General features: G+C 39.6%; 4 protein-coding genes and 1 long non-coding RNA gene across 11 annotated transcripts in view; 2 read left to right on the plus strand and 3 right to left on the minus strand.

Annotated features, from left to right (window-relative positions):
- Positions 1 to 3,335, plus strand: part of NUP153 (nucleoporin 153) — a 44,852-nt gene extending 41,517 nt beyond the window's left edge. For all 4 annotated transcript variants that reach the window (XM_027654060.1, XM_027654062.1, XM_027654063.1 and 1 more), the window contains exons 20-22: positions 1 to 241; positions 1,543 to 1,702; positions 2,170 to 3,335. The exon at positions 1 to 241 is cut by the window's left edge and continues 32 nt beyond it. In XM_027654060.1, coding sequence (XP_027509861.1) covers positions 1 to 241; positions 1,543 to 1,702; positions 2,170 to 2,254 — 486 coding nt within the window. In that variant the 3' untranslated portion in view covers positions 2,255 to 3,335. The remainder of the gene's footprint in view (positions 242 to 1,542; positions 1,703 to 2,169) is intronic.
- A 2,466-nt stretch (positions 3,336 to 5,801) lies between these two features.
- On the minus strand, positions 5,802 to 14,019 carry FAM8A1 (family with sequence similarity 8 member A1). The gene is made up of 5 exons (XM_027654064.1): positions 13,491 to 14,019; positions 9,983 to 10,103; positions 7,646 to 7,769; positions 7,289 to 7,428; positions 5,802 to 6,971 (listed from the first exon to the last, which is right to left on the minus strand). The coding sequence occupies exons 1-5, from the start codon at positions 14,017 to 14,019 to the stop codon at positions 6,827 to 6,829; spliced, it is 1,059 nt and encodes a 352-aa protein (XP_027509865.1). The 3' UTR covers positions 5,802 to 6,826.
- A 7,595-nt stretch (positions 14,020 to 21,614) lies between these two features.
- CAP2 (cyclase associated actin cytoskeleton regulatory protein 2) lies at positions 21,615 to 90,217 on the minus strand. Of its 3 annotated transcripts, XM_027654031.1 has the most exons (14): positions 90,100 to 90,117; positions 84,210 to 84,317; positions 78,393 to 78,517; positions 74,757 to 74,857; positions 57,761 to 57,838; positions 45,214 to 45,357; positions 44,902 to 44,987; positions 43,096 to 43,201; positions 30,063 to 30,255; positions 29,016 to 29,191; positions 27,733 to 27,856; positions 27,431 to 27,513; positions 24,733 to 24,873; positions 21,615 to 23,173 (listed from the first exon to the last, which is right to left on the minus strand). In XM_027654031.1, the coding sequence occupies exons 3-14, from the start codon at positions 78,514 to 78,516 to the stop codon at positions 23,090 to 23,092; spliced, it is 1,440 nt and encodes a 479-aa protein (XP_027509832.1). In that variant the 5' UTR covers position 78,517; positions 84,210 to 84,317; positions 90,100 to 90,117; the 3' UTR covers positions 21,615 to 23,089. The 3 variants fall into 3 exon arrangements, with proteins under 3 accessions (XP_027509832.1, XP_027509831.1, XP_027509833.1); XM_027654030.1 differs by lacking the exon at positions 84,210 to 84,317 and having other exon boundaries at positions 90,100 to 90,217; XM_027654032.1 differs by lacking the exons at positions 84,210 to 84,317; positions 90,100 to 90,117 and adding an exon at positions 79,925 to 79,931 and having other exon boundaries at positions 78,393 to 78,509.
- A 5,247-nt stretch (positions 90,218 to 95,464) lies between these two features.
- On the plus strand, positions 95,465 to 116,164 carry LOC113952225. The gene is made up of 3 exons (XR_003529455.1): positions 95,465 to 96,297; positions 114,102 to 114,151; positions 115,942 to 116,164. It is a non-coding gene; the product is annotated as an uncharacterized LOC113952225 (long non-coding RNA).
- Positions 116,165 to 117,900: 1,736 nt separating this feature from the next.
- Positions 117,901 to 128,839, minus strand: RBM24 (RNA binding motif protein 24). 2 transcript variants are annotated; one of them, XM_027654033.1, is made up of 4 exons: positions 128,250 to 128,839; positions 127,613 to 127,736; positions 126,469 to 126,523; positions 117,901 to 120,017 (listed from the first exon to the last, which is right to left on the minus strand). In XM_027654033.1, exons 1-4 carry the CDS (start codon positions 128,415 to 128,417, stop codon positions 119,687 to 119,689), a joined length of 678 nt encoding a protein of 225 aa, XP_027509834.1. In that variant the 5' UTR covers positions 128,418 to 128,839; the 3' UTR covers positions 117,901 to 119,686. The 2 variants fall into 2 exon arrangements, 1 of the variants encoding a protein (XP_027509834.1); XR_003529454.1 differs by lacking the exons at positions 117,901 to 120,017; positions 127,613 to 127,736; positions 128,250 to 128,839 and adding an exon at positions 120,024 to 126,105 and having other exon boundaries at positions 126,469 to 127,605.
- Between the last annotated feature and the right edge of the window lie 15,340 nt (positions 128,840 to 144,179).

Below are 144,179 nucleotides of genomic sequence, written 5' to 3' on the forward strand. Positions count from 1 at the left end.
CCCCCAGCGCCTGCTGCTGGCCCACCATTTGGCACCAGTCAGCCACCAGCATTTGGCCCGAGCCAAGGGTCCAGCCAGCCAAGCGCTCCAAGCTTTGGATCGCTGTCGTCAACGTTGTTTTCAGCTGGCACTCAGCCTGCTCCTTCTGCCTTCGGCTCAGTGACGAGCAGTACTCAGCCCTCTGTGTTCGGACAGCAGGCAACCCAACAGCCAGGTTTTGGTTCTGGTACCCCCAGTGCTGGTGAGTGCCCACCATCCTCCTCTTCCCTTTTGGTCTCAAAGATGATACATTTTATTTTCTTTTTCATGAAGCGCACCTTAAGTTATACGCAGAAAGAAGACTTTGGCATTACGCTCGTATTCAAATGTAGGAATTGTCCTCCATAAAAATAATGGGTATAGGGGTGTGATTTGTGTCTCAGTCCTGACTGTGGAGACATGATGTGCCATAGGTATCCAGCTTCACAGTAAGCCTTCTCCACAAGAGATTTAGCAGATAGGAGGTTGCAACTGTACCACAAATTCTGGGCTTTATTTTCCAGAGAAACCTAGTGATTAAAAGGAAGTGTTGAAAGCCATGGAGTAATCACTGGTAAGTTTGTGCAAAACAGAAGGGCAGAAGCACTGCAAAATTGTTATTTTTGGATTTGTTAGAGTAGTTCTTAGTTATCTGACTTCAATAGGCTTCATTGTTTAAAATATGGTCAGAACTGTTTTGGTTTCTTTAAGAATTTATGGGTTAAGACATATTAGAAGATCTTTTTACTAATGAAGTATAAAATACCATGGGAAGGTATTTAAGTGTAAGAAGGACCTGTTCCACACTAGTAACAATCCAAAAAGAAAAACACAGCCGGAACGTCTGTATTTGATATCACATCAAGTACTTAAAGGGAAAAGCCTCCCTTTTTTCCTCTCAGAAGTTTTACAAAATAGCCTCCATTTTAAGTAACTGATCTTTTTGTACTAATCAGCAGATTAGTTGGCACACCACATTACTCAAGTCAGCCTTTCATAAATTAGGTAGCATTTCAAAGGTAAAATTCTCCCTGGATTGTCTGTGTTGCTTATCAGTTACTTTGATGGTAGGAATGTTTGGGGTTTTTAAAGGTGAGGTGCTGTGTTAGCACATTAAAGGAAAGGGAGTCCCCAGATCAACTGCAGGAACACAAGAAAGTTTACTTGAATATAAATCTATGTGATTCTAGGCTACAGTTTAAGACTTTATTAATAAACTTCAGTTTGCATAGGTATAAACTTTATGATGGCACACAAGTTAGAGAACAATTCATTATCAGTGTGCCAGCAGTATTACTATAAGAATTCCTCAATCTCTGTTAAAGTGAATGGATTCATTCCATACATACTGTTCCTGTAGTGATCTGGCACTTCAGGTGCCACTCCCACAACTTTGTCATCTTGAGCAACCTGTAAAAAAATTTTTTATAAAGACAGTGGGGAAGAACATGAGGATTTTGCTGGAAAGGATGAACTCAAATTTCAACTTTCTTACTTGCTTCTGCTTCTACCCCATCTTCCCAGGTTCTGTATTCCAGTTTGGAAGAAATACTGCTAATTTCAGCTTTCCAAATAGCCCAGGAGTATTCACTTTTAGTGCAAATCCTTCTGCACCAGCAGCTCCTGCACAGCCTTCTGGCACTTCAGGATTTTCGTTCAGCCAGCCTGCAGGATTTACATTGGGGTAAGAGACCGTATCGGAATTTCACTTGAGCTTCGGGTAATATCAGTGGACAGTGTTCAGCCTCTACTGCTGTTAAATCTTGAGGTGTTCAGATGAACCTTGGAGTTTGAAACTAAATTTGGCACCCTTCCTTGTATTAGCCTGACTGGCTAACTAAGCAACGGTATCTTTAAAGGAGCCTAGCTGTCAGGAATATCACACATCAACACATGTGAGATTGTCTTGTTCTTGAAAGGTAAAATCCGTATCCAGCCATTATGCTGCTGCTTACCTTCTGAATAAGAGAGATTTAATTGGTTTTGGTTTCTGGAACTCTCTTCCTCCTGTTCATCATTTGCCGTTTGTTGCCAGCTGGTAACTAGTGAGACAAGACTATGAAACAGTTGTTCTGGAATATCTTCTCAGTGCTGCTACTGAATTTTCAGCTACACTGTCCTAAATTCTGAACTACTAATTTCTTTTGATAGGACTAATGGGAAAAATGTTTTCTCTGCCTCTGGACCTTCAGTTCCTGGTCGGAAGATAAAGCATGCAGTTAGACGTAGAAAGTAAACGCCTGATTGGTAAAACATCAAAAACATTGGAAGCAGCTACTACTCTGAATTGTTCAGCTTCTACCCTGACTGAATTGTTCAGCTGCTACCCTGAATTGTTCAGCTGCTACCCTGAATTGTTCAGTTATTGGGATTGTACCTCACGCTGGCTTATCGGAAGTCAGATCTGCCTAAAGGAATATAAAACCTAGCTTTCCTGTCCTTCCCTTCCCTCTCCCTGTTAACGTTTTTCGGTAGCAAGTAAAGTTGGCAACAAGGCTGTTCTCAAGCAAAAGTCTCAAGTTACTTCTTTCACTGACTCGGCATGGTCTGGCTGTAGCCCTGAGTAGAGCCTGCACAGTGAATGGCTTGTACAATACCTCTTCATCCGCACCACTACGTGCGCTCATTCGCGTTTACTGACGCCTCGAAATTGTAATTATATCAGCGAGGGATGCTGTATAGAGTAGAGAATGTTGATAACGAATGATTTCTATGCTGAGTTTGTGCTGGTGTATGTGTGAAGTGAGTGAGTTTGGGTGTATCGTGCACTAAAATTTTCTGATAGAGGAAGACTGATATAAGGATGATCCATGCTAAGGACTTGTTAGATCTGTAGTTCTTCATTTAATAATTATATGCTATTTCTATATTTTCATTCTTACAGCCCTTTATCACCTGTCTCGCCTTGTTATTTTATTATGAAACGTGTAAATACAATTTTGTTTCTCTATGTACTTTTTTGGCATAACAAATCTGTGAAATTGAAATTTTAATTTTGTGTGTTACGGCCATTTTTGTTTAGTATTGTCTCAGATTTTATGTAAATCTCATTATTCAAAGTTGCCTAAATCCATTTAGAAAATCTTTAAAATTGGGAATTCTTAAAGTAAGTTTATTGGCTTTTCTGATCCATTTTTGTTTGGACCAAAAACCAGTATTGTACAAAGTATTAAGTATATATTTTTATATTTACTGAAATGGACTGTGGTGACTTTGGATAATAAGGAAAAGTTTAATATTAAAGCCATGTTTATTACAGTATAATTAACATGTTAAACCATGGGATAAATGCCATCAATAAAAACTGCGAAATATGATCTGGCAATTTTAACTCTCCATAAAGGCATCTGGAGCTGTAACTGTGTGAGATGGTTACGTCAACCCGAGCAATGTAACATGCTTTCTTCAACCTCTGCTTGTTCACAGTGTCACTGATTTTAGAGGATCTTAAATAAGTTAAAGGTCTCCTGTTACAAAGGAGAGTTTTATTGTTGACTGAAGCTTAGAGCAGCTTATCAGTGTGTCAGCTGACTGCAGTTCATTTTTTTATAATGCTATTAAAAAAAAAAGTTAATGTTACATTCACCACTGTTCTAACTGAAGAGGAAAAGGTACCTCCAATTATAAATGAGTAATTAGGGGTCTCCACTTCTGTAGCAGTTAAAGGAACTTCTTGGAGAACAAACATTATTCTAGTAAAATCAAAGGAAATGCTTGTTCATCTGGGGACCCACAGCTGAACTTTGTACCAAGTCACAGCATTCAGTGTATGACTGAGATACAGTTTCTTCCTTCAGCTAGAAGAGAAGAGATCTGCATAACTGTCTGTGCTGTAAATGTCTTCAGAGGCAGGGCTGAGGCCTTTGCTGGCACTGCTGCCCTTCACCAGAACACGGCTCACCCCTTGTACGGCTGCAGGTGCCGAGGGTACAAAGTGAGATGAGTTTCTAAGCACGAGCTGGACTTGACAGCAGGACAAAGGCCAACTGCCCTTTTCATGTGTAAAGCTCCAGTCACTGTTTCTAGAAATAGAAGATACTCAGCAACTAGACTTCAAAACCACACACAAACACTGCTATTCAGAGAGTCATATTTTGCCACTGGAGCTGCGAAAGGATTATATGCAGTTACATATTTCCAGTTGTCTAAACCTGAAAAATGTCACAGATTTCACTTTTCCCCCTTAGCAATGACTCACTGGCCCAGTACTCATCCTACAAACAGAAAAAGGTGGCATCTTCACTGCAGCTTGCATAAGAGACAAACTAAAAGCATTTCCAACAGCATAATATACATATTTCCATGGACAGGCTCTGTCTTCTTGCATTAATTGTTTTCTGTACCTGCTGTGGAAGGGATGGTATTTTTCTGCAGGGTAGGATAAACCTTCCCTTATATCTGAGTTGGTAGCAATGAAGTTAGCCAATGGTATTGCTTTTCCCTTCCCTCCCCCCACATCTTGAATCCTAGTTTCTAGGTCACTGCTACAGTAAATAGAACAAAAAACTTCTTTTTGTGAATAGGTAAAATTCACCCTAGAAAGGACTTTGGTTATTTCTGACAGCTTTAGTTTTCATCAGGCTGATTGCCATGCCTGACATCAGTGCTTAAGTCAACATTTTTTGAAAGAATGGAGCACAGGTCCTGTGAGGGGCAGCTGAGGAAGCTGGGGTGTTTAGCCTGGAGAAAAGGAGGCTCAGTGGTGACATTATCACTCTCTACCTGAAAGGAGGGTGTATCCCAATGGGGGTCTGTCTCTTTTCCCAGAAGTGACCGGACAAGAGGAAACAGCCTCTGGTTGGCTCCAGAAGGTTTAGACAGGACATTAGGAAAAATGTTTTAATAGAAAGGGTTGACAAGCATTGAAACAGACTGCCCATGGAGGCGGTGGAGTCACCACCCCTGGCAGCGCTCAAAAAACATGTGAATGCCACTTGAGTACATGGTTTAATGGTGAACATGGTGCTGGGCTGACAGCTGGACTTAACGATTTTATGATTCTAGGAATAGTTAAGTGGTATCTCTGAAATTCTGTTTCAGCTCAATTCTGGTTCAGTTCAAGTTGTCTAGCAACAAGGGGGTGCTTTCCTGAGGCCTGCTTATTGCCATTTAGTACTTAGACATTTTTGTTTCAGTGATGGATGTCATGATCATTAATGCTAATGGTACACTTAAGATGCCAAAGTTTTTTTGGTAATAAATCATTAGTGTAAAACAGTAGTAACCCTCAAAAGTATGAGGTATTTTGATACTGATACCCTGTCTGATTGAGCAAAGACACAAAACTTTTCTAGCCAAGACAACTTTTTTTTTCACTTCAAAAATAAATATTTAAAAGTAGTTATCTAAATAGTTAGTGGCTTCATTCTGGAGAGGTGAAAATTTCATTCTCCCACTATTCAGCACTGGATCCAGTCCTGATTCATCATTCCAAATGAAAACTGAAATGCATACACAGTACATTCATACACAGAACAAATGACTTGTCAAACAAAAGTACTGCAGAATATGAACACATTTTTAAGTTATTTCACCTGAAGACAAGAGAGAACCAAGCTCTCAAACATGTCTGTTGTTAACGAAACCATTGTCCAAAACTGAAGGCAGGGCAAGAACTTCAGCCACTGAGTGGCAAGTTAGGCCTATGGGAGGAACACACAAAAACTGGCATCTAGAAGAATTCCAAACGCTTGCTCAAATTTTACTAAAACATCAACATTGCTGGTAATACTCATTTCCCAAGATACTAATAAGATGAGAACAAACCAACTATCCAAGCTATGTAGTCATGCAAAATATTAGGCTTCTTTATTCAGTATTTTAAGTTATTCTGAATATACAAACAATTAGCCAGAATGATAAAGTGAGAATAACCAGTATTTGTATTCTTCTGCAGATTTACACCCATAACACATTTCAGTTAATGTTTTCTGCATGCTTCTGGAACATATTCAGTTGTTTTGCTCTGCATTATATGCAAGAAATAGACAAGTGCTTTCACTCCAAACAGAAGCAAAAAAAGTTACCTTTCATTAGCATGATCTGTACTGTTCATGGCTGCAAAATTATTTACACAGGGTGGTTCTCTAACACTGCAGTGTAACATACCCTTCCCGGAGGAAAAAAGTAGCTATTGTTTCACCTCTTCCTTAGCGTGGACAACTGAAGTAAGTGACAATGCTTGAGACAGTCATGCAAAAAACTTTTCACATTAACATTGTGATAAAATACTTAAAAGGTGAGGAAATATGATCTGTGAAGCAGTTATAAAAGACATGATAACCACTGCTGATCTCTCTTTCTGCACACATGGCAATTTAATTAACATGATTTGCCTTGCTGTCTAATACTGCAGTTCTCTTCTTCCTTTATCCTTTGACAGGCAATGGCCTGGAAAACAACTTGATTTTCTAGTTACCTGCCAACATCCAAAACTGTAGGAGCAACATTTCTTTTAAGGTGGAATATTTCTAGGTATCGGCTTTCCACAGACTGATGAACAGAACAGCTCCTTTCTGCAGTTAAAGCAGCCACTTTCTGTCTCATCGATCAGAAGTTAATACTCCCAGATTTAATACGTATTGTCTCTCCCAAACTTCTTTGGCATCTATGAAAACTCCAATATTTTGAAGGTAGCTGCTGGCATCATACAGGAGCCATACATTTTCTTTAGCTTCTGAATCAGTTCCCATTTAATTAGGGCAAAAGATTCCGATAGACACCTCAATTTCAGTTCTGGGGTAGGTCTTTATTCTCTGGGGGTGGGAGGGGATCTTCAGAACCAGTCTGGAAATCTCATCTTTTGGTATCATCTGACTCCATTTCTTCTGACCACAATAGTTCCTGCTACAATATCATAGGCTGTTCTGTTGTGCTGGAAAAACAGCAGTGTAATAAATGCAGGAAAAAATGATGCAATAGAAAAATTCTTGATCAAAGCTCGTACTGTGGACCTGAAATGAGAATAGAACATTCAGTGCCTTATTTTCACTTTTCTGCTTATGTTAGTAATTAACTTCCAAGTTTAGTGCCTCAGTTTTACATGGTACAAAGATCAATCTCTAGAGGAGATTGTACCACCTAAACTGAAAAACAATCAATGTGATTGAATAATTACCATTTTATTCTTAGATCCCATAATCTGACAATAGCTCTTGCAGTCTAATTATTGCAAAGGTCAACAATAAAGCAATGGTGTTATTTCCTCCCAAATCACATGCTTTCAGCACTATTAGTCTGAGTGCAACGTGACGGAGCCAAGAGCACTTACGTTGTCATACTGACATTAGAGGATGGAATGACTAACACTCGGCTGGGCGCAATAAGTACAGATGTGTCACATGTCACAACTCGCAGTCCAAGCAAGAATTTCCCTGGGGTTGCTCCACCTGCTCCCCAAATACAGATTATCTGTAAAAGAAAGGTTATTTCAATTCCACACACCACCATGTGGTTGACAGGTCGAGCAAACTTGGTTATCCTCAAGGGGATGTCATAAGCTTCAACATAATCCAGATATTGTGAAGAGGATTTACTTTATAGGTCTATGGTGACAGAATTTTTTTAAACCATTTCTTCAACAACTGACAACTATTAATTATAAGAATTAGTGTTTATGAGTACTTACCTCATAGAAGCAGACTAATAACCTGTAGATGAGAGCTACTATCATCATTTTCTGCAAATCTTCCATGGATGTATCTTCATCTATTTCCTCTATGATGTAATGCATGGCAAATTTAGAGATGTCCCTGTGCAAAATAAAACTGAACTTCAAAACTGTCCTCTCAATACCAATGTTACCCCTTTAATACTGCAATTCACTCCTTCAGTTCTGGTATCAGTAGAAGAAAAAAAATCTCCTTGGCTCTCTGATACTAAACAAGCCATTAAAATTCAGAACACTAGGTTTCCTTCCAAGTTGCTGCCCTTGTTTTGTCTTTTTCATTATGAAAAGATCATTCTTTATTACCACTTTTGCACAATGGTATCCCTGGGTAGTGAGCTGCAGAATTGTTCTGAAAATTCTCACACTTCTTGGGAAATAAACAGATTCTACAGGTGATCATCTAACTTTGTATAAATAGAAGGTATCCAAGTCTCCAAGTCTCTTCCTTACAGAAACTCTCAACGAAAAAGAACACTTCTCTACAAACACAAGGGAGAAGTTGCAAGTCTCCCTAAGCAAGCAGGGAAGCCCTATATCATCCTTTGCATGATCAGTGTTCCTCATTCTCAGCAGTCTTTACTGCTCACCATACTCTACTGGAGGAAGGCACTTTGGTATGCAACAGGAAGATTTTAACTTAAAGCAATCAAAACCTTCTGGTTTTTGTTCTAACAGAGCTATGTGAAGCATCCATTTTGAGTTAACAGCATATTTTTGCAAGATAAACTCCACATATTTAAACCTTCTTATCTGACACCTGGAATGTATATACTTGCAACATGTATTTAGGCAAGAGCTTTCCACTCATGCATCTGAGACTCACATAAAAACGTGTAGTCCCACTTCCAAACAGTCCATCTTATATTTGTACTACTTACCCTCCTCTTTATTCAGACTTAAGGAATTAAGAAAACAGTGAAGCACAACCTGCATTTCCCTTCAATAGAGCTTTGACCTGAAGTGTCTGTCTTGAGCCTGAGAGGAGGTATTTTTTTCATGACAACTCAGCCTGACCTCAGCCTCACATCTCATAAGCAGAACCTTTCCCCCCGCCAGTGTTTCTCTGAACTTCCTTGTAAGCAACTTCCTGGCTCTCACAAAACCAGTAATATTGAATGTGCTGTAAATTACACCTTCACCACTTTACAGAGGCAATTACACATAGTTGTTCCCCATCTTTCCAGTACTTCATTTTGTATCATTATCAGCCTACTAAAACCAAAATGGAAACACAAGCTGTCAGCTTACAGTTGGAGGTTTTGGCAACTAAAGAGAACTGAGATTTCGGCATTTTAATTGCTGCTTATCTGAACAAAAACCACTGGTAGTTTACACTGACATACTTATTGTTTTGGATTTGCCTCTCTTTCACACACCTTTCAAGCTGCAATTAAAGGTGCCTGGAAAATGTTACCTGTATAGTATCACTTTATGGTCAATCAATGTTTGGATGGCTCTTGAGCAGAAAGCTCGAGTTCTGAAATGTGTTTGCACAGGAATGCAATTACTGACTACACCAACTATTGACTACTCATCTCTTAATCAGACCAAAATATTTGATTACCCCAACCCAAAGCAGAATAACCGAGTTGAGGAATAAGACACCTACAGTTAAAGAAGCAGATAAAAAAAAAAAGTCTTTGAGGAAAAGTATTATGTCTGTGTACAAAAATGTAAAATGAATCTTTCAGTCTAGTGCACACACAGTGTTTAATTCTACTTTTTAAGAACCCAAATTTACACCCAGTAAAGCCTGCAGTGAGGTAGCACTCCTAGCAATGAGGCTGCATTTTCAAAGTACATATATATCTGATGCATGATCAGATTTTTTTTTTTGTGTGGGTTAGCATTGTTTAGCTCAGAAATCTAAAAAACACAGCACCTTAGAAGATGCTGTGAAGGAAATTAACTCCATTGCAGGTAGATCCAGTACATTTTTAAAAGCTCCTTAAAAAGACAAGTTTATTTGTCAATGTTTTTTCTTTGAAAAATATAAAGGACTTTTTAACAATCTTGCTATTGCCCACCCCTAAATAAGTATGCAAGTCTACTCTGTCCTTAGTAAGGAGTTTGTGAGCCTATACACCTGTACAAATTTTGTTTCCATCAGCTGACCCAAAAATCAGGATGTCTTTAAAAGGAGGTTAACCCAGTGGTGCTTTTTCCTCAACTTCTGTCAGTTATTCAATGCCATCATATGCCCAAGCGTACCATAAATACAACCCGACACCTCAAAGAACATGAAAAGCTTAAAGCTGTATACAACAAAGCTTTAAACTGTTAAAATAAACTTACTTTATTCCACTGAGGTGCATAATACTTAAAATGATGGTTGCCTTTATAAAGAACAGAATAAAAAAATCCACCATCTCTGCTATGAACCTGTGTGCCAACGAAGGGATAAGGAACTCCCGACCTGTAACAGAAATAGTTAATATTACCCAGATTTTACTGTACTAACACAGTTAACACTATCAGCCAAAGAACACTCTACATTAACCTTTCTGCAAGTACATAATCAAGATCTTGATCTTAGCTCACATCTTCTTCAAGAAAATTTTTTTAAACATACATTTTTAGAAGTTATCTGAATTGTTTAAATTGAGTTAAAAGAGCCTTCTTAAATTCTTTCAACCTCTGAGTCCACTCATGATAAGGATTACGGGCAAAATCATACTCTGCTAAAGAACTGAAGTACATTGAAGAAGCATCAATTTTTGTGTTCTTTTGTTTAGAACAGCCTCGTTGAGAAGTAAGTCTGAGAGGTCAGATAAAAGAAAAATTAGATCTTAGATCTACCACAATTCTTCTACTGCTCAACAGCAAGGCTTCCATGTGCACCAAGTACCAGCTCTAAGAGTAAACCACAGCATATTGTCCCCACTCAGACACAAACAGGAGCAGATGAAAATATTAGTCATACTTGACATAAACATTCCTATAGACTACTTATGAAAAAGCAGTGTGCTGCTCTACACCCAGCCACAAAATGTAACACGTTTCTCCTGTGTTAATTGGTAGAGTGCAAATGGGCACAAAGCAAGTAGTAGCAGTTACAAGCTCTTATTGCTAATGCTACCTCAGGTGATTAAAGCAGAGAAAACACTAAAGAGCACCTTAGAAAGTTTCCAAGGAATTCTACTGCAAAACAATTTCATCTGGACCCACCTACCACCCCTCTATTTCCCAAAGGACAAACACGACTCTCACATGGAATCTGCAAGGACTCACATCAAACTTTACTTAGAAATACCCAAGTACTAGTAGACTTAACCTACAGGAAACAGTGACTGGGTTTGGTACTGTTTCTGAGAACACCTACTCCCACACACGGGGAAACAAGAAAAGAGGAAAGAAAATCATTCCAATTTCAAAAAACATCATCAAATTTCACTTGGAATAAGCCTCCACAGTCCAGCTGCTAAAACTGATCCTGCCAATCGTGGCCCTGTGAGCTATTAGAGCCAAGCCAAAAGCCCACAGTGCTCAGGCGCTTTCTAAGTGGGGTAAGTAGAATCAAGCAGAGATTAGGTAAGAGCCAGCTCTTATTTAACATACCTTGGTTTATATAGCTTCGTTTCATACCTGCTGCACCAATAATACCCCTGCATCTATAGTATCAAGTAGCACGACTCATATATAATACTAAAATTCCATTCTCATTGTCAAAGCCTGCCCAAGTTGTCCATTAAATTCTAAGATTCTTCAACTAAGGCAAGTGGGAGCATAGCCAGTCTCCCAGTTCTGGCCTGAGCACACAGCAACAGGCAAAAGCCTTCATATGCTCTGTTAAAAGCAGCACCTTTGTTGAAGTTAGTGGCAGAGACTCACTTGAATAAATTAAATTCAGTGACTGCATAAGGAAGAAGCTACGTGGGGCTAAGAAGATAAATATTCAAATTTTGTTAAACTGCATTACATTAAGAAACCTTGGCAACCCTTAAGACTCCGGCAGATCCACACTGCAGTGCTTCAAGATGTTCCTCGTATTAGAAATCCACTATTTTGCCAAGAGTTGCTGTTTGCGTGGCAAGGACAGCCAAATGCAACATCCATCCAGCTCAAAGTATAGGATTTTACATCAAGATTAGTACTAAAGATGTGTTTGTGCCAGTCAGCCACAGGGGCAGCTGCGGCTTGGATGCACTTTTTGCCCTACTGTTCCCAGCAGATGAGCAGTAATCTCCTGCAGTAAGGCAGGGAGGGGCAAGGCGAGGACGCGTCTGAAATCCTGACGACCTGTGCTGTTAATAGTGGTGCTCTGACACACACCTGCAGGCAGACTGAAGTGGAAGAGGCAGTTAACAATCCCACTTTTTGACATCCCAGTTTAAAATCTGCAACATTAACATAAGCTGTCACTTGTTTCAGCTTATGTAAGCACACTGGGCTGTAAACTGCAGTGGCACAGGGAGGGATACACGGCCTGCCCTGCTGAGCCTGCTGTGTGGGCAATAATCTACAGCAGGAAAGAAGGAGCAGTAATCACTTTAGCTGTTCCAGATATATCCAGCTGCAATCTGAAGCCAAAGCATGGGCACAACAGTCGTTGTTTATAATTGTATTGTACCACTATATCCCCCCCACAGTTCCCTTAAGAAGGCCAGGTGTTGCAACAGTATGTAGTATTCCAAATAACCATGTTCAGCAGCATGAAATGCTATTGAAGCCCTAAATTACCTTTAACACAGGGAATTAGCTCCTGAAAAAGTAGGTAAAAATCCAAGAATAATCAGTCTAGCCTTTGTCTATCTCCTCTTTTCTAAGGACTGGCAATATGTGTTTACAAGCAATCTGTAACTCAGGATCAGAGCACAATTACAGAAAATACTACTTTGTGTTATAACTGTGTTTAAGCAACATCAGCTCAAAAACATAAGAAAGAAGCCAGTTCAGAAGCTAGATCCCCTTCCCCTCAAAAGAAGGGAAAAGGAACTAAAAACATTTTTCAAACACACACAGACACTGAGCTTATAAGTAATTTTACAGATCAGTAATGTCGTACTTTGCCCTGCAGAGAGAAAGGAGATCCGGCTTTTCTCCAAAGTCCTTCAGCAGTGCTCTGTTCCACAGTCTCCTACCATTACTTGAGGTGTTACGGAACATTCATGGAATGTCACTTATATGTTCCTTGACTTGTGAGAAAATGTTGGGGCTCCAGGTTTTACCTCTGACGTGATCAGAGCAAGTCTGCCTTACTCTTGAACAAATATAAACAGAAGGCCTGCTGTGCACTGCCTTCAATATTTACAGCTGTAACAGACTTCTGTTTATCTCCTGCCGCCAGCTTGTTCACTGCAGGCGTGTTTTCACTTCTCTGCTTCGATTTCATTAAATGATTTTATTTGGGCCCCGAGAGCCTGCTAAAACCGGTAAAGTTAGTTTAGATTTCATCATCTAAACAGGCTGCTTATAAATCTTAGATGCATTACAAGCCCGTGACGGTAAGTTTCACTAGAAATTAAAAAAAACTCCTTCGTATCCACACAAACATCTTACAGTCACTGAAGTTGTTGCACACGCAAGTCAACCCTCCCGAACTTGGTTCAAGTTACGGATCAAGTTCTGGATGTACCACCTCGGTATCAGGGCTGTCACCCTGTGTCCCAAACCCGCTCACGGGCCAAGTTCCGGCTCCACCACCTCGGCTTCAGGGCTGTCACCCCGTGTCACAGCCACACGCCCGGGCCCGCCGCACACACGGCGTCGCAGCGACCCCCAACGTCGCACACCCCCGGCTCCCCTCTCCAGACCCCGATTCCTGGGGCTGCTCACCTTTCTCCCTAGCCCCTGCCCTACTCACCTGCCGGCCGCCCCGTGTCCCTGGGGGCAGCGCTGCCGCTGGTGCCGGCGGCGCTACCGGAGCCCGCCCTGGGCACGGGGGACACCGCGCCCGCCGCCCCCGGCCAGGCTGGGGCGGCCGCACCGGGGGCGCGGGGCCCCGTCCCGGCGGGGGCCGCGTGTGCGGGCGGCGGAGCGAAGAGGTAGAAGGGGCTGTAGTAGTAGGCGGCGGCGCTGGCGTTGGGTGGGGGCGGCTGCGCGGCGGCGGCGGCGATCAGGGCGGGCGGGCAGCCCTGCCAGCCCAGGTACCCGCAGTACGAGTCCCACAGCCACTGGTGTACGCGTCGCGCGTACTCCGCCGCGCTCAGCGGCTTCGCCCCGCCGCCCTCCGGAGGGGAACGCGGCGGCGCTGAGGACGCGGCGGCGGCGGCAGTGGCGCTGGCGCTGTCGTTGTCGCTGGCGTTGTCCTCCCCCCCGGCGGTGCTGCCGCCCTCCGCCATCGCCGCCGCCCCAGCGCCGGCACGGCCGCGCTCCGCCGCCGCCTCCTCCATCGCGGCGGGCACCGAGCGCTCACAGCGCGTGCGCGGGGGAGGTGCCACGCCTCTCCCACTTGGAGGGGCGGAGGGGGGGGGGGAGCAGCACACAGCCTGGGGCGGAGCCCGCCGCGCCCGGAAAGAAACAGCCTTTCCTCCCCTCCTCCCCTCGACCTGCATGTGAAATGGTATCGCCGGGCGCTTTGGCGGACGCGGCTGCCCGGCGTCAGGCGCCCCTGAGGCGGCGGCGAAGCGGCGGCCGCCCCGTCCCGCCGGGGGACTGCGCAGTCGAGGGATTCTTATACGTTTTTATTTTCCTGTCTAAATGTTGCTTATTTTTATTTTTTTTTTTTCACCTTCATCTCCCTTTTTTCATCGTTCTCCTTATCACATAATCATGTGATCTGGAAAAAAAAATAAAATCACAGAATCAGTTTAGGTTGGAAAAAACCTCTGAGGTCATCGAGTCCAACCTATGATCCAACATCGCTGTGTCCACTAGACCATGGCACTGAGTGCCAGGTCCAGTCTTTCCTTAAGAACCTTCACCTCCCTGGGCAGCCCATTCCAATGTCTAATCATCCTTTCTGTAAAGAAATACCTTCTAATGTCCCACCTAAACCTCCCCTGGTACAGCTGAAGACTCTGTCCTCTCGTCGTGTCACTTGTTATTTGGAAGAATAGACCGACACCCATCTAGCTACACCCTCCTTTCAAGTAGTTGTAAAGAGCAATAAGGTCCCCCCTGAGCCTCCTTTTCTCCAGGCTAAACAACCCCAGCTCCCTCAGCCACTCCTCATAGGACATACGCTCATCAAATGCTGAACAAAGAACCAACTGCAAGTTTAAACACAATTCTTCAAACTAATTTTTAATCTTTAAGGTTTCTGTGTACTATTAAGCATCTCAACCGGACCCCAGGTGCCGTAGAACACTGATGTAAACACAGCTCCACAGTGATGTAATGAGTAATGTATACCGCGAATACAGAGTGTTTCCCACATTGAACACAGCAAATATGACAGCTGAACAAAACCAGGAATTTCTCCCTCTCTGTGTTAAAATACTTTCCCGTGTAACCTTAACTCATTTTAAAAAATGAAGTCATTTCATAGAATCAAAATATGGCCTGGTTTGGAAGGGACCTTAAAGAACATCTAATTCCAACCTCCCTGCCATGGGCATGGATGCCTTCCACTAGACCAGGTGGGTCCAAAGCCCATCCAACATGACCTTGAACAATTCCAGGGATGGGACATCCACAACTCTGGGCAACCTGTTCCAGTGCCTCACCACTCTCACAGTAAAGACTTTCTTCTCTATATCTAATCTAAATTTCACCTCTTTCAGTTGGAATCCAAAAGTTCCTGTGGAGTGAGTCTCTTCATACAAGCAAGCTGAGAAGAATTGCCAAAGTTCTTAGCAAATGACCCATACCACCTTGATTAAATGCAGTAACATAAGGTACTGGCACTCATTATGTAGCTATGGTTCTAATTACTCTGGCATATGTTTTTGTAACACAGACCTTGGTGAAATCAACATGGATAAATGATTTGGGAAACATAGCAAGTTTTAGCATGATTATGATGAAAGAAAGGAGGGAAGATAGACGAGTGTATAGAAGAAAACATGGCTTTAAACCATCTATTAATCTAATAGAAAAACTATTGCAGAAAACTGACAGTAAATGTAGTGTAACAGGGCTTCTTTCTTTATAATATTTCATTTCTGCCTTTGTCAGTTACAGTATATTTAATTGTTTTAAATTTTCTTTTTAACACAGACCCATCAGGATCAAAGAGTGTCAGGCCCTTTTTCTAAATTTTGTGTGTGTGTGTGCTACAGGTTTTGAAAGCCAGATCAGATCTTAAGGTACAATTACAAGATCTCACAGACTTCATATAATGCTGCCAGTCACATGTAAATTTTAATCTCACCAGCAGCAGCATTACACAGGCATAACCAGTTAGAACTCACCATGTGATTATACTGGATACTCATGGTGAGACTGAATCACTGACAGCAGAGATCAGGGGACTAACAGGTATTTCCTCAGCCCTAAATTTTTCATTTATCAGTTTTTCATTCTTCTGCCTTAAAAAAAACAAAACCCACAAATGACCCACAAATTCCTCTAGCATTCAGATTATTCTATTCTGGGATGCATCTGACAGAGGTACTGTAACAATAGGACTTTGCAGTAGTGAGAAACTCACAGCTTAGGCTTTTGACAACAAAAGGTCTTGTTCCATTGCTGTGTCAGACTGCCACACATGGTAGTACTTATAGCCTTCTGCAGCACTGATTTCTCGCAACTTAATTTTGCTTCCTCTCGTGGGCAGTCAGAAAGGCAGATAAGCTTGGGCAGTTCATTGTACCAGTTGATGAGAATAAGTGGTTCAATGCCTCAGCAGTTAAATATCCTCTTGTCTAGAAATGAGATTTAAGCAAGAGGAAATGTTTTGAACTAGATCAAAAGAGGGAGGTAAGCACCTAAAAGCTATTATTGCAATAGTTAAGGTTTAAGGGGAATCTGGAATCCCATCTTAAGCTCTTTAAGTATAGGTGATGCTGAAAAGCCTCATCAGTCACACTTGAGCAGGCAATAGGAAGTAATAGAGCACTGGTCTGCTGTAAATCTAGCTGTTGTTCAGAGCTACAGACATGCATCCTTGCTCATTTTTTATATGCACTTTAGCATCTTGTTTTCAAGGATTTTAAACCATTTTTAAAACGAAGGAATTGCTGAAGCATTAAAGTTCAGTTCTTTCCTTTGCTTGGGGCATACAGATCACACCTTCTGCATCATGCTGAAATGTTCTAATAATAGGAGTTCTTCTGAAAAGTCCTTGGATGAGAGTTGTTGGACATTAGTCAACAATAAGCTCTTGTCATTTCAAAGTGGTTAATTATTGTTGTGCCCAGCAGCCTACATATATTCATGCTATTTAGACATTTGTATCAAGTATATATATATTCATGTACAGAGTGAAATTATATGTAAATGTTGGTTAAAGACTTTCTTCATTACTGAAACTTGTTGGAGCAAGCAGCCAGATACAGAACAGGACACTTGAGCCAAAAAACCCAAATGTATGCATTTACAGAACTCTAAAGTAAAACATTATACATTAAGTGTGCAAAATGGTACGACTGTCTCCTAAATTAAATCTATTTAGCCTGTCACTCTTAAAACTGATCTGTCTCATTCATCTAAGGAATTTGAAGGAGAGATTGGCTCTAAAAACTTACGGTCCGCTGAGAGGCAATTTCTTTCTAATAGGTGCAACTTCAAGTATAATATGGAGAAAACAGAATCCTAGTGGTCACAGTTGATAGAAAGGCCATAGCAAATCAGCTGGAGATAAAAAAAAGAAAGTTTTCCACTTTTATATTAGGTTACACAAGTTTTTATTGCGGATGCCTGTTTACTAGTACAGTCTGTTTTAGGAGTTGTGTGTAAACACTTATATTTGCCTTTTACCTTGACCTTGTTTGAATGAAGAGTAACCAGAGAAAACAGTTTTACTCAGGTGTGTGGCACTCGGACACTTTACCAGTTACCTGATTCCCTATCTCCTTCTTTTCTGTTCCCAGGGAGGACATGTGATTGTGCCTCTGTTGAAGCAGCAGTGGAATTAGGACTTTGGAGAATAAGAATCTTCAGTGGTCAGTAGTGATCAGGTAGGGACCTCAGCGTGCAGCAAGACTTAGGGAAGCAGGGTTAAGCCTAGGAAATCACCACTGAGTTTTGGGTGGTGGAGTAGGAAATGTCCTCTGTTCTTCTACAAAAATTTTGGCACACAAAAAGATTTTTCAGGATTTTTTCAACCATAAAAAAGGAACAGGTTCTTGTTTTCTAGTAGTCAGAACACTCCTTGGGGAGATTTATTTATTTTATCTAATTATGGGGCCTTTTCATAGGCATCTTCTGAGGGCAGAAGTTACTTTTGGGCAATATTTTCACACCAGGTGGGCCCTGATCACCTCCAGCAGGGGAACTGAATGTGCTTTGTATGGTCTTGATAGCTTCTGTGCTTGCTGGCATATCATGTAATTGAGTGAACATGACCTGCATTTGTCTGGAAGCAGCTGCTTCCACATTTTAGAAGGAGCCTAGTTGAACAGCACATCAGGAGAATGCACTAAGGATGTGTACTGAATTGAGCCCCTGAAGGATTGCAAATGGATAAAGGAAAGACGTGATGCATGGATTGATGAACATGTAGTACAGTAACATTGAATTCCCTAGGACATCGAAAAGATTTCTATTTTTCAAATGCAGACATGAAATTACTTACTTCTATATTTTCAATAGCTCTGCTAAATATTACTTTTAAGGTTAATCAGGTATTTTTTTTTAAATGTGCTTTTAATGGAGATGTGCTTATCAGTGTTAAAAAAAAAAAAAGAAAACACAAAAGATCAATTTAGTAACAAGCAGTTGCTTTTTATTCTTCCTTGTTCATCCCACTCAAACCTCCTCGTTTTACCAAGATGATAATTTCAAGATCAAAGAAATATTAAACGTTTTTACAGTGACTTTTAGAGGGCAGAATTTCCCAATTCTTTGGCAAACAGCATTCGTCCAAACAGCAAACGTCCTCTGTAAGTGGTGCAGACCAGCGGTTTTTCATTCAAAGCTTGCGAGGGCTTCGGCTGGTTCCTGCCATCTGGTGGGTACTTGGAGTCACTACCTCGATACTTCTACTTTCCACTAATTCTTAGTAACCAATATTCTGAACAACTAAGCAAGTGTCACAGAATCACAGAAGGGCTGAGGCTGGTAGGGACCTCCGGAGTCCATCTGGCCCAACCCCCCCACCCACACAGAGCCCCCAAAGCCATTTGTGGAGGACTGTGTTCGTGTGGCTTTTGAATGTCTCCAAGGTTGGAGACTCTGCCACCTCTCTGGGCAATGTGTGCCAGTGCTCAGTCACTACCACAGGAAAACAGTGCTTCCTGATGTTCAGAGGGAGCCTTCTGTGCTTCAGTTTGTGCCCCTTGCCTCTGGTCCTATCACTAGGCACCACTGAAAAGAGTCTGCCTCCATCCCCTTTGAACCCTCCCTGCGGCTGTTTATACACATTAACAGATCTCCCCTGAGCCTTCTCTTTTCTAGTCCATGCTTCTCAGCTTTTCCTCTTGGGAGAGATGCACCAGTCCCATCATCATCTTCGTGGCCTTTCAATAGACTCTCTCCAGTATGTCCCTATACTCTCTTTGTCCAGCCCAGAACTGGACACAGCACTCCAGCTGCGGCCTCACCAGTGCTGAGCAGGGGGGAAGGATCACCTCCCTCGACCTGCTGTCAGCTCTCTTCCTTATGCAGCCCGGGATGGCATCAACCTGCAGAGGCACATAACCGGCTCATGTCTAACTTGATGTCCATCAGGACTCCCAGGTCCTTTTCTGCCAAGCTGCTCTCCAGTTGGGCAGCCCCCAGCATATACTGATGCATGGGGGGGTTGTTACCCAGGTACAGGACTTTGCAGTTGCCCTTGTTGAACTTCATGATTACTCTTACAGAAGTTCTATTTCAGAAAGCATAACATCCATTGAAGCTTTTCATAGGAAAGGAGCTTTTTACATTTAGGCACTTTGATAAAAAATCTCCTTCCCTTTTATACATATTTTACTGGCTGATTGGTGGCATCTGTAGTGGTGAGTATTTGACCCTTGCAGATTTATAGAAATGAACTGGCTAATTACACCATACACATTTGTTCCATGTCAATATAGGAACCAAATTCACTGTTTTCTGTTTCGACAGTTGCACTGATTTAGGGCATGACCACAATTTTAGTGCAGTGTGGAGCTGAAATCAAGGGGCATATTTGGTGTGATAACATGCAGTAAAAAGAAACGATCAGTGGGAACTTAGGGATGTTCAGCATTTAGAAGTTCATTCCTTGCTGGAGTCAACCATTAAACACAGATCAAACTTACTGCTGAAGACTTGGTGGATGCAACTGGTCATGGTTGGGATGATCCATCAACTCATAGTTCTGCAGCTTGTTGATTATTTCTATCTCAAGATAAACTTGATCTTTCACAAAACAAGTTTTTAACCTTTACTTTTACACAAATTCATGTAAGGTAGAATCAGAATTTTGTCCATTTAGCACTCCTTTGTAATCACAGAAGCAATTTAGGTTGGAAAAGACCTCTGAGATTAATGAGTCCAACCTATGACCTAACACCACCTTGTCAAATAAACTATGGCACTAAGTGCTATGTCCAGTCTTTCCTTAAACACCTCCAGGATTGGTGACTCCACCACCTCCCTGGGCAGCCCATTCCAATGCCCAGTCACTCTTTCTCTGAAGAACTTCTCCCTAATATCTAACCTAAACCTCCCCTGGTGCAGCTTAAGACTGTGTCATTAAATTTTGAATTTAATGACAGTTTGCAAGGGGAGAAAAGTCCAACTTATTGGAAATTTATTACAGGTATTTTTTATGATGACCAGAAGTGACAAAAAGTAGTTATAGATTTTTTTCTGTTGTTATGTGGTTGGCTAAGGATGCTGGATAAAAGCTATTTACATATTTAAAAAGTTTCTCTCCTATTTTTCTGGTGTCCAATAACACATTGACTTGTTAGCCTTTTCTCCAGCTGAAGCAATTACCTTGGGTCTGTCTGAGCAAGGCCTTCTTCCTTTTCTTTTAAACTTCTGCCCTCTGACAAGGTTCTCAGGTGTGCTCAGACTGTCAGGCACACGCTGCTACTGCACAGATCCTCTTCCTGTTAAGAAACCAGTCAAAGCAACGTACTTGGGTCTTGCAAGTTGTAGGAACATGAGTGTTAAGGAGAAGGTCTAGACCTGGGGGAGTTTGCCTTCAAATGTTTTAAAGAAGAATAAGATCAGCCTTCACAGAATTTGTTTTTGATGGGGGAGTTAAATCCCTTGGAGGAAACATAGGAATTTTCCTCTGTAAGGATTCAGGGCTGTTTCGCTGCTTTCTTTTTATCATCAAGCATTCAATCCTTGGTTTGTTCTTACCTCCAGAGCATTAAGTGGCGTCCTGTTGCTGCATAATGACTTGTTCCCTACTTGATGCTGTCTGAAAGAAGGAGTCAGTATTTCAGGGCAGAATGTTCCAGAATGAGATTGCTTTGTGAAAAAAATTATGATTGAAGGATTAAACAATCCTTCAGCGATCCTTTTATCATGACAAGTATGCGACGACCATTTTTCAGAGATGAGGTACATCCAAGTGACACATGGAGTGGACAGCTTGTGCTTTGCTAACACAGGAGGGACATATCCAAAGCCATACAGAGAAATGGGGAAAGCTAAAAATAGAGGGCAAAGCTTATCAACTTGCACCAGATCATGATCATCTTCCTAGACATAATCACTGGAAGATACAGGTGTACCTAGAAGTGAGAATCATGAAAAGCTCAATTTTCTGGCTGTCATCAAAGTTATGTGCATGACACTTGAGGTTGATCTGCTGGCATACAGGTGGATTATATCAGGAAAAGTGATAATGTTTATTAAAATGGTAGAAGAAGTTACTTTTTTCACTCAAGCTTTTTAAACAGTGCTTAGGGAAGAGAAAGCATATAGGACAAACACTGCAATGGAGCAAGCTCTGAACAACTTTGTTTTTAAACAAGTACATTTTCCTTTTTATTTCATAAGAAGTTTACTGTTGAAAAAATGGTATATATTAAAGCAAACACATTATACACATAGATTAAACATCAGATAGCAAAACTGTATGGAATGAGCACTACTGGTTGTATTGTATAGGGTTTACAATCAAAGATATACTTAAAAACCCTCAAGAGTTAATGTACTTTCAAGGTAAATTAGGCACAAAATTTAGCTTGTAACTAGCTCTGCAAACATCTCACTGTGATTTCACTGATACAAAGTATTACAAGTGATCAAAAACATAAGCGGACTTTTTAAATTTTTGAAATTTTATTTGTACTATGTGCTGAAATAGTACAAATGTATACAACATTCCACCTTCGTTAAAAAAGCATGTACAGTAAGGGACTATAAAGTACAGTCAAAGGTCTAAACAGGAAATTGCCCTTTTATTTGGGCTCAGAATTAGTATGGCATAATCTATGGCTTTGCTTTGTGGACGTATTTGAAATTGAGTAAGTCCTAAAAATATGGGGGGGGAAAAAGGAAGATATTTTTAATGAATTTGAGCTACAATAGAAATATTTTAAAGGAAATTTATTAGTAAGGAAAACTAGCTGGTATCAGATGTATATGCCTCCCTCAGTTTTCTGTATAGTATGCAAGATACAATGTGAAATTTTAAAAAGTGAAAGACTATGTCACCAAAAAAAAAAAAAAAAGGAAAAAAGAAATCCAAGGAGAAAAATACCTTCAAGCCAAGGAACAAAATACCTTCAAATAATTTGCTGCAAGGTCTTAGCTCAGATGATGCAAGTCTGTGAATCATAATAAAATCTTTCCTCACAGAAAACTGTGGGATCTTCTAAATACACACATTAGAAAAGTGTTTGATTAAAATATCAGATTTCTTTTTTTTTAATCTTCAGTTAGCAAAATGTATTGCTGTGCTGAAAGTTGTCCTTCTTTGCTCATTGAAGACAAAACTCATTATGATTGCCACAGAACTATGAGGAACTGCCGACTTTATCGGGGTAATTTTTACTGCATCACACAGGAATTGCTTAATAGGTAAAAACAAACAGCTTAAAGTCTTAATGCTGTTTTTTGATTAGCAGAAACACAAAAAGGAATGCACTGAAGCAAGATGATAAAAAAAGTGTATCGTGCAGTATTTGGGTTTCGTGTATACAGTGTCTCAAACCAATGATGTGACTGAGGGGTGGGGAGTTTTAATCTATTACATTCACATTTAGAATTAAAACTGTACGTGAAGGCAAACTGTGGAAACGTGAAAAGCACCGGGGTGCTTAACAGAAGGGTGCCAGATGTGTTATTGTTTCTAGCATGCAGAGCTAATGCTTGAAGGCCTATCACAGCAGTGTGAACTCCTGCTACTTCTAGTTCTTTGCATTACTGCTTTGTACGTGCCGGCTGCGGTCTGGCCGCGGTCAGCAAGTGCTGTATGGCGCTAGGAAATCAACCCACAATCTCTGCAGGTTCAGTGACCAACTTCGATCCATCCCATGCTGTCTTGAACTGTTCAGGAACCGGAAATTCTTTCTGGTAGGAAACAAAAGCAACAGTGATGATTAAATAAACAGTGGATACCTCATGAAAACTGGTGGAATACTATTAGTGCTACATGACTGAGAAAGCATTGATAGCTCAGACATGCCGGGATTAGAGAAAAGCCTTCTTCATTACCCTAGGAAGCTATTTTACAATGCCACACAGGAAAAAGCCCGATTGCTACCCAGTTTCAAATAGCCTTGGTATGGTACTTACTTTGCAATAATCCCTCTCACACCATTATCTGCATCAACTAAGTAAATAAGCCTCATGTCAGAAATGACTTTAGATTCCATCAGTGTCTGGGTTGGAAGACAGTGGAAAGGATTTAGATGTGGAGATTTAGCCAGAAGTCTAATTCTAAGGACAAAAGCAATGCTATAACATGGAAGAATAAAATAAAAAAAAAACCCTATCATTTTAAGTGTGATGCACTTCAAAAGACTCGGCACCCTTTGTAGGGTATGCAAAATGAAGCAGAACATCAAATAAAGTCTCCTTCCATTCTACGAATTCAGTGAAATGATAGGAGATGTCATTGGCTATTTCTTTGTACCCAGTAAACAAAAAATTATGTCAAGAGAAGGGGTTTTTTGTTCAAACCTCAAAGAAGTGTTTTGATAGCCAGTAATTTCAGATGCTACGGTGATTTTGAGGCGAGACTGACCAAAAGGGCTTTTTTAAAAAAAAGAAATAGGTGAATACGTGCCCACTGAAAATTGTTCACTTTTTAGTTATCTGAAGCTAGGCATCCAGCAGTCACTTTTGGAAATGTGGAGCACAAGAATTGTCATTACACATATTATTTTATAAAGCTTAAACTGCTCTATCAAAAAGAATTCCAGCCCAAAAGACTAACAAGAAGTTTAAGTTCTATGCACTGCAATTTCAACACTGGTCTGTTGAGGAAACTGTGAAACTATCATAAGCATGCTTTGCCTGCATGAGCCCTTGCTTGTCTGTGAAGTGGCAGAGCTTGTGTGTAAAGTGACTACTGGAAATGCCACTGGGCATAGTATGAAAATCTTACTAGAACAGGAAAGGAACTGGGAAAATGCACCTGTTTGAATGGCTTTTAAGGACATATGTTGAAAACAGTAGAAAATACTACAGCTCCAACCCGTGCAACAATAGCTTTAGAAAAGCCATGTATAGTATACTGTATTATTTCATCTGTAGTAGTATTTTATTTATCTTAGTTTTAGTGTCATCGTCTTCAGACTTAAGCGCTCTTCAGTGAAGTGAATTTCTTTTGAGAGATTACGTTTAGATATCAAAAAAGAAGATCAAATGGACAGGAGATGAAGCCACTATCTATCAGAATGGAAAAACAGAACATCATGTCTGATCTTCGGAATTACTTTGTGCCCCAGAAAATAAAGAGTTCTTCCTCCTGATATACAGGCACATAGAAAACTCAATTATTTTGGATCATTTTTTGGGGACATAATATGTGTGGTATGTCCGTTTCTTTCCTAGCAGCTTAAGTGCTATTAGATACCAAGACTATTATGGAATGGGGAGGAAAGCTTTAAAAATATCTCACTCACATAATCACCATCTTGGGGGATGAGAATGTTCATCTCGGATGACTTGGCACTCACAATCTCACAATCTAATGATTCCTCACTGAGGTAGATGTGGCAGCCTTCTGTTTTGTTAATAGAAATGGTTGGCACTTTCCCCATCACCTGCAAAATAAAATCTACTTAGCATCAAATGTTAAAGTGCACACAGAGATACTGTTAATAAAATCCTCATTGCCTGCCAGGTCTAATTTTGGCCACTAATATCTGATCTATGTGTCAGCTGCCTGTGTGATGCTTATATTTGACTTGTTAGACACTGTGAAAATTCTTGGTGGTGGTAACGAAGACCTATACACAACAGCAAACTTGTAATATACAGCAAGCTTTTAATATACAGTTTGATGAAAGTGTTTCCCCGATTGTCTCTAATTTCAGTGACACTTTTGTGCTGATATTTAGGCAGTGTTCACCTTGTTCATCAGTGAGAACTGGCTAAGAAATCAAACATGTAAACTCCAACCCAGTAAGGGCAAATGAAAGACCATAGCATACAGTAGTACTTAACAAGGGATTTGTAATATGTTCTGAAGACTTCAAAGCTTTTCCAGCATACGATAGGAAAGGCTTTTTATCCCCTTCAAGCAAGCTACAGTTCTAAAAAAGCACTAAGATCAATTTAATTAAATCTCCAAAGATATTTCTTATGTCACTTTAAAAGCAAGCACAAGATTTACTTGAGGGGAGAAAGGGAAATCTCTTGTTTACAATTGTACAGATTAAAAGATTTCCACATAGCTAACAGGCTGACTCACTTGTTGTCAATAAAAACTCCTCCTTCTCCTGCCCTCTCTAGCAAGGACAGCAATGTACTCTGGACAATGCATGAAAATGGCAAAGATTATTCTGAGCCATAAAACAGTAACAGCATGTGACAGATATGTACTTGTTAATGACAGTGTATCCCATCATTCAGGTTAAGAATATCTTTTCAGCTTCAGTTCCTTAACTGTGACAGTAAACAAAGAACAAGTGGTCTGTCTTCCTGCATCCCACCCTGATACTGAAGTCTGATCTATGTAATGGATCAATACATCTTAAACTTTCTTTTCTTAACGGGGTTCTTATGCAATGGAAGACAAAAGGAAGGTGTGTTTCATAAATTTTGCAAACATCTGGCAAGAAAAAAATACCCCTGAGATAAAAGAGTGCCAAGCAGTACGGCACTGAAGCAACTATTTATAGCCAAATCTGTAGGATGAATATACTGAAATTTGTTGCATTAACATATCATGTGTTTGGAAATTATAAGATCAGGTCTTCAAAGTACTGAGAAAATGGAGGTGATTAGCACTTGTCATACACAAACCCTGTGGAAGCTGCCTGATTCAAGCAGCATACAGCATATGACCAGACTGTGCCTTCTTAATTGATCATGCTCTATGCAAAATTCATAGAGCATGATCAATTTTGATTCTAAGAATTTTGATTCTTAGGAAAGATATTTCCTCTTTATTTGAGTATTAACAAGCTGTGGTTTTGATATTCATGACATATGAATTGTTCAGCTTTCATAAATAGTTTTAGAGGCAATGATAAAAATAGCCAAATTATTTAAAAACTGCTCAAATAAATGCCTGGGGTCTTTAGCTGACCACCTCTACCATAAGAAGACATGTAGTGATCATGAATAAACTGCTTGTTACAGTTTGGAAGATGATGCACAGTTAGTAGCAACATCAGTCACTTGCACAAGGTTCAAGACATAAAAACCCATCTTGCTATAATTCCCTGTGGTGGCTGTGCCCAGAAATTCTGAAGCATGGGGTGGGACTGCCTATATTTAATGTCATACAGCAGGCACAACCTTTTACTCAAAAGACCTCACTTTGAAGACTGGCAGTTTGATATAATTAATAAACATTTAATTTCTTTTTCACTTAAAATAATACATCCTGAAGTCCCTTCCTGAGACTAGGTCCTGTGTGTTGGACACAACCCAGTATTAGAGCCGGTAGTTGGACCTCTTTGGAATGGGATGAATGAAGTGCTGTAAATGTCAGGCAGACTGACTGTATTTTGAACCGGACAAGTGTCCACTGTAGAGAGGGCAATGTATAGATTTAAAGTACATCTATTTTCTTTTCATGAGAACCACAAGGAAGATGATCTCTGATTAATCTTTCTGCAGGCAAGTAAGTCCATTACTTGGTCATATAATGTGTCACGTTGCTGGCTGGGGAGATTTTTCAAAATCCCATCACCTACTTTCACTTTGTATCATTTAGTTGTCCCTTGACAATCTATTTGAACATTTCCATTGAGAGGATAAGAAAAGAAAAACATCTTCTGCGCTTAGAAATCAATTAGCTAGCTGCCAGAATTTGTTCTCTAAGCACCACTGAACTTTCGTTCTAGGAGCTACTTAGCACAAAAGCAAGCAGATTTGGGACAAAAGTAACAATTCTTACAGTGTGTAGATCTCTCAGCTTCACCAGAACCAGAAGGCAGTGGGCTATGGGGTGTTTGTTCAGTGGCAGTTGATAGTTTTCATAGGCATTTTCTAAATACGTCAGCAGAATTTAGTGCATATAAAGATACATTTGGATGCATCTATTTCTTATTTTGGTTGTGCTCTGTGAGTTTTTAAAATCTGTTGTAGCTATATGGTTTTTTTCCCTCTTGTTCTCTGTCTATCTTTGTGTCGCAAATAGATATTTACCTGAATCTGAATATCCCTGGAGTTGATCACTTCCACGATTCCCACAACATTGTCAAACACAAGGCCAAACTTTTTACAGTTGTCTAAAATAAAAGCAATCATAAATAAGAAAGGCAAGACAAAAGCAAATACATGCACACCTGCTAAGTACGAAAATTCCCAGTCTGGCACTGCATAGCTCAGTGACTTTACTTGTGTAATCAATCCATTAAAATGAATGGAATGATTCAGATGCATTATTAATCACATAAGTCATTATTTTCAAGATTGGCATTTAAAGCCCAGCTGAGCTATCCACTCACCAATAGTAATTGAGTTGATTTTTCCTTTTATCTGAAGTGTAGATTTGTTACACTTGAAAATGTAGGCCACTTGCTTGAGTTCAGTGTTGTTAATGACCAGGTCATTCTTATCCTCTTGATATTCCTATTTCAAAAGAAAGTTTATTTAATTGGTTGTTTTTAACTAGCTAACAGTCAGACAGAGTTGAGTACAACTTATCCTCGAGTCATTGCATCTTCAGATACAACAGAGCAATATCCTTCCTGTGGCTTAAAATCCTAATCTGCTTGGTGATCAGATAACTCACCTAATTCACCCTTAGATAACACATGTATATTTTAGAGCTGCAGAACTGGACAACTTAGCACAGATCACAACAAAAACCATTAATTTTGTAGCGAAGACACTGTGCTCACAACAATTTAAAAGGGACTCACAAAACTGTAGTTTGGTTCCCATCTAATTTAGACTGTCACCTTGAAGAAGAAAACAAGTTTTTCTTTCCCAAACATTATTTAGTGTTCAGTACATCATATTATGAACAAGTACAGGCATTACCACATAAAATAAAGGAGTAATAGCTAAAGAAATTTCCTTTCATTATGAAATATGAAAGGACAATTTCACTCCATGGGTGTCCAGGAAAGGCTAGGGATCCACAAGGAAAGTTCCAGGCATTAGAAGAGTAAGGCAACATGACAGAGGCAAATGGTGACTTCACCTTATGCAAACTCAGCTCCACAGTAAGGACTGTCTATATAACCTTCTGTATGACTATGCATATTCTTTCCTCCCCCTGTTAACCAACACAGTCACATCAGTTTTCATTCATAGATTCTTTGGTATATGCCTACATAAATTAACACCCAAACTTTAAGCAAATCTCTCTTTTCCATCTATAGATTGAGCAAAAGGAAAACACTTCTCTACTTTTAAGCACGGCAAACATGCTTGCATGGAAAGAGCAATGAAAAATAAATATGTAATTCCATCAGATAAAGTATCTGGAAAAAGTGGTCTGTGGTAACACTGTTCTCCCTTGCTTGCAAAAATGTCCTGCAAGAAGAGATTTTAATTGGAGTTCTCTACTGGACTTGTTTCTGGGGCATTCCCTGATTTTGCAAGGAATTTATACACTGTTTCTGACATTCTCCAGTGGGACGAAATAATAAGTGATTCTCAGAGAAAAATGAATTAATTAAAGATGCTACAGAATAGTAGAAGTTAATCTGTAGCAAAGCAGAGAAGCTCAACATGGTTTGCAGTGTGCCAGGGTGCAATTCAGAGGTGTGACTGAACTCACCACTCTCCACTTCTTTCCCTCTAGCTCCAAGACAGGGGCATGGCTCTGCTGTGGGGAATTTTTGGGAGAGGTGGGACTTGGAGTATGGCTTTTTGTTGGAGAACGAACAGATGGACCTTGGGCACGTAGGCTGGGGTTCTTGTGAGTCTTCTGGTCATCAGAGACATGTCGAAGCCCTAAAGAAAAACAAAAAAAAAAAAGGGTGCTTGCGAAAGAGAGTCTATTTTCTAGTCCTAAGAGTGTTCATATTTAAGCATGAAAGGTTTATTTGTGATTGTGTTAAATGATTCTGTGAATTTACATGCTTTATTTTCTCAAGGTTTACCTGGGTAATGACCTAAAGTGTAACTACCAACACACTTTTAGCAGTTCATATAAAACCTACTGTGGATAGACTTAGTATCTTACAACTAAGTATCTTAGTATCTTACAACAGGAAATCACACAACGTCTTCTAGTCCCTCTCTGTCTGTAGCAAGCCCTGAGAGGGTTTTTCCATCCACAAAATGAAGGGGTTTTTTTCTAATTTATGACAGTATTTGACCTATCCCTGTCTATCTATCATATGTATTTAAACTAATAGGCATTCACTTTAATTACAGTTGTCCAGTATTAATATAAGAAGCTTTACTATTGCACTCCACACTGATCTGTGAGCCGTACCTTTCTACCTTACACGTAATGCATTTTGGCACAGGTTGGTACACTCAATCTGGATCAGAAAGAGGGATAAACCTTTATTCCAATTGAACCTTAGAGGTTAACAGCTACTGGGGATTGAAGATATAGAGCTTGGCTGCCTTGAAATAAAAAAGGATACCTCTAAATAAATTGTGTGAGGCTCAGGTGTGCCGAACTTATTTGGACGCTGTTGCTTCTAAAGGAGGTTTTGGTGTGCAGTCTTCTCCATCAGACCACTGCAAGCCTCAGAAAGATCTGAGTTGCTTGAATGTGACTTAAAAATGCAGTGAGAGTTAGGTTAATACATATAATAGCTCTTGATGTAGTTTGACTCATGGGTCACAATTGAGTTTCTTTTCTCCTGACCTTTGGTGATTGCCTCTCCCTGGTTAAGCTGTGCAAACAGGGCTGAGCGAGCCGCAGTTCCTTCATCCTTGGTGGTTTCTGTATCAAAGATGGGGGGCGGTCCCGGGGGCGGTGGCGGCGGCGGCGGGGGTGGGGAAAGGCACGACCCGCTTGTTAGAACAGATCGCATAGACATGGATGATGCGACAGGACCCTGTGTGAGATAGATGGAAATTATTTACATACTGAGTTTCAAGGAACACTGTGTCATGATACCTTTTTATTGGCATCCTTGGATGCTGTGGGTTCGGGTGGATCTAGGCAGCCACAGGCTCAGAAGAATTTCTAGCCCTATAATCGAACGTAATCCTATGAATCCTTCCCTGTAACAGAACTGGCAAGGCTGGAAAGACTGATGGTCCACACTGCTACCTTAATGCAGAACTACTGCATCTGAAATATTTGTCTCAAGACTGATGTTAAAAATCTTTAATAGTAAAGATTCCATAATTTATTCCAGTGTTTACTTACATAAAAGGGAAAATGTCTCTTTTTTTTTTTTTCAGATACCGAGTTCAGTTACACGTATCTTGGTGTGCATTCAGAAATGTACAGAAAATGTTTTGATCTAACACAAGCAACTGGGAGGGTCATGAGCTGTCAGTTATGCATATGGAACACACTGAATTGTATGTGAGATGTAAAATGTTATTCTTTGGACTGTTCAAGTCATCTGCAAAGACTGAAATACCATAGAATGTAAAAGTGACTCAAGTCTCTTGATTCCGAAATTCAATATTTGAGTTTTTAGTTCGATTTATCAAGTTCTTTTTTCTATTTTTTTCAGTTGCAGGAGATCACAGCACACAAGTTATGAGTGAAGGGGGCCTTGGCAAAGTAACTAATACAATCTTTCAGCTTGCATAATCAAAAGTACATGTTTTGGTCTGAATTATAATGCCTAGATAGAATATGATCAAAAAGACAAAAAATACTAGTAATGATCTGACTAAAATTTTATGATAATATCCCAACATCCTAATTATAGGTGTTAGACAGAATCTAAGAATCACTTTTGCTGTCTTGCCACTGAGTGTCACTCTGATCCCAGCTCTCTGCAGCACAGAAGGGACTTTTAAAAGAACCATTGAGAAAATTAGATTGGTTCTGATGAATTTAGCTGGCTATACAGACATTGTACATTGCACCAGCAGATATTTATAAGGTGGGCAGATACAATGAGAAAAGTACAGTGACTTACAAAGTCACAGCTTCTCTAACTGGATACCTTTGTTAGGAGATACAGGTTGTTAAAAGTGCAACCCTGGTAATCCATACTAGAAATAGATATTGCTTAGCTGGCCTCAGAGGATATTTTTAACAATTTATGATACTACTACTCCTGCTTTCCACTAAACTGAAACAGCAAAGTATCTGTCTGGTTTATGCATCTCACAAGAGTGAAAACTGTAGCTATTTTTTAAAAAGTAAACTTGTTCTGGCCTGTAATACCAAACTGATAATGGAAAAAGGGCTGAGGTGCATATGCTCCTTTTTTATTTACTCTTCAGTCATACTTAAAATAAAAAAAAAGATCCAAGATCTCCGAAGGGAATAAGCTCTCTTCTATGCTATTAAATCTTTTTGATCAAATGTAAACAAATGAGAAGAATCTCCTTTTGGCATTGATTATAATTTATTGTCAAGATATACTGGAACTGCTTTTAGAGACATTCCATTTTTGCATGGAAGCATTTAACTCAGTGTTTCTGCTTACATAATTCCTAATTACAGGTTATTGTTTTATGCTGGGGACAGCTTCTTCACTGGGCCCCCAATTTATAGTGTCTGTCTCCCTGCCTCTGCTAATACCAGTAATGTTATCTGCACCAGAGTCAGCAGAACAGTGAATTATTATAATTTAAAAAAAAAAGAGTGTAAGTGGATTTAATGGCACAATCAGTTGTTGCTGCCTGAGGTGCAATACAGATCTTCCCTTTCTGTTGCCTGCAACCATAGCAACTGAATCCACTATGTCCCAGTTATCCAGAATTATGAACATTGCATTTGTTGGGCTTTTTAAAATACTTAGATAGCCAGAAACGGCACTCACCGTGCACAGTGTGAACATGTAGTTATGAATTATGTATGCTTTATGGGAGGAGATTAATAGCAGTGGTTAATAACTTTAAGTCTGAGATAAAAATCTGCTTTCCTAAACTCCAGACTGACATCTCATTTCTCAAACATACCTTATTGCTTCCACCTGCACAAATACAGTGCTGTGATTTTCCAGAAACTTGTGTCTATAAGACTCACATGTTGATTTGGAATTAACACCAACTAAATTGTGCAAAGGCTGCAAAGATGCATTAGAGAAAAAAAAAATCTGGAAGTTATCTGGGTATTCTGCACACAACAGATAGTGGTGGGTCACTGCCAGTCTCTCTGCTTAAAGTGTCAAACTGAAGTCCATCACAGATCGTGCAGAAGACTCCAGGCTCAAATGATGCTGCTGAGTAGTGCATCAAAGGCAGTTTCCCAAATGGCAACTGAAGTATGGGAATATCTATGTAACTGAGACGGAAGCAAAACTCAGAGGGATTTATCTGTGGAAGTGGATAATCTCTCTCCCTGAACTCTGAAAGAACTATCTTGTGAAAGTACAGACAAAAGGAAGGATTTTAAATACAACAATTCAGTTTGGATGTGGTTTTGTATGACTGGAGAATGTCTTATTTACTTTTAAGAAAGAGAAGAGTTGGGAAAGGATCTGGGAAAGCATCTTTCCCATATAGAGCAGTACTGATGAAAAAACAAGTCTAGTCAAAAATCTCAATGCTTGACCTGAAGAGCGAAGACCTTCTAGTCCTTTAAGTGGGTTTCAAGAGTAAGAAAAAAAATTTACTCATTGAACTCATGCTGCCCATCTGCCTCCTCTTTTCTTTACAATCCTGGTCCCTCCACCAGCGTCAGTGGTTATCTCCACTGAGCTCAAAAGATTTGACAGGAATCTGAAACATGAAACACTTGACAGGAAGCTGAACATGAGCCAGCAGTGTGCCCAGGTGGCCAAGAAGGCCAATGGCATCCTGGCCTGGATCAGGAACAGTGTGGCCAACAGGACCAGGGAAGTGATTCTTCCCCTGTACTCAGCGCTGGTGAGGCCACAGCTGGAGTACTGTGTCCAGTTCTGGGCCCCTCAGTTCAGGAAGGATATTGAGGTGCTGGAGCAGGTCCAGAGAAGAGCAACAAGGCTGGTGAAGGGACTCGAGCACAAGTCCTATGAGGAGAGGCTGAGGGAGCTGGGGCTGTTCAGCCTGGAGAAGAGGAGGCTCAGGGGAGACCTCATCATTCTCTACAACTCCCTGAAAGGAGGTTGTAGCCAGGTGGGGGTTGGTCTCATCTCCCAGGCAACTATCAGCAAGACAAGAGGGCATGGTCTTAAGCTCTGCCAGGGGAGGCTTAGGTTGGATATTAGGAAGACATTCTTTACAGAGAGGGTAATCAGGCATTGGAATGGGCTGCCCAGGGAGGTGGTGGATTCTCCACCCCAGAGGTTTTTAAGAAGAGACTGGATGTGGCACTTAGTGCCATGGTCTAGCAACCACAGCGGTAGTGGATCAAGGGTTGGACTTGATGATCTCAGAGGTCCCTTCCAACCCAATTGATTCTATGATTCTACGATTCTATGATTTTAAGTTAGATCTAATTAAGAACACAGAAGCTGTCACAAGGTCTTGGAAGACACCTGAGTTTCAGACACCCTTCCAACTTTTCCTCTTAATTTTTTGCTGCTGCAGAAAATTAGAGATAGACCAAAACTTAGTTGTTAACTTTTCTCCTGCATGACAAATTCCTGTCTAGGTTATGACCTCAGTTACAGCTGCAGAAGCTAACAGATATTGTATCATGATATTTTTAATTATGTCTGAACATCTATGGCCATTCTGGAAACTGCAAACAATTTAAATCATAAATTAGACCAGGCAAAATTGAAGGACACATCAAAGGAAAAAAGGCCACTAAAATACAGGGTGGAACTAACTGATCCACCATCTTACAGCACGGACACATCCAGTAGGACCATCCCCCATTGAAATAGAACAGCATGAAAAAGACAGACAAGTCTCACTAATGAGGAGCCATACAGAGACTTGCTGTAAAGAGGGGTTCAGTCTTACTCTGGCTTTCGTCTTCTTTTCTTTGCCATTTTGATTTACGTAGCTGAAATCAAACAAACATTCAAGTGAGGTGAAATTCTTTGTGAGAAAAGGGGGCAGAAAGCACAAAAGTGAACTGGAAAGGCAGAAAACACATTTCACTTCTTGCATTCCCTGCATGCCAGGAAGATGGGACCTGTGCTGCACTTAAACACACTGATGGAAAGAGCAGATTTAAAATCAGTGTAGTGAAGTGGTTCCAGGGACTTTCTTTTTTGATTAGTTTTGACCTCTATTAATACATAAACCTCCAAGTTACCAACCTAAGTCACTGGCAACTACTTTGCTTTCCTTAGTCACCTTTCTAAGACTGCTTAGACCCTCAGATTCTAGAATATTTCTGAACCAGGCTCTTAAACTGTTCTGGTATCTGGTAATATGTGTGTATAGTCCTATCCAATTTCAATTAAAGTGTCCTTCACAAAGTCCATTCATTTCTGTTCTGTACAGGGCAGTGTTTGTGAGAGCTGCCTGGAATAAAATAGCATGTTACATGCCCACAAAAGTTCATCTAGCCTAAAGCAGCAGGTGCTTACCAGCTTTGCTATTTGCAAACAACTCTTCAGATTAACTTCAAGCAGATGTTAACAACAGTGTGTCTTTACACAAAGAGTACTAAGAGCCATTTGGACCGCAAAGGCGGTTATTTGCAAGCCGCCTTTCTTCCTCTTTTATTTCAGCTGTTTGCCTCAGTAACAGCTGCTGTTCTCAGTGCCATGGTGTCTATAGACACCACGTGGAGTTATACTGATAGCCCACTGTTCCCATTAACATGTTGGTGTGGTCATTTTTCCATAATTTACAAATATGCCCCTTGTAAGACCTATCAGGAACAGATAGTGTCGGCCTTACTTTCTGAAAATGTAACACAAAAGTAAGCCATAACTTTTAACCTGCTAGCTTTGCATCACAGTGAACTTGGTGTGCTTTAAAACTTACTCTCAGAGTTTTCTGAAATGGGGAAATACCTAATTCTCGGAGTAAGGTCCTATCAAGAAAAGGAGATGTGGGCCCTGTGACCATACAGTAAGAGCTCTGTAGGGCATGAAACATTCCAGAAATTTCCTCCCAGGGAAAAAGAAGTGTCTTCAGCTTCAACTAAACCATGCTCTGAATCAGGAATTGGTCAGGGATTGCTCCTTGCTGGATAGTTTTGAGCCATCTGCAGAGAGACCCAAGGGCCTCCCTCTGACTGTGGCACAACAGTTTCCTCTAGGGACAGTGTCTGATGCTGCTCATGGAGCTGGGTCTGATAAACGCATTGTTATCACTGTGCAAGGGTTTGCAGAATTCCAGTACAGCCTCAAAGTAGGTTGTATTTCTACCTTTATCTTGTACTACTGGCAGATGGGTGATGTACTCTCCTTTTATCTCCATGCTGGCTACCTATCTTGCTCACTGGAAGAAAGAAAGACTGTTTATGTCGAGGCAGCTGGCTGGTTAAAATTCATCCATCTTGAATCTCATTTAATTCCCTTGAAATTACAGTAGAGCTGAGCAAAGCCCTTTGCTTGTGAGAAGCTAGGCCTTGCTGAACACATTTTTCCTAAAGGCTTCCTTACCCCAGAGCACAGGGCAACTGCCAGACTTATTAGAGAAATGAAATCCTGTTCATACATAACACAAGTGCTCTGAATGCCATACTGTCACTAATTTTTGGTGGCAGCTTGACGTGTCTTTAGGTCTAAACCCAGCTACCGAGAGACTAAGAATTTCTTTTTATGTCTTATCACAGACGTTACTATTTCCTGAGCTATTCTTGCTGAACAGCTCCCTGGGTTAGCCTTCCATGTCACTGTTACTATATTTGTAGTATTGTAGCAGCAAGGAGCCCCAGTAAGAGGCTGGTATCTCTGGGGATATGAGGGGCTTACGTGCCAGACCCTGTACAAACACCCGTGATGTTCCTCTGTGTTTATCCAGCTTTCGGCTGACACAGTGCAGTGCGGAAACCAGAGGGAATAAAGTTCTTGTGGTGGGAACCTGCTGGGGAGCGTTTGAATGAACATGTTTTTCTTGCAGCTGCAGTGGTTGATTTTACGCAGAAGATTATAAACATCTACCTAATGCATATAAATAAATGATAAATGCATATATATGTGTGCATAGTATATAGTACCTATTTTATTAGCCATTCCTATTAAGAGGTAAGTACCTATTTGCAACTGAGGCAACAGGTGGCTTATATAGAGGTCATGAAATCCCTTCTTTAATTTATTGCAAAGCCTTCTTTTCAGATAAACAGGATAAACAGATAATGGGGAATACATTCTTCTAAAAAAAAAAAAGGATATCCCTGTTTTCTCCCCCTTTATAGTAATCACACCTAAAATGATTACAGCATTCTGTATCGTTCTTTCCATACATATGCACAGCCAAAGACAAGAATCATGAAGCTCAAAATATCACATATCAACCTCTGGGAACAGGTGGACTGTGATTCAGGGGCACAGAGCTCTTGTTAAGGTGTTTTTTTGTGTAAAAGTAGCTTAGCACAACAGTTCTATTACCTACTGTATTTAAGCCACCTGTCTGCAAGGGGTTATGCTGCCCTGAGATCTGCAATTCACTGGATGAAACAGCTGACTTAGGGCCTGTAATCTTTGTGAGTTAAAACACAAAACAACAAAAACAAGGCCAGGTCCTTTTCTTGTTACCAGATTTCAACAGAGTTATTTATCCGCAGAGTTTTCAAACTTTTAAGCCCCCTGTAATACACTTGTGCCATTTATCACCTGTTCAGGACTTTAAAATGATGTTTACATCTTCAGAGGTACCCAACCAGAAATGCTTTACACAGCCATAGTCTTCTAAATCATTTGAGAACTGTATAATACTGTAATTGCCAACAAGTAATGTGCTCCAATGGGCAGATTCAACCATCTTTTACTTACATAAAAATTCAGTTAAAAAGAAGACCAATCCCTTTAGAAAGATAGTAAAAGTTTTAGTAGATGTACCTTTCCCTTTTTCGTCCAGCTTGCATACTGTCAAGTTTTCTTTTTCCTTTCCCTTTTTTCACTGGAACTAGGTTCCATTATGTTACAGGTCATGTGGCATTTGACAGCTGTTGTCAAACAAGCCTCTCCCAGGTTCTCGATGGTGTTTGGTCACTAATGTTAAGAGAACACCACTGACATACAGTAAAGACAAATATTTTCAGCCATTATTGGAATAAGAGAGTAAAACCACTTTCTTTCAAAGGGGCAGGGATGTGATTGAGCAAGTCCCCACCAAAGAGGCAACTATTGTAGAGTTGCCAGGGTGGCTGGTTTTTTAACTGACAGTGTACCAAAAACCAGAACACTGCCTATTCTCTGGGAAAGTAACGCTTGCAATTGAAGGATGAATTTTTTTCAACAAAAAAGTATAAGAAAATAGGAAAAGGGAAGGGTAGAAAAAGAAATGGAAGGGATATAGAAAAGGAGAGAAAAGGCTATGACTGAGAAAAATTGAGCACTCCGAAAATATCTCCATCTCATCCAAGATACAGGCATATAAATCGGGACATCTGTGCTGTCCTTACTTCTATCAGGATGAGGCCCCTGGGATTGCAGTTGTGGCTGTGGCTGGAATTTGGCACAACAGTTTTGACCTTTAGCTTTAGTGAAGTGGCTCAGACGATGGCTGCTTGATAAGTAGGTCAAACTAAACACAGCATAGAAGAGATACTGGACAGACATTAGGAGGCTTTCGCCTGCAGAAGTTGGTCTTGTGCAGCTTGTTCACCTCAGTTTTGGTAGAACAGGAGAGAGGCAAAGCCATTTTATAAGAAAATGTTTGGAGGTGATTATTTTAAACAACAAAATGCTCTGCAGTGAGACTACTGTAATTGCACTCAATCAGGCTAATGTAGGAATTATGACAGTACTTCTTGGTGTGGAGAATTCCAGCTTTTAAAGAATGTCCTTAGACTACTATGTAATGATTAATAAATATTTTTTTAAATGATATTTCAGGCAAAAAAAGACTTGAAAATACTCTATCGGCTTCAATGGAAACAGGATTTAAATAAATATTGATTGCTTGTAAAGATGTGCAGACTTCCTTGTAAGTTGTTTTGATTTGTAAAGAGAGGGGGGAGGATTTCACTCATCAGTTGAGTGAAATTCTATATTAGAAACTAAACACTGTAACAAAATTCACTGCTAATTTGTAAATATTTCCTGTTTATAAATAAACTGCTGGTAAAATTTGCCCTAAATGACTATTGCATACAAAGAAGGAAAAGTTAACTACGGATCCACCTGCAACTGAAAGGTCCAAGACAATTATCCTTGAGCAAGATTAGTTTCTTAATGTACATTTAATGTATGGAAAACTGCAGCAATCTCTGATTATCGCTGGTTGTTTTCTTGCTGCAAAGTTAACCTGCAGAAATAGGAGCAGAAGTTTCACTTCCCCCAGATTATTTATGCAGTCCTTGTCACAAACAAACTTTTTATTGTTCTTGTGAGCTTATATGAGAGCTGTTCATTTCTTTGCACCACCAAAAAAAAAGTGGAGGGTCGAAAGAGGCATGCTTCAACAGCACCCCTTCCTTAGGCAAAAAAAAGGAAAAAAAGGGACTTGCTGTTTATCAGTAAGAGCTGAAAAAAGACAGGTCACTGTTACAGCTGTGGTGTAGGTTGGTAAAGCAAAACCAACAATTACTACATAGGTAAAACGCTACCCTGGGCACTTAAAACGTTTCATTGTAACAACAGCTTTTTCATAAGACTCACTGACATCTGAGAATGTCACATCTGGTAGCAAATTAAAACAAATCTCCATTAGGTTGCTAATTGCTATTGTTCCCATTGTCAAGATAGCTAAACTGAGATGCAGTGAGTACAGTGAACAGCCACTCACCACAAGGTGTATAAGGCAGAAGGGCACTTTACATTCAAAATAACAAACTACAGAATTACACTTTCAAGGAAATACTGTAGCTCCATCTGATTTCCACTGACAAGCATACTTTCTCTGACATATGCACAATCAATTAACGAAAATGACTATTTCATGGTGAAATTACATGGAACATTTTGCTCTCTGGGACAATCCTGCTCACAAACATACATACTTTAAATATGTACTTTTCTTCTGTGAGCACAGTACCAACAAATATCCTAAGCACATCCATCATGCCTTTAAATGTCTACAATTTACATAGGGCCCAGTTTTGTACCACCACTCCACATAAGTAGTAAAACAGGCTCGGATACAAAAGGTCTAAAGGTTCTTAACTACACTATTTCTTGGCTTTCACCTTACACAGTCCCACACATTTCAATAGGATGTGCTTAAGAAGTAAAATATTGTCACACATGTTGGCAGAACCAGAGCCAAAGTGAATAAGGAGAGAGAACTGTGTTAGATCCTCAAATCTGTAAACATCTGTTTTTATCACAAAATTCTTATAGAGCAGATAGAGGTAGCTGCTGCTGTCAGAGCTGACTGCTTGGCCAATATTTCAACCTTTTGCACCTGTTTTAGTGTCTGTTGTGTAATTTGTTAAGACATTTCTTTGTCTTTCCTTTATGGTATCTGCCTGTGTGCTTGCTGCCAGAGCCAGGAACACTTTACTCTATACACTAGTGATCTGTTCCAAGGTTGGCTGCAGCTGCCCTGTGCAGCTTGATGGAAGGGTACATGGGGGCTGGAAATGGCACAGCTTTGTGACAGTGCCATGGACCATGGCCAGAAATGTACACACCACAGTCTACAGCACGTATAGGTTAAGGGGCCAACTGCCCACTAAAATATCCTGTCCCCTTTTCTTTGGAAACTCAAGCATAGTCTGATTTAGGACGATGTTCCTGGGGTTTTCTTGCAGCTCAAGCTATGAGAATACAGCTCTGAGAGAAGCAGTAGTTAATATTCTTCTTGACTCTTTAGTCTCTTTAGAAATATCCAGATATGCTACTTAAGAGCTTTTTATAGAAACTTCAAGCATTCCTTTGTTGACTTCTGCAGATATGAAGAGTAAATTATCAGTATAATATACTTTTAAATCTGTACTTATACAGAAGTTTCTCTCTTTCTCTCTCCGTCTATAATAAAATACCATTTCTGCATCAATGTCTCCCTTTCATAAATGTTCCATTTTTTTAATGCCTTGCCAAACTACTGCTTTTTCCTTTTTTTCTTTTTATGCATATAAGGGGAAGCTGCTGTGTGCAATGATTAACAACCGTGTCTGGAGTATATCTACAGCTTTTATGTATATCGTATTTCTGTCTAGACCCTGATTCTGCAGACCTTTATGCTTAACTTCACATGGTGTGAATCTGTGACTTTCATTCTCACTTCAAAATGTATAACAAAAATGAAATTATCACTTGAGTAACTCATTGCTTTCTTGAATGTATTTGTTACCAAGCTTCATAGAAATATTTAAATAACATTTCAACGAGCTATTTAAACAACATGCTAACCTACTGGATTCTAATTTCCTTATACTCACATTAAGTAAAACTTTAAAAAATATATACATTCATAAAAATGTGCTTGTAATTTAATCTGTCAGACTGACATCACATGAATGATAATTTAAATAAGCCATACTGCCAAGAAAACTTCCAGATATGAGTAATATACAAAGTGAAGTGATATTAGTACTTAAAATGCAGTGATAGTTTCCTGATGGCAGGAAACTATGCTTAATATGAATAAACAAGTCACACTTAGATTTGCATTCAGCAATTTCTTGCACAACTAAAGAGAGGAAAATATAAATACGTGATGGCTGAGATACTGGTTTTAAGACCAGTCAAATATAATCTGTAACAGCTACATTTCTGAATAAGATTACCAGTACTCAACAGCACTGAGAGCTTCTCCTGTTTGATCAAATGGCTGTAATCAGCCTCTATCTTATAACACTACTTCCATACTTGTAAAGTTCTATTAAAGATTAAAATTATTCTTTCCCTGTTTTAATAAAACTAAATTCATCCCAGGTTCCTCAGATTAATTCAGCTAACAGGGCATGACAATTTCTTTTCCTTATCTAATAATAATTTAAAAATCATTAGCTCTTCTCACATTCACTGTTTGTAATAGAGTAAGATGTAGCAAGACATTTAGCACTAAATAAAGAATAATATTTAATATTTAAAATTTTTACTACAGAAACCTACAAAGGAGCAAGTAATTCCAGTCTTCTAATTTATCATGTTTGAACATTTCTGCAGTGCTTCAGACTAGGAAGTGCACACAGATCATGGTGTCTCCTGTATTTGAACAAGCACTTGAAAACTTGAGTACTGTAAGGACTTGTACAATGTCTAATGAAGGGTATGAAGAGAAAGCTGTATATTCTGTTGCTGAGCACAAGTATTCTCTTACATGGTTATCACCTCCACAGAGGGACAGATAAAGCAACTTTTCCAGGTACCACAGAATCACAGAAAGGTTTGGGTTGGAAAGGACCTCAAAGATTATCTAGTTACAACCCCCCTGCCAGGGGCTGGGACACCTTCCATTAGATCAGGTCGCTCAAAGACCCATCCAACCTAGCCTTGAACACTTCCAGGGATGGAGCATCCACAGCTTCTCTGGGAAACCTGTCCTAGTGTCTCATCATCCTTGTAATAAAAAATTTCTTTCTTATATTCAGTCCTTCAGTTTAAAACTATTGCCCCTTGTCCTGTCATTACAGGCCTTGGTAATGTCTTTCTCAGTCTTTCTTATAAGCCCACTTTATATATTGAAAGGTTGTAAAAAGGTCTCTATGAAGTTTTCTCTTCTCCAGGTGAAAAAACCCCAACTGTCTCAGCCTGTCTTTATAGGAGAGGTGTTCCAGGCCTTATTCCATAGAACCATAGAATAGCTGGGGTTGGAAGCGATATTAAAGATAATCTGAAAGCTCTATTTTGCTTCCCTGTGTTCCTGAGTTCTTAAAATTGTTTGGTGTGAGAATTAAAATAGTGGCCTACATCAGTCCTCTGAACAGTCATTCAATCAAAAAAAAATATTTCCATACACAGAAAAAATTATAAATCTGGTGTGAAAGACTGCATGTGCAAGTATGTGGTAAGTTTAGGAGATGATATCAGCAAAGAGCTGGCTGATTACATTTTTAATATACTTCAGAAATTCTCCTATCCTGATAATAAATGTGAGTATATTATTAGAACAATATAGAACACTGCATCATTGTAGACAGTGGACATAAACTCTTACACTTACACCCAACAGAAAATTAATTTTTCATGTTTATACTTCTCTTAGAGAAAAATATTAATTGTTATCATCTCTCTATGCATCTCAGATGTAACACACAGAGGAATAAGTAATTAGACATTGTTACATTTACTCTCTTTGTATTTCAGGAATTATTTCTGTACATCTAATATAACAATTGTATAAAGCTATCTATCTATGAAGTAATAAATTGTTATGTATCTCTTGTGTTTCTTTTTCCTGTTATTAAATCTTTCTGTTCAGATTCTTTCCACCATTCTTCTCCCTTCCCTGCCATGTTCCCCCAGTTCTCCTTTAGTCTGACATGTCCTTCAATTTTTTGTGGCTTGTTTTTGTTCCTACCTTCTACTGTAGCAGGTATGGAGAATTATGTTGGCCTCGCCTCACCATGTGCAGCTGAGGGTTATGACTATAATCACCCCAAATAATTCTTCCCTCTTCCTCCAAACCTGTACCATAATGGCCTGACACATCTTCACCCATCTTTTAAACTTCTGCTGGCTTGGTTGGGAAGTCCGTGGACCATGACTTCTGTTCCTGGCCTAGATATTTATTTTTCCTGAGCTAATGACCTGCATTAAAACTGGTTACTTGCATTTTACAGTTGTTCTTGAAGAAAGAAAGAAAGAAAGAGTACTTACAGTTTTACTCCAGGTGAGACCTGTGGTATGATGCTCTTTGATATAAGCTTGAAGCTCAGACCAGATGTTCAGATATGACTTCACCCAATCAACATGGCGTGTGTCACTGTAAAAACAGATAATATTTATATTTGTAAGTGTACGTAAAAACAGAAAGCATTGCTATTCTTGCTTACAGCAGGTAAACCCCAACAAATCAGTTAGCAGGCAGGCAGCCAGCCCAATGCTGCAATTACTAAGGCCTACTACACTGGAAAGCTTGTGGCTCCTTCCAGAGGACAAACAAGGCCAATGGATGTCTGTAGCAGAGAGTGCTTCCTGCTAGAAGGGTGTGTCATCATTCTGCTCAGGCACAAAATCAACTGAAGAAGCACCTGAGCTGTGCAGCAGGTACCCAGCCTCAGTTTCAGGGTGCTGAACTTTAGAAAACTAAATATCCGTGGGTTCTTTAAGATATTCTAACTTCCAAGTTCAAATGTTTAATGCTGGATCATAGTGTAGTCATCAGACTAAAGTATTTATAGATCAAAAATTTTTAAAGTACAAGTCACAAGTTGGCTCTAGAATCATTATCATTAGTCTTCCAATGGGACTGTAAATGCAAACAAGAAATATGTAGAGAGAGATAAACTCTTGGAGTCCTTACTTATGACAAATTATTACTGAATAGTGATGGCTGTGGACTGGATACTTACAAGGGTTTGTGTGTCTACCTTCTATTTATTTCCTTTGGAGTTTGATCCCTAATAATGCAGAGGATCTGGGTCAACAGGCTTAATCCAAAGCCTACTGAAGTCAAGGGAGAGCCTTCCACACTTTGGAAGACACTGTGGTCTGATTCAGTGGAAAATAGGAAAATAACTCCTTATTAAAGGAAGAACTAAATACCTAAATAATGTATTCTATTTATACCATTACATGAGACATTTTTTTCTCCAGTATTAGTACTAAGGCTATACTGTAAAAATCTTCAGTTACTCTAGTAGGCAATACCTTCAGTAGGTGAACTAAGGCTTTAGGAATAGTATATAATACATATAAAGTGAAATATTATATATAGCATGTAATATATACTTATACATAGACAAGAAATATAAATAGATACAAAAGGTTTTAATATTTTATAAAGTTTTCCTTACTAAAGAGGAAAAACTCAATAGCAAATACTGCTCTTCACTGTGACATAAAAATCAGGAGCTAATATCCGGCCTTCAAAAGTACCAAATCAACAAGATTTATACATGGCTTTTTTAAGAGGCCACAGGAAAGACCTGTATTTTTTCTTTTTGTCCATCAGCTCACAGATATCATTCATGGAATTTTTTCTGTTAACTCCTTGTGCTTTTTAATAACAGTGCAGTGGTATAGAGAAAAATTAAATCAGGAGCTATGGAGTTTGATGTGCAGCTGTACATACCTACCACCTAAATACACATTTTCAAGTGAAGAGCAAGAACAGCAACAGTATGAGTGCACAAATGAGACAAGGAAAAATAGCAGCTAGCCAGCCACGTGTTGCTATGCAAATATACATTTGCATATAAGCTTATGATGCTGGAATGCCAGAAAATTAAATATAATCTTAAAATGTGCAGATAGTGAAAACCAGCACTGCTAGTGCTGCTGCCATTCTCACTGCAACATGCTGCAGGTCAAAGATGAGGAGAGGAAACTATACTACTGCAAGCAGGTTTTATCAAATGCTTTTTAGTTTACAAAATACTTTCTATGATAGCATCGTGAACCCTACTGGTATGGTTAATGCTCTGTTCTCTGGCTGGTGGATACTGGGGCTTGGCAACATACCTGTTCTTGTAGTCCTTTAATACCCTGTTAGTATAAAAGGTAGCAGCATCATTCATCTCCTTGACATAAGGGCCTGGTTTAGGAGACTAGGACCATCAACCCATGGTAGCAGGAAACAACAGAAGGAGAAAGGAAGTAAAACATTAGTCAGACACCTTCCCTGACACATTAGGTTTATTACCTTCTTGGATGTAGCAGACTGAGGAACTATACAGATGGGACTACAGAGCTCTGCAAGATTTGGAACTGTTCTGGGCTGCACCATCCAGAAGCACATTTACACCCTTCCCAGCCCTCCCACGTGTCACTCACCACAGCTATCCACCCAAGGGCAGGTATGCTCTCACTGACGGCTGAGAGGTGGTTGAACATTTTACTTCCTCTGTTCCTTTCTCTGAAGTTCTGGATTTCCTGAATCTTCTCTGATATTGGCTTGAGAAGCATTGCCACCTCATTCTGGGGGAAAAAAAATAAAAAAGAAATAAAAGAAGATGCTGCTGTTAACAGTGGGGAGGTGTCCAAAAACACCCTGTGGTTTAATATTGTCCTCCCTGCCCACTGATTTAGGAGTTGGAAAGAAAGGTCATAAATTTCTGCATTACAGTAACAAATTAATTATCTTCCTCTGGTTGCAGCAATAAAATGCACAGATATTAAGCATTAATAATGTGTTGCATCAAAAAATGTTCTCAGCGCTTGCAGCGTTTTCACATGCTGCCCAGGCTAAGAACCATATAGACCCCATAGCTCAGAGTTAGCAGAATGTTTGTATTTTGCATGTGATATCCCTTGAACTTCTTGAGACTCTTTCCACTGGCTTGAGTTTTTCAGTTTTTCATATTATTAATCGAGTTGTTCTTTCTAGAAGAAACACAAACTACTTGTTAGCAGCCTCTTATCATCTGGCAACAAGACTGAGAAAGTAATACACAGAAGGCAATATCAATTTCAGCTTTCCCTATCGGTATGTTTTAATGTTTTAATTTCCTTTGGCTGCAAGTAATGTGAGAGGATTTCATGGGAAACATACTGCCTGCAAGCCATGGTTTGGGGAAATTCTCCTGTGTTAATCAGAAACGAATGGTATCCAGGGGAATGACTGCTGAACGGAAGGAACAGTGTCTGGAGTGAAAAGAAAAATACCAAATGAATGTAGAAGCTATCCAAGCTCTTTCCTGTGTAAAGTGAATGCTAATCACACTGGCCCCATGTCTCAGAAAAACTAATTTAGAGCACTAACTCACTGGGAAAAATTCTTCCACTCAGAAAACAGATGACTGAGGGACATGGAGTCATCAGCTCATCAGCAAAACAACTGCTACACCTTGCAACCCTATAACATTGCAAAAGTATGCTCACAGAACCCATACGATGTCCCACCAAAGACAGGGCACCATTCTGATTCTCTCAGGCACTTCACTTGAAAATCACTCAGGATGTAGCAGAATTCTGCATTTTTTCTCAGTATTTCTAGGGCTACTTCTTTAATGGAATAGTGTGCTTGCTGGAGACAATTAATCCTTATGTTCTTGAGGACTAATGCTGTTATGACACACATAAGATGATGTGTGCATGTCTTGCTTGATCTCTTGTCATCTGTAAGGTCTTTCTTTTCACCCCTCCACAAGACCTCAGCCTTACAGAATTTTATGCCATCTTAAAATAAACATGTCTGCTTTGGACCAACACAGGTCAAAAGACACTTCAAAAACATGACAAAAAGGGGTTCTGCATTTTGAAAAGAATTTTGATCCACCTATGGAGCCTTAATATTTTAGTGATAGTGTAATTCTGAGAAAGGCCTATAAATCTGAAATACACAGGGATATTTGATCTTCTCCTGCAACAAAGTGGGTTGGGAGAAAACAAATATTTACAGTATTACTGGAAAATGAAAAGATTTTTTGCTGATGACTTAATGACCAGCATAAGTCATTAAGTCTGAAAAAGCCCTGAAACCTCCATGATTTGTAGTTCTTAAAATCTGATTTTGTTGCCATAACATGATAACGCCTGCAGAAATTCTTCTTTCTAATTTTTGCTTGTTTACAACATGCTGCAGCTGGTTGGTTCTTTCTTATTTTCCAGGGAAATCTTTCAAGTATGACAGTAGCTAACAAAACTGAAATTTAAGAAAATGCTTGTTCTGCTTTGATATTATGCCAGTTTTCCTCCCATAAAGTCTAAGGGATATTTACAGTCCTTAGCTTACTGTGAATCTTCATGGCCCAGTTCCAGCCAAAGAGAATATCGGGTCTAAAAATATAGCTCCACAGATGCCTGGTATATCTAGACAGCACTGGGAGGCAGTACATTTCTGTAGATAGGGCACAGAAGTGGGAATCCATAAATGGGGGTTCTCTTTGCAGCTCTCCCATCAAATTGCCATCAGGTTGCAGAAAATCTGTGTTAGCTTTCTTCAATTTCCCAGATATGAAATAATGTTAATATAGCTGTTTTACTTTGTAGAATACTTTGATATCTACAGATAAGAAGGCAAAATCAGGGTCAAATATTTTTCTGAATGACCCACAATGTCCCACACCTCCTCCTATTCCTCCTAGAAAAAATCCCAGACACTTTTCGAAGGATTTTCTATCAGTGGTATACACAGAATTTCTGTCTCTCAGAACACAGGACTTAATCTGTCCAGTGAACCAACTGTTTATAAAAATGTAGTGGATTTATTTAATTTCACAGAAAAAGTCCCCTGTGTAAGTTTTAAAGGTGAAATACGTACTGCTAAGGAAAGTAGCTCAAAGTAATCATTCCCTTGGCACTGCAGTGACACCAGAAAGGGCCACAAAGGGCCTGAGGCTTTGCTCAGCTCTGTCCCATGTGAGATGAACTGGTAGAGCAGGACAGCCCGCCGCCCTTTCACTCTGCACTCCTCCTGTTCTGCAATGGCTGCACAAAATGTGTGTCTGTTTGTGCCAGCTTCTTGTCATATAAGTTTCTGTGTAAGGGTTGGACACAGGAACACAGACAGGCCTGCGAGGAATCGCTTAATTGAGTTCTGTCTCAGTTCTAAATTTTTAGTTAGTGATTAAACTGCAGATGAATTACAGTGTATATGGCATATGGGTATAGAAAGGCTCATTAATTCTGGCAGTAATCAGTATTGTTTGGCTTCACAACGCAGAAACAGTTGTGTTGAGGGTTCTAGAAGAATAATCTCTTTATTGCAATGAATATTAAAACAGCTGACTGTTAATAAAATGTTTGTCTATACTGTATGTCTAAGAAAAAATGAATTCAAGGAGGTGGATCGGAGCTGTTGGAAAAATCTCCAGCATGCCTTTGGCATGTGCTAGATAAAATTTCTTGTCATTTAAGACGCAGCACAGTTGTTTAGCAGAAATTTAAGAGTCTCTGTATAAACATCATTCCTATTATAATATCCATTTTGCTGAAATGTTTAAAAATGCAACATGGGCACAACTTAGAACCATCAGAAGTAATTCCCAGTATGCTTTTTTCCTTTTTTCAATAATGATTAAAACCAGATCGTCTTTTTAAATATGAATACCTAAACAACCAGCCAGCTTTGTTCCATGTCTTATAATTCTTATTAGCAATTCAAGAGCAGTGAGACTACTGGTATGATTAGCCAAAACACTCTAAAAAACATACAGCATGCAACAAGACTTAACACTCGCAGCCCAGTCTCATAAAATGGCCTGGAATACCAGTATTCCAACAGACTTTTTTCTCCTCCATATTTCTGCAATAACCACATGAGAAGTCCCGACGTTTAACAGGACTGGGGCACATGGACTGGAAGTCATTCTCCTTCTTCTTCAAGAGAATGACTAAACTTTCAGGTTTTGTGATTTTTGAGATCTGCCTGTGAAGTCACACTAAACTCAGTATCATGATTAAACTTTGACTGCTTGAGCCAGTGATTACTTGAAAATTTCAGCTTTAATTTGAGAAAATGGGTATTTTCTCAGGACCATTATTGTCCAGAAACCTACCAGCATGAATCACAAAGGCATGAAAACCTGCAGGTAAGCAAAAATACAGTTTTTAAAGATCTTATGTATTTTTAAGCTAATGGTTTTGAGGGATGAGATTGTTTACTGAAGAATTTTTATGTTGAGGGGTGGCAACACAGTTCAGACCTCACTATAATAGTGTTTAAATCAACCTTATTATGAAAAAAACATGGTGAAAGAACAAATACCCTTTTAAGTTATGCTAACAGAGGGGTTGGCAGCCTTTGGCATAGAAGCAGTAAAAGAAAGCTGAGAGCATTTGGGATAAGCAGCCCCTTTATTTTACTCAGCTGCAACCTGAACAGCACGACTACAACCTTTATTCCATGGTGTACAGTTCTGTTACCTTCTCCTGTCAGTTCAAAATCTCCATCATACTTACATTGTATTTTTCAGGGGCTTGTTTGAAACATGGAGTTGATTTGAATCAAGCGTCTCTGTATGTGTTGGCAGATAGCGCAGCCTAATAGAATGATTCTGCAAAACAGTTGGTGCTGAGGCCTTGACATTCACACTATACATGTTTGGGGGGGCTATTTTGGACTAGTTGTAAATTGTGGTTTAGATGCTGTCTGGGAGCCTATCTTCCATTTAACTTCATCAGAAATAAACCCACTTTGTATACCCTAGAACTGCTCTATAATGTGAATCATGACATAGTAAATGGGGTTGATTTAAAGGAGAAATATAGTCCCACTGTGAGCTGAAACACTAACGTTGACACAGCCATTATCTCTGCAAACAACCTCATACAGTCCCATCCCACATTTCATCCTTTTCAGGGATGAAAGATATCATGGACAGACTCTGCCGCAATAGGATCTAACAATTTAAAAGGTGAGCATCTGCTCGCAGCTGAGACTTCATTCCCTCTACTGTAAATGAAGAAAGAGATTTCCCTGAGGAATTCCTTCCACATATTAATAGATATTAGAAGACTGTATGTTAGAAGACATTAAGAGATGTGAAGAAATGGACTCTAGAGGTGCTGCCCATTACTGTAAAGAGAGCATAGAAAGAGACCTGAGACAACATTCCTACCTTGACAGTTAAAGCTCATGAGCAGAATTCCATCCTGTGTCTATAGGAATAATATACCGGTAGCTTCAGTGATCACAGTGATCACATTTCTGCTATGAGTGGCTAAGATTCTAGAACCGAAACAGTTTTTGATTAACTGTAATTTCCCATATTTTGTATTTTTTAAATCTGTAAAGAAGACTTTAAAATTTAAGTCAGTCCTTTTTTTGCATATATATGGTTTAAGAAAGTCTTTTTTCTTGTAGTTGAGTATTCAGAGTCTGGATGGAATCAGTGTTCAGGTTGGGCTGAGGAACAGCCTCTTTATTAGAGTATATAGAAAATGTATTTTTTTTTCAGAGGTGAATCCAAGCTAGTTGGTAACTTTGAATGTCTCAACACTGCATCTGGATTCCTCAAATTATTACTTTTTTTTGGTAATTATTATTTCCACGGAAAAATACCATCAGCTTTTCTTGGGAGCAGTCAAACTGTTCTTTTAGCACTGCCTATCTTCATCTCTCTTTACAGTGTTTCACATTTGATACCACAGTTCTGCTCTTCAAATTGCAGTATAACCTACTACACCTTAATCCAGTGTTTCCTCTGCAAGCATCTTCTGATTGACAGTAGAGACCATCAGTGAGATTTTTCTCTGAGAACACTACATTTATGTCCCTCTAGTATTTCAAGGTTCAAAGCTCTCCTCCTACCTAACTACAGAGAGACTTTAATTTATTACGGCCTAGTTTTCTCTCACTGTAAATCTTCAACATAGAGATATAACAAGTGTGTGATTTGTTGGTCAACAGTACAAGTTTTGCCACTTCAACTCACTGCTGTGCAACAGCAGGACTATGACACAGAAAGACAAATCTGCAGAACTGTCTGGTCAGCTTCATCAGCACAGAAGCTTAGACACATTTGTGTGCTTCCAAAGTGACATAATTGGTATTTGGCATTTATTCCTCTTAGATAGCACAAAAATTCTCAATCTAACAGCCAATATCAGCTGTAGCAATTTTGTCCTTTATGGGAAAAAAACAGGGAAGACCAAACCATAACCCCACATGACAAATTACTACTTTAGTCATTTGTGGGTTTATTTTGAAATGTAAACTCTGAGGCAGGGCAAATGGAGAGGAATGTGAAAGACAAATAGCTTCTAACCAATGGAGATATCCAGGGCTTCATACAAACTGCATGCATCAGTTTACAGCAGTGTGGAACCACATCCAATGCTTTTAGGCAGGACTTTGTCTGGTTTTTAAATGGACTTGAGCACTCTCTATACTGTTTTCTTGTCCACTACAGCTCTCTGTGGGCAGTATTTTCAACAAGGAAAGGTCCTCCTGCTTCAGGCACACAGGCAACATCCCACAACTAATGAACAAGAACAATTACAGCAATGAACTGCTTTCAACTTTTTGATTGACTGCTCCTCAATCCTGCTGCTGTGACCATAGCCCATGTCAGTGGGGCCCAAGGCATTCCAGGTAGCAAGGTTTCTGTTCAGCCACAGTTGCTTTGTTTGCAGCATCTGAGATTTGCCTTTCACGTAGGGCACATCTCGAGACAGGGATGTTAGATGATGCAGGTTTCCATCCTTGGACATGCATAGGGTTCACTTGAGATTTCCCTAGGGAAAACAGTAAGACTGCCAGGTTCATTAAGCAGTCCTGGAAACTGCATAGCTTTCAGAATTCAGAAATCATTGGTTGTGGTCTGATTTAGACCAAAGTAAAATTAGAAAAAAAAACCCAAAACAAACCTGTGAACTGAAAAGCCCTGCTGTTCAGTCACCTGTACCCTCAGTGCTTTCCCTTTTAGAAGGCTATGTGCAATCCATAAATCTGCGGAAACAACTGTGTAGCAGAGAGAAAGGAGAGTACTAGTTTGGATTTGTGTGTAGCAGAAATAAAGAATATGGAATAAAGAATATGATACTTAATGAGAAAGGAAGTGTGCTATCAGCTTAGCTCAGTAGGATCTCATATGGCACAGTTTGAAAATGAACATTGCTACAGGGACTGAAAACTAGCCTGGTGATTTAGGACATTATTTTAGGAACAGCAGAATTCCAACAGAGGCCTGTAAGATCCCCAGAACTGCTTAGCAGGTATGTCGAACGAGGAGCTGGAGTACACAGGTACACTGAAGTACACAAGTGCAAGGGGCCTTTAGTTACTGGAGCCTGACTCTTGCACAAAATGTGAACTGCTGGCGAGTCTGTGCCTGAGGGTGTTGGCACGAGCCAGTCTAGAGGTGTGCACTGGTGTGAATCTCTGCTTCTGTTTCTATTCTGTGCAAGGCTGGGAGATGTTGCACTGAGCCTTTCTGTATTCCCTGGATCCCTAGGCATCTCTGGCCTTTTTATGGCTGAGTATACTGTCCCAGGATAGAACTGAATTTCAAATGCATTCACCTTTTATTGACCTGGGAGTTTTGGCAAACAAGAATGAAGAAAGAGAAATGCTAAAAGGATACTTACAGAAGTTAACTACAAAAAAGGCACTGAGGTTCTGGAGCAGGTCCAGAGAAGGGCAGTGAAGCTGGTGAAGGGTCTAGAGAGTAAGTCCTAGGAGGACTGGCTGAGGGAGATGGGGTTGTTCAGCTTGGAGAGAAGGAGACTTGAGGTTGTACCTTATTGCTCTCCTGAAAGGAGGCTGTGGTGAAGTGGAGGTCGGTTTCTACTCCCAGGTAGCAAGTGACAGGAGAAGAGAAAACGGCCTCAAGTCGCACCAGGGGAGGTTTAGATTGGATCCTGGCAAAGATTTCTTCACTGAAAGGGTTGTCAAGCACTGGAACACACTGCCCAGGGAAGTGGTTGAGTCACCATCCCTCGATTAAAAGACAGGTAGATGTGGTGCTAAGGGGTATAGCTTAGGGGTGGAGTTGGCAGTGTTAAGTTTATGAGTGGACTTGATGATCTTACAGATCTTTTCCAACCTATATTTAGATTCTGTGATCTGAATATACAATGAGCTTGAGGCTGATTAAACACAGATGAGTGATTTTGAGACAAAATTATGAGATAACAGGTGCCAGAGGCTATCTGGACCTGACACTGAGTAAGAGTTTGCAACAATATCCAAAAATGAGCCTGTGAACGCTGTAAGGTGACTGGAAACTGTTGGTCCACCACTGGGGCTGTGACCACATGCAGTTGTAGGCTTGCTGATAACAGAAATATGTCAACGGTTTGGCAAGATTTCAGAGAACAGGAGCAGGGTGAGGGGTTCCCTTGCAAGCTCTGGACTCTCGGGCTCTGTCCATGTCACTCTTGGCACTTTCTGTGAGTTTGGGACCTGAGGACCTTAAAAGGACTGAAGCAAATTCTTCCTTAGGCTATTTCTAGATACAGAGGAGCAGGTTTGCAGCAGTCAACCAGCTGACAGAAAGGCAGCAAAACTCAGCTCAAGCTCTTTTGCGTAAGAAAGTAATAAATTAACAGGTGAGAAGTACCCTGCTGTTCACACTTTTGGAAAACAGTAAGAGTCATCCCCATAAGTATGATAAAAAGTAGAGGGAAATGGAATAACATGAGACAGACAAGGTAATTAGAAAATAAATCCTGCTAGGATGCAGCATAAGAAGTCCCAGGAGTCCTGTTATTGAAGTACTTTAAAATAGAAGAGAGAAGAAAATGAGCAATCCTACACTGACAGAGTAGGGAACTGTAAATCTTCATCTTTGATTTCTATATAAAAATTCTGAAACTGAGTCCTTTATTCAAGGATTTTTGCCACAACTATTCTAATGCTACAATATGGGTTTTTTTTGGTTGGCTATAAAAAGTAAAAGCTGAAGGATTTGTTCTGATGGGTCTAAGTTTAACTTCAAATACAGTTTCTTGGGTTTCTGTGGGGTGGAGTGTCTCTTTTCTAGGAAAAAAAAGGGAAAACTGTCCTTTATCTCTTACTTTTTTCCACCCCTCTGCTCCCACCTGTGTTCAGAATCTGGCTATTTAAGCTAGGTATTTAATTGGAATGTTTGTCTGCACAATGTTAGTAATTAAATCCATGAGCTTTGGCAGTCATATGAACTCAGCATTTTTTTTAATGAGAAATTACGTAATCATTTATAGTCCTAACTGCATCTGCCATTTAAATCTGTTTGTAGTACTTCTTACCATGGGTATGTTCATCCTGCATATATTTATATTGAATCACAAAAATATTTACCTCATTAACTTGTTCCCAGCATAGGAACAATGGATCCCTCATTCCCTCAAAGCAACTCTTAAAATTGTTTGAACTTTTGAAGTGGAATGAAACAACTCTTGAAGAGAAGACAGTATTTGAGTCACCATTCACAAAGAATTCAGTGCAGTGACTTTAAGCAGCAATCTCATACATTAGTATTCGTGAATTAAAAAACATTGTTAAACAGATAAACCTGCTCAAGAGCACTAAAAATTCTTAAAATTATTATACAATGAAATAAAAAAATGTTTTCATTAGAACTGTGTTTTGCTTAGACTATGGGGAATAGAAAATTCAGATTCAAAATTCAGATCCAAACTATTTCAGAACTTTTGTGAAGGTTTATGTTAAAACCTGTCTTCTGAATTGCCCAAGGAACATGTAAGCATATAGTCTCAAAATAGCTTTTTAAACAGCTTCTCACAGATTATACCAATATTCTAATTTATTTTTCCTTCTCCATCTTCTTTGTACTCTCTATACTCTCTTTTACTATTTATAATAGACATGTTTTTGTTTTAATGTTTGAAGTTTGGCACCAGATAATAATTTCTAATAAGTGGATGAACTGAAAAAACCCATCTTGCTGAATGAGCTTGTATCCAGCAGCCATTAGCTGGGACATACACAAACAGGAATATCAACTGGTGATTTTGTCATGTGATCTCTCCCACTGCACATACAAATATAGAACATGACCATAAAAAGTAACAGAACATGCTCTCTACGAAGTAATTTATTGCAGTTGATGCTAGATTGGTATGCCAGCTGGAATTACCTTCCCAGCTCCTACTATTTTCACATATACAGATAATAAAGGCTGTGCACTGCAACAGATTCCAAATGAAAAAATATCAACATTGTTAATAAGATGCAAAAGTCTGCAAAAGCAACTTTTAACAAGCTTAACTGTTTGAAAATGCTTGCTAGAGACTCATAGCAGGAGTCAGAGAGCTAAATGAATTCTAGGGCTTCATAGGAAAAAATACTGCTTTTTGTGTGATATACATTTCTCTCTTTGCTGAGCACAAAAAAAAAATCAAGGATTATTATACATATAGGAGCTTTCTTTTTGTTTGAATTCCTTATTCATTAGTTTGTAAGCTGCAAGAGCTGAGCTAATTTATTTTTCCAGTGCATTCTCCCCTCCCTCTTTTTTTTTTTTAAAGGCACCATGTATGATAGCCCAACATGACAGGAACTCAGTAAATCCCCTCAGTCTCCACACCGCTGTCTCTGAATGTCTACAAAGCTACTATGCCATAATCGCAACTCGCTGGCTCATTCACAGCTTTACATTATAAAGCAAACAGTCTAGACAGCTGAATGACAGAATTACTCTCTTTTCTCTTGCATTTATAGATATGCTGTCATCTTCATTTGCTTTTCTCTACTCTGTGCATTCTGATACACTAATGATTAGCTTTCCTGTTTGGATTCCACACTGACTCCGTGGCTCTAGGCTATAAATACAACCGGAGCCCAGATGACATCATGTCAATAAAGGTCCTAGGGAGCAGGGGGGAGGACCCCTACTTCTTTCCTCCTCCTGGTTAGCTGGTGGTAACCAGCTTTTTCAAAATGGTTAACCAATCTGGCTTTACAATGGGATATTTTTCCTCATTGACATGGGCATATAAAAAGCCTAATGCCAGGAACCATCACTCTCTACAGTGGGAAAAAAATGTTCAATTCGTGTAGAATAGGCAGCCTTCAATTATTTTCAGGTCTGTCCACAGTGTAATTGAATGTATCTGTGCAAGAAATATATGCAAAAAAGAGAAAAAGAATGAACAGCAATATGTGTTCGAATGCCTATAAAAGACATGTACCTAATAGTTTTTAAAGAAAAAACTTAGGTAACTGGACTGTTTTGTACTGCTTTGTAACTTAGGTAACAAACTTAGGGTTTGTTCTCACTGAGAAAGAAACTTTAGTCTGTACTATTCCTGGTATTTTAACATTGGAATGATGTGTACACACGTATCATGTGGCATTTCCTCAATGCTAAAAGATAGTTAAATGATAGAAATGTACTTTCTTGACTTCAATAAGTTGCAGAAACCTATGCAAGACTGATAATGTGCAACTAAGACTTATGGATACACATGGCAAGCTCTGGTGATGTTTATGACAAGGTTTTTATTATTTGGTGCTTTTCTTAATGTTTCTGTAACTGTCATTCTGGATTGCTGCAGAATCTCTTTTACATCTATTCCTTTTTTTTTTTTTTAGCTTGTTTTGTTGCCATTTTTAAATGAAATTTCTAAACTTTACAGCTGAAAAAAATCTCAAAGCCTTGACTTGAGGTCAGAAAGTTGTAAAGGTAAGAGAGAATCCATTGCCATTCTTACTGGAAAAGCTGAGAAAATCACACTGATAGCACATCAGCTCAGTAGGCCAAACCATGACCTACAGCCTTTACTCGAACCAGAGCTGGGACAATCCCAACCCTTCAGAACATTGCCTTACATTATGGGCCATTGGAAACTGTTCACTGGGGAATATTTTACCTATGAGCATGGAGAGTTTTGTGGGCCACTGGCTCCAGTTGTATTCACAGCCAATATAAATGACTGCTTGAGGCCTGTACCAATGGGAATTTTGCCTGTTCTCTGTGAGTCATGACCCACTTTTACTCTCTCAGATCAGGGACAGCTGGAAAAACAACTGATCCCTTCTTGCTTGGAACTCTAAATCTACGGTCTTGCCTGAAATATCTGTGCTTTTTTTCTTTTCCTTGAGTACCCTTGCCATTGAGACACACTGATTAGAAACACTTTTAATTTGTGCCTCTAAGAACAATAGTGACATCAAAAAATCAATAATTTATATCATGTGCAGAGAGTCCTGATTTGAAAATAGGGAGTTTAATGCATTTTGTACTGGGGAGCTAACGCAAAAAGGCTGAACTGAAGGCCATGGAGAGACTGCAAGTGAAGACTTCATTCTCTGCATACTCCAAGAAGGAAGGCTCCAGGGTGGTCCCACAGAAGGGCTACATGATTGCTATTCCCAGGAATGATGCAGTGCTATTGTCCCTGTGCCCTCTAGAAACTACAAATGAGATTTCATAACAATTCCACAGCTTCCCTGAGCTTTCTAGTTGTGCGGGGAGGATTTAAATAGTTGCCACTAAAACAAGTATATAAATCAACTTGATAAAAGTGCTTTTTTTCATTTTCTTGACAAAACGTTTTGCCTTCCTTCCAGAATTGGGCTAACCTGAACCTCAGCTTGGAGAATACTGAGTCTACAGGCCAGTATTGATTTTTCTCTCACTAGTTTATACCCTGACTTTAATGTCTGTCATAGAGCATCCCTGGGGGGCTAGCAAAAAGCCATTCTATTCCACGGCATTTCCAGTTTCCAGAGAAACACTGATCCCACTTACAGCCACAAAGTGGAAACCTCTTTTGCTTTCTTTAACGATCTTATATGTATTAGTACAGAAAAGGTTCTTAACCCTGAACCATGGCTTTCTGATTATTACCATGCTTATAAAAGTGAAAGCAAGCCTCTAAGTGCGCTGTATAAATAACATAACAAATAAAAGCAAATGCAGAACTCGATGACATATAGGAATACAGGCTTTTAAATATGCTGCCTCTTGAAACTCTAGGTCACTTTCCTTACCTCTTGAGGCTCTTGACACTGAGATGCCAACACCAGGAAAGATCTCTGCGCTTGGAAAGCAGCACGTACCATCTCTGCCTGTAACAAAAGGAGGAAGACAAATTAAACCTTAGCCTGTAACCTCCAATGCTTCTTCTTGGCAGCTCAGAGTCAAGCGAGACAGCTCAAATCTTTCTTGCTGCTTCTCATCTAAATCACAGCAGAGTTGACTGGAGTAATGTATTACAGTACTGACTTAGCTATAAATTTTTTTACGTCTAAGATTAAGTTCCCTATATTTCTCAGATAGGAAATACAATGAGTTGATATGCAGGCTTTTGGTTATAATTTCTAAGATTAGTCACAGGAGGACTTAATTTTAACACTTCAGAGGATGTCTAGGCATTTTAATGGTGATGCTTATACCCAAGTGCAGGGTAAGAACTTATTACCACTGTAAACAGCAACCTGCAAACTTCCTGTTGAACCGGAACTTAAGCTGTAGTGCTGTTTAAGAAGAGTTGAGCTTGGCACATTTGCTGAGGGACTATACTCTAATAAATTCCTTGCCTGTCATCTGTAGGCAGACTCTAAGATTGATGGCTACAAGAGATTGTGGCTGAGGGCTTTTGGACAATTTTCCCTCACAGAACTCTAGAACTTGGGTACAGCATGTTTACGTGCTACCAGTGGGGAGAGGAGGTAAATCTCTATACTCCCGGGTGTTCCCTACTCATCAAATTTCTGGTCCTTTTTGTTCATTTGAACCCTATGCATTTTCTGTACATTCTGAATGATGTACATTCTGATTAGAATCAGAATTTCAGTATCCCTATACCTCATCCAGGTAGATGAGCAGTGACTACGAGAAAGCATTACTGGTATAGAAAAGAACGATTCATAGCTAGTGTATATTGCTAAATAAAGATCAAACCAAACCAAATGCTGTTAAGTTAATCTAATATGAATAGGTACATTTATAATCACTTTGTGAAAGGGTGGGGAAGCTCATGCTGGTTTTCCTTGGGGTTTTTTCAATCTTAAAAGAAAACAAGGAAATTTTATATACAGGCCTATATGGATGCAACTTAAAATACATAAAAGTCAGGAGATTTGAAGTTGTAGAAAAGTAAAACAGCCAAATTGTGTTTATTCATCTTAAAATGTGATGGCATGAATAAAACATGATCTGTTAGGATGAAAATCAGTACATGGAAGATGGTAAAAGAGACCCAACTTGGACAGTATTTGAGAGAAGGGGATAATATGGTCTGACAGGCTGAGATTTGGAAGGGTCTAATCATCTCTATAAATAGATAGAGAAATAAATAATAAGGGAACTTGTATGAGCATAGGAGACTTAAATTTTCCAGTGAGAGACATAAATACCATCAATAATAGCAAGGTTTAGATATTCTTAGACATTTCAGATGACTGACTTTTTGGTACAGAAATTCATAAAACAACAAGTGTGGGTTATTTTAAGTTTGGGGGGGGGGGTTGTGAGTGTGTGAGGAGAACCTTGTAGAACAGCTGAGCAAAAACTGATGCTCCTGGGGAGGAAGTGATTATGAATGAATTCAGAGCTTCTTAATTTGCAAGATGGACAAAAATAGACCTATACCTAAGGCCTGGTACAAGGCAAAATTTTAGAAAATAGAAAAATCAGTGAAAGAACATGATTGGTCTGAGGACCTTAATGATTTGAATGCAGGAAAGGATGGATTTACATTAAGAATGGAAATAATCTATGTGTGCTAGGCAGGAGGGAGAAATTGCAGGAAAGAGCTAGAGTCTCTGAATGAATAAATAACTAAAGCAACATACTAAGAATAGATACAAGACCTCCAAAGAGTGAGAAGAAGCCTTGATTATAAATGAGAATTCTTCTGCATGCATTATAATATGTACAAGCAAAGGAATGATGGATAAAGGTCTTATTGAACTGTACCTTGCACAGAAAAGCAAAACAAAGCCATATTATTTTTAACTACTGGAACAATAAAGAAATAAAGCAATGAAGTAGGGCCGTGACACTGACCTGAAGGGTAAGCTGGGCATGTCTACATCATTTTTAAGGTACAGCTTACCTGTTGTTGAATAAATGCTTTTCTCTAATTTCAAGAAACTGATGTACACAAAGATATTGAAAGGATAGCCAAGGAGAATGGTGATAAATCAATGGAAATTAGATTACTTGAAAGAGAAGTCAAATATATGTAGCTTAGTGTGACAAAATCATTGGGTCCGTATTATTTTTTTTCTAGAGTACTGAAGACACTGACAGATGGAAGAACAAGTAAAAAAGGTTTTAAATATATATCATTTGGAAATGGTACTAGATGACAGAAGTATGCAATGATGAATTGGGCAAATATGCCCAAGAAGAAGGGGGGAAAAGTATGTCAAGTGATATCATTACTGTTAGTTTGACCTCAGCACCATGAACATTTAAACCAAATTTGAAACAAGTCATTAAAAACACATTAAAAAATGGGAGAATTTACAATGACATCATCTGTGTTTAAAATCATTACTTTGTTTCTTAGAAAAGGATAATGTATCAGGTCTTGTATATTTAGATATCATGCAAAATGCTTATTGTACTCATAGGAAACTCATACTTTGAGTGGCAATGATACAAACTAGTATTAAAATTATTCAGTTGGATAAGAAGCTGGATAAACAGAGGCAATAATAGTGTATATTAGAGGTGGTGTTATTTGAGAGGAGGAAAGTTGCTAGTTGTGTTTCTCAGAGATTAGCTTTAGGAGCAATCAATATGGTTATTAGTGTCCTAACAGGAAGTATTAGGTGTGTACTCATAAAATTCACAGGAAACACAAAGTTAGGAGGTTTTAACATGGTCAAGAAGGACTAACTCATCACTTGAGAAGGGTAAGATGATTTTGTTGGCACAGGTAATATGAATTGGATAAAATTTAGTAGTCCCCCCTTGCTGCCCCTTCTAGGTGTAAACATGGAACTGATTAATTGGAAATACTGAAGACTGGAAAACACAAGTGTAAAAGCCAGGAGGGTGGCTTTGTGAAAAGAGCTTATGCAGTTCTACAGTGGATGTAGCAAAGTATTTTCAGTAAAGCTACAGAAGTGTTAGTACTATTGGAGAGAACCTCCTCTGGAATTCTGTGCAAAGCATTATTCACCTGTGTTAAAAATGATGAGTTTAAATCAGAATTTACACAGAGACAACCTACTTGTTTAGAGCAGTAAGTATCTGTCGTACAAAGATAAATTTTCAGTTTCACTTGTTTTGCTTAGCAACAGAGTGGCTGAGGAATATGAGGATTCTTTCTCATAGACAATGTAAATAATAGAGAATGAAGAAAAGGTCTGAAAACTGGGTCATAAGTAAACAGTCTCAAATTTAGAAGCTTTCCAACAATCCAAAAAATGAAGTTCAGAAGAGACCTTTCAAATTCCTATAAAGAGGTAGAATTATTTTAAGAGAGAGCTTTAGATGTTGATCAAACAGATAATAAACATGAGTAAAGAGTCCTTAGATATCAAAAGTTAAGATTGTTTATTAAGTTCTTGAACATATACTGAGCTGTAACATCAATGAGGTTTGAAAAATGTGCCTGGCACTTTGTTTGCACTGCATTAAACACATGCATTTGGTATCTCAGTGGTCGCTCAAGGAGGCCAAGCAGGAATTTTTTTCTCCACTCAGAGCATACAGTAACAATTGGTTTCTTGTCTGATTGTTCATCTCTTTCTGAAGTACTGGAATTTGGTCAGAGCTGGAGACAAGACTGTTGGATGACATACACTGATGTTCTTAAAAGACTGGCATTCCTTGAGTATGCCTTATACATGTTTCTTGCTTGTCTGACAGATGTGAAAACTATGGTTGGATGTGGAATCAGGATGCACTTTTCCTCCAGACTTGTATTACTCCTCCACTACTGCAAAGTGTGACCAAGGCCACTTTCTCGAAATGTCTAGGAGCTGTCTTTAAGAAATATTCTGCTATTGAAGACACCCAAGCCAATGGTAACATTCCTTTGAGTTACATGTGGTACATTTAAAGGGTGGCTTTTTGCATTTTTTTTATTATCCAAAATTTATTATAAGATGTTGGAAGCATTCAGTGGTCAGTGGACTAGATAATGATTGCAAGGCTTGTGCTGTATGCCCAAAATTTATACAGTCCTAAAAGCTTATAAGTGTGTAGGGATCACAGGGGTCACATCTCTCACCTCTGAATTTAAATCTTAATCAAAGGATCATGCTAACACAGTATTTGCATTTTACAAGAAGAATTTTATGAGACTTCTGCCACAGTTACTTCCTTCTTTCTGCAACAGCTTTAAAAATAGCTTTCAGAGTTTCACTGTTTCTGAGCATGAAGTACTTCTTTCCATGCATCCCATCAAAGTACTAGAAGAGCTTCTTCTAATTAAGAATGCATTAGTTCAGTCCATCACCATTCCAGTTCTTTCTTATAGTCTTTGAAACATCACACTTCATTGCTACCTCCTTCTGCTTAGTAGGCAAGCTGTGTAACTAAGCAGAGAGCACTACACTTTTAGAGGGAGATGACACTTTCATTAGACCCCCATACCCATACACACTAATGAGTGAAAATGGAGCAGGGAGGATTTTTCTCAACAACTTGTGCAGCTCAGGCAAAAGACTGCCACAGAACAAATCAGCTGAAACTCATTCAGTTATACTGATTTACAGTAATGAAGCCTGAGTGTCAAAAATGCATAGGAATCATGAACAAGTTTATCACAGTAGAGTAGACCACAAACTCGCACACATCTGTCTGCAGACAAAAATGTGCATATTTTGGAGGAACAGATAACTAACATCTGAAAACTCTGGGTAATCCTTTTGGCATTCTTGGTATTATGCATGGACACATCAATCATCAAACAGATCCCTCAGATGAGGAAGGAAGCAAGTTCATTAAAGCATTTCCTGCTCTGCTTTTAGCAGTTTGTACCAGGGGCTGGAGGAGATCGCTGCGACCTGAATGCCAGGACCATGTGGCGTTCCATACACCACCTCAATTTCCCCACCAGTAAATTGTGGAATAAGGCATCTTAATCCTTTACTTCACGTGTGTTTGACAGCTGACTTAGGTGACTGATACGACTGGGAGAGCTGAAGTCTGACACGTATGCCATGAGAGCCCAATTCCACGCCTGTGGAAACCTGTGGCAGTGACCCCTCTGTCACCATTGCAGTAGCAGCACAGACAGGCCTCTTCCCAGTTAAGCCTCCAGAAGTTAATGGAGGAATCATACTTACTTACAAATCACCTTTTTAATAGGAACTAGTTTAACATTCTCTGCCACAATATAATGCCAACTTCTGATATTTCCCAGAAGCCACTGCTTGAAAAATTGCCAGAGGCTCTGTGAGAGATGTTTAATGAAGACAATGCTTCTGACCTGTTTGAAGGAGCATGAGTACAGATTTCATCCAGACTTGCACTTTCAGATTGAGTAGATGTAGACGCACTGAACTTGAAGCTTAAACTACCAGTTTGTTTTGGAAAACTGCAGTTCTCCGGAGCAGATGTGATTTTAGGATCTGTCTCTCATTTTCTATGTTCTATTCAATCTAAGTTGACCATCACTATGGTATCCAAGCAACAGAAAATATAAATATTATTTATGTGACAACAGCTTGGCAAACTACAAGAACAAACAGGCACATGCATTCAGATCTCAAGTTACATGTAAATTCAGTATTTGAAAAAATAATAAAACTAAATAGAAGTAAGAGAAACAAACATAGGATTTCCTAATGACATTCAGTCGTGAAAATTACCCTATTGACCTCATAATATTAAATTTGTCAAATGCTATTGTATTTAATACCGTATTTCCTCAGAGTCATAGCACTGAAAAGCACAATGTAAATATCAGAATCCCCTGGACTTCTGCTGTTGGAGAATACTACACATCTGTATATATATATACATGCTAACTTTAACAGTGATAATTTGCAAATCAAAATACAGTTCTATATATTTTTGATTTCCAAAATATACTTAATGTCTTTATTCTGAAACAAAATAGTAAAGAGGATATGAGGGAATAGATCTGGGATTTAGTGATCCAGAGTTCTAAATGTAGTTTCCGCATAAATAATTCTGGGTCCCTTGTGTCTAGCAAAGGACACAATGACTGACAGCAAATGACAACTACAGATCGAGCTTCCCTGTTTTGAGCAAAGACCCCAGCATTTCTCTAAAAGGGACAGCACTGCCAGAGGAAGAGAAACAGTTTATCTTTTACATTCTGCTTTCAAAAGCCTCTTCAAAGCAAAGTGGTAAAGTGGCTGGTGGCTTGAAGGGAGAGGAAAGAAATGGAAATAGAATGGAGTTTAGATTAAATATGGGGCTGCCATAGGAACTATCCAGGTCTGCTAAAGAGACAGTATTTATTTTGTACAGCTAATTGGCTGATACAGTTTTTTTAAAAACTGGACCAAGAGCTGAAGAGTTAGTGGCAGTTCTCCAAACAGGGAACTTTTTATACTGGAAAAGGAAAGAAAGAAAAAAACCTGTCACCTTTCTCTTAACAGTCCATGCAGAAAACAGGGTTGAAATTCAAGTTAAAATTGAAGTCAGAGGGAGATTTGCCACTGATTTTGATAGAGCCAGAAGCCACCCCAGATATTTTCTATTTTCAGACAGATACATTTGACTACTGCCAATCAGGTGTCCTCTGTTACTGGGGTTTTTTTAGCGTTTTTTAGCCTTCATGGCTATGTCTATATTGGGGAATTTTTGTTAAAATTTCTCAGCATTGCTACTGCCTTTACAGTACCAGTCAGTGCTATCAATTGTATCAGTGTTGGTCTCTCTAGATGTTTATATCTGCCAGTGTATTAAACACTGTGTCATGTAACTGTGCACAGTGCTAGTAAATATTACTTATTTGTTATTTAAGAGTAGCATCTGTATCTAGGTTCATTAACTTTACCTTTTAGTAAGTTTGACTTTGACTTAAACCACTCAGAGTTCTTATCTGGTGGAGCTCAAACCATACTGGTCATAAAGATCTTTCGGTGCTAATGAAGTAAGACAGGTGGATAGAATTATTTGGGGTAAATTGTTACTGCCATTTTACTTCTCCACATGAAACATGAACTGGACAGATGTACTGGAGTAAAGGGATATTTAAAGCCACAACAGTTGGTTTTACATTAATTACAATATTATTGCCTTGGGTAAACGGGTTCTGCATCTTTTGCACCAATAAAATTTGCCAGTGTTCCAGAATTGCCTCTAGACTCTTTCAGTTTTAAATGACATGAATTTTTCTGATTGATCTCGAGGGACTGTTAACTTTAAAACCTAATGAATACTGTTAAAAATGTCAGCTTTGTTAAATAATTAATTATTAATATTGGTAGCAGAAGCAGTCGATTCATCTGTCACTGTTTCAAACACATATAAATATTTGGCTTTAGGGCCATTGTGGCTACTTATTATTGCCAAGTGAAGCAATAGGAGATCGTATTCACCAAAAATGTCTCAAATAACCTTTGCCATCCATTAGAGAGGAAGAACAAGTCCAGACCAAAGCTGTTGACCAGCAGATGTTCTCCTAAAGCTCAGGCTGCTTTTTTGTCTTCCAGATTCACAAACTCTTCATGAATATGTTTTTCAACAGCCAAAAATCTGCAACTCTCTTGACATCTGTTCATTTCAACTTTTACATGGAAGTTCCAAAACAAGATGTAATGTACTGATAGTTAGGGATTCCAGAAAATTCAGCACAGAAAAAATACTGAGAACTCTATGTAAAAATAAATAGTCCACACATTAATGAAGATGCCTATTTACAGACTAAAGTAGTGAGGCTTTTTTTCAATACCTTTCTGAACAGTTTTGAAAATGTTCAAGAATTCAAGTTTGCCATTTACATTGCAGACTGCTGTCTTCTGCAAAGAGTCAGTAGCCTGCTAAGAGATTTCAAAGCTGTCTCACTGCACAGCACACATTTAAAAGCCTCAACATCAGTAGAAGTAAAAGATGCTATTGGCACATTGCAACATCTGCTCTAGGTCTAAGCACCTAGTCCCTGGTGCTTATCTATAGACTGGACATGCCCAAAATGCTTTGTCAGCTGTGCGGGGATCTATGATAACATTTTCTGCCTTATAATGTGTAATTAGTGATAATCATAGAAACAAATGACTGATGAAAAAAGCCAAACATTTTAAAAACAAACATAAAAACATCATAAGAAAGAACTGCTTTTACACAGTGCAGAGGAAGCATCACTAAAATCTATATTAGGCCACTATTGTTGGCTTTTCCAGTGGAAATAAATGTAACTAACATCATTATTGCCAAGTGAATATTCTTTGTATCACATGTCAAAGATTATGCAATAACAAAATGTAACTTTTTTTGTAATCAGTATTAGGGAGAGTAGCAGCACCCCAACCTGCACAGGCATTTGTGGAAGCTTACCACAGTCTTCCTGAGAGAGCTCTTCTAGCTCTTTATGCTGACTAGCCTACAAAAGCAAACAGGTTCCTCAAAGAGAGGTGAGAAAGGAAATCCATTCCAGTTCAGGATTTCACTGAAGAACAGAAAGTGCAGTACATTAAAGTTTCACACACTTTCAAATTTTCTAGTTTCTACTATTACTTGGAGCTACAGTCTGTATCTCTGAAAGTGTGCATTACTTCTTTAAATAAACAGGAGCCACATACCATGTACTGAAGAATGAAGTCCAAGCTTTGGTTATTATTAAGATCAACAGTTTTAAAATTCAGGTTCCTTTTTTTTTCCTCATGGACATCTGAGCTCAGAATCCTTTGGAGGACCTGGTTGCCTGTGTTAAGGAACTATTTGTGGAAAGACCGCATTTCCCTGAGGAAAAGCAAACCTACATTTCCTCCATGGAACATATTCTGTAAACCAGCACACTGGACAACCACAGAGATCTTGGGGACCCACAGGTCTCACTGTGATCTGTACAAACAACCTTTTGCTGCACTGGCTGCAGGCACTCTGGTTATTTCTCTGATGGGCTGCCTTGCCCCTGAGGCCTGTTGTTGAGCAGCCCCACTCCCTATCCCCATCTATTCTGTCAGAAGCTCTTCTCAGTGAAGACCCAAATCCATGCTGAGGAAATTTCAGAAAAGACCTTATGATTTCACAGGCTTTAGGATGTCATTCATGTGTCCCCAGTTTAATACATACAAGTTCTAAGCAGTTCAGATGCGTATCTCTGTAAATTAAAAAGATTACAGCACTTGTCCTAAATATTCTTCTGGCACTGTTCACTGAGCACTCGACTGAGGAACAGATTTCTTGACTTTCTCTGTGTGACAAATACCAAATTGCCTGAAAAAAAGACTGGAGACCCATTCATTTCTAAGAAATTGTACTAACTTTGGAGACAAAGTTTGGACAAACAGATTCTTATATTGAAAAGACTGTTCTGCCTCTCATGCACTTCAAGACAACTGGTGACATTGTCCACGCACCTCATTCTTCATGTAGTCCCACTGAGCTCCCCAGAAGTAACTCAAAGGCTCACAGTGCCAAACCTGTCTCCTTGTAAATTCACTTCCACTTTTATCACCTTAGAAGAATCCCAGGCCCCAATCAAAATTTGCTAACACGGAAATAAGTTCAAAACTTAAACCTCAGACATCTATAATAATATTTAATATTTCTTCCCACCTGAACTATGTTTCTCTTTTCAGAGGTGTTAAATATCAAAAGCCTGTGTGTACTTGTAGAGGGACACTCAGCCCCTCTGAAAGGCAAGGTGCTTACCTATGGTACACAGTGATATGATTGAAAATCAGATCTGAACTAAGGTAGTTTTTTAAACAGAACATATATTAAAGCAACAAGGAAGAAATATGTCAGCCTCAAAGATCTATCTAAAAATCCTTAATGAATCTTTTCATTATATCTCTGGGGTTTAGAATAAAACATACAATTAAACTTATGAAACTATGTAGCAATACTTAAACTGCTTTGTAGTTCAGATTAATTGTGGAAATATATAGTTCAATTTATGGATGCCAATAGACTGAAAGAAGTTAGCAGTGACAGTGACATGGTTTAATCTATTCTAATGGACTCTTCAATATTCACAAATGTGAATATATTGATCATGCAATTCATATGGAATAAAAAGAGGCAATGCACATTTGTGGCCACATTATACCCTCATCACTCCTGACAGCACCCCCAGCTTATTTAAAACAACATTCAAACCGCACATTGGTTTCCCTTGTGGCTTAATTCTCATTATTCACTGAACTCCTTTTTACTAGAAACTGATTGAAGAGCCAGATTCTGAGCTCATTGTTTGGTTTTTTGCTGACTACAATGAACAGCCTTCTCAGTTTCCAAGCCCAGCATTTCTATACACTCAAAACTGTTGCAAACCCCAACTAGCAAAATAAAACCAGGTCAGGGATGGGGAGGCAGATGAGTGAAAAGAGTGTGCACGTGCTCTTCAGAAAGAATGAGACTGAAAATTAATAAAAGACTTGCTCAGAGCCTGTAGCAACAAATGACATCAATCAAGCATGTGAGATGTGTGTCCCAAAACAGAAAAAAAATGGGGGGCGGGGGGGGGGGCATTTATGGGTGTATATTTCTCAGTTTGAAACAAATGGATTTATACAATTTTACTACTCCAACTTGAAAAATCATAATTCTTCACAAGAAAAATAAGAACCATGAGCACCAGTAAAAAGAATTTTCAGTCACAAGACATTCATGCTGACGACAATTGTAAGGATACTGTCTTGATTTTTCTAATGGATCTTTTCTTGGTTTTATAAATCCTCTGTCTTGTTTTTTCTGGTGGATGGAGATAGTGTAATTTGCCAGTGGTTCACTGAAAATTACTGTTGTGAGAACCACCTCACTGTTCTGAGGCCAAGTGCCTGAGATGACTGGACCTATGCCCTCTAAATCCTAGCTGTTTTGAATCAGAGGGAAAAGTAAAGGTCCCTTTACCTTATCAAGGCTTCCTCGTGGACTTTGCCAACCCCACGTCTCCAATCCCCCCTACCAAGTTTCTCCTGACTTTATGCTAGCAAGTGTCCTACACAATGGCTTTGCAACAGGCTCATGGAGACCCTCTCACACTGTACTTGAGGCTGTGAGTGCAGCTGGTCCACATATTAAAGCTATCTGTCATTTAGCTAGCTTATTTAGCCATGTAATTTTATCACTTTATGATTTTTGGTTAAGCTGATGCAGTGGCTTTCAACTGCCTCTAGTCTACACCTAATTCTCCTGGAAAACCACCAAGAAAAAGTGGTTTCCTGCCAGTTGACTTGCATTTGCTCTTAAAGGTCTTCAAGGAAAAAATTTTAGAGGACAGCAAAACTAGCATGAGTTAAGCATACGATCAGTTCTGATTTTGACTTCAAATGGCTGAAAATATAATGTATACCTTGATTAATTGCTGCACTCATTAGTTAAATTAATTGGTAAAACATGGACCTTAAATCTATTATGCTGAATTCATCTGGTCAATTAAAGAGCCCTTCACAATCAGAATTTTTTTCCATATGAGGAAGTTATCTAACATTTTCTTGGACAAATATGATGGATTTTTCTTTGGTTTCTCACTGCATATAAGGTTTCCCATACAAATCATTCGGATACCTTTTCTCACATCCTTGGGAGATCAGAAAACGCCATTGTACTGGGTAAACACACACAGATATAATTCCTGCTTTTAGGGGGCAACCATTTTATACCTTGGTCTAAAATGGTCCCTGATCAACTGCACTACTTTGAAATCAGCTACTCATGAGTTTAGTCAGGAACTACTCCATATGCAAAGAAGCCCCATGAAAAGAGGTTATGAAGAACTCTCGACAGCATTGAGTGTTTGTGTTTCTGATTTCTTATGTTTCTGACTGAGAAAATACCATATGGAATGTTCTCATTATATATTCCCACCACCACCTCCCTAAATTCATAGGTGTATGTTTTTCATGCCAGCAATACACAACTAAATGCCCAATACTGGCCACCACGGTGTTGTATTTTGTCTCCTCCTTGCCTTTTTAAATAATAGGAAAAGCAAGTGGTACTTACTGCAATGTCATTGTCAAGAAACTGATCCAGCTCCCATCAAAATGAATGGAAAAGCTCCCACTCTTTCAGGGGGTGTTGTTCTAGGCTCACAATGGACAGGTTCCTCATGATAAGGAGCCATCTTTATTCCCAACCAGGTGTCTTACAGTCAGACAGATGCAACCATGTCTGCACAGCCATTACACCTGACCCAATAAATCCTGCCTGTTTTGAAAGCCAGATTCAATCCCTAGACCACACCAGTAGTAGTCCTTTGGAACAGAGCAATCAAAGGTTGTAAAACTCCTGAAAATGTTACTTTTTTCTGGGTTAGGCACCTGGCTGCATTGTGTATAATGCATTTCCACCTTTCTTATCCTCTTCAAGTGAACATTCTTTATTGCTTAGGTTATGAAGGATCTAGTAGTGAGAAATACAGCTGAATTAGCATTACAAAATCAACTTTAACACTGATAGATTTCCAAAGTTGCTTTTTTTGGTCGATGATGTCATTTTATTTTCACTTTTATTGGACAGAACTACTGTTTTCTACGCTTAGTCTCTTTCTTTCAGCTGACTGCACTTTATATGCTGTAAAAAATGTTTGTCTTCTTATTCTTTTTTTATGTATTGTCATATGTTTTTCCCAGTCCTGCAGCAGCTACTTGGTTTGGCGTTTATTTCATGTAGTAGAAAATATCTATCACAGAAATGCAAAGGCAGCCTGACAACAAGCTTCTCTCTGGGCATGTTGACATCATCCTCCTCTCTGAGCTCTAATTCAACTTTCAACACAATGCCTAAAACCACACAGCCTCTGAGCACAAAGGATGAACACGAGAGTACACTTGTGCATTCTGTTGCCCTGTAAGCAAATTGCCTTGTTAATGAGGAATCAGTCAAATAATGGCTTTGATAGTCTGCATTTAGATTAGCTAAGATAAAGTGCAAAAGTGGGTTTTTTTGGTGTAGCACAGACAGCAGCACATCCTGTTCAAAGTTTGGGGCTATGAATGTCATTGACTAATTCTTTGACATCTGTCATATGAAAAGGCACCGTGCAGCTATTTCATGTGTCATAAATACTCTTTGGAAAAAAAGAGGCAGCTAGGATTTTTTAACTTCACTGATAGGCCGAACTGGAGCAGCGCTTTGCAAAGTGTATATATACCTCATAAAAGACATCTCCTCATTTCAGCTGTCTGTTTATATTTACATGGATTACACCCGGAAGAAGAAGAGAAAAATGTCATTGCTTTCACATAATAGATAAGGAAAAGAAATTCTGTGGGTATGTGCATAAGACCAACGTTTGTTAGGTGAATATTACTTTCTCTGCTCATCAAGAAAAGAAATCAGTGCATGCACAGAAAGAACCCCTGTAGATTGGATAATGTGCTATGAATTGCTTCTCTGTGCTACCTTGTTCGTGTAGTCATACATGTAATGAATTGCATCTCAGCTCTCTCCCAATAAGTGAGCAAGCGAACCAACAGCCATTTCACTTCTGAATGTTCCAAGGTGGTTGCTTCCCTGAGCTCTGCATTTCAGCAGCTGCAAGCTGATGGAAGAGAGGAGGGAAAAGGCATCCATATTTTTTAAAGTTTTCCATTCCAAGCTAAATAGCTTGGATGAGAGAAGAGAGAACATAACTGAATCACACAGACAATCTGTTCTTTCAACTGGTGGGGTTGGTAGGTTAAAAGGTTTTTACAAATAAACAAGTAAAAGAAAGGCAAGTATTAGCTTATGTTTTTGACAGAAGGCTGTAATTATGCTCTGCTCTGTCCCACATAAAATGCTAAAATATGGAAATGTTACATTATCTATCTTTCTTTTATAGAACTAGTACATTCTCTTCTTATCGTGATGTCTGATCTGGTACATTATTCAAACTCAAGCCAAAGTATTCCACCACTTGAGTTATCACACAAAAACAACATGAAGAAGCTCATAATAAACACATCACAAAAACCTGCTCCTTGGCCTTCTAAAATTTTGCTTTGACAAGGAGAAGAGCCCATCAAACCTGCTTGACCAGCTTCCTCATTGGGACACAATCTGAAGGTAGACCGTGTCTTCCACAAGCAGCTCTTTGTCATCCTTGGCACATTTTCTGCAGTGCTGGATGCAGGTGGGCAAAGCGACGGGGCTGTACTCTCAGCTGGGCAGAAGAGAACTGTTTTATACTGATTTTGAATTTCCCTCATTCTGACAGAAGAACGGTTTGGTGTTGGCACATACGGTGAGTCAGATTCAGGGCTGTTATAACCTTAATAGTTGGTGACAGCTTCCTCTCACTGGTATGTCAGGCCAAAGACACCTGCTTGGTAGCAGTCCTGCCACACTAACTGTTAGTCACTGACTTCACATGCTCTGTGAGTTACGACATGGACAGCAGAAAGTGGCTTCATAAAATTTGTGCCTGTAGGGGAGTTTGTATTTCATAGAAATATCCATATAATCACTGGATCTTTATTCCCCAGTGACAGGACAGGGAAAGCATCTCAGCTGTTTAGGGTAATTTGTTTTAAATAGACTATGTAAAAACCCTAGCCATTCTCTCTGTCTTTTAAAAAGTGGTTCATTTCTTCAATGCAGTTGACCTCAGAGATTCACCACTGCAGGTACTGTAATTTGAATGAGAAATATACTGCTCTCAAGATTGAGTCTAAGCAGAACTCTGATAAACTGATCTTCGTAAAATTCACTATGCTGCTGTGTTTAACAAAGCCAGGAGCTAGCTATTAGTTCTTTTTTTATTATTTTATTTTGTTCTCTTTCAATAGACTATTTAGAGTACAGCATGCTGAAAAAATTGGAATCAGGTTCCCCAACAGATATTAGTTGCGTCTGTATTCTTCCTTTTACCAGGAACAGAAACCACACAGTCATTAAGGCAATCAGCACAAAACACATCATGTTAAATCCCTCATTTCTTTAGCATAATATGAAGTCTCTCTTTCTCTCATATTACCATTTTGGTCTGTCAGGTATGTGAGGTTTTTCAAGGCAACAGGTGTTTTTTGAAATAAAATACAACCTTCCCTTCAGCTCATTATGTGAAAGAGACAGCAGCTGCAAGTATAATGCTGAGGGACACATGGTCTATAAGACACCCAGAAGAAAAATACTCCTTGTTCCACTTGTTAAGGTAAAGCACAGATGTTGCTTCAGTGATAAGCATGAGCATAAGGCAACCACAGTCTGCTCCATGTTGTAAATTCAGAATCTAAGATTTCAGAATATTTAGTAGGCTGCAATCAGAATCACCGGTTTCTTTATGTAAGGAAAGCTAGCGCAATGTCTAAGCTCATAGTCCTAACAAATACTCCTTTATCACAGCTTGCATTACACTATCATCAACAATATGCTAGGGACTATTCACAGACCTGGTAGATAAATTATTAATAATCTTTTACGTGGACTCAATTATGAGTATCAAATAGTGACAAATGCATAAATTAATACATTTACTGATTTAAACATTTACAGATAACGTATATTAAAAAGGTTTTAGTCATTTAGAATGTTAAATGCAGTACTTTTCCCTGCTTAGTGTTGGTACTAAGGCTATTTCTGGATCACTCAGATCTAAACTGTTGAAAAATCAACTTCAAAATAATGATGTCTAATGAATGCAATAACCAAGTTAGAACTGATCCTTTCCAGGGAGCAATCCTCTGCTTAGTCAGGTTGATAATTCCTCCTCTTCCCCTCCCACCCTCATTTATTAATTTTCCCTAATTTCTCTGAAGAACAAAGTACATACATTGTAGCTTATAGTATAATTGTTCAGGCTTTTTCAAATAAAAAGGAAGTGCAGCATTTCCTTAGAAACACAAAGATCCTCTAGAATGCCCTGATCTCCTTACTTCCTCCTGTTTCCTAGGCCTAACTAGGTCAGCAACTCTGCCCTACAAACAAGAACATATAACACCATAGAAAAAAACACAGTTCAAAGAATAATTCAGTCATCCTGCTCTGTGAGTAGGCTGGTTGCTTTGGCTGCCTTGAAGAATATTTATGTTGGCCTTGCAACATGAATCCCAGTAGGCTGTAGGACTGCATGTTTTTCTTGCTACAGTGTTTGTTACGTGGAGCAGCAGCTGCAATCCACTGAGAATTGTACAGAGAAAGGCCGGGTGGCATGGACCTACTAGGAGTCAAAAGTTTCACACTCCTTCAGATTCAGCTCAAACTGATGCTGGCTCTTTTGTGTGTGGGGTGGGTTTTTTTTCCAAAATCTCTATCGGCAAGCTGCTTGTAAGATGAGTCCATTCCTTGTCATTCTATCACCACCAGTTTTAGAGAAGACTAACTTAAAAAATAAAATGAAAAACACAAGTTCTGATCACATGAAGTTAGGAAGTATTTTCATCATGAAAATGACAGCATAGTACTTCCTTATTGTAACATAAGTAGAAAAAAATGGGTCATTTAAATGGATGACATACTAATTTTTTAGTTTGCTATATGGTTCCAAATGAAAGAGATGTAAGTATTAAAAACAAACAGTCAAAAGAACAAAATCTCTATTTTAACTGTAATGATGATACACATTACTAGAAAACAACCACAGGAAGCTACCATTGCTTGGGCTCACCTAGTGTTTGCTACTCATTTGCTGACATATGTTCTCAATTGTGTCCCTGTCATGCAAAGAGCTTAGCAGCCAATGTGACACTTCAAATTGCTTGTGACTGAGAAGTCTTCAAATTTTGGTGCTGTAACAGGCAAGCAATCTCTTCTTATCAATCCATAGAACCTTTTGTCCTTCCTGAACCAACTGTACTCAGTGTGTTATGCCAGACTATTACTACTAGAAGAATTAATAATTCAGAGGTAATTCTGCTATTAAGATTCTACTCTACTTGGAAATCAAGGTTGATCACACAGATTCCAAGACTTGTGTACTTCTATCATCAGAAGAAAATCTGAGTAACTACTCACATGTGTCTTCACATCACCTTCAAGAATCTTGCTGTATCTGAGAAACTCCGCAACACTTCCATTCAGCAGCCTATCAAAGGCTTCAACATATGGTGCTATGCCTATAAAAGAAAAGAGTTCCATTATAATGGATTCATAAAGTACATAATGCATAGGAAATTCCTGTGTAATAGGTGGAGGAAATATACCATAGAAACAGAGGAGATTGCTGTAACTTCATTTCTGATTTGTGAAGTCACTGAAAATGGATGTATAATTATTTTTTTATCCTAGCTAGAAAATAAAAAAAAATCTTGCTCTTGGTAGAACTTGAATAGAAACATGATGAGAATTTACTGTGTACAATGTAGTGTTTGTCTTAAAATGACAAGTGCTAAAATAAACACTTCTCAGGCCTTCAAAGGCCTAGTGACCTGAGAAGTATTACTGTCTTAACAAAATTCTCCTGTTGTACTTTAACCAAGTAATATCCCCTAAAATGAATCTGCACCACAATCAACAACTATTTTTATACTACCCACCCATTCCTGAAGGTCTTTGTATTGTTTGGTGGCTTTGAATAGCAATCCATTCCATTTCCAGTAAGAAAGTCTTTAGAATGGGTTGACATAAGACTTTTGCAGTGAGATGTGGCTTTGTAATCTCCTATTTTGTCACCTCACCTTATGAAACCGTCACTGGACAAAGAAAGCTCAAACAAGTCTTCTAGATGACATATCTCATTGACTACATATATGTTATACAGTCTAACATTACAGGAATAAAACTGCTATTTTCTATATGGTGTACAGAGCAGTTTCCTGATAAAGTGGACAATCAGAAAATGCAGACAAGGCTCAATTTCTTATGCTCCTAGCTTCTACATGGCTCTATGTACCTGTTGAGATAGGAAAAATAATCTTTCCTTGGATGCCTCCCAGCCCTCCCTTTACTCCCTGACATATCCTCATGTCTTGTCTATGCCTCAGAACCTTTGCCAGATACAGCATGAGTGACACACAGGTGAATTTATGGCATATGTAGGACCTGAGGGACCAAGGTTGAAATTCCTCCCAGTCTCTTTCCCTTACTAATGAAACCGGAAGATTGGTCTGCAGAGGTAGCAGACTTTACTTAAAAAATCTGCTTTAACCTTCTGGCACTATATGACAATTGTGTCCAAATTCGTAATCTTTGAAAGCCCTCTTTATTCCACAAGAGTCATCTGGCTCCTTGACAGAAAAAAAGACAGGCTCTGGCAACTGGAGTTTGCAGTGGTCTGTGTGAAAAAGAAAATGTACTTAGCTAGGTAGAATTTCGAGGCTCCTTTTGTTCTCTTGATGTCATTCACCTATAATTCTAGGAATTTCTGGGCGTTCTTCCATAGTAAGTGTTCATATGTAAACCCCTCAAATGACCCCGTATACAAAAGGTTTTAGTGGCGAAGATGCTTCTGAAAGCCCATTTATGTTCTTTGTCAAAATCTGTGTATGTTTTCAAAAGAATCACTGTAACCTTTTACTTTAGAGCAGAGTTTTACATCGCAGTTCACCAAATGGCAATTGTCCTATGCAAAACTAGAAAGCAACCATGCTATTTTTTACTGTTCAATACAGCTAACTCTCAGGAGCATTTACTAGAATTTGCTGCGGGCTGTGCAGAGCAATTGAATGATTTATTTGCAATCCTGCTGTTGTAATGCCATTTAGGAAAACAGTAAACATACAGGTCTCCCATCCTCCTCGTTATTTTGTTGTTTCTGAAAACATATTAGCTGAAAAGTCAAGTTGATTTTTTTTCTAAATAATTCTAATTATGGATTGGTCTTTTAGGGGAGTGGGGGCCTGGTAGAAGAAAGCAATATATCTCCATTTCCATTAGAGATTTAAAAAAGGTCATGCTCTGGCTGAGTGTCAGTTTTAATGGAGGAAAAGAAAAGAGACCTGTAAGGTTGTTTACTCTGCAGTGGCTGTGGAGGGCATGTGAACCTCCGCAGAGGCACAGTAACACGGGCATACAGAACAGTGTTCGTGGTGCTGTGGGCGTATCACTCACACAAGCTGAAGACTTTCCTAACTGCACAAGCAAAAGCTAATTCCTGAGTCCCCGTGTGAGACAGCTCTGCCTGAAGATGCGGTGCAGGCTGGCAAGCGCCCCATGGTGCTGCTCATCTCAGCTTCTTACCGCAGTCTCCCAGTGGGTGTGTTTTATAATCTCACTCCAACAAGGTTTGTCAGTTAGTGTCCTTTAGGGATCTGTTGGGATTTTAAGCCTCTGCTTCCCTGGGGAGTAAATCTTTTCACCTGCCTGAGCTCTTAGGTTAGGTCAAGAATATAAACAGTTTTCATGGAAGTACCTCACATGGCGAGTTATCTCCTGTTCTGAAGCAGACCTGGTCTGCAATACTGAGCTCTGGATAAATAGAGAGATACACCTAAATAGACTCACTATAAAATTGAAGTCTGTATTTTTGAGAAATGTACATCTCCTAGTAGTGATTGATTTATTTGTCAGTTTGCACATGGATCATATTTCGCCATGATTTTGCTTTGGTTTACTAGCTGTCTAGGTTTTCTTTGGACTTCAAGCATTTCATTACTCCAGCTTCCTGTGACTGGCTAACTCCTCTGCTATGGAAGCCTGCTGGAAGATGCTCCCCTCCTGCCACAGGAACATGCTGCTCTCTGTCAGCTGCTCCACAGCAGCTGTCAGTGTGTAGGCCCATGGCACATGTAAGTGTGGGGAAGGTCCCTCACATATGTTGTTGGGTCAGGGCTGGCAGAGAGGACAATGAAGCAGCTCACACACTGACTTGCTGCTGTGTCAGTAAAGGAAGCTGCCTGCAACTTTCTTTGCATTCTGCAGCTTCTGTAAAGCAGCTGAGTCTGTGCTGGGATGAACTCTTCTCTGGAGAATGCACCAAAGGTCCAAGGAATACAGAAAGCAAAGGACATGAAGCTAATAAAGAGATATATGTCGGGGTTCTAGATGAAAAAACAAGCTCTGCAGAAAGGAAAGGGCACCTCTATTCAATCAAATTTGGAGCTGCCATGTTTATAGGGTTATTTATCCAATAAAGTTCAGAAACAACAAAAAATTAAGGAGTGCAAAAATATGACTTGGTGATATGATGTGAATAAACAGACTTTTTTTGGTATATTCTTCAACGTAGTGTTTTGGAGATCCACTTAAGAGAGTTTGAGAGACAGCAACGTAAGGCCATGGATGTGTAGCAAGCAAATGCTTATGAACAAACTCATATTTGATTAAGGGTATTAAACAATTAAATGAAGTGGGTCTGCACTGTGAAATTCAGAGAGAGCTGGCAAATAAACACCGTGTTTATATTGGTGATCTCTACAGAAATATTTCTGCTGTAAATTTTGGGGATGTCTCATTTCTTCTGCTAATTGGGCTCAAGCAGACATTTTCATCTGGTGAGTTATTTACAGTGATATAAATGCTAAGATGGAAAGAGTAATAAAGCTTGAGATATGGACAGTATATTTCAGAAACAGTCAAATCTTGAATTCTCTAGGCTATATTAATTTAGAATTTGCAACGAGTGGGATTGCACTTCCTCTTAGAAGACAAACACGTGCACTACTTGCAATTTTTAAATAACAGAGAGATGGTACTTCAAAAAAACAGACTTACTTCCATTGACTCCATTGATGCCATCACACTCCATTCCACCAGACCTATGTGAATTGGAAAATAATGATTCGAGTCGAGTCACTGCTTTCTCCAATCTCTCCATCAAACCATGAGTCTCTGCCATTCTGAAAAAAATCATAAAGGATAGAAAGAGTGTTAGACCCCTGTAAATAAAGTCAACGCTTCATGCTACAGTTCTGTTCACCTTCTGGCTTTTTCTTTTATAAACTTCTATGGTAAAACTCATATTTTTTAAGCACTGTCTTTCTGACAGATAAGCATTTGCAGTGATGAAGCTGACATAGGGTACCTTGCTTCTTTGTCAACAGAGAATATGACCAAAACAGAGCTCTCTTTTTTCTTTGTAAATAGCAGATTCGAACCATTGCTAGTGTAGCTTTGGAAAGTCTGCCTGTGGATAATTTATGACAAATGTATGTGTATGCTCCCAGTCAGATACTGAGATGACTGGAACAGTTATAGAAGTAACTGGTTAAAAGTTATGTCTACAATGATTTGCATCAACCATTTACAGAGGTGAAAAGTACAGACCCAATTAATACTTGACAGAAAGGATGACTTTAAATGTATACTCCCTGATTCTTGAAAAGGTACATTCTAAAATTTGTCTCGGTCTTTCATGCTTTGCAGTAAGCCTCAGTCACTTGACTGAAGTGTTTATTCTTCTGGTAGGTATACGAATCAGCGTTTCCCAAGTTTTTTGAATCAAGCATTAATTAACCTTTGGAAAGAAAAAAAAATCCAGAGGCCTGCTTGTGCAGTACTGCTACAGTGCTGCTGATTTAAAATTAAATAGAAATTAGGTTAAATTTTTAACAACTCACATATTATTTCTATCCCTACAATGTTATTATCTGTTCTCTTACATGTGAAGCAGTGTAGGCATTGACATTTTTGAATACTGGCCAATCTCTCAGGGAAAAAAGTGCTATATGCAATCCAGAGTGAGAACGAGTTATATAAGCAAAGATAAAGCTATGTTTAAATCCCCTATCATTTAATTAACGTGATCCTTGAGAACAGTTCCAGGTCAGCTCCCACACTAGGCTGCATCCCCTGCCCAGCACTGGGGTCTGCAGAAGTAGGAGCAGCAGCAGAACTTGCATCCCCAGCTGGGGCAAGCAGGTAGTCAGAGGCTCTCTGGCACCACTACCTTGTGGTTGATTCCTGTTTGGCTTGTAGACTAGAAAGCTTAGGTGTACCCAGAATATATGTGTAAATGTACCAGTTCCTAAAGAAGAGCCTGCTAAAAGTGCTAGTACTTTTAAGATATTAAAGCATAATAGTAGATTCCAATAGACTGCAACACTGTGAAACACTTAGCAACCAAAACAAACATTGCTGCTACAGTGTCCCCAGAGCCAGTGGAGAATGCCTACATGTTACAATTAAAAAGTAAAGTAGCATGGAAAGAAATGGTTTTACTTACAAACTAGTATTAATAATTCTTATTAATAAAAAATAATAGTATTTTTATTTTTAAAATTTAAATGTGAGAGGAGATTAGTTACTAGGACTGTAGAAACACACGCAGAGTTCTTGTGCTGAGTCATGCTGCCTGTCAAACAAGGCGGGACTTTCAGACTTTACCCTATAAATATAAAGAGGTTTGACCTAAAAGTGAAGCAGGAGATTTTACAGCGAGAAACCCTTGGGAGAACCCTCTTCATGAGAATTTTGTCTGAAATTGATGGGTTTTTCCTATTTAAATGAAATGAAAAACGAAAACGCCAAAAGAGGATGACACTAGACAGCATGCAGACAAACACTGTTAAAATTCAGAGGGGCTCTCTTTGCTTATCACAGAATCACAGAATGGGCCAAGTTGGAAGGGACCACCTGGTCCAAGCTCCCTGCTCAGGCAGGGTCATCCTAGAGCACATGGCACAGGATTGTGTCCAGATAGTTCTTGAATATCCCCAGTGAGGGAGACTCCACAACCTCTCTGGGCAATCTGTTCCAGTGTGTGGTCACTCACACAGTGAAAAAGTTCTTCCTCATGTTCAGGTGGAACTTCCTGTGCATCAGTTTCTGCCAGTTGCTTCTAGTCCTATCACCTGGCACCACAAGAAGAGCCTGGGTCCATCCTCTTGGCATCTTCCCTTCAGATGCTTATAGACATTGATGAGGTCCCCTCTCAGTCATCTCTTCTCAAGGCTGAACAGGCCCAAATCCCTCAGCCTTTCCTCATAAGAGAGATGCTCCAGTCCCTTAATCATCTTTGTGGCCCTCAGCTAGACCTGCTTAAGTAGCTCCATGTATCTCTTGGACAGAGGAGCCAAGAACTGGACACAGAACTCCAGGTGCGGCCTCACTAGGGCTGAGGAGAGGAGCAGGATCACCTCCCTTGACCTGCTGGCAATGTTCTTCCTTTATACTGAAAATGTACACTATTCTGTTTGGAAAATCGATTAGGTAAAAAAAACCAAACAAACAAAAAACCCCCCACAAAACTGCAAGGATAAAAATATCTTGGCATGAATGAGATGAATATATCAGGGGAGCTTCCGTGATGCTCAAACTTCCATGAGAATATTAAACCTTTTCTTAAAACAAAGCACTGTTAATTCTCAAAAATATTATGAACACATTCTTTTCACATTTTGCCCTGCTACATAAAAGCCTAAAATGGTGTCTATTTCAAAAGTTATGTTTTCAGCCAGTCTAAAGTTAGGGTAGTCTAACATAGCATACTAACAGTCAACTCATTTCGTCAGCATGTTAGAATACATTTCCAGTACAGTTCTTGTTTGTCTGTATTTGAAGATACAGTCGGGTAGGTTGGGGTTTTTTTTAATCTGCCTTAAAATGTTCCTGGATGATGTCACCAAATTGCACTAAAATAATATAAAAATTTCTATGGCAGACCTGTTACTTTTTGGCCTATTTAGCCTGATTTTGCCCATTGTTTGATTACAAACTCAGTATGTTTGACTGCACACACCTGGAGGTCTGAGGAATCTCACATATGAGCAGATTTGTAATGTTCTACCCAACAAACTTCCCTCTGTAAGATGCTAAGAAAATACAGTGTCAGAAGATCAGAGGAATAACACAGTTTAATAACCCTATGGACATCTTTATGCAACGCTTTCCCACTGAAACAGTCTTTTGTTCACCATATTCTTCACAGCTTTATTCTATTCCCATTAGCTGGAGAATCACAGAATATTACGAATTGGAAGAGACCCACAAGGATCATCAAGTCCAGCTCTTAAGCAAATGGCCCACACTGGGACTGAACCTTCAACCCTGGTATTAATAGCACCGTGCTCTAACCAACGCAGCGTATCTCAGGGTCAGAATTACCACACATTCTTCCAAAACCAGATATCACCAGTGAGACCAATCCCAGAATAATATAGTGTTATAGTCTTTTAAAACAGAAGTAGAAACTGTTTTTACCCTAAAATTAGGGATGCCAGGTTTCTATTGTTTTTATACAGAAGTTTATGCTTAATAACTCAATCATCACGTTTACAGTGCATCTACCTTTTTTCTGTGTACTTATATATTCATGAGTACACGGTATTTGCACCTATACTTACACATATGCATGAACATAAGAATACACACAGGTATCCCTGTCATGTATGAATAAAGTCCAAGTACACTTCTGTGATTACTGTATAAAACACTAAAAGAGCAAATCAGTTGTACCTACAATCTCACATTTACACCCTGCTTTACCATCAACTAACTAGGCATCTATCTTACAAACAACACTGGAATTAACGTTACTGTTCTGAAGTGAAGATTCCACTGAGCAATAGCATGAAAACTCTCTTCATCCATTCTCAATCTAAACATTGACATCTTTGTCTATATTTAGGGATTCGCGTATTTGGTTAATATTACAGTGTGGTCAAACAGATACCACAAAGCCACAGCTCAGAAGGAGTCAGAACACAAACGGTACAGCTCGATTCTGTGAAGATGCTGTCTGTGTGATATAGCATCAGAGCCTATATTATAAATAAATAATAAGACTGGTCTACTCACAGTGTCAAATAAAATCTTGGCATGTTAATGAAAATAAAGAGGATATAAATATGTCTGTAGGATGCATACACTTCCCTAAAGTATATTTTTACATCAAGACAGATTCTCTATCTCATCTCTACTAGGATTTTAATTAAAGTTTTGATCTTGAAGTTGATGATCAGGTTAATCATATATATCTTTTCTTGGATTTGATGCTGACCACCTATAAAGAGTTAAAAATGCTTCAACTCCTATGTATCCAGTTGTTCTCTTGGTGGAGAAATACAGTATCCTTCACTGAAAATAAGGTCACCTAAGAGCCAGGAAAGGTGTTAACACACATCTACCGACAAATTATTTAATATTTGACATTGTTAACTGTCTCTTGTGCACAAAAATTAAGACAGAGGATCCACAGCTCTGCCCTGTTTACTGCTAATGATATCTTTTCTGGGAGTGCTAAATGCATGTAGTAATACTACCATCTGTCATTTCTTCCCCAAAAGAAGTAAAGCCAAAACCAGGTAGAAGAAGGCATATTGAAGTCCAAGAAGCAGATTTCTTTTTACAGGCAGGCCTTGGGAGATCATTGCTTCTCTTCCCAGCTGTCTCAAAGCACCATTTATCTATTATCAAGGGAAAAAAAATTTGGCTGCAGACTGAAATTCTCTGACATACTAATCCCAAACAGCAGTCAAACTGTAAGTCAAAACACACAGGTACTATTCCTGTTACCACTGTATGTGACTTATGGTGGAGGACCATATTGCTCTATCTCAAGAAGAAACAAGCTGTAATGAACACACAGGGAAAAGCAGTATAGTAGCATAAGGGGAAAAATAAACATATGACGATTTATAAGGCATGTAAAAATGGTGATTTGGAACACAGGAATGGTGCCACCTTGTAAAGTATGATATTACTCTGACAAATATCAGCAAGAGATAGTTTCACAGTTTGTTTTACTTCCTAGGATTCTTTTAATTTGAAAGAAAAAGAAACGACTGCTTAATTTATTTGGTTTTTTTTCCCCCCTAGGTACCAGTTCTTTCAAATACATCTAGCACCTGAAAAATTACACCAGGTCTCACTCACGCTCATCATCTGAGATGCTACAAGTCAGATTTGGTTCTCCTCTCTATGTCAAAAAAGGGCAGATGCCTAAAACAGAGCATAGCCAGCAATGTGGCATTTCAAATGTATCTACCATTCCTACACCATTTGGAAAATCACAGTGTTATTGGAAGTACAGCAGCCTATACATATGCTTTCTCTTTTAACTCTTTTAATAAATTACTACTGAGATAGGAAATAAAATATACAGAAACCCACACTGCCAGCTGGTACTATCAGAGAGCCAGTCATGAACATTTTATAGATCCAAAGCACAGTGTCCTCTGAGAGTTCTTCTGTACAATATATGTCAACATGCATCAAGGGAGTGGAAATGCATACATGTTCCTGAGCATCCCCCCAACTTACAAAAGCATCTTATGGCACTTCATTTCTGAAAAAAACACAGGCAGCCTGGAGTTGTAATTGCTGGCTTTCCTATTCAAGCACGTACCCGCTCCAAGCCTGTGTTGAGCAGGCAGTCTTTTTGCCACCTTTGGCATGAGACCCAAATTCCTGCTGCACCCCACCCTGGTTCAGAGAGGCCTGGGGCCTCTGGAGTTGTTCATTTCCAGGTAGAGCTCAGAAGCAGCTTGGTACTGGCTGAGAGGTAAGGAGGAGCACCTGAAGCTATTTGGGTTACTACCATAAAAGATTCTACCAACAAAGTATGTGTTGGTAGACCAATAGGAACATTACCTTGTATGGTTTGTGTTTTGTCTCTCATTAGCTGTACAGGAGGAATGTAAACAGGGTTCTCAAATTGATGTCAAAGTGGATTAAACCAGAAGACCTCTCCGTAAAGCCCTGTGTGAGGAGAATGATTCGGATTTCAAATCAGAGCCTTTTGTGTTGTTGAGCCCCTAGATCTGCTACAAGCTCACTTGGAATGTAGTTTCAAGTATAGAGAAAAAAATAATTTTTTTTTAAGCCCAGTTAAAATATATAGGGGTTTTTTTGTTAGAATGGACAAGGGTTATATCCGGGATAGCAAAAAGATAAAAAGAAGTCCGTGTGACTTTTGCTTTTTGTGGATGGATGGGCCATTTTGACTAATAAGCTGGTTTGAAGTCTTGCCTGGTTCGAGTATACTCATCATAAAATATTTCTGTCTATAGCTTAACTTGTGTTAAACCATTGATATGCTATGAATGAATCCCTTATTGCTGTGCATAACAGTGTGCTACCTCAATTATCTTGTCTGTGGACTTCTTTCTTCGGCATACCTTCTGTGTTTTTCAAGGGTTATTTTCTATAAGTAAAAAACCTTTTTGTGTAGAAGAGAAACTTCTTCCATTTAACCCAAGTTTTTTCCTTTTTTCTGGCTTTATGTTGTTGGTACCACCAAACATACTTTTCTGTTTGCATTCTGGGTCTTCCTCTGCTTCTCTCCCTCTCCTAGTGATCAGGCTGCTGTCCACAAAAACATGCAGGAAAGGAGTAGAAACATTTTTGTATCCCACTGTTTAAAAAAATTACAAAATCACTTGTAAAACAATCTCTATTTTGACAAATACCCCTAAGACTGTTGATATATTTTAGTTCTTATCACATCCAGTTTAGTCTCATAATTATGGGTGAGTAACTGCACACATCAAGCTGTGTGTCTACAAGTCAATGTAATAATAGCATGGACTGTAGTTAGGCCTCTGATAACTTAATATGAATTCTTTAAAATATGTCCTGTGTTTATGTATGTGCTTAGTATCTCCTGGAATATCAATTCACTTTCTAATTATACATAAGTTCTGCAAAGAGCTTCTATTCCTTCCTGAATAATTTTGACTGTCATCAATTTTGTGATCACAAAGAACGAGTTCATTATTTAATGATATACTGAAGAAGTCAAGGCTTGACAGTCTGTGTAAGCATGATTGACTTAAAATAACCAAGGCAACCCAGTTTCTAAGTACATTCTCCTATTCTTTTTATGCTCCCTTTTCATGTCACCACTGCTCATAGTCTTTTGTCTTGGTTTTATTTTCTTCTCTCCCTCCAATGAAGTGTAAGAGTTTTAGTATCTCTCCAATCAACAGAAACGCAGTGTCCTTAGCCACCTCATTTACTATGTATTAGTGTGGGGCTCTTCATGTAACCAAGCATCTTAAAGGCCTTACAAGCCATTTAATTACCTGTCACAAGTCCAATTACTGTATGTAAGCAGACTGCCTTGCTCAACCAAGAAACTATTGCATGCAGACATGGATTTTATTAAAGTGCTTCAGTTCAGCTCATAATAACTGAACAGTAAGATCCTTTATGCTACGGTTCCAAACAAATTGAATTTAAACTCTCCAAAAGCGTAAGTTCCACACAGTACAAACACCTATGGAGTGTTCCAGTGCTTCTGGGATGCGAAAGGAAAAAAGCAAAGGAGGAAGTCACAACTAAGCAAATGGTACTGCAAGCTCTAAAAGTGCAAACTATGTAATTACTTCTGCAGAAAAGAGGAGACTAGAGCTATTCAGTACCAAGGTTAGTAACGGGTTTGTTTGCTGTGCTGGTGGCCTTTCACAATGCTTCCACACCCTACTTCTCATGCATATCCATATTATGCTGAAGCCTGAATAGTTGGGTTTGATTTCAGCCAATTTAGCTGGTGTTCTTGTTCTTACCAGAACATCCTGCTGCAATTATGATCTCAGCACTCTGTATCTGATGTTCTCAGGCTCATCATGGCTGCCCTGCTCAGCCTCCAGCCTGTGTAGCCCTTCCTCCAGCACAGCAGCAAGCAGAAGGGCTGAAGCCAACTTTCTCTCATATGAGTACTCCTCTGCAGCTCAGTTGGGGTCTTTACTGATCACAAAAACTCAAGGCCTTTGCCCATCTCTCATTTTAAAATCCATCCAACTGACTCTGCAATACGGCTAGCATTGCAATGGGTTGTGCCTTTCCTGCTGATTCAGGATGAAATGGGCCACCTGCTACTAAAAAAGACCTTTCCGTTTCCTGCTATAAGCTGGTTACCACCTAGAGGTCCTGAGTTTTAACGATAATCCATGCAATTTACTAGATCTGAGACATTTGGCTATTTTTCCATTGTGAGACCCAGAAAGATCAAACTGGACCCACAGTAGATACTTATAACGTTACCCTTTTTGATGATGGCTGCTTAACGGGACCTAGAGCTGTTAGGTGCTGTTTCTTCTATCTAAACAATGACAGATTACACACAGAAATGTAAATAATTATTTGCATTCCTTCCAAAAATCAATTAATTAAGTATTTAAGCTAATACAAAACATAGCTTTAATGCATAGGATCTAAGCACGTCTTTTTGGAAAAATATGACACTATTCAATACTGTAATTGAACATTTCCCTGGGTTTTGTGGTTTTTTTTTTTTTAAATATATGCTACAAAAGTACTGAGCCTTTGATTCCAAGCATACTACTACTGGTATATTGGATTTTACAAGCAACTTCTTTAGCCTGCTGTTCTCTTAAAAATTGTGGGTCAGACAGAGCAATTCCATTAGCATGTACTCAGGAAAGTAGTCTCAATGGGACCTTTTCAGTAACAAGAAGTCCCTGAAATTTGAAGTCAGAATACCTTTTGTGGACAGGTAAAATAAAGACAACAGTAGCCACTACATGTATGAACTGTGGTAGTGTCTACGCCATAAAGCCTTGCTAACATGGTGACAAAGGTCACAGAGATTTAAGAAACCCGAAATTCCATAGTCTTGATGAACTATCTGAATCAGTATAATCTCTGCCATAGATGCTACTGCGCTCATGTATGCTTTTGTCACTTCAGTGGACACTGCTTAGGAAAGGTGTTGCCATTCTGCCATAGTTCTGGCAGTGACATTCTGAAGAATGGCTGAGTCTTTAGAGTTCAAAGCATTTAATATCTGAAGAGTCAGTAAACCTTATCTAACCAAAATTACTTGTTTTTCAAAAATATGCGAGCAACTGGAACAGAATCTGTACTACATGAAAATGACATGTTCCCAGCTGTTCCCCCTATTGCAAATCATGCATATTAAGTTATAGAGACAGGAATTAAAATTATTTATATATATTAGGTGTGCTTTGTCAAGCAAAATTTTTTACCAGTTCACAATAAAATAGCTGTCTGAATAACTGCAATAATGTATGCCTGATTTATTGTAGGTGTTTCTTTGATTTTGCCCCAATAAGCATGATAAGAAAAGAATGTTCTCTTTCATGTAGTCAGATGTTCTAGTAGGCAGCAACTGCAGCTATTGAGTTTGCTGCTGTTGCACATGATGTTAAAACTCATGCAGAACCACAAAGAATATTCTTTAACAAATCTGGCAGTTCACCATTTCTCTAGAGTTCAAACCAATCCCAAATTTATTGTTACTGACAGGCCACAGACTGAAACACACAAAGATTATCTGACTTGCTCCAGGTACTGCTGCAAGTCAATGTCAAGGCTGAGAGCTGGTTTTCAGCCCTCCTTGCTGCACTCTACTGCCTTTTCCAGTACCTGCTAATTCAAATTCCCATGAATTTTAGACCAGGGGGAATTTTCATTCTTTTTAATTTTTTTTTTCTCTAACTTAGGGTGCCCGATGTATTTTGCATGGTGAATAAAAATTATACAGTGGATTCAGAAAATCTAATGATGGGAGGGGATTTCATACATGTAATCTTCGTACTCTTGCTCCTTATGGTATACCAAGAAACCCTTTTCTCCACTAAAGTGAAAGCCACAGCTGAAAAAGAATAATGAAAACGTCATAGGTCAGTTCTTCCGTAATAGTAAATAATGCACATCCTCTTAATTTTTATTTAATTGAGAAAACATACTTTATTCATTACATTTGGAGTTGTGCCTGTCCACCTTCCACATTTGAGCAGCATTCGAGGGGAAAGACACAAGTCAATCACAGGAGTATTCTGAAGACTAGTATTTTTGTTATGCCCAAGATCAAAAAGACCATATTGTTGTATGTGCCTTGGCTTTGTTATAGAAGGTGGCTTGCCTTTGTTCTTGTGCAAACTTGCTCAAAATAGAACCAGTGTTATGAAATCCTTGTGCTGCAAATGCATAGAACCAGAAAAAAGTTTATTATCATTTGCATAATAAGTAATTAAAAGGAAATGCTGGGATAAAAAATTGCACAAAAATTAGGATATCTGACTCACAGGAAGGTCTTAAAAGGCCATCTTTGAGAGTACTGTATTGAGTTTTAATTCATTTTATCTACCACTTTGCTATTTTAAATAATTTTTAAAGTTACATTTCTGAAGCAGGATGAGTTTTCTGATTACAATTTCATAGAGCAATGAAACATGGTAGTCCATAAACCATTGCCACTTTTGCCTAGCTTAGAAATAACTTGACAAATATCTGCTGCTTTATCCCACCCTGCCCCCTTGCTAAACAGATCCCTTCCAACTATTTCCTAATGGACAGGTCTCTGTGCAGATTTTTTTTCTGGCTACATTTTTCCATCATTAGAAAACAAACACACTCAGGTAAGGCATATAAAAAAAGCTTTCTTCCTCGGATGGTCTTTGTTTTTAAGATTGCTCCTGCACATTATGAAATCTGAATTCTACTTGATAAAAATCCTCGCTGTTGATCCTGTAATGCTAAGATACAAATCTACAACAATCCCCAAAACAAAGGACAGACTGCACATTTTTAGGTGGGGTCATAAGTTCTCCTCGTCTTTGTGCTGGCTGTGTCTCCGGGGTAGTTCTCCTTCAGATGTCAAGTCCCTGCAAAATGCAGGATCTCGGCTTCACGGTCCTTCATTTCTGCCTTCCTCCTGCTCGCTCTGAACTCTGCCTTGTATTTCAAGTATCCTTCACATATTTCTATGTAAAGGTACATATTATGCCTTCCCATCTCTCACCCTAAGATGCTATTTAACCCTCTCCTCTGGGCTAAACCTGTGGGCTCCTCTGCCACCTCCACCACACGCACACCCCTAGCTCCAAGGGCGGGGGGATCCAAGGACTCGGCGCCCAGCTACCCACGGGCACTACAGCCACCTCCCTCAGAATTAGATCATCTTACGCTGATTAAGAGAGTTCAAGACCAGCACAGCTTGACAGCCAGGTCGGCATAAACAAGCCGGGGAAATTTTTAATAGCCCGTCGGAAAGCCGGCTTGCCGGGACGCGGGGCGGGGGCCCAAAGCACCCCGGAGTCGTTCCCGGCGCTGACCAGGGGCTCGGCGGAGGAAGTCTGACTTCAGCCCCAAAGAGGATCCCTCATCTGCCGTGGTATTTCGCTCGGGTCTCCCCCCGCTCCCCGGCCAGATTACTTCCTCCCCACTTATCGCCCTGGGGATCGGAGGGAGGGAGGGGGACGCCTTCCGTGCGCAGCCCGGCGCAGGTGACAGGAGGGAAGTCGAAGGGCAGCGCGGGTCCCTGACCCACATAGCGCCCGGGGCACTGCCCGCCCAAGGAATTACGCTGCAGCTCTGCAGCCCCCGGCCGAGCCCGGAGCCGTCCCCTCATTACTGTCCCCCATCCCCAAGATGTCCGCTGCTGCTGCCGCCGGCGGGAGCGCAGACACGGCCCCGGCCGCGCCTGCCCGGGGCCGGAGAGGTCGGGCCGCTCCCCGCATCCCGCCCCTCCCGCCGCCGCCTGCTCTTGAGTTACCTGTTTTGATGACCCGCGTGGCCTTTTTTTCCCCCCTCCTCTCTGCAATGAAAATCCGCGGCCGGTCACTCGCTCCCCCCCCTCCCTCGCCACGCCGCTGCTCTCCCTCCTCCTCCTCCTCCTCCTCCTCCTCCTTCTCCTTCTTTTCCTCCTCCTCCTCCTCCTCAGCGGGAGCCGGTGTCAGTCAGTCACATCAGCTGCCCGGGCAGGCAGGGAGAGCAATGCCCTGCAGCTTCCGGGAGTGCCAAATAAAGACAAGTCCAGAAGGGGAGAGAGACGGTGACAGAGATGGAGAAAGCAAGCAAAAAGTGGGTGGAGTGTGAAAATGGAGAGAGAGAGAGAGAGAGAGGTGTCTCACGGCGGCGGCTGGGAGTCTGGGGAAATGGCAGTGGTGGAGCATCATGCAAGGAGCAGGGGAGAGCGCTGGTACCCAGGGCAGGGGCACCCACGGCTGCTGGCATGGTGGCCTTGCTTGCCCATCGGGCACAGCTTGGGAGAGTGGGAAGTGAGCATCCCACACCACACTGGCCCGGTTGACGCTGGGAAACGAGAGCGAGGCCCATGTGGAAACCATCAGACTCCTCACTTCACATGGCAGGGGAGGCTGAGGGCAGCCTCACGTACACCAGGATGTTGCCTACTCTGGGCCGGACTAACTGTGCCAGCCTGACCACTGCTGTAGCTGGGCCCATGGTGGGGCTGATGCCTTCATTCAGTACGGCCATGAAATCAGGACTTCTCCCAGCAGGCAAACCTTCACACCTAGGCCTCGTTTGTCAGACCCTGTGGGCTTCACACCAGTCGGTACCCCTGGCCAATGGGGAGCACACATGTTTTGCACTCATGCAGTGCTTGTCACCACATGGTCCCAAGGGACATCTGATCATCCTCCTGAAATCTGCTTCACCTCCTCATATCAAATGAGCTGGCTTTCTGCACGGAAGTCTTGGGAGAAGACCATGAATTCACAGCCTCTAAAGGAACAGTTTGTTCTTGAATGGAAGAAGAATTCATTAGTTAGTGATAATAAAAAAGCCCACATACATTTTTCAAGTCAACCGTGTGGCTGCGCAAAAATTGGTAGCATATTTCTCTATCAAATATATAGCTTATTTTAGAAGACTTTGTGTTTCATATCTGATGGTTTGAAAACACCGGTATAAAATATGCAACATAAGGATTTGTTTTAATTGTGCAGCAGTTACATGTGGGCTGAGGAAAGTCATATTTTAACAAGAATACCATAGTTAACAGGAGCTCACAGACCTCACATGCATAAAGTCAGCATTAAGCAAAGGCAAGCAGACTCCAAGGATCTGTCTAGGATTCAAACTCACTAGTGCAGACAATGTAATTGGCATTTGAAATTGCAAAAGAATTACTGGTGCAGTTTCCTGTATGCAGTGAAATGAACTGCTTCTCCTTGGCATGTATAAACAGCCAGATGAAATCAACAGAACAGCACAAGTTTTAAACCAGAGGGTCTTGCTGAAACTTCCAAGAAGGAAAAGGTAGGATGGAATTGAAAACCTGACTGAAAAAATGCACAGAACATAGACACTACTTAAGAGAAGCAAGAAACAAGCCCAGAAGATCTCATTCTGGGAAAAAAAAACAACAAAGGCTTAAGAAATAGCGAATCTAGTACGCTTAGATTAAAGCCCAAATTCCATATTCCTTACAACTCAGAAGAAAAAAATCCCAACGCCTGTGCAGTGTCAGCGTGATAGGCTGAAAGTTTAGGATGATAAATGCAGTAGACTTTCTGTAGAATATCAATTTAATTTGAAAAAATGTAATGTAGTTAAGTGAGGAAAAGTTTCATAAGCTCTTAGTGTAAGAGCTCAGTCAAGCACTCCACATCATCCTTTTACATAATAGGTATGTGGAAAAGAAGGAGAAACTACTGGGTAATTCCTTTCCATGGAAAGTCCTATGAGGCTATCAAACCAGCAGATGCCCTACATGTCTAAAACATGTCTGTAATCCATCTTCTCTGTTGTATTCTAGTCCTTTCTTCACAAAAACAAGTGAGTTCTTTTTTCTTGTCCCCAGGAGAATTTTGGCAAACTTGAAAGGCTAAGACTAAGGTAAAGGGAACAAAAAGAACTAATAAATTTAGTCAGAAGGAAAAAAGGGGAGATTCAGTAACTGTAAAGCGATCTTATAATATGGAGGAAACCCAGTGGCAAGCAAAGATATAAGATGTAGTGCCTGAAAATATTAGAGAAGAAAGCCTTGTAGTTTCTATAATAAAGAAAGGTAATCTGAAAGGCCAGTTCTAGAAGGAATTAATACAGGCTGAGCAACATCCCCCCAAAGAGAAGAAACAAACGAAAGATATACAAATTGTGGACTTTGCAAAATATTGTATGTGCAAAAATATGGACTAGATGATATGCTATTCTTTCATCTCATCAAGGAAAAAGGCTTGAACAGCAATAAAGAATAAGTTTTGGAAGTGGCATTGGAATTGGCATCAAGTGAAACACTGAGCAAGGAATGACTGGAAGATCAGAGTTTAAGGCTGAGCATTTTGCCCTCAGTCTAACAACACATTTGTGTATTGGCTTAGATTTATATGCAGAAAGTACGTAGTGATTATCTGTATACTTTTTCTAGTGGGGACAGGGTCACCAACTTCAGGATTGAAACACTGAAAAAAACTCTTAAAATTCTAATTTATGCTCTAGTCCTCCTGAAATTATGAGGAGCTCTTCTTAAGCAAGAGGTACAGTAATAGGCCTCTTGCAGGGGGCTACATTAAAATGAAGCCTAGTGTATTGCATTTAATATAACTTCATGATTTTTTTTTATTTTACTTACCGACTTTGCTGCTGCAGACAATCTGTGGCAAGGCTGGTATGTTTTATTCCCTTTTATAGAAGACTGTATTTCTAAAGTTGTGCAGTGATCCCAAAGTACAGATCAGAGGCTGTAGAGATAGGCTATCAAAATCTCTGTAGAGTGATAACATTGTAACCTACTTAGAAGAAAATACTCTGGTGCATCTTTTATTTGCATACATGGTTTTTTTCACAGGCAAAAACTTGGAAATGTTAATTCCTGCTTTCCTAGTTATGTTGAAAATGGACTTTCAATGTATATGACTGTAAAATTTCCCTACTGAAGAAAGTTGCATCTAAATATTTCATAGATGAGTCTGGAGAAAACCACAAATATTTTTGCTCATTTCCTTGATTTCATTAAGTCTGTCTTTGCTGGGACAATGCAGAAAATATTAATACAAATTAAAATTGCAGAAACAGTTACTGATGTGAAAATAAATTGGAATATCGTGAAAATCTTGTAGTGTGACTTCCTACATCTGCTTAGATAATATTGGAGTGCATTCAGGACATGTCAAGATGCCTATTGCATACGAAATCTGCTGTTTAGTCTACAGATTTTGAAAAACAGCATATAGCTAATTAACAAAATGCATCTGTGAAGAGCACTTTGTGGATATCTTGTACAGATCAAGTGTCAAAACATGCAGGGGAAAAAAAGGGAAGACTATGCCAAAGAAGTGGACTATTTTTCCTCTTTCAAGCTAGTGTGAAATAAGGCTGAATCTGTCATCATTCAAACTGATCACCTGTAAAATATTCAGGCAGATTCAATTTACATTTAATTTCAAAGATGTCACTCTACTGCTTTTTTATCTCTGTATTCTCTTTTATGCAGTAAGATCTGGGGGTGTGGACTCTCATAATTGTACATTAATTAGTTGTATGCTTCTTTTTAGGCATGGCAACATAAAAAGTTAAGTAATAGGCACGTGCTTATCATTAAGTATGTGAGTAATGGCATCCCTGTGTAGCAGAACACTTAAGCATTCCCGTTGTATTTAAGCAGCTTGTCACATAGGGATGGTATTACTCATTTGTTTATAATTCAGGATATGTTTAAGGGCTTTGCTGGGTCCAAGGGGAAATTGTTCTGATCTCACAAATACTAATCTTTGTGACTACTTTTACTAATGTTGGTTTTCTGGTTTAATTCAGTTCTGTAGATGTTTTGGGAAAGCCACTCGGTGAATATTGGGCCTCAGTTCTGCTATGTATTTACATGGCACTATCTATTGATTATCATGGGATACAGGCTTATGTTGTATTTTTGCTAAATATCCTGTTTTGTACAGTACTGCATTTTGATATGGATTTCAAATGGAGTTTTGTGTTTTTCATTTAATTACAGGCAGAAATTTGCAAGGAACTTTCAGTGAGGATGATTTGACTGAGAGAGCAAGGAAAGCAAATTTTCCAAGTGTGTAAGTGTAGAGTTATTGTGCCACCTTAAACTATTCTTTTGCTGTGTATGAAACCTATGGAAACAGTAGTCAAAAGGAATGACAAAGTCTTACTCATTGGTCAATGTTAGTTTTCCTGTTTTAGAATCTTTAGCATTCCTGTCTCTGTTTTCACCTTTCTTTCAATCGAGGCTGCAGGGATCCTTTAAGAGAGACTGGAAGTGTTCTCTGATGATGCACGGGTACAGCTAAACAATGTGAGGTACTGCTTCCAGCTTAGTAGTTGAGTACACAGTTCTGCTTTGACAGAGTTTCAGGACAGCTTTACCACGATGCTAAGTCACTGTTCCAGCTCCAGCTGTGAGCTATGAAGCATCTTAGTAGGATAATTGCAGCTGATTAAATGTCCATGCTCTCGACCTTGTCATTGTCGGTGCTTTGTAACCCATCTGTGTCTGAGGAAAATGCAAGCGTACCCAAATACTGCCGAAAGTCAAAACCAACTAAAAATGTTTCGGGGTCTTCTTCATGCCACAGCTTCTTTGACTCATTCAAAATGTTCTGCCATCCTTAGCACCAGCTCCAGCCACTTTCAGAATGTGTGTATGGGTCAGACATGGAAGTCTGGTGTTTTAATCTGTGTTTTCTTGTGGCTGCAGTTTTCTCTTATTAGATGACATTCTTCTCCTCATTGTCTGTTGCTGTATTTCTTTCATCACTATGTGTATGGTGGCATCACTGTCATGATTAGAGCTTGTCAAGACTTGCTGTGTCTACATCATCAGTAAAATGCATCAGTCCTCTCCATGTACTACTTGCAGTTAAAATCCCTCATTTAGTTGCCGAGGAGGTTCTGCCATGGCTTCTTTTTTTCCCAGTAAATCCAGATTGCAATTTTTTTTTCATCTCCTAGAGACAGAAAGCATAGAGCCAGCTCTAAACTTTTTCCTGGGAAGACTTACAGATGATTCCCTGAGATCAACATCCTTGTTGCACAGGAAAGCCCAGACAGCTGGTGCAGCAGAAGTATGGAAAAATCCAGACACACAGAAAATTAGATTTTTTTTCCTAAAATCTGGGGATATTTGAGATTCTTTTAGTTAATAAATGAAAGGTTTACTATGCAAACCACTGGGCTAGAAACTTTTTTTTTTTTAAATAATTACAGAATCACCTGATTCTAGGAAATGGTGCTATAAAGAAAACACCAAATTGTGCAAAATGTGTGGCAAAATGACATTAATTGATAAAATAGTAATGTGGGCAGATAACCAATATGTATTCTGACAGTTATACACTTAGTGTTGTTCCAAGCCTTTAAATAGACTGTGCCCTTATTCAAACAGTGGTTCATAAGTAGTGTAACCCCAACTGTGGTCATCGCAGGCCGAGTAAGTCAAAGAAAAACTGCATTAGAGACATAATTCCTCTGTTCTTTCACAACAGTTAGTTAGCTACTGGGTGACATTTGCTACCCCCTTCTGCCAATGCACTACCTTAGCTGGTTTTGTCCACCTCCAAGCTCCTTTGTGCTGTATGGGTGAGGGGAGAGCAAGAAAAGCACTCAGTCCCTGTTAGATCAGTTCATTCAGGCAGAAAATAAAGACCTTTACCTCAGCATAGTCACTGTCACTTGGTCTGGTCCTGTAAGGACCCGTTTAGCTCTTGACAGGTATCTTCTGTAAATACACTTAATAGCCTAATATGGAGTAGAGCGAGCAAAACCACAAGTTTTGAATGTGAGTGTTTGAAATATTTTACCTAGTTCTTGAAAAAAATCTGAGGTGATTTATGATTTTCCAATATAGAACTGGAATGCCAGGGGCGACAGAGATGTGAATTTTCTTCTGCTTCTTCAACCTCTCCCTCAACCAAGGACTCGAAGAGCAAGGATATCTCAGTTTTATATCCTCCTGCAAAATGAGACTGCTGGCAAGGATCCTTAGGTACAGTACATTACTTATATTAATACGCAGTTTTGTCAGCCTGAATTATTATTTTACAATTTATGGCTATCTAGATTAGACGCAAGGAGCTGATCAGGCACAGCAGCACAGAGCCTAGCACAGTCATTTACTCTAGCTTTTATATTCTCCATGGCAAATGGAGTGGCATCTTTTTAGTTTGTAATATTCTGAGAGCTTTTGAAGACCAGACCTCTTCTCTGAAATCTATCATTCTTAACACGATTTTCCCATGCATCTGTGGCAAAAGGAATTCCTCCATTGAGTACAGAAGAGTTTGTTCTTTCATAAGAACTTTGAAAGTATAAAGCCAAAACAGGTTTTAGGATAAATAAACTCAAGGAATAGAATAGAATAGAATAGAAAGTAGAATTATTTCAGTTGCAAGGGACCTACAACGATCATCTGGTCCAAATAGCCACCTTATGTTCCCATTTTTTTCCCAAAAAGAAGAAGCAAAGAAAAGTAACAAAACATAAAGAAAAGTAACAAAATGTATTCAATTTAATGCCTAAAATGGGTTAGAAGTAACCATAAATATTTCACACTGATGGGGTGAAATCCTGGTCCCCCTCAAGTCAGTAAGTGTTTTGTCACTGACTAACAGGGTCAGCATTTCACCCTACGTGTCTGAATTCATGTTTCACTTGAGTAAATATAGGCCAATCATTTTGGTATCAGAAATAATATTTTTGTTTCAAAACTAATCATTTATTTCATTCTTATTTTCTTGCTTTCCTGTTTTTACACAGGCTCTGCACATACTGCATTGTATTTCTAAAAGCTGTAATTTTCTTTAGAAAAGAATATTGTTTGCTCTCCTGAATAATTCATCTCGGAGTTCTCTTTTAATCCCCCATCAAATGTGCCATTCTTGTAACTTCATAAAGGAAAAGAAAGGAAAACAACACTCTAAGGCTGATTTATGAATTAGACCATGAACATTAAAAATACATAAAGCCTTGGTATAAATAAGAACTTCCGTTTTTGTTCTAGTTCAGTTACATCAGTACCTCTGAAACAATACTATTGGTTGTATACAGATTTCCACTATTATAACTGATGTATCTCAGAGTATGAAAAAAGGAGTATAAAAGATAAATATGCTGAAGATTTGATATTTAGCCTTGAGTTAATAAGGCTAGCAATTTGTGTAGGATTTGAAGGGAAAAAGAAATGCTTACAGTACGATATAAATTTAGCTGTAAATACTATGCAACTTATAATATTCAGGAAACGAATAGTTGATAAAAGAGCTCTTAATATAAGTTCCTATATATCCTATTAGGTTAAAATAAAAAGATTTTAGATGCAAAAGAAAGAACCTAAAAGCACTTTCATAGACAATCTGTAGCCTACAAATGATTGTAAGGTCTTTAATTAGATTACTGTTATTTATTTGATGCACATGTCAGATTAGTGAGAGACCTTTCAGCATCCCAGTGAGGTTCAGCTTCATCTTGTCCCTCTGATCTGTAGAGGTCATCTACCTCTACTGCCCAGCTGCTGAGCTGGGATATCTCCAAATCATTGTTGTAGGCAGCTCCAACTCATTTCCCTCGTATAAGATACACTCAGGCATTGCAGCTTGTATAAAGTGTGTATGAAGTATCAAAGCTGTGTGTCTTGTGGTATTTATAAAATGCCAAATGGTAATAATCCCAGTAGTTGTGTATTGCCATGAAGAATGTGTTTACAAAGTCAGACCAGTATTGAGGGCACTTACCTGTGCCACAGCATATAAAAGGTTGTTCTGTGTATCTGAGCTGACCAGTCCTGAAATGTCAGCCACGCCCAGACACCAGCTTCATTAGGCCCATGGTAATCAGCCAAACCAGTTTTGCTTCCCTGTGGTTGGTTGCCTCAGCATGGTTGTGTGGTTTTTGTCCATGGCTTCTGTCACCTCCTGTGAGGTACTTTGGAGATCAGCAAAGTTGGGGGCCTTCAGGGGTTGCATTTCAGCAGTAGCAAGGAATGAAATGTTGTAAGTTCTTTTGCATAGCACTTAATAAAAGGGAAATAAACTGTGTTAGAGGAACAATGGAGTAAAGTCTTTTGGGGAAGCAAAACATAAAATGGTCCCCACATTAACATTCTCGGAACCATAGGCTGATCTACATCACCAGTTGTGGTGAGCAACACATGTAATCCCCTTCCCTAGTCATTCATAAGTATTTATAATGGTTCACCAGTGTTAATGTCATAATGTTTAAGAAATTTAAATATTTCTGAAGTGCATACTTCCCAGGAATCTTCACAATATTCATATCAGATCTTCCTGAAACCGTTTTTTTTAGTGTTATTTAACAAATTTACTAGAGAACTGATGTGCTTCACATATGGGAGTTGGTTGAGGTTGATTTGTTCATTGATTGCCCTGATTTTTGTGAGACACAGATCCCCAGTGAAAAGGTTATATGTCTTCTGTAGTAACTTACTGTTCAATTAAGAAAAGCATAACAGAAGGGACTATTATTGTTTTGATTTTATTAGTTATTTTGATGTTTGTCACTACATTTTTCCTCTTTCCTGTTGTACAAAAATACAAGCAAAACCTGGATTAAAAGTTACCATGTCACGTTTCTGACTGTTGGCTGGGTGCCAACAAATAAGAAGGTTTAGAACAATTAGTTTCATGTGTAGGGGGAAATACACATATATCTTCATGTTTCCTGATACTCTCCAGGAGGAAGATGAGCAAAAGCTCAGCTCCTCAGAGGTGTTTAGATCTTTTTCAAAACCCCATGTCAGTACAGACACTGGACAGATGATGGGCAGTGCCAGTATGCATCTGTGTGTGTCATGGGGCTGTTTTTAGCAATGGAGGTTCATACAGGAGCCTTTCCGAGCAAAACAGCTGCTGATTTGAGTCCATTTTTTGTTTGAGGGAAAGCCTCAGGTTTAAAGGTCTGTTTGTTCTAGGGTGATTGAAGTCAGCACAAGTTTAGTCATTGATTCAAGAGAGCAGGTGGCAGTTCTTAGGGGTCCACTCCTGTTCCAGCTGACGGCAACTGAGTTGCTGCCATTATTTAATAGAAGATATCTGTAATTCAGCAAATAATTAGTAAAACTGTCCTTAAACCTTTGTGCAGCTGAATCAGCTCACCTTTGTAGAAAGCCTTTCTCATTCAGACGGTAGGGCTATTGACAGGAACAGCAGTAGCAGCTGCGGTGTGGGAGAGAGAGTGTGTGAGAGAGAGAGTGTGTGTGTGTGTGTGTGTGTGTGTCTTGCCCAGCAACCTCATTCACTGACTGTGGATTTCACCTCCCACGCTCCACCTGCGAAGGGCGTGTGATTACTCAGTTTCTGTCCAGCAGCAATAGGTGCAGCCTGGTGTTATTACTTGATTGGAAAGCAGTTGCAGTCTCTCTTTCCAAAATCTCTGGATGCTAGGAATGCGTGTCCAGCCCCCCTTATGCAGTGTTCGTGACCTTCAGAATAGGTAGAAAGGTGTGGTTGCATGCAGAATGATAAATACAAATGAACCAGTATTATATTAGGATTGGTTTGTCATATATATGTAGATATAGACACATATGAGTGATCTATTTTGCATAAGGAATTGCAGTACTAAGAGTCATAGTAGTTACTTCTCTGTTGTCACTCTACACATTGAATTGCAGAGTGTGCTGTAAAAATAATCAAGAACACAGAAACATCTATTTTTCTCTCTTACTCTTTTGCTTTGCTAACACTTTTTTTAGTTTGTAACTTTATTTAAAGAGAAAGGACCACATTATCTGTTCTTTAATTTTATTTGATTTGCATGATACATAGAATATAGAATACATAACTACAATGTATAATAATTACACAATACTTAATAAAATACTGTATTTTTAATATAAATAAATATATTTAATATGTATAAATAAAATATTGTGTCTATAATATATAAGGTATATTATATATAAGGTATATAACATATAATATATAAAAAAAACCTCTCAGAGAATCACAGAATTGTTCATGTTGGAAGGTACCTCTTGAGTTCATCTAATCCACCTGCGCCTAAATGATTTTTTTTCCCTCAAAACTGAGCAACTTTTTCATTTCAGAAAGAGAGTCCTTTCATGGAGTTTCTTCTGCCTTATTTAAACCATTTAAAAGATGTATCTTTAAAAAAAAGAAACCAAAGATAAGAAGATAAGTTATATAAAGTATATAACATAAATGCACTATTTAGAAAATTTGAAATAATTTAAACCAAAAGAATGATGATGCAGTTCAGCAGTGTAAGCAGCTATCGCTCCTTTGGAATGAATAATAATGTGATTATTTTCTTATAGCATCTACAACTCTGTATCTGAGTTATTCTATGATTCTTCAAAATCATCGTTCTAATTGTGGGTGTTTTACCTCTTTAAAAACTGGTTTGTTCATTCCATGCGTGAGCCACACCCTGAAAAAAAGAAAAGCTTTGCACACCTAATTTAAGATTTAACCTAGTATCAGTGTTAAACCTGTTTCACTCAGTCGTTCTCATACTTAAAATGCTGTGTAACTCAAGGGTTTCTATTTATTCATTTAGCAAATTAATTTATTTGAGTCTGCCATGGCTTAGAACTTAATTCCTGCAGTCCGAGGTGTGTAGTGTGCTATTTTTACACTAAAAATCATTGGGGAAAAAAATTCACTGCCTTTTTTGTTTGTTTGTTTTTCACTGCATTGAATGTTATAAAAAGAAGGCAGCTTGGTAGCACTGTAGGCTAAATTCCCATAATTGTGCTCAGAGCAGACATCAGACAATCAGACCTCCTCACACAGACACAGGAACCTTCAGCCTTTCACCTACGTGCAGATGGTTTTATGTGTTCTTACAGTGCTTTTCAGCAATGTCTCAGTCGCTGATCACCAAGAACTGGACTGGTATCGCTCCTGATTGCTCCTAGGCTTCTGAAAAGGTTTTGTGGGAATTTAAAAAAAGGCTTATTAATTCATGTTGCTTTAGGCTATCATGATGCCATAGTCTAAAAGATCCTAGCTTTAGAGCTACAGAATCCCTGGGAAGTTCAGGAACCTGACTCCGCGGTGACCTTTTCTGAAAGAAAGGTCAGCATGCCACAGACAGACTTGCCAAGTCAACTGCTTTTCCCTGTAGACTAAAGCTTTGTGGTCTTATCCCCAGATCTGTTAGGAAACTTGGCCAAGCTACTGCTTTTTGTTGTTTCAGGCACAATATGTGTGTTGAAAGAAGTTTCATACTAAGTGAGAGTGATTTCAGCAAACGGAAGTAAACTTAGGATTGAAAGTGCTTAAAATCCACCCTGTGGCTCTGTATACATAATTTCCAATTTTTTACGGTTTTTATTATTTTCTAGATTCATTCATGGGATTTGGTTCTGTGCAAATCTCACGCTTCCATTTTCATGCTTGTTCTCCTTTTGTTCTCTCAAAGTTGAGAAAGGTGGGACTTATTTGGCACATTAGGGACTGATCTTCCAACAGTTTGGATTAGCTTGGGATCCAAAAATAACCTAATTACTGATACCTCATTATTGTCAATTCATTATTTCCTATGCCAAAGAGTTTTAAGCAGAGGGGGTTAATTGCTTTATTTTAAGGGAACATTTTTGGGGTACAAAATCTGGGCAGGCCATTACCAGTTACTTTAAACACAGTCACAGAAATGTTTTGACAGTTGGAAGTGGCTTGGGGTGACAGCTTTGCTTTGACAGTGGCTTGAGGGTTTTTGGTTTTGACTCAAGATTAAATTTTGGCCAGGACAAATGTGTGATCTTCCCATCCTCTTTATTCAAACTTCTTTTAGCGAGAAGTTGCCATTAATACTGAAAAGACTGCAAAACTTGAAGATTTTGTTGTATTAAATTTATCCAGTAGAATATTTTCACGTATTTTCCTTTATCTCTGTTCATTTGCATCTTAGATTAGAATACCTGTTTAGGGCAAGAACTGTGTCTTCAGATAGTATTAATCAGGCAATATATCTTTGGAGACAATTATGTAAATTTCTCCGTTAATATTTTAGAAGTGGATTCTTACCTGTAACAGCTGTTTTTACCTATTACATGTTTCAGGTCAGATTATCAGTTCTTCTAGATCTCCAGACCTGTTCAGAAAGCTGCAGAGATCTGCTGATTTATAGTCACTGTGCATCTGACCCAGCATTCATGCAGTTACTTCACTGATATATAATCTGAAACCAGGAATGTGTGTGCTGCTAAGGATTTAATACTTTATTTATGTGACTACCGTAGCATAAATATATGCCAATCAACTGTGGCTTCTATATTGAATATCGTCAGGTCATTGTCCAGTCATGTCCACACAGACTCCCTAATAGACACTGAACACAGATATGGCATTGGGAAGCGGGAGTTCTGAGGTGCTGACAGGGATGAGTGAATCATGGACTAATGCCAGTCAAATATGTTACTCTCTTAATTTTTTTTTTAACCTCAGAAACCTCAATCAAGGTACTTACAGCAAAGTAAAATATGAATATGTCAAACTCCTATGTGAGTCACAGACCAGATCCTGCAGATCAAAAGCTCTGTGGCTGAACTTTGCACTGGGCTTTATAAGGACAACTGGCACTTGCAAGTGATACTTGTCGTTCTGGGTTCAGATTGCTCTGCAGTGTTGCAGTTTAGCACAAATATATTCACCTAGAATTTGCTATGTGCTCCAAGGAATAACTTGTCATCAAACCCGCATACCAGTAACTATATATGCAGTGAATAAAGATAGATTGTTCCTGTCTATGACAAAAAGGCAGGGGAATATACGTCAATTGGCTGTTTAGGTTTGTTATGATTCAGTTGGCTCAATTGACTCAAATCAAATTTTGTGATAATTTCCCCACCAAGTTCCATCTGTTTCAGAAGGATGACAGATCTGAATTTGTGGGACTCCTGTCCTTTTGTATTATCAGAAGGACATAGTGACATATTTTGAGTCTGGCAGCACCACTGGCTATTTTGGCTGGTGGTATGCAGGATCAAGTGGTATTGGCCATTACCAGCTCCACACGTGTTGTAGCAGCAAACGTTTGGTCGGCTCTGTGAGTTGTATCTACTGACAGTACATTTGTTGTGCTGTCCAAAAAAGAGAGGGATACTAGTGGTAATGTACAACATAATGCTCAAATTTATACAATCGCTGTGTTTCAGTAATTGAGGGAATGTTGGATTTTATAGCATAATCCCAGATCACCTCTGAAATTCTGGTGCAGTTTAGTGAAGAAATGAAGCTTTCTAGCACAATTTTGCTTATATGCCACAAGTTTTTACACTTTCTCACAACTTCTTAAATAACCCATCCTTTTTCTAAAAAAAACGCCTGCTATCTTCTTTTATCTGAGGTCTTTTAACAAACAGACATACTGTATTGATCTGCTGTCTTGGCTAGGTAAAAATGGCCATTAAAACCACAGTAATTCCAGCTCAAATAGTTTGAAATAACTTGTAATAATCTGCTCTTCTTTTGAATGTGAAAAATGTCTGTATTCTTCTAGCAGGGTTTGTGGGGGTTTTTTTTGAATAACAGCCACAACAGAATGTCACAAACTCAGTGGAACCTACAGAGAGATAAAACCCCCACGGATACAGAGTTTATTTGAAACTCCCCTCCTGCACACAGTCATGTGAGGCATTTGCATTTGCAGCTCTGTGTTACCCTACCTGTGTGTTAGTTACCTGGTGAGCACATCTTTTATGTTCCACAAGCTGTCTGGCTCTCAAAACACACATAGATGCATGAATGTACATTGACTCCGCAGTGAGCAAAAATGATCAGAGAACTGGCAGACTGAGCAGCAAAACACAGTAGAAATGTTGAAGAAAAGGCTACGTAGAGAAGAGTTTTAGATGACTATGTTCAGCTGTGTGTGTCAGTGAAAACAGGCAACTTTGTCTCGACACTGAGTTTGTTGATTAAAAGAAGATAACCAGTATCTAAGAAATACATGTTGTATGCATAAAATGAATGCGTTACATACATGTTTGGTATCCCACAGCATATGTGAGATAAATTCAATATGCAATTATGTGATATTTTTTACTATATTTGGTTAATTCTTTCATACCTTAGTACTCGATGGTAGGGATTCAAGTCTGTGACATCTGTTCTTGACTTACAGTCTGTGGCTTTTAGAAAATTACAAATGTTCATTTGCAAAAGCTACATGGCAAATGTATCACATGTAATGTAAACATTGTGCAGCATCCTCGCTCTGTCAGCTCTGTTAACTAAATGCTGACACTAGATTTACAGAAAGCCTTGAAAATTACCCAAATCAAAAATACAGTTCTCTCCAAGCACTTCCATTGTGCACTTCCATTCACCCTCATAAAAGAACATTTATTTGGACTACATACTTACAGAATTTTGATATAACAATTTTTTCCAGAGAAAATGTTTCAAACAATGAAAAGTGTGGTGGTATCTGTTCCTTCCCTTTTTTTTTATTTCTTCTTAGGCATTTCTTTTTCTTCTTTCAAGAACTAATTATTGGAGAAATCAGCTTTTACAACTGGCATTTTCATAATTTCAAATAAAAATTTTCACAAAATAATCTTGATTTTTCTGAAATGGAAATTAGGTGACATATATTGTGAATATATTCCAGTGGTTTCAAATGGCCTAACTAAACACAGACTATGCTCATGATTATTCCTTACTGCCAATATTCAATATCATAGTTAAGGGTGTATCTTTCAAGCTGATAGTGATTGTCCTGTGAGTTAGCAGCAGAGTATCATTGCTGTTGATACAAGACATTCATAATTTCTTGTGTTGCTATATTGCTTTCATGACTGTCTCTATGAACTGTCTTTAGGATTTAGTTCAGTGTTAATCAGAGAGGCAAAGCCAGGCAATTTCTGTCTTATACTTCTATTTGAAGAACAAAAAAACCCAGCAGAAAATGTTTTACATAGAAGCAAATAACACTACAGAAGCAAACTTTACCTTAGGTGAGCTAGTCCCCCTTGCATCCCTCTACAAGCAGCAGAAAGAGGCTCCTCCTGACAGTAATTCAGAGGATTTATGTGTCTCTTGACCACAGAGCAGGACTAGGGAGATTTCTCCCTAGAGTAAAGTTAAGCCTGTGGAAATGTCTCTCAAGTTTCTCTATTAGAAACAAATTCTGCTTTACACCAGACTACAGTATTCAGGGCTGGTAAAATGTAAGATGGACAATTACAGCATTGGCATTATCTGCTGGAATTGCAGGAATTGCAGGAATGGGAGGACATGTTGTCTTTTAAATTATTTTTTAAGAAGGAAAGTACTTAATCCCATTTTTGCCATTTGACTTGATGCAACACTAGATATAGAAAGTGATTCCATATTTTGTATACTGAATATATAATCCCATTCTCATTTCTCACTGTCAAAGATATCTAGTGATCTCATGTGGAAAGTTCAGAGTGCTGTGTCACGGTCAGTATATTTGGTTTCTTTGGAACTAGGCAACCCCAACTTAGTCTATTCCAAATAACAACATTTCTTATTAATAGGGTTCTTTTTACAGTATTGATAGTACTTGGCAGCAACGGAGAATTACGTGTGCTAGATGATGGCCTAGTTAATTGTGGAATTTGATTCTCCTTTATCTCCTGAGCTGACTTTCAAATTCTTACTCTTTTTACCTGAGAAACATTTTGCAAACATTAGAAACCAAACTGTGAAGGAACCTGGGATTTTTATTCTCAGGTCTGGTAACAATCTCACGCCTTGCAAAGATCTCACAGCTGTTCTGACTTTAGAAGCATTTGAAAACATCTGTTAATGCACCTTATTAAAATAATCTCATCTGAAGACAAGACTGTAAGACCCAGTACAGATCTCTGAAGGTATCTGGAGAGCTCTCCATAATTTCACTGTGCAGTGGAGAAGACCACTAGACCCTTTAAGAGGGAAACTGTTTTCAGTCAGTATGAAAGTGTCTGTGATTCTGTTTAAAAATGTCTCTTCCAGCCTCTCCTCTACTTTTTAATCTGGCAATTCTATGCTTGCTTCTCTCCCGATCACTGTGGTGACTTAATTTGTTCTTAAATTCAAACTGCAAGCTCCTCTAAGCGTTTTTCAAAGCCTTTTGATACAGTTCCTTTCTCCCTCTAACGACTTCAGAATGAGCAGACAGATTTAGAAGTCCTTTTTCCTCTTCCTGTGTGTCCTGGTTTCAGCTAGTTAGTTGTCACCTGGGATTAAACCACGACACTGCTAGGAGTTTCAGAGAGAATGGAAGAAGGCAAGCAGAGGATCCTTCCTCCACAGTGGTAGAAGAGGGTTCCTTTCTCAGACACTTCCAAACATGTGCCTTGTTGAACAGCCTGGCACAATGTTTATAAATGGATTTTCTGGGTTCATGACCTATTTCAAAAGAAGTGCTGGAAGCCAACACATTTTGTCCTGTCTATCTGGGTACACTGGGCACCTGTTACAGAGAAGATTCTTCACCCAGGCCTCTCCACTGGGTAAATTTAAGCTTCTATCCAGGTAAGAAAAGGTCTTGAATAAAAAGGAACAGCCCTGGGTGAATCCCATAGAAAGTAAGACAATATGCAGATAAGATCTTTGGTGTTTTCAAAATTATTATTCTTTTCTGAACATTCAAGCATGTTTATTCATATGACACTGTTAGTATTCCATAACTTTTAAGTGCCTCACATGACCAGATTGAAATTTAATTTTGAGTACATTTAATCAGATAGCAATTATATTTTCCTATAACCACACAAGTTTGGGACAAAATTTTACCAACCATTTTACATGAAAGCATTACCTGCTTTTTAAAGTGCAAAAGAATGCATGAGAATCACCACCAGGTGTGTCTAAACTGTCAGTTATGCAGTTAAGAGGAATTTGTGTATAAATTTTTTTTCTTGACCATGAAAGTCAAAGGATTCATATGTACCAAAGTATGTTTCTTAAACATACATAGAGCATTTTCCCTGTCAGTTCCAGAGGCTGCAGTCTGCAGGAGCAGTGTAAGGACTGGGGATGCTGTTGGGCTGAAACTAGCTGAAATTCCTTCTACATTTCAGAGGTTTTGCATACACTGTAGGAGATTGGGCAATGCCTAAGAGAATAGAGAACAAGATACATAAGATCTGTGAAATAGTAAGAGGTGAGATTTGATTATGTGGTTGTAGATCATTGTATTTTTACCACCTTGGAAACTTAGCACCATGCTCTCCTCCTCCTCCTCCCCTCAGCTTCCCAGCATTCACCAGTAGCAAAAAAATCCCCATTCAGTTTGGTGCATGAAAATCTTGAAAGGACGCGGATGAGATTCCTATTAGGGTTTTGGAAATCTGCTGTCATCCCATCAGCCCACAGAAACACTCCAAAATACCATATTCTGGGGGAGAGAATGGAAAGTATCTAGAGCACCAAATGTGGCAGCTGGAAACAATTTAAAAAAATACATAAGATGGGTAGGCCGGTGTTATGAGGAGTAAGAGAGGCAGCTGGGAGATTTAAAAAGGAAGGCCTGGGAGCAGCTGAAAGATGCCAACAGGCTGTTAGTGAGAACATCTGAGAGAAAACATGCCAAAATGATAAGAAAAACAGCTGGAGAAAAACAGTATTTCAAAGCCTCTGAAACAGGGATGGATATGCAAATTCTGCTAACTATTGAATGAATAAATTAATTACATTTTTTTTCTTTTCTGCTTTCATAAATTCCTCGTTTTCTCAAATGACCTCCTTCTGTAGAACCTGAAAGTGACCTTTTCTGCTGTGTCTTCCTCCTCTTGACCTTTTGGTTCTTGGTTTTTCCTCCACAGAAAATAGGTGTCTCTGAACAATCCTGTTCACTTGTTGATAGTATATTAAGCTAATATTTTAACTGTTTCTTTTTCTATTTCCTGACCTTATTAAGACTTTCCCTGCTTATCATTCTGAATGTGAATGTGGAACACCATTCTCTGTGAAGGAAATGCACAGGTAGCAGTTGATTTTAATAGCTCCAAATCTCACTCTGGGTAGGGCCTGTAAGATTTAGATGGCTTTCTATTCCAGAGGTCTAGCTGGAGGAGTTGACAGGCTTGAAGAGTCTGATGAACTGCCTCTAGAATTTGACAGGCTCTAAAACAAGTTTGTAATAAGAACGTGCTGACTTTGGGAAGTAAGCTATAAAAATACACAGTGGGACAGATTTTCAAGGTTTTATGCATTACAGTTGCAAATGTAATTCCTTATGTATTTTATTATACACACAGCTCATCATTTACTCATATCTGATTACATATTTGAATGTAGTCTAGGTGTGTGCATCAGTGATGTAAAGACATATGCCAATATCTGATAGAGTAGCATGTTCTCTACCTTTGAAATTGTGTCTCTGGTTTTCATCTGTGAAAGCAAGAGACAGTATGTATGTACTTTTTCCCCCATGGATCATAAGGAACAAAGAGCTTATGTGAAAAAAAGAGTACCGGAGAAGATCTTAATAGATTCTGTCCCATCAAAGACAGAAATACAGCAACATAAAAAGAGCAAACATGCTGTCTAGCTTCTCTGAAGGTGTTTGCTAATGACCTCCAATGAACTGGAAACTGCTAGAGAGCATAGTCTCAGCTTGAAACATGAGAACAATAGCAGACTGAGAGAAGGATGCAAAGCAGGTGAGAGTGGAGATAGTCAATAATTATTTTACAACAACAGAGCTGTAATTGGGCATCAAATTCTTGATACCTTTCATGCTACCTGACATACACTGTAGTGTCCAGGAAGAACAGCAGCAGTTTTGGAGGACATGAAAATAGATTCACAGAATAATAAAATAATAGAGAAAATTGAAAGGAAGAGAGGGTATAAAAATGCATAATAAAATATATGGAACGTTTTCTGAAAGACATCTGAATGATTACCACTTATGATTGCTAAAATATAATTCAATATGTAGCCTATAATAAATATTTTAAATAAGGAAAATAATAGAGTCAGGTCAAAATATTTACAATCTAGTCTGATAAAATACTAAATGAGACAGAAAGCACAGGTAGCACTTTCCCTTTTCCAGGGAAAGTTTTGCTTATCTGGGGTAGGGAAAAATACTTGGACTGAGTGAGAAGAAATGTTCATTGTGCAAATGAATTGTTTCTGAAGAAAGCATTTAAGTGAAATTTTCAGTCACCTGAAAGCCTTTAACTGTATCTTTTAAAATAAGATCTATTGTTTTGGAAGCCTCTGATATGATATACCCCAAACAGGAACAATTATACAGAAGCATAAACTTGCAAGAAATTCTACATATAAGATGTAGTGTTGCACTTTTTATGCTTATGTAATTTTTTCTCTTAGAATAAGAAATTTCATCTTCCCTTTTTCATTTTGTCCATGATTAGCAGTAGACTAAGCAATTTATTATTCTACATTCTGGTGTAAATACAGATGGCCTCTGCTTTAAAAAAACCCACAGCTTTATGAGAAATGAGTGCAGGTGCACTTATCTGAAAAGAATTGAGATAGTGGATTTGAGAAATAATGGGGGAGGCACTGTCCAATTGTTTTTTTTCAATGCATTGCTTTTGATAGTTGAAATAACTCTGCCTTCTACACATTCTGCTTTTCAGCCTGTAGCCTGAGAAGGTCTTTGTCAGTGGCTTTGCACCACCTTGTGACTCAAGGAGAATTCCCCCCCAAGGAAGCTGCCCAGGTTCATGTAGCTGTAAACCTTGAGAAAGAAGGAGGATTTCAGTTGCAGAAAGAAGAATACCTTGGTCTGTGATATTTTTAGTTAAAACGAGGCAGTGGTGGAGAGACTGAATTTGCAGGACCTCCTACATCAGCAGCATGCACCTATCAATACAGATGAGCTGCTACGAAATCTACAAACTAGAGATGTGCTTAGGCAGCTCCATTTAAATGGAGTGCGATAATTCCATTTGTAGTTGGCATGGGTCCCCAATGTGATGCTCTTTGAGTGACCTTATTCAAAACTTACTGTTTCTCAAACAGTCCTGAGCTGGAGCACTTTCTACGCCTCCTCAAGAATGAGAACAACATGAGAAATTTCAGCACTGATAGTTTGGTTCAAACTCTGGGAAATCAACTGAACATCGCTTGAATATTTCTTTTCCCCCTCCTCTTCTCCATACTAAGTCATTATCAGAAGAAGACCCAAAGTTCATCACACACATGAACATGTTCCTGCCCCTTTCTTCTTTCTAGCATGTCGCATTAAACAGCAGAATTGTCCTTCCACTAAACCCACAAAGATGTTCAAGCAAGCCAATGCCTGGTAGAACACAGTGCTGCTCGGAGGGTTTATGTGCAGCTTGCTCTGCTCAACAACAAGGCTTTAATGAGTTGTACTCTGGGGTAGCCAAATGGTGTTGCAAATACAGGTAATCCTCTGAGTACCAGGATCAGAGAATAGTGCAGTAAAATAGTTCTTTTCTTGAGCTCATTGCTGAATTAGTAATTAAAAGTCAATTACTATCACTTAATCTTTTACCTGTATGACTGACGGAACCTGAGACTTTGCAGGTTACAATGCTTAGACTGAAAAACATCCCACTGAGAAACAATTTGTTTTCATGTTGGCGTATATATATTTTGTCCTTAGGAGTCACCAAATGGGCAATAACTACCGTCGTTCTTGGCCAGTTAAGACCTGGAATATCTCCTCCTGGGAGCAGACAATTGTACCATCCTGATAATCACATTAAATAGCACAATAAATATTGAGAATCCATTGAACTATTTTGATGTTGGCAAGTAATGGCACTTTCACTACCACTGAGCAGACTGTACTTCTTACCCCTTTGGAGCAAACCTCTCTGGCCTCCAGCAGTTCTCTCAGGAAATATTCATGCAGATCTATTTACAGTCTGGGCCCTGGCTGGATATCAAGCTCATCTTGATTGTGTCCAAAGCTTGCTATTCTGTTCTCTCTGCAGTTATCAACCAAGCTGTCCTGCTGAAACAAAGATCATTAATACGGTGTGGCTGCATTTCAAATAAACTATATCTAAAATCCAATAGAGACAGTGCCTACTTCTCCCTAATACTACCATTCCCTGCTTTTAGGAAAGCCAGATTCCTTGAGGTTCCTCCACACACTGTTTGTGTCTCTGCCAACCTGTTTTCTTAGAGAACTGCTGGCAAGCACTAGTCCCACTGTCGGGATCAGGCCAAGGCGCTCCATACGGTTTCCATTATATTGATGACAAGACACAGGATCTTTGAAGCCAGCTTCATGTGTTGAAGTTCCAGTGGCCACCAAGGCCTTCTTTCCCCGAAAGACGCTACACTGCTGTTTTGTTTGCCCTTTGACTAGCCTTTATTAAGCCAAATCAATGCATTTGCACAAAGAAAGCCTTTCAACTGTGGTGTGCCCTTCTTAGGCGCCCGCTTACCCGAGCTCCTGCAGCCATGTCAGGGGCATCTCCATCCGACACCAGCCCTCTGAAGGCTCGTGGGCACACTTCTGTTTCCACACTCAGGCACAGTTCTCAGAGCTTTACATTAGATTCTGATTTCTTTTGGCAAGATCCCAGGTGTCGTTAGAATAGACAGGAGAATTGCTATTCTTGATAAGGTCAGAGGAAAACCAGTTTCAAGACACAATAGTGTACATGAAACTGGTGACATTTGCAGAAGAGTAAAGCCTGGAGATCTCTTTGCTCCCTCTTACATGAAAACCAGTATAAATGATGATGGCACTCAGGTTAGTGAAAGGATTCAGCTTACAGAAAATGAGAAAAGAGTTTCCTTGATAAAGTAGTTCTCTAATGGAAAAAAAAGCCAATATTGATGAAAATCAAGAAAGAATAATGCATGAACTTGCATTCTGTGATACATAAGACTTGGTTTATGAAGCACAGTTTTTCCTTAAACAATGTTCATAACATAAATTCATATAAAGGAATGCACACTACTCTGTAACTGTAATTGAAAAAGACATTGTGAACATTCCTTATTGCACTAATATACGACTTCCCATCTTCCAAGGCTAGGAAGAGAACATACTGGATAAAGAGAGCAGCCCACTTTTAAGGTTCTTCGTTGCTAGTATGATGAAGAAATTACCTCATAATTGGGACTGTCCATCACTTGAAAAAGCTTTCGCCAGACCTTGAAACAAAGCTAGTGCTTCAGCTTGGTTATGCTTGGGTTGTTCTTGCCCATTTACTTGTCTGCATAAAACACTACGGCTAAACTTGATGACTTTAAGATCTTTTCCTAACCTAAGCAATTCTGTGATTCCTAAATTATCTGACTACCTTCAGTGAAAATAAGATTTTCCTCTAGACTTTCATTATTTCTATCTCCATTCAGAAATATTACCAGTGAACAAATTAGCAGATGAATTCCAGCGGTTTGAACAAATAGTCAGGGAATCCCAATTTTTGGCAACATCATGGTATCCTCAGCCTTGAGCAAGTAATCAGTCCTTCCTTTGAAGCAGCTGGAAAATGCACTGACATGCTTCTGTTGAAAGCCATTCAGTTGTAATGGTTCTTGTCAGGAAAAAATAAGAACAATCTGCTCTGGTACTTCTAAATGCAGCGATATTTTGCTTTTAAACAATTTATGATTTTTTAAAATAGTTTTTTTAAAATAATTAAACCACAAAATGTTTTAAAAATTACCCAATTTTTTTTTTTTTCTGAGAGACAATTTCGTTTACTGCAGGGTTTTAAATTTTAGCTTGTTTTTGTCATCACTAGAAATCCCAACAACACCACCAACAAAAAGTACAAGTTTTTCACAGTGGCAAGATCCCTTGCCTGCGTTTCTGGATAAAAATGTGTTTTGTTCTTGAAGTATGTGGTAAAGATCAATTCATGTCCTTGCAAGTGCAGTGACAAAACATTTTGAACAGCCTAATAACAGGTGATGGATTCACTGAGCTTTGCTTGTGACCTACCTCTGTCAGTTTTGGTATTTTGACATCTTTTTGTCTGGTTCAAATGGAGTTGACGTAGTCAGAAGAAGGCGAGCTGCAGATGGAAAGAGTTCTTTTGTAAAGACTTTTCCAGATTTCATAAATTTTGGGGTGAAAGACTATGGGGTTTTCTTCTCCTACCCAGTTTAAATCTTAAGTAGGAAGTGAGTTGGCACCTGCAAGAATCTTTGCCCTGTATAGAAGTGGGGGCATGTCACCCCCAATAGCCACCTCTAGAGAAGGGAGAAGAAGCAGCAGACAGGCATAGTGAAGTCTAGTCCAAAGATTAACACAAGGCTACTGAGCTAAAGATTATATATTAATCTCAGAGACCTCTCACCAATTAATTTGCATAGCATCTTTTGACTTTCAGATGCTTGATGATGAAACAGACTTTGGTGGGTTCCTCCCTATTCCCAGACTGTTTAGGTCAAAAATAATGACAGAGTAAGCTAGTCCAAATTCATGGCTTATCTCAGCAAAGTCGGCACATGGAATTGGCAAATATTCCAAAGATAATTTCCTTTATGTTGAGAAAAGCTGATAGCTGTTTTATGTCCACATCTGTATGTTTGAACACAGTCATATTTATTTTCTCCTTATTCTTTGACAGTACGTCAAGCTTATTATTTCTCATAATTTTACATTGAGCTTTGGAGGAAAAAAAGTAACTGCAAACAAGCCCCCAAAGCCCAACTATTAGTCATAATAAATATTTTGTAAATTCACACATAACCATGCTATTTTCAAAGTCCTCAAAAATCTTTAGTTGCTGCTACTGTCTGGTGTTTTCTTGGTTTTCCTAAATGAAGTATATGATAGTATCTTGAATCTGTTGCTTAGGATCATTATGCCCAGTAATATGGTGGCATGAATGTAATAAACCAGCTTAAAAGAGTATTTCACCATTGTTTTCAGGGATGAACAAAAAATGGCTGGATGTAAACTTATTGGATGGCTCCTGCAAGGTAATCTTACTAGTCAATAAGTTGTAATATTAAATGTATTGTAAGGCCGAGTGGTGTTCCTTTTCTGGCATTTTTCCATTCTTCCCATTCACATTTTGGTGATGATTACAAGGTCAAATTCTGTTATAATCCTCAGTTTTTACTTGCTCATAATATTTTCATTAAAAATTTCCTAAGTGCCTGAGATTTTTACAGTTAGATTTTACCCAGAGACTGCTTTATTGCTAGTTTGAGGGAGTATAACCTAATAGTTTGAAGTTCAAACACAAAAGCTAATGGCAATCTGAATATACTGCTTACATGTTTATTTATAACAAAAACTTGGAAAAGAAATTGAAATTATACAGAAGACAATTCAATAACATGTGCAGGCTCTTGGTTCAGAATGGAATGCTTTTTCTTACAAGGTTTTGAATATAACTAGGGAATTGCTCAGTTTAAAATGGCTCAGCATCTGCTGAAAAAGACTAAGAGGTGCTTTGAGTGGTTGCATCATTATTTTAACCCTAATATAGTCCTTTTACATGTTTGAAAAATCCAAGAAAAATTAGAATCAATGAACTCTAGTGCTGCCAAATTATGTTCTGTAGTTAATAGGAAAATACAAATATTATGAAAAATTACAGTTCTGGCATACAAGTCATCAATGTAACCTTTTACGGTATTACATCCTTTTTAGTCTACACATTCCTTAGCAATGGTTCCTTGTTTCGGCTTCTCCCTCTCTCTGTAAGGAACTCAGCGTTGGTCACTTTTCAGTATAAAATCTCTTCTGAAGGTTTTGGAAACAGAACTGGAAATTGTATTGTGGGTATTTTCTTGCTGCTTACATCTCTCAAGTAAAACGATAACATTTTCACTGAGTATTTGGGTATATCACAATTGGATGCTGATATTTCTCAGTTGTTTTATTTTGGTCCTGATAATATGAATTATTGGTATTTCATGTATGTGAGATGTTACTAAGGTGTATTTTATGTACAAAGGTCTGTTCAGCTACTCATTTGTCAAAAAGAAGAGTTAGTGTTCACATTGCATGCCTAAAGCTAGGTTTGCTAGCGGTGCTTGCACATTCACATTTTTGCTGATGTTACTCATTCTGTCAAGTTATAGAGCCAGCATGCAACTGACCTTTATAAACTCAGTCATAAACTTTTATTCTGTTCCCATTGTGGCTTACCACAACACAGACCCCTCCAGGGCAGCAAGCATTCCCCTTCATGCCCTCCCCTGCGGTGTCTGTTACCTCCAGATGGAGGTAAGAGAAGGCCCAAGGACATTGTCAGGGGTGTATAACAGTAGGGAGAAGATGCTTTCTTCATCCTATAGCGAATAAAAGGTTAGTGTACCATCACTGTGCTCTGCCTTCCTCTCAAAGGGACTTTTGGTTTTAATTCCTACTTGATACCATGTCTTGTAGGCAAACCCCTTGGAGCAAGACCACAGTAGAGAAATAGGAGAACAGAGCAGAAAACGGTGTTTGTTGTTTTCTACTCACCTCCCTGCTGACTGTTTACAGGCTTTCTTAGCAGAGAGAGCACTACAGTGCTCTCTGCAAGGTCACAGATCTTAAGGTCAGGTTGCAAAAGGCAGTTCAGCAACACTTCTCAGCAGCCAGGCTTTAAGCACTCATTAAGAACAGAACATGACAGCATCAGCCCAGGATGTTAGTGAGTGTACCAGTTCTGGGCAACTGAGTTTCATAATTGTCCACAGTGAAATGAAGTGAGACCCTAAGACCAGGAAAAATCTTTTCTATCATTTCAATTTCACTGCTGCCTCTTTTGCAGATGAAAAAAAGACCCTTTTTGGGGATGAAAGAACAGCTCGAATTCCGCAGTCAAGCCTGTGCTTCTGCTGAAGTCACTGTAAGAGTGACAGCTGCAGTAATGAATTTCAATATGAAGATTATATAAACATCCTCCCATTCCTCAAAGAACTGGCCAAGACTGTCATGTATTTCACACAGGCTTCTTTCAGACATCAGGTAGCAGTTGCTTTTGGTGGCCTGGACTGATACTGAAATGTTAACTAGTCCTAAAGGTTACAAAACCATCAGCAGCTGGATCTGAGCAGCTACTTCAATGCTTCCCAGTTCAAGTACTACATGCAGGAAGGTATTGTGACCGTTAGGTTTTTAGTAACACTACTTTATGATTGTAGGAAGGGTTCAAGGACAAAAAATCTGTCAGGTGTGGAAGGGGATTGATTCAGGCACCTCTTGAAGAAGCTCAATCCACATACAGACCTGGTGGGCTGCACCCAAAGGTGTTGTCATTCTGAGGCTGCTCACTATGATCTCTGAAAGGTCATGGAGATTGGGGAGGTCTTCTCTGACTGCAGAAAGGCAGATGATGCACCCACCTTCAGAAAGTGTGTGAAGGACAGTCTAGCAACCTATCAAACAATGATGGCGTGAGCAATCTTGGCAGAAATTTCTGGCCATGTGAAGGAGGTGGTGGTGATTGGGAACAGCCAGATTTACAAAGGTAAATAATGCTAGACCAACTTAATTGCCTCTTGTGATGAGGTGACTTCATCTCTGAAGGAGGGGAAAGCAGACACTGTTGTCTACCTTGAGTTTAGCCAGGCTTTCCATGTAGTCTCTCACAGAATCCTTGTATCCAGTTTCAGATGGTCCAGTCTAGCTTGGCAAAAAACTAACTGAATCATTGGTCCAAAGGGCTTATGCTCTGTCCAGAGGCTGGTTACAGTGTTCCCTCTGTGTCTGCCTGGTCTGATACCTTTATCAATGACTTGGAGGAAGAGATAGGATGCAGTACTGTCATTATACTTAATGGAGGGTAGGCTTGATACACTTGAGGCCAGACCTGCCATTCAGAGGGATTTGCACCTGCCAGAGGACTAGGTCAACAGGAACATCATGAAATTCAGTCAGGACAAATAGAGAGTTCTTTATCTCAGATGGACTGACCCCCAGGGCTTGGTTAGCAAGCTAAAAAGGACATGGGAGGCTTGGGGCAGGCTGAACAGGAGTCCATGGTAAACTCTAGCACCAGTGAAAGTGCATCAGACTGGATCAACAGGAGAACAGATGGCCGATCAAGGGAATTGATTATTCTGTTTTACTCAGCACTCATTAGACCACAGCTGGCATAGTGGGTTCTGTCTTGAGTCTCCCAGTACATGAAAGCTGCTGATAAATGTGAACAATTCCATTGGAGGGTCAGCAGGATGGCTGGAGGTTGAAGCATGAGAATTGTGAGGAGAGGCTGAGACACTGGGGTTTATTCAGCCTATGGAAGAGAACAGCAATTTTCCAGTTCCTAAGAGTAGGTTACTGAGAAGACAGGGCTGGGCTCTCTGCCAAAGAATGAGAGACGAAGGCTATAAATGAATAGGGGAGGTGCTGGTTAGATAGAAGGGGGAAAAAAAATGACACTTTGGGAATAATTAGGTAGTGGAACAGATTACCCAGAGGGGTTGTGCAGTCCCCACATGGGGGATTTTAAGACTTGACTGGATAATGACATAAGCAACCTGGGACCCCCCCAAAGTCCCTTCCATTCTGAATTATTTTATGGTAACTCTCAGGATGGATCTTCTCCATCTTCTTTGTAGAATTTCCTCCATGTAACACAGTTCCTATCAGTCTATGTATTTGAAGTCCGTGTATATGCTGCCTTTCGTCCCACAGAGCAGGAAAACTAAATAAAAGGTTGCCCCCCCCCCCCGAGTTTTAACTAAACAAGATCTAAGACTATTTGAGCAAGAATAACACTAGACAAGATGAGACAATTTTTTTTATTGTTTTAGTACGAGTGAATAGATTAAGAGATCTGAAATGTTGTAAAGCAATATACATACTGAATAAATAATATGCACAGGAGAGTCATGTCTACATTATAACACTGGCTAGTATTCAGAATACTTCAAATAAATCCAGTGACATTGGATAAAGTCCATAAAAATGCTATCCTGTCTTCCCTTGTATGAAATTGTTCAAGTATAAAAAAAATCCAATACAGTGTAAAATATTAAATTCCATTTCAGTCAAGAATAAAAATTGCAAGTATTGTAGTTTCACAGGACAATGTAAAGCAGCATTTTCTAGCAAGGGGAAAAATAGTCAGTCTACATACAGATGAGTAAGAAAACGGCACTAATGTATTTGAGAGGTCTACATGAATTAACTAGTAGAGGGAAAAAGAATGAACTAGCAATGTTTTATGTAAAAACCTAAAAAAGTGTTAATTTAAGAGTACCCTCATACAGTGCACATACTGAAATTAAATAAATCCAAGTCAACATCCTTAGTTAATTAGGTTAATATTTAATATGCTACATCTAAGCCTACTAAATAATTTATACCATGAGATGAATACATAATTTTACAGTGTCACATCTAAAGTCGCTTTCTTCAGAGCGCAGCATAGTAAAACTTTCAAAATAAATATTTCTTTTTAAATAGCATAACAATTAAGGCACAGTATAAATCACATACCATTAACCCTTCAAGAACTGCAGTCTTGGTAACAAAAAGTCGCCTTGTGTACTGTATGTTTGCTAATAAATACTTTAAATATAATCCTGAAATAGATATTAAAATTGTACAAATGGTTTCAGAAAAGAAAATTCCCTTACAACAGTTCTTAAAGGTTTTAATTCTTTAGGCTTCTTCCTGCCTTTATTCACAAGTTACGAATAGATGCAATAAACAGAAAGAGAAGGCTGTTGTAGTAAAAGGGCTGATCCTATTTTAGAATCAGAATAGCTGACACCAGCATTTAAAGTTTCCCAAAAGTGAAACGGGATGGGGCGAGGGATTAGGATGTGACAAGCTCATCACATGAGCACGAGTGATGTGTTCTGTCCAGAACTGTCTGTGTTATTGATTGTCTCTACAGCTGTTGCACCCCTTACTTCCACATCACTTGCTCCATAGTTCCACTCATCCAGAGGACAGAGAAGAAAATAACTTTGGTGCCTGTCCGCCATCTTACTATCCGGCCATCTTCCTTGGGTTGTTTGATGCCTGTGAGTGAGACAGTGAGAAGGTACTGTCTCACGAAGACAACTTTTGAAAGCTAGAAAGGACAATCAATGCTTTAAGTTCGTTTCCTCTTAAAGTGGATAGAGATTACATATTGCTGACTCAGTTTTTTTCCCTGGTTCAAACTTTTCAAATACCATTTTCTTACTTATAAAAGGCAGTTTTGCTTCCCTGATACTGTAAAGAGTACACCTTTGCTTTTTTTGGTTCTTGTTTGTTTGTTTGAAAATATGAAGTCCCATTGCTACTCCTGCCACTCTTCCATGACAGTACAGTATTTTCCCCCCCATTTTCTTCTGCCTTGATACTTGAAACTAGACATGCCGCACTACCCCTCCCTTCTAACAACATGATTTGGATGCATACTGTATGAAAACAGTGGAATAAAAGTCTTTAGTTTCGCAACAGCATCGCTTTCCTTAAAGCTCCTTTAGTTAATATCAATTGTCTCTGTTAACTACTTATACTGGAAGGCTGAAGAGAGGAAGAGAAAGAGCGAGCTTCCTTCAGGAGTCCATCTGCTATTGCATGCGGTCTGTCTGCAGCTGTTGGGGCTGGTACTGGCCAAAAGCCGCAGCGGCTGCCGCGGCGGTCCCGGGCGCTGCCGCGGTGATGGGCTGCTGCACCGCATAGCCATAGCCCCCCGCTGCCACGTATCCAGCAGCAGCAGCCGGAGAGGCAGCGTATGGGTACTGCTCATAGGCGGCTGCGGCGGCCGAGTACTGGGCGTACGCAGCTCCGGTGTAATCGATGTAGGGCGTAGTGGAAGCAGCGGCTGCTGCAGGCTGGACGTGGGGAATTACCACTCCGGGCTGCACAAAAGCCTGTGGATAGACATAGTGAGCGGGTATCCTGTTGAAAGATGGGAGAGGGAGTTGAAGTTGGTACGCGAGTCAGCGCCTAAGCGTCATATCCATACTCCGAACTAAAACAAACTCAATTTAGTTGTTGTTATGTGCATAGGGTTGCCACAATAACTAGACTCAATGGGCCAACTGTCAGGTCACTGGCCCCAAGAGATGCATCGCTCCAAAGCACAGCGTTATAGCTGAGTTGAATCAGAGTGTTCAATGTTGCTTCAGGATAGTGTCTTTAACGCCATGAAAGTCTTCAGAAGAGCCAGCATTACTGATGTCAGTTTTAGGACAACTCTGAAGAACTAAGCTTCATTATTTCATCTGGAAAATTGCAGTACTGATTTTTCAAATCACCTGTAAGTCATCTTTATTACCCTGCTTCTCTCTTAACTACTTGACTCTTAGTAAAATTATTTCCTGCAATGTTTTTATTAGTAGTAACTGAGCAGTTTGACAGTATCACTATAATGAATTTGACAATAGCCAATAGGGCAACAAAATGGTTGAACCCTGACTTCATGTAAAGACTTTCCAGGGAGCAGGAGAGTGTATTGTGGCAACCCTACTTAAGTTGCTATGCAGACTCAGCACACATTAATTTCTCTGCAACCTCAGTCACCCTTATTAAAAATAAGAAAAAAAAACCAACACAGGCGACAAAGGAGTTTAAATAGAGTTCACAAGTGTGGTAAACACAGCAAGAATCACACTTTCCAAACGAACGATAGTGCAGCTCACTCCGTCACAAGAGGGAAGCTACCATTGAAGGGAAGCTACATAGATGCTATTAAAATCCATAACAGTGACTCCTAAGTACATGTGCATCACACTTTTATAAAAATTTGTAAGGACACAAGGGTCAAACCTGTTTGATTATCAGGTCACTGATGTCCTGTTTTGTGCCAGCTTGTTTATTTCTATGCAAGACATACAGCATAGAGTTTTTTGGGAGGTGGGCATAAGATTAAGTCTAAATAGATCTGGTGCTTAACAAAAGCAAAAACCCCACAAATTTACAGCTTAAGAAATAGCCATTCTGAACAGATCAATACACAATTTCCCATCTCCTTTGAAAAACTTGCTTCCTTGTCTTATTTATTTAGACCTTCAGTTTTGAAAATTGGTCATATCATTGTCTTAGCACACAAATCTACATACAAGTTAATCTCATAGCTGAATTTTATCATATAATATGATTTAAATATATATATATACTCAATATAAATCTCATTTTACATTCATAACTCTGTCTTGCATCTGGATTTCCGGAGAAGTCCTACATATATGTATCTCCTTTCCAGCCAATGAATCTTTATAAATCCATGAAAAACCACTTGTGCAAATTTACTATTTCATACTGAACTTTACCTTTAGAGACAACTCTAAACACTGCACCAACCTTTTAGAATACTTTAAACACAGATGCAAATCATGATGCTAAAAACTGTCCTCTTTTCTCCAAATTCCAGATCTAATTGAAAGGGTTTATTGAGGGTTTTTTTTTTGTTTCATTTTTAAAATAACTTTAAGACGTACTTAAATGGTCAACAAGGAAACATTTCAATCAGAAGGGACACTGTCAACTGGAATCATAGCAAAACATAGTTTAAAATAAGTGATAAGCTTTAGAACAGCTTAGTTTTCTTTTTAAGAAAAAAAGAGCTCAGTTGATTGTATAAGGAATATTAACAGATAGAAATGTTCAGCTGTCGTGTTTAAGACACGAACACCACAATCATAAAAACCCAACATGTCAATGAAATTATTTTTCTACTGCGTGGAAAAAGGAAAAATAATTAAAAAAAAAAGAGTGATAAATAGGGAGGGATTGGGAAGGGAAAGAAAACGTAAAACAAAACCATAAGTTGGGTTTTTAACACTCACCTAATTTATGAAGTGATTAGCCAGAAGTGCATTTGAAGCATACTTAAGCTGGCTCTGTGCATTTAAATATACATCATTACCTGAGCTCTCCATAGAAAATGGATGAGCATACACAAGCATTTTGTATTGGTCACCAAGTACAATCCTAATAAAAATAACACCACGTTTTTTAAGTATTAAGGAAAGAGATATAAAACCAAATTTGAAGTCACCAAGAACTTCTTCTGCAGCACATCGAAGGAATCTTTACATACAGTACTTATGAAAGAGAGTAATTCTAACAGAAGAGACAGTAATCAAGCTTATCAGACTGTTTGTGTTGACTTGAAATGACATTACTAAGATTTTCTGAAGACATTAGGACACTGCCACCTCCGTGAACAAGACAGAAAGATACATGTGCTTCCACTTAAACTCTTGTGACTTGTTTTATTTAAGCCAAGAAACTAACAGGTGGTGAAGTTATGAAACATTATCTGTTTGCCACATCTTACTCTACAATAAACATAAACCCTGTGCAGGCTCCTCTCCACCATGCCATTTCACACATGATGACTGACAGCATAAGCTGCAGTGGGGCTATTTTTGATCATCTGTCATGCTACAACTGTTTTGAGTCGAGTAAAATGGCTTTATATGGCCAAAGTAAATTTCTACCTACTGCAGAGGCCAGGACATGAAGATCTCAGCCATTCAGAACCCAACTGCTTTTCATGCTCTGCCAGGTCAAAAGCTGAAAAAGCAATTCCCAGTTACACTGGAAATCCTTAGTATCCTTAATTTTAAATAAAAAGCTGCTGCTTTACTTTTGAGAGTACTAGTGCGAGAAATGCACATGATTTAAGCTCTCTTTCCTAGCAGTAGATTTTATTTTGGAATGTCTATTTACTGTTTTACATTTTTGCAATTAAAAAAAGGGGAAGACGTGCTTAACTTTAGCAGTAACTGTAGCTTTGATTTATTCAAAATTCAATGACATATACCCCTGCCACATGCCTTAAGACCTTCATTGTTGTTATAACAGAAGATTTGTGTTTAACTAAGACCTCCAAAATAATTCTATAAGCAATAATAAAGTGAATGCTAATTGTTTCAAAGGAAAGAAGAGACTTTTTAGACTAATGCAGAGAGCTGTGAAATATAGAAATTCAGCAGTAGTAGCACATCTTTGACTCACAGTATTACATTCTTGTGAAAGTATATATTTAACTTTGAACAAAATGTTTTGCTTTGGCCCTGGTATGGCATTGTCTGGTTTTGAAGGCATAATTAAAGAGAAGATTTTCAGCAACGAACAGCTTTCCTTTTAACAAAAGTAGGTTACCTAAATATTAAGACATACAAGACCCTTACTATGCTTCCTTTTCTCTGATAACCATAAGGAGGACATAGCAGGCTAACTTTTGACTGTTCTGGCTTCATTCCCTCTTTTCAGATTATCCTAAGTCTAGTATTATACAAGTCGTTTGATCACAAACTCAAGAGGGGGCTTTTCCTTCTATCTTTAAAAGGTAGAACTGCCTAACTCTTGGAATATCAGACAGGTAGTATCAGCTAACCATTTGATAATTAACTTAGTAATTTTGGATTTAACTCTGGTCTCACCGAAAACAGTGGGAATGTTTTCATTTTGATCAAAGCACAAGTTTTAGACAGGAAGGAAAGGAACAGAAAATCTCTACAACAGTTATGTCCTGCACCAATACCTCTGTATAACCCCAAATTTTCCCACCAATATGAAAATAGAAATTCCATAAGCAAACCAAGAAAAGCTATCTTAGGAAGCAAAGTCATCTTCCCCCTCCATAAATTCCTGTTGAATTCAGAGATAATACTTTAACAAACAATCCTGAAAACAAAGCTTTATAAATAACCAGTCCTGTGATCAAACAGCTTTATGAAACACACCAACAGTAAGACAGATGCTGAATGCAAAAAGTAGGAAGAAATGTTATTTGGTGGATGAACTGACCTCCTCAGCACTGAATAAAGAAAAGTTCCCTGACTTTTCAAAGTGCGTCATGCATTGAACCTAATCTAGTTTCTGTCTCCTTCCACCACAATAATGCTGTACTTAAGTCAGAATATTGAACTTCTGCATTTTCTCAGGTAAAAGCAACATAACGTAATCCGATTATTTTCAGGTTTTTATTTGATAGCTGGGAAAGCATATGCTGTGGATGCTCAATCCCTGGATGTATTCAAGGCCCAGCCAGATGGAGCAATAAGGTCTAGTGAAAGGTGTCCCTGTCCACAGCAACGGGGTTGGAACTAAACAATCTTTAAAGTCCCTTCCAACCCAGGCCATTCTATGATTCTATGATTCTACAACACTGCTGACCATACCAAAATGCAGCAGTACCTTCCTAATTTGCACTCTGCTAGGAAAAGAGCCAACAAAACAAAACACAACCACGAAACATTTGAAGCTTTTGTGTATGGATTAGCAGAGTATTGATAGTGAATCACCACTACAACCAATTTTACGCAGCGTATTAGTAAAGTGTACTTAAAAAGTGAAACTGTGCAAAGAAAGGCCTTCAGGCTGTATTTCAGTGCAACCCATATAGAAAGCTCTAAGAGTGAACTCTTAACAGAAGTAGATTCGAGTAAGCACTGAAACATCCCCTCTTACTGTCATGGAATATTGTGAATGAAGATGTTCATTCATCCTAGTGAATGCTGTTCTTAATCTCAACTACATACTTTAGAAAAGGTACCAGGTCACTGGAAATTCTGAGACGGAAGCAGGATTAGTAATCTCCGTCGTTTGCACATCATAAAAGAAAGGCAAGAGCCAAGGATCAAAAATGACCAATTTCATATATACATGACCCTATGACCAACATTTCTCCAGACTTATGCCCAGTGCATTAGAAATAAAACCCTATTCATTCTGCTGGAAGGATTTCCCTGGCCTACACATGGTTTACATGATCTGGGTATGTAAAGCAAGAAAAGAGCCCTATATTTGCATAGTCCTTTAAGCAACGGACTGCCACAGGTCCTCCTTTTCTGTTGTGCTCAGCAAATACTCAGTCTCTTCACAGCTGATCCCTGTGCAATCCATTTGTTCCTCTTTGCAACAAGTACTTTAACTGCTCTGGAGACAAGGCGTTCTGCCTCCTGCCTACCTTAGCACAGGCATCATAAACTGATCATGGCATACACATTGTCACCTCCTCACACTTCAAAGAAGTGAGCAAAATATAGTAGAGGATAATCATGAGAAGGAAAAAAAAAAGACAAAGTTTGTTACAGTCTCCCCACTCTCAGAAGAATCAACGCTCTCCTTTAAAATTACATGAAATTTCTAAGAAAACTTTTTCCTGTGGTTTTCAGGATAGGCACCGGTTCCCACCATTTTGACAGATCAAACTATCGATAAGCTATTGGTGCTTAATAACGGATAGGTAAGATAATCTAAACAAATAAACATTTGTGACAAAGTTTCCCTATTTTATTGTTAGCTTAGCAAAATGCACTATTTTGCAATGGGTTTCTCAGTCAGTGTGCATTAGTGAAGTGACACTCTATGGAAAACTTAATGCAGACTTCACCTCCTAATTATATGCCTATAGGAAGCAAGAGTTAGATCTACTTAGGAATAGTAAATTCAAGTACAGGAGAAATGCGCTAGATATTAAAGAAGGATTGAAGGAAAAACTCTTCAAATTAGGAAGCCCAAATGGACGCACATCGTTAATAGGGAGCTCCACACCCCTCCCGAGAACAAAGCCCCCCAAAAATTATGAACATGCAAGCAATACGTTGATTTACTTAAAAATCAAGAAGTCACACAATTTAGCACTCACTACAAAATATGGTTAAAAAAAGTCACAGGCTACAGCTTGAAAGCAAGGAAAAAAAAAAAGGCCCTTTGCTCCCCATGGCAAAGTCACTCCTCAACAACAAAACCAAAATTAAAAAGACCCCCCCCAAAAAACTTTCACTACAGCTCTTTCAAATAAATAAAAGCACACAGTTTAGCTATCAACACCACTTCATTACTGTAATAAATAAAAAAAAGCACACCGAGGTCTATTGACTATATGAAGAAAAACATACATGCATCGTTAATCACCATTTTAGCTTGTTTGTGTTTGAGTCTACTGGTTACAGAGTTTAATTCCAAACAGAACTATTCCACCTCTTATCATCATATCCTTCTGATCAGTTATCTTAACTGTAAACGATCCCTGTCAGATTAGAAAGAGATAAATAACATTGAGTCAAGCTGAAAAAAGAGAAACGGGGCACAGCAATCTTGCATCAAGTCATACCTCCTTGTTTTTTTATAGAGTCATATGGGACTGGACTGCTTAGTCGGAAGGGCCACGTCCCACACAACTTGACTCAGCTGCGGCATTTAGAACATGACCGACAAGGTGAGTGCATTTACGGGTATATATTTATAAATCTGAGAACTTCAGCACTGCTGGCCAGTTTTAAGGATGCTACTGCAAGAGGCTTTCAACGATCATACTTTTTCTTTCCTTATAAAAAAAAAAAAAAAAGAGATTTTTTTCTCCCCTGTTTGAGGTCCCATTGAACAGACTTACCCGAAAGGTCTCTGTATGAGAGCTGGATGAAGCTGCTGGACACCAAAGGCAAAACCTACCAACAAAAACACATCACATTCTCTGTATGGGTGTTCTTTTGGCCATTTATTTATGCTATGTACATATACACACGCACACAAATGCAGAGCAAGAGCCTTCACTAACAGCCTCCAGGAACAACGTCTGAAAGGCTGTAGAACCAAAAATTAGAAAGCAAAATGTATCAGTACACACACACACACACACACACACAAAGAGAACTTAAACCAGTACAGTGCACACTTCCCTAGAGATGTTTAGGAGAACAACTTTTTCTAAACAAGCACAGGTTTTCATTCACATTTCACTTTGTGCCCCATTCCGGTCCCTAACTTTAACCTCCGAAGGTATTTCCTACTCATTAGTGTATCTGTGTACTTTCTAGAGACTTAAAATTTGAGCCATCTCTGCTCATGAGGTCTTAGCATGGGGGGGGAGTGTCAAATCCCGACTTCAGTTCTTCGAACACCCAAGCATAAACCCTGTCTTTCCTTGGCGGGCACTTAATTACTCAGACAAGTGTTCCTCAGGCTAAACATGGGGGAACTCAGAGCAGCTTCCTTTAGAGCACAAATGTGCTCACACTCCACACTCCTCTCGCTCTTACTGCAAAGCAGCAGTTTGGGAAGAGCTAGGACATCAGATTGGCTCAGATGTGGTCTTGGGAAGAGCCATTTAATTTTAAAGTCTGCATAATAGCTCCCATCTGTTTGAAGAGTTTGCATTAAGATACTGTTTGTATTAATAAGACCGCACACATTGGAAGCAATTCATTCCTAGGCCAATCTTACCCTGCAACGATACTGTAAATGGTCAGCGCCACCACATTCCCAGCAGCAGGAATAACCAATGAAGTGTCTGAGCTGTGGAAGTCTTCCTGGGGAACTGCAGATACTTTATCTCTGATTGCTTTTGGTTTTTAAATAAGGCACACGTACAAAATAGCCAAAAAGTTACTACATGCTGCATTTAAAAGTCCAAACCAAAGCACGCCCAACTGTGCACGTACTTCAGAAACGTGGAGGGCACCACTACCTTTCGTAAAGTTTTGCTCTTCAGAAACCTGAGGTACGGAGAGAAAAGCCATTCGGGGCCACTTCCTCACCTGGCTGCATTATCCGCGGCTTGGCACCCAGGTACGCCAGGTTCACGTTGGCTTTCCTGCCATCGATGATGGGGTTGGGGTCCTTACAAGCCCTTTCGGCAGCAGCTCTGTCAGCCATGGTGACCTTAACGGGCGATGCTGCGCATTAGATCCCTTTCCGCGGGGAAGGAGAAGCCTCTCGCCCACAGCAGCGACTCGGTTGCCCCCCGGGGCGGTCAGGGGGGTCCCCATCCGGACCCCGGCCCCGGCCCGCCCGCCTTGCGGAGCGGGGCTCCGGGCGCCGCGGCGGGCGCAGGGCGGAGGGTGCGGGCCGAGCTCCGCCGCCGGCAGATAAACCCCGGCGCGGCCGTATCAGCGAGCAACAGGCGCGCTGGCGGCGCTGCGAGGAACTGGGCAATTCCCCCCCCTCAATCTCCTTTTTCAGTAATACCCCCCTCCCGCCTCTATCCAAACTCTCCAGCAGGGAGAGGGGGAAAAAAAAAAAAAAAAAGAGAAAAGCAAAAAGCCGGACGCCCGGCAACCCCTCCCGCCCCCCGAGCTCTTACAGCGTCCCCCGCGGAAGATTCCCCGCGATGCCCCCCGCCACCGCCCACCTGCCCCCGCCGCCCCCCGCCCTGCCCCGCGCCCCGGCACTTACAAAGCCGTATCCCCGGGACTTGCCCGTCTGCCGGTCGGTGATGACCACCGCCTCCTCGATGTCCCCGAAGACCTCGAAGTACTTGCGCAGGCTGGAGTCGGTGGTGTGGTAGGGCAAGCCCCCGACGAAGATCTTGGTGTAAGTGGTGTCCTTCTGCGTCGTGTGCATCTTCCGCCCGGCCCTGCGCGCCGCGCCGCGATCTGCACCCACGCGTGGCCGCCGGGGCGTGCGGGTGCTGGGCGGCGAGACCCGCTTCCAGACTCAGCCCCGCTCTTTTTTTGCCTTTTTATTATTTTTTTTTTTCTCCTCTCTTCCCCCGCCCCCCCGTTTTCCCCCCGCCACCCAGCTACAATGCAATTCCCTTTTGCCTTTGCAGACCCAGCTTCTTCCTCCTCCTTCACGAGCGGAGCCCCGCAGCCTCCGGCGGTTTTGAGGTAGGTATCGGCGAAAGGAGGAGGGGAGGCCGGGCAGCAGCCAGCCTGGCGGCCGTAGCGCTGAAAACGAGCAGAAGCAGCAGCTGGAAGAGGAGCGCAGGGCCTGGGCTCTAGCAACTGAGTGGCCTTCCCCCCTAAAAGCCACCGGGTCGGGCACTCTCGGTTCCTCCTCCTCCTCCTCGCAGGGGCGGGGACGGCGGCGGGGCGGACCCCGCGCTCGGCCGCGGCGCAGCCGGGGCTGACACACAGCTGTTGGCAACAGCTGGATGCCCCCCGTGCGGCGGCAGCCGGCCCTCGGGGCCGCCGGGCGAAGGGGCTGCCTCAGGGGTGCCTCGCGGGGAGGCTCGGTGCCTCCCAGGCAGGTTTCCTGCAAATAGCAAGTGTCAGCAGACGGAGTCCGGTGGGGTCAGCGCTGCCCGGCCGGCCGGGGAGCCCGCGGGCAGAGCCGGCTCACTGGTGGCTGGCGGTCCTGTAATGCTTCGATTAGAGCCCGAAGGCTTGTGGTCAAACCCCTGCCACTCTCACTTACCTGTCTCTCCAGGCTAACAAAGCTACGGTGCTGCAACGCTTCCACGACTGTTGTGGTCGAGGTGGTGCTGGTGGTGCTGGTGGTTGTGGGACTTGCTGTTGGTTTGGTCGCAAGGTGAAAAAAGAAATGGTAAAGCTGCTTCCCTTGTTTTTCTCTTCTCTTGCTGCCTCTGACCAATGCTGGGACTGGGAAGGACAAAGGGGAACAAAAAGAAAGGAATGTCTGTGTGACATGAAGAGGCAGAGGACTGTGGGAGTTGGGGGGAAGGGAGGCTCACAAGGAGACAGGAACGATGGGAGGAAGGTTAAAGATTGGGGAAAACAGATGTGCATACATGTATAGACTTTTAAACCACTCTGTTTTGGTCCCAAAGTCTTGATAAGTACTGGTATCTCTTTTTCCTCTGTCTCCTTCTTCCTATGTCTGTTAGGCTTTTCCCTATGAAGTCCCTTTCTCCCTCAGGAGAAAGAGAAATGCATCAGTTGTGGAAGGGACTTTTACAAAGCTCCTCAGCCCCTCCAGTGCCATTGTCCTAGTCCTAATGGCCTGTACAATACTGGGCCATGCTGTCAATAAACCTTACTTGATCCTTCAGACTCTCCAGGTTAAATTTGGTTTAATATGTTAGGACTAACTCAGGTGAAGTCTAGCAATCCTAGCAGGATGAGACATACGTTGCTTTTCAGCTGAAATTATGACAAGCCCTTAACCTTGACCTGAATCCAGTTAGGTCAGCTAACTCTGTCCCAAAAGTTCTCCCATCGTGGCTCTCATGATCTGGAACATTGTGTTAAACCTGACACTCCAGCCACTTCTGTTCCAAGGGCTAATCGTAACTGTAAACTCTGGCCCAGTGACCTGACTTAAATACGAGCCCAACTAAAGGTGTCAGTGCTCAGCAGAGCCCTGCAGCACACAACCTGCTTAGGAGTGCACTTAACTTCTCAGACCCTTGTGGACCTGAAAGATGAACTTCACCTAAAACCAAACATAGTCCATCCCATCATGTTTCGGTTCCCTTGCTGTACCCAGAACTCCTGTGTTTCCTGTGGCATCTGCAGAAACGGTGAATTAGCCTGGTTTTGCAGGCATTTCACAAACTCCTGTATTAAGGCCAGAAAAGCAACACTTGGCTATCCCAGGACTCATTGCAGGTGCATTTAGGAGTTCATCTTTTTCAGCCCAAGTGGAAGACTGATGACTTTGACAGACCTGAACCCTAGTCTTTTGGTCTAACAGCAAGAGCAGGTCTTCCAGGATCCAGAAACAAAACCTAACTTTCCACATCTACATCCCAACAAAGGACAAAGTTCTTGCATTTAGGTAGGGTTTGTCATGCAGCCCTTGCTTGTACTGCTATGATTCAAAGTATCTACAGTACAGTTTTCAAGCTACTCTGACAGGCTAACATGTCCTCCTGGGTAAAACCAGAAGTGACCCTGGCCATTAACAGATCAAAATATATCCTGTAAGCTATGCTACAATCGTTCTACTACTGTATTAGCATCCTAAGTTTAAGATGGCAATCCCAGTGAAATTCAGGAATAAATACAGTTCTCCATTCATTCCTCTAACCCAACTGTATCACTAGCACTATCACAAGAAGAGAACCCCTACTATTGAAGGATAACCCCCCCCCCCAAACTCAGTTTTACCTGTCATCCTTGCTAGCATCAGACGTTCTTCTGCTTTGATAGTCCTGACAGAATCTAGGGTACAATTTTCCAGCCTTAAGATTCCTAGGAATTCTGATCTAAATCCCAGAGAAGTGATACCTTGCTATTCTGCTATTCCATGTAATCCACTGTCAACACAAGCCTTTATTTTTGCATGGTATAACCTATGAAAAACAAACACAGGTCTCCAGCTCTTGGATGGATGATCTATATCTAATGACCAAATTGGGGCTGATTTGTTACTACCAGCACCAGCCTATATATTACTTCAGAAATAAAAATATTTTCCAATTGTATCTCAATCTTAATCATCACTTTAGGTTTACCCAAGGAGAGGTGACCTCTATCATATGGAAATTAATTAAAGACCATTTGAACACTTAAGTGTTCAGGAATATATTGTATACTTCTCTTGTATACTGTATGTTAACACCAGATCTTGGCCTAGTCTCAACCCAAAAGAGGTGATCACAAATACCCCAGGGGAATGGTTCTTTCAGATGACACCCATTTTGGATATGTTCTGACCTCATTAGGGATTGTGTCTTTGTGCTAGTGGACAACTTCACCCATGTCATTTTCCCAATTGCTTGAGATAATATGTGTTTTGTGTTTTGAGATGGATCAGCAAGATTACTTACTGCTAGGGATCTGGTTGTGGCTTTGGAATGCAAGTGTGGAAGAAAGAAATGTATTCCTGTATGCTGCAAATTTTGCAGTAGTGATACCACTGGCGAGAGCGTGACAGTTCGGGAAAGCAGTGAGAACATGTGGAAAGAGGAGTGTAGAGGTAGGGCATTCCTGGGAGAGATGTGAAACTGACGTTCCTAAACCCATGGAAATTTGGAAATTGAACCAGTGTCACCCATGTTCTGGTAAGTAACACAAAGAGTAGACTAGACCACTGTAAAACCTGAGAGCAGTATTGGTCCTGTAGGCAGCCATTTTGGCATTTTTAGGATTTCAGTTTTGAATCAAGGTAGAATGTAGGTCCTGCTAAACTCTTTTATATTGCTGTGAGTCTCTCCTAAGTATGGAAGTATTGTTGCTGAAGGCTATTGTAGCTGACAATTACCTTCTATGTAATTTTAATGGTTTTAAAATATATATCTGAAGCCATACATTAAGAAGTGGTCTAATGTTTCTTTTGGAACCTTGTAACCTGGCTTAATGGGAGGAAATCCCAAAAACTATCAGTTACAATTAATTGTCTTTTACTCAGAGATTTTGTGGTTTTGCTGTTGAGGTAAGATAGAATAGACAGCTCTCCAGTTTACCAAATGTTACCACTGACTGGTATCAGAGTAACTGTAATATCATGCTTTTTATTTATTTATGAGCACCATATGCCAGTCATGTCGGAAACCAATGGATGGTCTGTGTTCATTCATTAGGTTTCTGAAAACAACAAAGACCCGTGATTGTATTGCACACCAGTCGTTCTTGCTAATGCTTTATTTCAGTAAATAATAGTCATCTTCAGGACATTCAGTACACCATCAACTATACACGGTTGGAATTCCTCTCTGTGTATACATACACATATACCTACACACACATTTTATTTGCTAACACTGTTACTAGAATGCCTGGGGCCTAAAACTCCATGATTTTTTAGGTAGGGCTAAAGATAAAAGTAATTATTTTTCTGTTAACCTTAGCAAGAGCATCATTTTGGTCAGTGAGACATTTCTGCTGAAATTCCATAATGCCATAGCTCTGTGAAAGCATTTGGCTAATAACATTAGGCATGGCTTTGTCTGCTAATCTGTGCACTTCCACCAACTACATCCCATTACAGAGAGGAGCAGAATGTCTAACCTCTGCTCTGCTCAGTGTATATTACATGGGCAATAGTTTGACTTTGTTTAGGGAAGCATAAAATACAGTAGTAGGTAGTACACTCACATTCCAACAGATCATAGCGCGAGAAACTTGGAAACCTCATCATCTTCTCGCTCTTCTTGTTGATGTACAATCTTTATCTATGATTAGTTCTGGAATTGTGAATTTCTGCTAAAAGTTTCCTAACTGGAGAAGCTTCCACCACCTCTCTCCTGATAGTGTCCCCATTATAACAGATTTTGTCATAGGATTCTTTTTTGCCCTGAAACCTATTAATATTACTGTATCCAAAGTCCCTTTTATTATAGTATCTGAGCTCCAAGGTGCATGATCTTCAACTATGGTAACCTCCTTATTACCAATTAAATCACCAAATGTAGACCACTAAGAGTGGTTTCTGATGGGATTATTCTTCCTTCTAAAGGGCAGTGGAAGAGGTGATGCAGAATTTCAGTGATTCAGCAAACTAAAATCAAAGCTTTTGAAACTTTAGATTTTAAACACATTGCCTATATATAGGAAAATAACAGACATGTCAGGTGAAGCAGAGGTGAACGGTAAGTGTACCCAGAAGGTTGAATGTGTCCATGAAGGTTACAATGAGCACATGATGTTTGTAGGGGAACACGTGAAAAAGGTGTGGTAGGAAAAAAAAAGCCGAGGGAAAGGGTTTATGAATACCAATCATGAGTGCTATACTGAATAGTGCTGCCCAGTGCTAGAACAGGTCAGAAGGTAGAATGAGGCTAATGCCTGGCATGAACTGAAGTTGTCCTATGATGCCATAGCAGAGAAAACGCTGATGCCAAAGGCTGAACCTGCCAAATCACAAAGCTCCCACACCCACCACGTGACACACTCAGAGTCAGAACAATGATTCTTAATGTTGACAGCAAGCAAGGCAGTTGTGCAGGGAAAGGAAAATATGTGGATTTGCACACTGGCTGAAGCTTAGAAGTTGTGTGAAACACCAGACTCTCATACTTACCTGTCCTGGTCACAAGCAACTGAGACAGAGATCTAACAAATTTGCAAAATCCCATGGGTGTTGTTCTGTGTGGCATAACAGCTGAATAACTGTCTGCTAAGGACACTCCTGTGCATGTGGTACACCCACCCCCACTGTGATACCTGATGGGAAAACCAGTGCTCAGAGCTGTCTGCTGAGGCATACGCACGTAGCCTGGGCTGATACAACCACGTAATTAATTGCTTGCTTGTATTTTGTATGGAAAACAAGAAGAATATTGTTGAGAAAAAATTCTCAACCAGTCTAAACTGGTGGAACACTGCTAAAAGCAAAGAAACTAAACCAAGTTGAATGAGGGTACATTTGGCCTACAGTCAAATAAGGAGGGGAAAAAAAAAGGAAACAGAAATAGGGGTATGCTGGTGAAAGAGCCACTAAACCCTAGTCAGTTATTATTACAAGAGATTAAAGTGACAATCGACAAGCTGTATGCTATACATTAGCCTTATAGAACAGTGCACATCTGTTAGTGGAAGTAGGTTAGTAGAAAAGAAAGGAAAAGAAAAGAAATGTAGATAGGTGGATAGAAATGCAGAGAAGAGCTCATTCAAACACACTTCAGCCCCTTAGTCCCTAGTGAGAAACTGACTGCCTCTCAGATGAATACCGTAGTATTGCAGCTCTGGATTCAGGAATTGCCTTCTCAGTGGCCTCGTGCACTCTCAGCCCTCCAGAGGAGTGACTTGTGCTTTCCTGTCAGAGAGCTGGAAGGTTCTAATTTATGGCCAGAAGACACCACATTGTCATTTGTCAAATTAACCCAACCCACTAATTTTTTTTTTTTTTAAAGGACTTAGCTCTTCTTGTATTATTCTGGGGAAACTGAGTTTGCAAGAAAATTTGCTTTCATCTCATTGCTGAAGCAATTAAAGCAGAGTCCAAAACATTCTCTTGGCTACTTTTTCATTAAGAGAAAAAGGGAGCTTTCCATGTTCCTCAGCCCTCACCCAGGGATATGTCTGCTAATCACAGTGTGAGCAGAGAAGACAGAGAACTGCTCCATAGGACTGTCCCCTCCTTTTTTCTTGAAGGTATCAGGGGAACAATGGTATGCAGAGGAAGAGTGGATGAACTAAATTCATGCTCCATCTTTTTCACACAGTGTCTTTTGCTAGGGATGTGGAGGAGTTCTTCATGCTGTGACTTAGACAATCCAGACTTCCTTTGCAAGGGCTGAAGAGAGCATTTAGGAGGGAAGATGGACTTTAGCCAGAGGTCATCCCATTTATGTGCTGTCCTCTCTCTGGATAGACAGTATATTGCCAGTCTTATCTGTAATGTGCTCGTGAGTTGTGTTGTAGGAGTATGTGTCTTGTTTACTAGTTCAACTGTTTTCTGATCCAAAGATATCATATGTTGCTGTCAAGTATTTTTAGTCTGAGCTTCTTAATATCCAGTTTACTTTGCAGTCTTGGTTTCTTCAACTAAAAATAGCTCCAAGACAACAGTAACTTTCAGGTGGTTCCACTTGTTGGATTAGACATGATTTGTTAAAAAAAGTAGCAGCATGTCATTGTTGTACGGTGCTTTCATTCCAGAAGGATCTTGGAGAGATTTACTAGCCTGCACTGAGTCTTACCACCTGCTGCTGTGCTACAGCAAGTGCTCCTCTGTGACACAGCATTCCTCTTCTTCAAGGACTGTCAGAGGACATTATCTTTACTGGTTCAGAGAGTTTTTCTTGTGTTTGTTTTTTTGTTTGTTTGTTTTGTTTTGTTTTATTTTGTTGTTTTTGAATTTTGTGTTTGGTTGGGGTTTTTTTGGCAGGTAGAATTAGGTAAATTAGAATTTGGCCCAAACAGTAAAGTGGAATAAACCTCCATTTGAGAAAGATCATGGAGGCTTTCTTGACACCCCTCCAAAAGGTCAGGATCTCTGTAGTATGATCGCTTGGTAAGGTGACACCTGCAGGTATACAGCACTTCTCCCATCTTCCTGTGATATCCAGACAGAAGTGACTCAGAAGGGAGGAGCTCTGTCTGCACTGAATCACCATTGCTTTCTATATTTGTCCTACAAATTTAAAAGCCAAATTCTGTTAAAAATTGTGTTTAACCTGTAAGATCCTAGCCCTGAAGGCTACTGCTTCAAAACTATGCAGCAGGTTGCTTTTTTGTTGTTTTGTTTTGCAGTACAAGTGGAAGTTTGAGCGTGTTACCACTTGAGCAGTGGGAGTTTCATCAATCTAGCATCTACGTACTCATTGCTGCAACCCAATGAGGTTTCTAAGCATTCTTATGGCCTTTATTGTCCTCAGTTGGAAAAGGCGTGACTTTTGCCTTTAAAAAGAAGTAAAAAAACCCAACCAACCAAACTTAGGCTTTGTCATGAGAATAAAAATAGTACTGTTTGGCTGGTTTGTCATGTTTGTCCCTTAGTCTTAAGTTTCACGGTTCATATAAGGTGTGAGTTTATGAAGTAGGACACAGAAGACGTGTTGTGCTCTAATGCCTCCATTTTCACCTCTGGAAAGGACCTTTGCTAAGAAACTACAGCTGTGAGTGTGTTAACAGTGCTCTAGAAAACATATCACATTGTCCTTTAGTTAGCCATGTAAAAGGATGAAATCAGATTTAACTCTACTGAAGAATTCTCATGGCTTTGAAAAACAGACCCTGTCAACATGAAACAACCAAAATTTTATACTAATTGCACATAAGGATCAGGTACAGTGCTTGGATTTCCTAAGTAACAAAATGTAGACTATATTTTCAGACATAAGATAAGCATCCTGCCTACTCAATTAGCATTTATCAAGGTCTGTTAATTTTCACTGAGGTTTATTAATTCTTTTTAAAATTGGAGTCCAAGCAGTAATTTCTCTGAGATTTGTTCATTTTACCAAGACCTGTTATGGAGTACAGCAAAGTGAGGCAAGCAAGAATCAGCCCACTTGCTGAACTGATCTTGCACATTGCCTTTCCACTAGGATTTGCAAGTAGGTTGCCATGCACTGTTTCCCTAGGGAATTTGAAAAAAGGTAAGAATATTAGATCTGCTGCAGGAGGGTGTCTGGGACATTAGTGAGGTCTACACAAAAATGGTTTGCTGTCTGATTTGTACATGTTCTGCCATTTGAATAAACCTGGACTAAGCAGAATTGCCTCATTTCGAAGCACAATAGTCATTTAGGGGCATAAAATGTGATATCATTAAATCAAAATTAGGAGAAGAAATTGGGTTCCTGGACATTGATGAACAGGATTTTTCTATACTGGCTTGCTGTTTACTGTAATACACAGAATGTCATGCATTCCATATTAAAAGCAGGTGTATGAAATGAAATAATGACACACCAAAATCTTCGTATTAAAGCGTATTTTTTTTTAACCTCCCTGGGAAAATCCTTGGTTATTTCAGGCTATCAGCTATTTCCTTGGTACTTATTTTTCTCCTTTCATCTTTGAAACTCAATAAGGAAATAAAATACCAACATAAATAAATGAAGAAGAAGGTTTCTCAACACCAATAAGCTAGACAAAAGAAACAGAACACTAGAGAATGTTTACTTATTCATGACATCTTCATGAATGCCATTCTTTGGAGGGAATGGGAGATTTTTGTTCATGGTTGACTCTCAAGAGTGTTAACGGGTTTTATTAAAATGGGGTAAGGGGGGCAGTTAGCTTGAGAAAAATAGACACTCTAATGCAACCAGGTTAGAAGTTCATGTGAAATCCTAGTGAGTAAGAAGAATCATTTAAAGTTTATATTATATGAGTGGGGATGGAAAGATATTTTCATAGTCTTATTTAAGGGGAGGAAAGGCTGCATAGTTGTGTGGACGTACATTTTGTTCTGGGGGATTTGTTCTGTTCTCTTACCTATTCTGTAACAGAGTCCTGTGTAAGTTTAGTAGTTTGGTCTGTGCTGTCATCCTAATAGGCATCTTCTTAAACATGTGAAAAGGTTCCTTGAAAATAACAAAATTCCTTCTAATGAGTTCAGTACATGCATGAGTGTTTTCAAGATTTCAGAGTATCTCTGTGGTTCAGATACATACCGCCTGTCTCTCTTTGGGACTGTTTTGAGTTAGCGTGTAGTACAGGGAGTTTTGGCTCAGGCTTTCTTTGTACTGCTGTGACCCTGGATGTGTCAGAAATACAGTCCTAAAAGTGAAATTCAGTCATTATGCAAGACTTTTCTCATCTGACTTACTGAGAAGTGACAGAGAAGTGTGAGAAGACAGAAGCAGGGAAAAACAACCCCCTAGACGGGCAAGGTTATAAATTAAAATTTTAGATCAGCCCTCAACACATGAAATTTCTCAGAGCCCCATTTTTGCAATATGCTGTGTAACCTCTCTTACCACAGAAGTTTAGGGACTCAGCTTGTGTCTAGCCATCTTAAAGTCTGCATGTAGCAAAAACACCATTCCTCAAATCGGACTCAAGAATACAGTCACTAGAGCCTGTTTGCTGTTTGTATGGTCTGTCTAATGTCATTTCAAGTTATTTGATAACAGTTCTTAAAATGCTGGCAGTTTCCAAGCTGTTAGGCAAATAAGGCTTAGAAGAATTAATATATATATATATATATGGCACAATACAGAGCAATATATGGGCTTTTCGTTAAGTGGGTTTTTTTATAGAAATTTTTCTATCCCCAGGGCTCCTTTGCATTTATTTACATTTTCATTATTCTTTTTGAAACAGCATGTGCATTAGAAAACAAATGTCAGATAACTCTGCATTGCAGAGTTGTCACCCCATTTAACAAACAGCCACGTTGGGAATGGGTGTACCCTCCCAATGTAACCATAAAACAGCTCAGGTTTTATTAACTCCTTACTCATGCACAAGGGGGATGTGAAGTTATTCTTTAATATAGGACAAGTCTGGTAGCATTTAATTTTACCAGGAATATTTGCTTTAAAACACTGTATTAATAAAGAAGATAATGTTATGCCAAAAATCCATCTGTAGGCTCCCAGAGCAGCCTGGGCTAATGGGCTGCTACTGCTGCTGAGGGTGCCGATGTGGGTGAGAGGTCATTAGTTTCCTTTGCTCTCTTTACTGTCCCCAGAAGGTGACTTGGGCCAGGAGGGTCTTGAAAGCTAAAGATCAGAGAGAGAGTAGTCATGTCATCTCCAAGTACTTTGTTACTGATTTCCTAAATTACCTTATTTCAGCTATAGCTCCTTTGCTAGTGTGAATTTCTTGCGTCGAAATAGAGAAGAAAAAGAATCCCAAAGCTTTCACGTCAGAGGCTGCCTGAGCATTTCCTTTGGTTTTGGTTGTGTGCCTGTCTTGCATAAACAGAGCTCTCTTCTCCAAAATGTCACATGATAATTATAATAAACAAACAAACAAATAAATCTGCACTGGAGAGGAACTTCAGTCTAAAACCTCACATCTAAATTGTCACAGGTAACTGTGAAGAGACAACTTAATTGTTAATATTAACAATTTAATAGTTGATGGAAGACTGGCAAGATCAGGCACACTGGGAGTTGCAAAGGCTGATTTCATACAGAGCCCTGATTTTTACATCAGTGTCTAAAAAAGGTGGCAGCTCCCACTGAAACATCTCTCTTGACTGGGGCAATCATAAATGTGTGCTTTTTTGCCTCTTGCCACAGTGCTAACACAGATTCTTGCACAGCTGACAAGACAATGAACTAACTTTTCTAACAGTCATGGCATGGAAAGGATTGCTTCTCTGTGCCGAATAACTGTTTTCATGAAACTTGTACAGTCTTAACTATCTCTGAGGACTGACTTCCTTTGCTGCATTTGGTTGACATTGCCAATGGATTTGTTAGTCTTTAAGGAAGGGAAAGAAATATCTGAACTGACCACATACCTTTGAAGCCACTGTTTTAAAAAAAACCAGGGAGGTAAAAACAGAGGGGAAATGTAGTAGACCTGTCCTGGAAATGCCCTCATTTGGCAATGGACAAGATTGGTGTTTGAAACTATTTTTAAAATGTTGGTTTACCTACTTAAGGAAAAAAAAAACCTAACTAAAAAAGAAAGCAAGCTCAGAAAACCCCTTTAGTATCTTTGAGCTCCATGATGTGCAAACAAGCTCATGATACCCTCTGAGATATCTACAACCCATCAAAGACTCAATCCACAAAGCATAGCATTTGCAAAACTCCAAGGAGGGTGATGTGGTCGTCTTTGGTAAGTCCAGTGCTTATACATAGACATGACTTGGGCATTTCCACCATCTACCACATGTAGGGCCTAATTTCTGTGATTGACACGGCCAGGAGTGTATTTTGCAGGTGGTGTCTGGCAAAGTGTCAGCACCTTTTATTTTCTATTTTTGCTTAGTGTGGATACAAGGATCAGCCAGAACTGCCTGTTGAAAACAACAGGGGGGTTTGTGGCATCATTTTTTTCTAGTCTTGCTTTCAGCTGATGTTGGTGGTGAAGAGATCAGTTTAATATTTGATTCAGAGTTGGAGCCCATGAAATTTCTCAGGGTAGCAGAAGTTCTCTCTGTACTCAGGAGGCAGGAGAGCAGTAAGAAGATGGGAAAACAATGGACTCACATTTCAAGTTCTTAATAATTTTTTAACTGGCGTAAAATACTATTGAAAAAGGAACTTAGTCTAAAATACTTGGACGTTACTTTTATTGTCTTACACTTTGTATGTAGGAACATGTTTAATGCAAACAAGCAAACAAGAAAAGCCTGACAACTTTTTGCCATTGTTGGGAACATGGGAAGGCCATTGCTGATTAGAAGCAAAACTACATCCAGGAAATATTTGTTGCCATAGTGACCATATTTCATTGATTCCTTTTTCTGCTGTACAATCTTATTTAATTAATTCAGCTATTTATAAATAGCTTCCTGTGGGGCCAAAACTAGCATCTGCAAAGTAAAGTTGCAAAGACTTTGGATGTGCAGCTCAGTATGGACAGATGGAGACCCACTTCAACAAAGCAGTTAATGTGAGCACTTGGTTTTAAGCATTAAATCCCATTCTGCAGAATTGTGTGTGCTTAAACTCACACATGTGCTGAAATAGTATGCTGCAGCTGACAGCAGATAAAGAACATTTCTATTTTAAACTGTGTGGTTTGTTTTGATCTAACTTTCATAAACTTCAGTAGAAATAAGTCCTTAAGTAGTTACACCATTAGTCATACTAAGGAGTGGCCATTTGCTTACTTGGCTGTTGCTGTGAGCATTAGAGAAAATACAAGCATATACACCTTTCATGGTTTCATGTTCCTTCCACTAATCCCCAGCCTCTGTGAGTCCTCTTCTGCAGCCCTCTTCTCCTTATTTTTGTTAGTACTAGTGCTAGGGAAATGGTTGAAACACATGCATTTTACAATTGCCTAAGTGTGCAGATTGAGTACGCAGCACGTGTAATCTCCAATAGTTTGGATTGCTTCAGAAGGAAATTCTCTTGAAAGATTTATCATAGTGAGGTGCCAAAACTCTTGTAGCTACTCTTCATTGTTTGCTTAGAATATGAATTCCTCATCCTTTGACTCTGTGTTGTCCCAAGTATTAATTCTGCTTATAAATGCAATCACATGGTCAGTTTGGAGGAGAAAGAGGAAAGAAGAAAAGGTTAAAAATTGACCATCTCTGCTGCTTTTCAGATGTTTTATCCCCTCCAGTAAAGCATGGCATTATGCAACTGGTTCTCTCCACATGTGGCACATCAGGGGGCATTAGCATGTAGTCCAGCAATAGGATAGCAAGGGAGAGGTTAAACTGGAGGAGCAGAAAGGGAAAAGTCCAGAAGCAGCTTAAAAATTACACTGACACAAATTGCCATCTGTAAAGACAAATAATTAGAATTCAGACCATAGTTTGTATCAGGCATTTGACACCTTTCCTAGCCTTCTGCACACATACTTTCCTAAAATATGACATTTGCATTGTAAATCTGTTTTTTTCTGCCTCAGAATCCAGGTGACATCTCTGCAGAAAAAGTTGAGGTTTGGAGGTTTTTTAATGCTCAGCTTCCCTGGGGATGCCAGTCTCACTTTCCCCCCCAGAAATTACATGGTCTTTGCTATTTTCTTAGACTTAGACCTTGGACTCCAGGTACCTCAGACTGCATATAAAGAGAGGACAAGGTCTTCAGAATTCACTCTTTCACGTGCTCTGTGAATCCACAGGAAACAGTCAAGACATCCTGAGGCTATACCTGAAAGCATCCCATGGAAACACCTATATCTGCAAGTATCCCTCTTGAAGCTGTGCCACTGGACAGGAGCAAGGTCTCTTCCTGGAACACTTATTTTGGAATATTCATGAGCTAAGGAGGCCTGGTATCTACTTTCCTTACTTTGCCATGTGTGTTTGTGGGCAGCTTGCCCTCCACTGTACCCTGCTGAAGTATTCCAGGATGTGTTGCTATAGTACTCTTCCATGGAGGGGCTTTTCAGTGAGGAACAGCAGTCTTCCCAGAGCTCGGGTTAAAGCTAGGCAAGGAGGAGTGCCAAAGGTCTCTGTGTCCTGGTCCTCCTGTCTTATGGGAACAGGGGCAACAGTGTCTCCCACAGCAGTAAGCTTTCTGGAATAATTATTTGGTAATTGTGAGCTTTTCTGTTTAGCAGTCCCCACTGTAGTTTCCTCTCCGTACAGTTGCTTTTTGGGAGATTGTTCAAATAAATAAGAAGTGTCTCAGATTTTAACCCTGTAAGTTCATGTCTTAGAGCAGTGATGTCACCTCAAACAGAGGCTTTTGTTCTGATGCTGTATTTATCAGAGATTTGGAACTTTTACATCCCAAAACAATGCAATTAGTGAAAGGAAAAGCCCTCTTCTATGCATTTCATGACACCTCTCGGTAAGGAGGGCCATCTGTCAGGAGCTGAAACAGGCAAAATGAGATCAAGGAGTCAGGGACAGGCATTCCTCTGCCTTGTCAAAACTAGAAAAGGATATGCAGGAGAAACCCTCGGAGGAGGACCTAGACAATCACAGAGGGATTAGTCTGTGATATACTGTACAAGGTAACCAGAGCTCAACCTGGCAACACGCAGGCCCATGAAGCTCCAGTGCTCTGTGTGCAAGGGGCTGTTGTCCATCAGCTCCAGCATGACCCTGCACAAGCTGTTATCACAGCTGTTGGAAACTGTTATGTCAGTGTACCCTTTCGATCTCTTCAGGAATAGAAGATGCTGTGCTCTTTTGGATTTTTTAATGCCCTGCTTAGTCTGGATTACAAGTTAGTGAGATGTTGATAATTTTAACTGTGCACTGTACAGGTCTATTTGTTTGTATTCCTGGGACATGCTTTTTGTTTCTGGCAAACACCTCCAGAGGAAGTCTGTACAGAAAAGAGCTGAAATAACTTCTATTTCCTTGCACCTTTATCTTATTCTTCTGCTAAACATTGCCATGTTGTCACTGTACTCTTTTAAAAGAAACTTCTCTGTATAAAATTTCCTTTTGGTACTGTGTCATTTTTTTTTCCACTAATTTTGTAAGGGACAGTGTCAGGTTGGATTTTACCTTCATAACAAGTGCACTACAATTTGTTTCTGCTTTCAAACTTTCACAAATCCACTGTAATGCCAATTCTACAATTGTATCCCCTGCTTTTCTACCCCTGCTGCTGTTTGATTTTCAGAGAGAAAGGGAGAAGCTAAATATTTATACAAGGGAAACTGCATTTACATAATAAATAAACAGAAAAAGCAGAGAAATAATCCCCTCTCTGCTCTTTAAGTTTCACTAACACTGCATGTAGGCTGTTTCAAAGAGAAGTTCTGCCCTCATGCCAGCTTTGGCAGACATCCCTTTAACTGCTTGTACTCCTTTTAGACTCCTTTGCATAAAAGAAAAAAATCCCATTGTGTCTCCGAAATTCAATATGATATGGAAACCAGATAGGTTGGTTTAGTTTTTTTTTTTTTTTAATAAATGTCTTCTGCCTAACTTTAGTATGGCAAAGGAATTTGATTATCACTTGTTGACAGGTATGCAGGTCATGTCAAGTGTTTCTGACATGTCTATTTTAAGTTAAGCTACAATTTGTATTTTGATTATGGTAGAGTAAAAATACTTGGACAACAGATAGTCTTTGCTTGTGAATGAAAATTGGAATATGGAAGTTATGGTCAGATAGGCTTCTATTAGGGAGATGAGGCTTTGATTGGGTCACTGCCCAGATGTGCTAATTAAAAATAAATAAAGAAACAAAACTCCATTCCACCCTCCCTCGTGTTACTTTGAAAGAGAAAAACATGATCACAGCAACACAGGAGAAATAACATGAAATCGCTTGCGAAAGACAACTGGGGATTTTCCTCTTGCCCATTTTAGTCAAGTGATAAAGTATCCATCTCCTTCTGCTTAACCGTCTGTTTTATTCCACAAGTCTGCATTTCTGCAGCACTGCAAGATGTTTTAAGTGTTAAATACCCTGTGGGTCCTGGCTCCTTTGGCTCGCAGCAGTAACTAACTCGGTGACAGCCAGCAGCTGAGACC

The sequence above is a fragment of the Corapipo altera genome, unplaced genomic scaffold, assembly GCF_003945725.1.
Source record: "Corapipo altera isolate COAL_440 unplaced genomic scaffold, ASM394572v1 60, whole genome shotgun sequence".
Taxonomy (NCBI): Eukaryota; Metazoa; Chordata; class Aves; order Passeriformes; family Pipridae; genus Corapipo; species Corapipo altera.

Bases quoted from the DNA above. Each gene is read 5' to 3' on its own strand.
- FAM8A1 (XM_027654064.1), bottom strand. From the start codon at position 14,019: ATGGAGGAGGCGGCGGCGGAGCGCGGCCGTGCCGGCGCTGGGGCGGCG. The intron at 10,104-13,490 runs GTGAGTAGGGCA...TTTCTGTTACAG, and splicing joins GGACACGGGGCGGCCGGCAG to GTCGGGAGTTCCTTATCCCT. The intron at 7,770-9,982 runs GTAAGTTTATTT...TATTTTGCACAG, and splicing joins ATGCACCTCAGTGGAATAAA to GGACATCTCTAAATTTGCCA.
- CAP2 (XM_027654030.1), bottom strand. From the start codon at position 78,516: ATGGCAGAGACTCATGGTTTGATGGAGAGATTGGAGAAAGCAGTGACT. The intron at 27,857-29,015 runs GTGAGTTCAGTC...CTTTTGAAATAG, and splicing joins AGGGAAAGAAGTGGAGAGTG to GAATATCAAGAGGATAAGAA. The intron at 23,174-24,732 runs GTGAGTGAGATA...GTTTCCTACCAG, and splicing joins TCCCCCAAGATGGTGATTAT to AAAGAATTTCCGGTTCCTGA.
- RBM24 (XM_027654033.1), bottom strand. From the start codon at position 128,417: ATGCACACGACGCAGAAGGACACCACTTACACCAAGATCTTCGTCGGG. The intron at 127,737-128,249 runs GTAAGTGCCGGG...TCGCCCGTTAAG, and splicing joins AGTCCCGGGGATACGGCTTT to GTCACCATGGCTGACAGAGC. The intron at 126,524-127,612 runs GTGAGGAAGTGG...TTTTGTTGGTAG, and splicing joins GCCGCGGATAATGCAGCCAG to GTTTTGCCTTTGGTGTCCAG.